Here is a 121,896-nt window from a genome sequence, read left to right as displayed (position 1 = left end):
AGACATTAAGAAAAAAGTGACCATTAGCAAACACTTAAGCATTAGCATTGTTGTAGATATGTTTATGGTTATTGCTCTCAATTTGGTTGGAATTTAACAGGCTTTTAATGGCATCATTTTGCAAATGGTTCTGCTTGAAGGAATGGCTTTGTGTGCAAGCTTCTCTGTATAGCTCTCAGCTTATGTATGAATATTAACAAACAGCATATTAACAGTATCACCAGAATAGCGATCATTCCCTGCCTGGAATGATGTACCATCCTTACACTTAGTTCTTCCATATAAAGCTTGAGTAAACACACGACGTTTTTACGTTCCCCAGCTTGAATTCATGTGCTGATAGACCTATACAGAGAGGAGATCTGAAGTTCTGCCTCAAGCCCCTACGTATGCGAATCTAGCAGAAGCTGCCCTGCTCATATCAGCAACTGCAAGAGCAGTGGATTCCAGGTGGCCAAGATCCAGACTGCACAGGTTTTCACAGATCACAACCCAACATAAGAACTGCACTGCAGACACTACAAACCTTCAGTGTTTCACATAGAGCATGTCTCAGGCTGCTGTGCTCCCGATCAGCTCAGTTGTCAGAGCACCCCTCAAACGCTAGCTCACCAGTGCCTCACATTTCAATGGCTCACTCAGGCACGGATAACTTCTGGAGCCTGGCAGAGGGCACAGACAGTTCCAGTTTTCTGGCTAAATGCATAAGCCAACGCAGCCAGGTTTTGTGATTAGCCTAATTTTTCAAAACACTACAGCCACTTGGAACCACTCTGTATTGAAATAAAACCATTACTGATCTCAAGGAAAGGGTTATGTCCTTCCGTTGCAGACAGAGAAAGACTGGAACATCTGAAAAGGCCAGCATCAAGTCAGTAATAAAATGCAAAATTTGGTATCGTGGCATTTATATTTCATTTCAGGTTCTTGAGATCTTTTCTGGGTCAGGTAGGAACATTCCTTCCACATACAATTAGTCTGCTGTTAGGGCTTAGTTTTGAATCTAATATCCATACAGTTCATTATAATTTAATATTATGTGTTACAGTAGCACCTTGATTATTGTACAACTTTAAACAGAAGACACAGCCCCTGCTTCATATTATTTGTAAGGAAATGGTGAACATGGTTTAGATCCTAAAAATAAAAAAAGAGAAAAAAGGTTATCTACTCATGAATGACAAGTTCTTTAGCGCATTCGGTCTAGTCTGAAACCCTTTGTCTTTTTAAAGCGTACCATGTAGTTCCCAAATTCAGAGCGATTACCTCCCCCTTCCTACCCTCCCACATCATGTTGCAAAATAAACAGTGCTGTATTAATTGGAACCTGACAGACTTTTTTTCAAATGGTAATGCAGTGTCTTTTTTCTGTAAGTGTGATAACACCCTCTAAATGCTGCATCTTGGCATCCACAAAATTAGGGAATACACTACATACATTAAGTAGAGGTAAGTTGAGTCCAGAGTCATTTGCTTCTTCAGTTCAACTCTAGATGTGGTGGGGCGGCTGGTCTTTAAGCAATACCATCTACACTCTCTGCCCTCCTCAGGTCTGCTGAGGTTCACAGTAAGAAAAGCAACAACGGTGGTGGGAAGGATAACTAAGCAATAGTCATACTTCAGATTGTTCTCTGTAAAAATTCACGGGGTTTGTACGACTGTCCCATGCTGATGTGGTCTGTGTGTGACATACGTGTATACATACGAGCGAGTGATGTCAGTTTTCATCCGCTTGAAGCTTATACCTGTAGCAGTCAGTGCTTTGTTCAACAAGGCTGGGGACTGCTAATGTAAGATTAAGTTCTTTCTTCGTTCAGCAATTAACCAGATTGCTGCTGTGTCCGTGTTTGATTTAATTTTACAATCCTCAGAGGGTTTAAAGAGCCGCTATCTGAAGCACCTGCTTCTGAAATCTTCATGTGTATTTTTTGCTTTCCTTTTTTAATACTTTTCCTTTCTCTTTTGCAGTACCATGGTTCTCCATGCTCCTGATTTTCGTACGTTTTCCTTCAGAGGCAAAAGTTACAGTGATCCTGACGCAGTTTGGGCACAGCCGCAAATAGTCTGTTTGTCCTTCCTCTCTATGTCTCGTAGTTAGAAAAGCGTCATTGTGCACACAGTTCTGTTGATTTCAGTGGATGAATCCAGTTCATCCATCATGTTAGGCAGTCAAAAAACCCAACAAAAAACTCAAACGAAAGAAATTGTCTAAATCCCAAACAGGCATCTTTGGAATCAGTAGTGCAAAATGTTTGCGGATTTCTTTTCCTTGACCTACTGCAATGATCTCTTAATCTTCAAGTCTTTCCTAAAATAGTGGATCTGTAAATTTAAAACATAAGAACAATGAAAAAAAAGCAAATATAAAGGTGGTGGGTTTTTTTTAAATCACTCTCTTTAGATTCTCATTTACACCAAATCTCTATACATCTTAAGAGATGTAAACTGTACGAAGATCCAGTTAACCTAGGACATTTTTCAGCTACACCATGCCTCTTTTTCATGGGTACAGCACTGTATAAATGCACAAGTGGAGGGTATTCTTTCAATAGTGGGTAATTGGAGATTACAGTTAGTTTTTCTCAGTGCAGCCTCAGCTCTACAGATTAGTCTTAAATGGAAAAGACCTCCATCAGAGGTCACATTTTAAATGCCAGCATGTTACAGGCTTTGACTATCAGTGCAGCATTTTGGAGGTACTTTAGAAATGAGCTGTAAAGTGAGTGGTTACCTTAAGGATTTCCACCTGTCTTTTTCTGTCTGGTTTTCCGGACTTTCACTTTCATAGGAAGCCAGATACAAACCTGGAACAGGTAAATATGTGTTACTCCAACAGCAACAGTGACCTCTTATCCCTCCACATTCTTGTACATCCTACATTGCACCACACAGCAAGAGAACATTTAAAACTTCCTGGTCCATCAGGTAGCTGGTAATAAGTAGGACACTGATGTTGAGCTCACATGTCTACCTTTGGAAAGCTGTTAGGTTAATTTTGATGGAACAGTAAAGGAGCCCAGAGTTAAAATATGTTAGCGTGACCGTCTTATAACAATATTAAACAGTTAAATGGTCTCTGGTTCTGCATATGGAGATCCGGGACTATTTACCCCATCTCAGAGCTGCTACCAAAGTGTTATACGAACATTAAAAAAAAGAGACAGCGAGTGCTGACAGCTAAACAAATAAACATTTCAAAATTAAGGATATTCCCATCACTTAACACAACTTTATTTTCCTCAAACTTTTAAAGCTTGTGGGGAAATGGTATCTTAAATGAATACAAAACACACTCAAGGTAAAAATGAGTTACAGAAACCAAAGAAGGAACCCAGTAGAAGAAAATAAACAAGCTTTTTTTTTTTTTTTTCTGCAAAGCTGTGCACTGTAGGATGTATTTTATAATACCAAAATGTGTCTAGGCTGTAGAGTCTCCTCTGCAAAAGCTGGTGATGCATTAATAGCTCCCTGTCTTGACAGAATTGTTTTAAAGTAGGCTGTGATTTGCATTCACTTACATTTCCTCATCTGTTTAGCGATGCTTCATCCTTTCATGCTCGAACCATCTCAGTATTCAAGTCTGTGCTACAATCCAACTGCATTTTAATATTCAAGTGTTGGCCCACTATTCCTCCACACCATGACAAGCATAGTACAGCTGCATTTCACATACCACTGCTGCATCTCTCTATTATATTCTCCCACTGTTTACTCAGGGCAGGTCCTTCTCCTCTGCACTTCCCCTGGGTAACAGGGGAGGCCTGCTATGGCTTCTGCAGAGGGCATCACATGAAAGCAGTGTGGATACAGGGGAGGGCACAAGAGAAAATCTGCAAACAATCAGTGGGTTAAGGTGACCCTTTTTTGGTCCAGCCACCTGAAAATGGTACTTTTAAACACCACTTCTGAGATACCCCTGACTTTCATTTCTGTCCCTTTAGAGCCTAAAACCAGCACAAATGCCTCCATCCCATCTCCTTTCGATATGTATTACTTTAATCACATTAATTATTCTATTTTGGCAGTCATTCTTCTTAGGATTTAGGCAGGATTTTTGAAGCAGTATTTTGTGTTCTGAAGTAGTCTGTGAAATGAAAACTGTCTGGTCTGCTTAACTTGGATTAGTACAGAAAACTGCCTATAGAATAAAGAAAACACAAACCCAACACCAGTATAGCTTATGGGAATACAGCTAGAGACAATTTCTGTGCATGACAATGTACCAAGAGGCAACTGACATGAACCAATACAAAGTGACACACTCTGACATGCTGGATACCACACTGAAGAGGATACATAAGTATAAAAAGACAATCAGAGAAATAATTTCAGAACAGAAATAATGTCAGAACAGGGCTTTCATAGCTACAGCTTCAATTAATTACTGGAAAATATTTTTCTTAAAATTTTTTTTTCTGTAGGTAACACATTTCTTTGCTGTAGTGAAGGAGGTCAGCTGGACTACCATTGCCCTGGGCTGTGTTCACTGAAGAGATGACAGTGTTGGTTTGTGGAAGAGATTAGCTCTGGCTCCATCAGTCACAGGAAGAGTGGCTAAGGGACAGCTGACATTCATAGCAGTCCATGACATGGCTGTGTGGCCTCTTTTCTGGTTTACAAAAATAGGGCCACAATGGCAACTTCCTAGACAGTGCCTTATAGAGAAGCTATCGACAGAAGAAAAGCAACCAGGCAGCAGCTTCATGAGCCAGAAGGTTATATTTGCAAAACCACCTTGCTAGACTGGGGAGAAACAAGCTGCATGACAAGAAAGCTAGGGAAAGAACTGGGACTGGTCAGTGAGAGAGCTCACCAAAGCATGGATCAGGGTGTTAATTAGCAGTGATGAAGAGACATATTTTCAGTGATTAGAGATTGTATAGAGTCTTACCATCTTCAGTAAAAATGGGAGCAGTATGCAAGTAGTGGATGATGTTAGGGTCTTGTTCAAAGGGACATTCCACTTGCTTCCATGTTATAAATTCTCCTACTTGTTTAGCCAGTTCCAGAAATTTCTGTAAACATAAAATCATTCCACTCAGATCCAGTAAGATTATCTCACTAAAAAAACCACATCGAAGCAGATGAATGGGATCCAGGATCCCTTGTGCCAACCACAAGGATACTAGCAGAAAAGAGCCTCATATGTTTTAGATGGGTTTATTTTCACAGTTCATTTACAGGGGAAAGCAAGAGGAAAGGGTGTGCTATGTTCCTTCTTACAAGCTGACTCAGTTTGTACTTAAATAAAAATGTATCTGTGAATAAAGTTATGGGTTACACATACATGCTTAAGAATAGAGGACATAAACTTTGATGGAACAGGAGAGAGCAGAATTAGATATAAGTTACACAAAGTGGAGCGACTCCAACACCCCACAACTCTTTGGGTCTTGTAACAGTTCTGATATAATTTAAGGCAATGCCAGGCTCAGTATTTTATACATTACTCACTATCTCACAATGCCACTAACTGAACGTGGGACCTGGGGGGATCTGGTCGATGGCAAGCTGAATGTGAGCCAGCAGCGTGCCCTGGCAGCCACGAGGGCCAGCCGTGCCCTGGGGGGCATCGAGCCCCGCATCGCAGCCGGGCGAGGGAGGGGATTGTCCCGCTCTGCTCCGCGCTGGGGCGGCCTCACCTCGAGGGCTGCGGGCAGTGTTGGGCGCCGCAGGGCATTAAGGTTATAAAGCTACTGCAAAGAGTCCAGAGAAGGGCCACGAAGCTGGGGAAGGGTTTAGAGGGGAAACCGTACGAGGAGCGGCTGAAGTCCCTTGGTGTGTTCAGCCTGGAGCAGAGGAGGCCGAGGGCAGCCCTCATGGCGCTCTGCAGCTCCCTCCCAAGGGGAGGAGGGGCAGGCGCTGATCTCTGCTCTCTGGTGACCAACACCAGGACCCGAGGGAACGGCAGGGAGATGTGCCAGGGGAGGGTTAGGCTGGGCATTAGGAAAAGGTTCTTCCCCCAGAGGGTAGCGGAGCCCTGGAACAGTCTCCCCAGGGAGGCATCACAGCACCAGCCTGGTGATATTCAAGAAGCTCTTGGACGATGCCCTCAGAGACATGGTGTGAATTTGGGGTGTCCTGTGCAGGGACAGGAGTTGGGCTCGGTGATCCTTGTGGGTCCCTTCCAGCTCGGGACATTCTATGATTCTATGAAGGAGAAATTTAATGCAACCAAAGTGATGCTGAAGAAATTTACAAAGAATTTGAGAGCTCAAACTATTTTCTCATTGATGCTGGGCAGTTCTTTCAGAAGCACCCCAGCTCTGCCCCTCCACCAGTGTATAAACACAGCCACCGCCATGCACAGTGCAATGCAGAACACCTGAGTGCCTGCACACTGCCACTAGCAACAAGTTGCCAGTGTAAAACCATCCCCTCCTGCACAGAACTGGGGTTACTCAGGATATGTGACTGATACGACCTAGTGCCAGGGCTGTGCGGGAATATAAATCCTTCTACTGCATTTAATATCAATCCTTCTGTGTAAAACCTACAGGCAAGAGATAACACATTCAAATCCTTATATCAGCAGCATGACATTTACCTCATGGACACAGTGACTGGGTACTCTAGATGTAATTCTCTTTGTGTTCTAATTTTTCTCTAATGACCACAAGTAGTTTATGTCTTACTTTGCCAAACCTCTTTATTAAAAATGAGAAAGGGCTAAAAAGGCAGATAAAATAAAATATAAAGCATTTGCTACTGACTTGCGTCTGTCTGCTTGTGTAGGAAAAGTAGTTTTCCATGGTTTCTGAAAAAGTCATCTTCCCCTCAAAGCCGTAAGTACAATCTTTTATACTATTGACACTATATTTCTAGCAGCCAACCAACATCAAGCAAGTTAGGATGATCTGCTTGTAATGTTTATATAAAATATTAATTCTTTAAAAAACATTCTGGGATTGGTTTAACCTTCACACAGTCACTAGAGATCGACCCTTTTGGCATATTCAGTCTTTGTCGGTCTGCACTGGAACTACAGGCAAACGGTCTCAGACAGAGCAGGATGTATAAAAACATTTTTCAGATCTTACTTCAAAGTTGACGTGTCCATTTGGAAGGCGATTAGCACATCCTTCATTCAAAAAATAAATGTCTTTGATCAATAGGCTGAAGAAGGGGATCACAATCTGTGAAGAGAAATGACATAACTGTTATCTTTCCAGTTCAGTATTTTCTCTGCATGAAAGAAGAACTCAATCAGGAGAGAGGAGAAAAAAAGAAATAACTTTTCAGTGTTCTGTGCACTTAAAAAGCAGTACAGTGACAGGCAAGTGCAAGGGCAGTAGGGTATAGAGACACCTTAAGCCATCAGGAGGATGTAATGCTGAATGAACTGAATACAATGTTCACTGAGCAGAATAACGTGGCTAAGAAAATGCTAATAGCCCAGTTTATTATCAACAGCATCACTGTCTGATGACAAGATCAGACAGCAAATTGCAAAACAGAATTGCAGAACTCTTCCTTTCTCTGTTGGGTCTTTATAAGCAAAGATGTTGAATACACAAATTAAGCATTTTAAAGACAGCTGGGAACCAAAGAACCAGTATTGTCCCTGAGCAAGGCAAGACGAATAAATTTTAATGACCAAGGACTTGTCTACAAACAGTTAATCCGGAGCTGTTTAATTTTCAACTGCTCCATGCATGGCTGCCTCTTGAGGGATGTAATTTCCTTACTGGTGCCTGATTAGTACAACCTGCTTCTCCAAATTAACCTGTAGACAGTAGGATTGAAAATATTAAGTCAGTTGACAGGAAACTGCCAGCAGTAGCCAGAGAGATCATTGTAGCGCTCGAAATAAGCCCTGGGCATCATCCAGGGCCAAGTGGCATATAGCAGTGATCCAAGCCTTCTCTCTAACCCATCAGAGTCAGGTCATAATTTGCTATAGAAAAAGTCTACTTCTAGGTAAGACTCTTGAAATTAATGCAATTGCAGCAGAGATAAATTTGATGCCAGATGTTCTATGGCAGAAAGCAGCAACACTGCTCCTGAAGTGCATCCCCAGCACTTTGGCAGAGACCCAGGGTGCAGCAGACTCCCTCTGGGTCCTCTTGTGTCACAACTCAAAGGGAAAAGAAAGATAACACGAAGGACCAGTCCATGACAAAGCTGACCCCCAGGGCTCTGGGATTCAGTATTCAAATCTGAGTTTACCCACCTCTCCAGCACTGGCACTGTGGTAGAAAAAGGCCACTTGAAGGGTTTGAGCTATAAGGTCAGCAGCCACCTCTGTGAGCACCTTCCTGTGGCAGCAACACCTGCCTTCTAAGCCACTAAGTATAAACTTAATCACCACAAACTTAAAGGAAAGCCCTCGCATGCTAGAGTCTCTAAATGTTTCCACTGTTCTATTTGTAAATGAACAGAACTGTAGCTTGTTAAGCGTGCACCAAGGTTAAAGTGCGTTCATGGCACGCAAGACCAGCCAAGGGAGCAATCCTTAAATATTTAATGTCGTAATGCTATTCCACCTCATGTTGTACACCAGCTGTAACAGGATATGAAATGGACCCAGGACAGGATTGGCAGCCGTTATTTTCCATTCTACAGCCTTCACAATGCAACAGTGAGTGCGAGCAAGTCACAGATGTGAAAACACTTACGGAGGCAAGGAGTCCACAAGCCACTACCAACCATTGCTGTGAAAATGGAAGCCAATTTTTATTTCAGCTAAAATACCACATGCAATAAACTTCCAAAGATCCACATCTCTGCTGGCTCTTTTATGGGACAGCCATAGATAAACTCTGTAATATCAGTGTAATAGCCATAAAAAAGCTTGGACTGACACTCCAAGAGCCACTGGCATTATCCTGATACATCCCACTGATATAATATAGGAATGGAAACAAAGCACAGCCTAACCCCCCAAAATCCTGAGCCCTCCTATGAGGGTGAGGTGGAGAAATTTCTAGTCAAACTGAGCTACGTGTGTTTCAGGATTCACTTTTATATCATCAAACTAGATTAATCAACGTGAGATAAAGAATACAATTCAGTCTATGTGGTTTGTTTCTTATAAAGATGATGATAACTCTAACCAGTGTGGTCTTATAAGGTGGAAGGATACAGAGAGCTGGAGCCAGACACTGATCCCCAGCTAGAAATTACTGCCAGGTTCTGTCTACATATTTTTTGCAGGCAGATGCGGGCTTGTTCTGCCCTGCTCCACACTGCCTGGGAGCTAGGTCACCATCATTAGTGGTACTAAACATAAATGAAAAGCCTTGCTGAGAGGGAAGGTATATGAATGTGGGCTCAATGCCATGCTAATACAGCTTCAAAGCCACCAGTCAGCTCAGAGAGTGGGTAGAGCTTGTTCTCATCTGCATCCAAAAGGTGGCAAAGACATACCCTAGGATACCAATTCTTTACACATTGCCAGGGGATTTCTTTCTTTGGGCCACCATTTATTTCCCCAATAAAAATGTTACCCTGTATGTTGTGCTTTCCAAATTTCTGTAGGAAAAGCAACAGAAGTGGATACAGCTACACTCTAATGTTGGCTTCAATCCAGGCCCTTTGCTAGCGTAAAATCTGGGTCAGTGCCAGAAACTCATATTTCACTCCCTTTTGATTCATCCCCCGTGCCATCCAACCCACCCACATGCTGAAGGACAATTGCCTCCTGCAGAAGGAAGAAAGCTAATGAGATCAGGCATGTTCTTCATAGTATGAGATGGCAACAACACAGAGTACCGCACTGTACATACTCCCAACATTTCAAAGCCAGAGAAATGCCATTAGCACAATGCAGGGTTTCCCAGTAGAATGACTTAATTTTGGAGATGGCATAGGTCAGCTGACTGCATAGATAAAGCCAGACTTAGTTCCTAACAAGCATGCCCCTCTGAATTCTGCATGAAATATCAGCCCTTCTTCATTACCAGTTCTCTCACCCTGCACTTTGGCAGGTTTGTTTCTGCTGCTGTATTGCTCCTCTCAACTTTGAGAGCTGCCTTGCCGTGCCTTTTTACAAGCCTGCTCCTGAACAAGTAGCGAGTAGTTATAACTATGCCATTTACACACTGAGAGAAGGGCTGGATTAGAACCATGAGGACTGAGGTCAGGGATCCTCGATGGGTGTCTTGAGATCCTTCTCCTACAACCTGTGCTGCAGTCTCGCACGAGCACCCTGAGGATGAGGATGGAGCGGGTGATGAAATCAGGCAGTGCTCTTTGTGCTGGAAGGCCAGTGTCATGAGGGGGATTTGGGTGAGATGGGTGCACAGAGTAGGAGGAGGGAGGGTGTCCCAGGTCCCTGGCTCACCCTGTCTCCCTCCTAGGATATAATTTAGCCCCCGAGCTGCGCTTCTGTTCAAGTGCTGTTCGAAACTCAGCAGCCAAGACACCAGCCCTGAGGAGAGAATAAAGTAACGTTTCTGGCGAGGCTGCCAGTTAAACATTAGCTCCTCTGAGCCTACAGGCAGTTTTAATTCCTGCAAGACATAACCCACTGTTCAGTCTGTTGGTCTGCGATAAGAGCGCTCCCTCCAGAGTACCTTCCTTCTCAAGCAGGTGGGCTGAGGCCTGAAGCCTCCATCTGTGCTTTTGGGGTGGCCACTTGTCGAGAAGAGGCATTGGGGTGGAGGGCATTGGGATCTCAAACTCTTGTAAGCACAATTTGATTTGAACGTAAAAGTTTTCTTCAGAGTGAGCTCTGCTACATGAAACAACATAACATTTTCTATCAAAAAAGTGATCATGTTCAATTTTATTCAATCTCATTAAAATAAATGATAGTCTTGCTTATAAAAAGAAACAAAATTCCTTAATTCCTACAGCAAAAATTGCATGATCTGCTGTACCGGACACTGTAAAATACCCAGTGTGAGTAGCTACCAAATCATATGCCTGTGCCTTTTCTTGAACTAATGTTATCTACACAAAGGAAGCAGAATATGGGCTTTTTCTTATGTAAAATAGATTCCTTTCAATCTAACAACCTCTCTGCCCTCAGTATGAACCAGCTAGGGGTAGAGATAGGACAGAGATTGCTAACTTCCACAGGAAATTAAGTCAAACAATGAAGCAACTGGTTTGAATATATATGATGGTCGCAGGAGAACTAAACTGCAGAAGCATCTCAGACTGACAGGTCTTCGCTGCAGTATGTGAGTGTTAAAAGAATTTCTCTGCCAGCCACAAACATCCAAAGCCATCATCTCTTCTTTGGACAGAGAAGTGCTTTTCACAACAACTCAGCGTACTCCCACTGCAGCTGAGTCAGCCTGCAGCCAGATGCTGATCTCATTTCACTGTAAATGCTGTGAGACTCCATTAGCTTCAGCAGATTTACATCAAATTTGCAGTGATGTGAGAGTAGCATCTGGCCTGGCTCCTCTAGTGAACGAATACTAAATTCCATATTACGCTTGTTCATGCAGTATCTACTTTACCTTAGCCATGCTCTGCGCAGATTACCCATTTATGACTATGACAATCACAATGTTAAAAACAAACCCTCTTTCATAAAACAAAATAAAAAGAACTGAATGGAGAAATAAGAAAATTAACAAGAAACACACTGGGGCACAAAACAGGAGGATCCTGCACTAACCTCTCATCAATCTGATTTTTGCAGCATCAGTGACATCTCAGAAAGCTATGTACCTGCCACGGACACTGATAAAACACACCAATTCTTGTTCACTGAGATGGCTGCAACAACCTAATGAAATGAAAATTCAGGAGGAAAGATTTTCACCCCAAATTTGCTGCAATGGGTTCAGACCAGACTTTTTTGCAGGACTTGTGGTAAGTCATCTTTCCCTAATGTAAATGGAGAAGCACCTCACCTCTGCATGCCGTGCCCTTTGCTCTCTATCTCAATCACACACTGCACATTAGGGGCTTGTCTGCACAGAGGCCTGGCTGGCACAGTTGTAACAAAAGCGCCGTTCCACCTGGACCTGCCAGGCTGATGCTCCCTACCAAAATAAAAGTAATTTTAGTCTAGAAGACCTGTTCCATCAGCTTTATCGATCTAAACAATGTAAATTTTCCAGGGAAAAGAGATGCTTGTCACAACGTCCTCCACGCTGTGTGCTCTGCCCAATGTCTGAGAGCAAGTCCACAAAAGCCCTGTGATCATTTTCAGAGTCCTTTCAGCCACAGAGTTACATTTCCAATTGCATTTAGCAGTGCATGGGCCTTGCATTGGTGACCCATGGAAGGGAGGAGAGCCTTTGCTTCAAGTCTTTGAGCCACTGACTCTCAGCAGCAATGCACACCATCTATCTGGAGATAAATGAGAGAAATGTGGTCACGCCTACCTTCTCCCTGTTGCTGTGTGCGGTGAGTGATCTGTGAGCAGCCCCCCGCAATGCTGTTCTGTAGTTATAGAAGTTACCAGTAGGGTCCATCTGGTGCTAGATACACAAATGAAGACATGTTGGTTAGAAAGCGACCTGGGTCCTCTGAAGACAACTTTACCCTCAGTTGTAGCAAACCCTGAAGAGAGCCTAGCCAACATCTTCAAAAATCCGCATGCACAAAAACCCATGAACCACAGCTACAATGACAGATCTACAGATCATGGCTGTTTGTACCTTTGATTCTTCTAGTAACACCTTACTGACCTTTTATATAAAGAATAAGGACTGCACGTTTTATATATGCCGAATCCTGGTATCCTCAATACAAAAAACAACCTTGGACCTTGTTTACTCAACATCCAAGGTACAGCTTGGGAGCTTTACGCTCAGCATTGTGTCTGTGGCCAAACAAAACTGGCGCTGGTGGAAGCACTGTGGCTTACATATAGGATACTATTTTTGGTTTTATTCCTCCTCCTATCTGAGCGCTCCAATTCCCCTCTACATATCAGCAGCTTCACAACTTCCTGACTACACCTGGGAATCTTCAGCCAGAATCTGGCCATCTGTGTATGGAACACAGCTACAAACATCTCATACCTGGATAAAAATGTGAAAATTCATAAACAAAAAAAATCCAGAATATAATTCAAGCAGTGTATCAGCACCTTTTTTTTTTTTTTTTTACCTCAAGAATGAAAAATTTGGCTGTTTTCACTTTTGACCAAGTCTTCTTTAGCCTGGAAACTGGACTCATGTTCATTCCAGCTGTGAGTGAGAAAGAAGAAAAGAAAGCCATGGATGAGAGTCAGATTTCCCCTTTTCATCTGTGACAGCTGATGGAGGGACCTGGTTAGAAGCTGTACTTACAAATGATTGCCATCAGCGAATTAAAATTCCCTATGTTAAAGCACTCTCGGGCAACGTCAATGAAGAATTCGATGACTTGTGCTCGCTGTTTCTTTTTTGCAGGCTGCAAATTAAAAATAAATTAATATCTATAATAAGCATATGCAGAACTGGAGGGCACCTCATATATTTGTTACATATGTAGCAGGGATTCAAGCACAGCTTGGGTCCCCTGTGTCAGCCACCGGCCCTAATTCTGTTCCAGCAATCCAGTGGATGCTGGTGACTGGCAGTCTCCAAAATCAAAGCTTTCATTGCAGTGACACAGAAGAAATTCACAGCAATTCCCAGGCTTGCCTCAGTTAATGTCTTAGCACTGGAACAGGCAGCCCAAAGACCCCTGAAGTAGTGCCTCAGCTCCCTGCTGGCCTCCCTCAAGTCAGTGGGCACATCAGCACAGACTTTCCTAAGGGTGGGATTTCCCATCCATGCAACAGCAGCATTATTCCAGACAGACTTTGTTTCACTGCATTAATCCCTTCCCCTCTTCTGGCCCTTTCAGCAATATGGCCAGGCCAAATGGTAGCTTGCATTTTAAATACACGCTTTAATTAGACTACAATCACCCCACCTTTTCTAAAGATGATCTTCAAATGTTAATGCTTTTGAGTCATGGGCTATCTAGGCTGTTTACACCATTAATATTCCTCTCTTCCACACCCTTTTCAAAGGAGAAAACATTAATTTAGTTTTGATGGGGCCAAGTGAACAAAATAAAACCACTACCAAGTTAAAAAGCCACTAGTCACAGCTACAGTAACGGGCAGCAGGACAAAGAGCCATGCAATGGGAATTCACAAGCACAACAGAGCTTTAGGATGACAGATAACAAATACGGTTTCACTAGAATCTTTTCGAGCAGAAATCTCACAGGATAATTCAAGGCATTTTTCCTCCTTTTTTTCCCTGCAGGGTTCATTATTCCACACTGTGCTCCTTCTACATCAAAAGAGCAGTGCATCCCCCATGTGTCGCCAGCTCTGTTTTGTGACGTGTTTGTCATTTATCAGGTTGCTTCTGCCGAGTGCAATATTACTAAAACTTACTGTCGGATGCTTAGCTAGGTCACAAGAAATAAATCCCCAGGTTTGCTTATTAATGTACAACCTCAAACGGGTACTTCAGGCCTGTGGTAAAGCATGCCACATACTTTTCACTCACCATGCAAATTTCTGTTGCTACAAGATAGCAGAGTCTATTGAACCATTTCACATAGGCCTCAAGGTTACTCGTCTTCTTCTGTTCACTGAAACAAGTCTGGGGAGAAAAAAGCACAGAAAGGCATAGAACTGTGCTTCAGTTAGCTGTGTGATCGCTAATGTAACTACTACACAAAGGTGATTACTTGGCCACATCTCTCTCATACACATGGGAGACTGTGCATCAAGGGCCCTGCTCAAAAGGCACCGGGTAGGTGGGTGGCTGGGAGATGCACAGGGTCTAGCTGAGCGTGTCACACTGCACAGTTCACACTAGCATAAAGAAAACAGCCCCGTTTTGCCTGAGCAAGTGTTCACCAACACAGTCTGCACTGACCCTTGTTCACTGGGATGTTCACAGCTGGGGCACTGCAGGATTCACACAGCAACAACAATATGCAGAAAAAGTAAGACAAGCACAGTCTTCCACAGCACGCTCAGTTTGTGCGTTTTATTCAAGGATTTCCTTCACTTTAGTAAATGCAATCACCCACAGCCCTTTTCTGGAGGGGAGAGACCAAAATTTAGCGAAGCAAACAAAAGATGAGCAAAAGAAAATACAGTTCTAGTTGCTTCTGTGTGGGAAAAAAAATATCCCTTATTGAGTTTTCAGGATAATAGGCTCTCTAGTGACAGCTCTGTCTTGATGGCTGCTCTTTAACAGGTCGCTTGTATGCCAGAGATACTTCATTGATAAGAGCCATTACAAAAGCTTTTTTTATATGAAACTTAACGTAAATTCCCATAACAGATACAGGCTGTGGGAGCAGATACTTGGCTGAACTCTTCCAGTTCCTTTGGCATCAACAGATAATTTGACTTCAGCAAAGCAATAGGGCAGTTCACATAGCCTGAAGATGTTGCCTGGGATTATAAGAATTCAAGTAATTTTCCCAGCCCTAAATATTTAGCCTGTCCATCTAGGACACACAGCTCTCTAGAGTTCATGTGATTTATTTGAACATTCATTAATATCCACTAGAGGGTATCAGAGAATAGCGATTTTTTTGTTTTATTAAGATGATCATTTCCCAGAGCTACCATAAATACATGCCTCTAAGAAAAAATCACAACGCATAAACACAGATTCATTAATGTCAATGGGATTACCCATATTATGTAAGTTAAACAAGTGACTAAAACCCCTTAAGGCTTAACAGGGGCTTAACGAGCCCTGAAGGCTTACAAGATTCCCAAGGTAATTCAAGGTAAGAAAATAGTCACCTGTGATGTTTAGAAACAGAAATCACAGTACCATGCTATGGAGAAAATCTTAACAAGCCTGAAATTTCTAGCCACTTTATGAGTAGACTACATATACAATACAAATATATTTTAAAGCATCTCAAAGGTGAATGTCAGCAAGCAGCACGTAAATATCAAACAAAACAAAGGGTACCCAAAGCATCCCCAGTATATCCACAGCAGTTGCTTTTCTTGCACTCTGAGGTACTGTCCCTTGTTACTGCAAAAAAGTACACAAAACCTAGGCTTTGTTCTGAATACGGTATTTCCATCTCAACACTGCTGTCCTAACCAGGGCATAAGAACCACAGCTAATACCACAAAACTTGTGAAAAATATGCAACAGCTAAAGTTGAAACAGACTGCTTTTTAAAGGTTAAGCTTTATAAATGGCAACAATATTTAGCACCTCCCTAGCATCTTCCATCTGTAACTCAGAGTGCTTGATAAACATTCATAAGTGAAGCCTTTTGAAGCCCTCATGCAAGAAAGATGTTTAATATGATCTCCAGCTGGAGGGAATTCAGACCAGAGCCAACTCCCTGTGGTTGACAGGGGTGGTCTCCATAGGTCGGGGAATGATATGTCACTCCATGTAAGGTCTGGGCTGCTCTGTACAATGTTCTGCTGGGTCCCACACAATCCCTTGGCTATACTTTACCCTGGTGTGGAGGCTCTCCTAAATCATTGCTGGGACCTATGGTCATCCCAGGGAAAGGGTGGAGAAAAGTTGCAAACTACCTCTGCTCTCACCAGCCTTGCTGACTTGAAATCCAATGATTTCTTAGTGCCATGTCTTGTGTGAAAATGTTACAGCAGTTTTTGCTTTACTAAGTAGATCCTCCCGGGGGGAAGACATTGCCTTGAACTTAAAAGGCAATGCAGTGGCGCATCCCTGCTTTGCACATGGTTTTTAATCTGTTATGCACTTCATTGAAGTCACAGAACTGTTACTGGGCAGCACCTTGGTGTTCAGATTTGCATTTGAAGAACATGCATAACTGTCAAATAGCTTGCCATAGTCTGTTGAGATGCTTTTCTTGGATTTCCCATCCCACCATTATTTTCAGGGTCTCTGCCTCTCATTCTAATCCTTCCCATCCACTTTAGCTGACGTTTCCTTATGTTTACTTGGTAACCTCAAACTCTCTTCACATCTTGGTGGTATCCTGTGCTGGCCCTGCATTTAAAATTCTAGGCACAGCTACAGCCGTTGTGTGTACATTAGTTTATTGCTGAACATTTCCTTTTTCCTCTCAGCATCCCCTCCCCTCTATGGCTTTATGTAATTTGATTTCACTCACGGCTGCCCCCCTTCTAGTCTTCCAAAATTCACTCAAATTTAGTGTCGTCATTTGATCTCTTTCATTTTACTTCAATACAGATAGTGACAACTGTTCATTTTCAGTCTTGTCCCTTATGTTTGCAGCAGGTTGCTGAAATCTCACTGTGGCTAGTTTGATATTTCACCTTTTCTGATGAAATTTTCTGACATTTCTGTTATTTTGATGTTTCTGACCCATCTTTGCTATCTTGAGGTTCCTTCCTAAAGAATGTGATCAACGCTCAGAATACTCGAAACACCATCTCTGCCCACTCCTCTCGCCCTGAAACCAACTGCAGAACCTCCATAACTCCAATAAGAGAAGGAAAGAGCCCAGTGTTGCATTTTTGATTCATCCACCCATTTTTTCATCATTACAAGCCATTCTGGTGCTCTTTGGACAGCACTATAAACAGAGGTCTTCCTGTTATTTTCAGCATCCAGTGATGAAATTCTGCCATTGATGTATGATCTCAGTGGGAGCCCATATGCAGTTCTGGGGAAGAATTTTCTACCCTCTTTCTTTTCTGGCAGTATGTGAAATCTGTGACTCTCCCTCTCCAGCCAGGAAGTCTCTTTCCTTATTGAGACTCACTGAAATGCTGCTTCAAACCCCACTGAAATCAGTGGAGAGACTCCAACTGGCTTCCACAGACTTTGGACGAAGCTCTGATCAGGCACTCCATTCCCTGCGGTGCTTTGGGTTAAAAGCTATTGTGTAGAGAGAGCAGAGTATGTTGATTCATGACGCACTGACTCATTAATGTGGTGTCTGGGCACACACTATGGGCATTACATCACGTCCAGAGTCTTTACGCCTTCAGCACTGGGAGCAGACATTCCCTGGTTATGTACAGCCACAAGCCATCTGCCCTGGCCAAAGCAGGTTGGGAGGAACAAGCCAGAAAGCAGAACATAAGGGTGCTGGCCAGTCTCAGGCTGGGACATAGTCTCATCAGGAAGGAATGGCAATGACCTGCCAGCACGAGCTCTACCAACAGGTCCCATCCTTGTCACGAAAATACAGGTCATCAGTTGGCCTAGCCCTGATCGACATGTGCCCCAGGCCCTGCTCTTATGGTTCTCGTCACATCAGTTCACCTAGAACAAAAAGCGATCACAGGAGACACTTTACATGTGGACAAATCATACCTTGGTGCCATCCAGAGGGTCTTTATGTACAAACGCCTGCACAAACTCCTCAGGTCCAATGTGACTTAGCCTTTCCTATTACAAGGGGGAAAAAAAGAGAGAGAGAGGAAGAAATAAGAAAGCACCCCAGAATCTCTTCTGTTTCTCTTGGGAAGACATCCCCATTATCTGTCAGCTCTGAATGGTGTTACTGAACTGGTAGACAGCAAACTAGCACCAGACATAAAAATTCATAAGAACAATTAGAGTTATTTCAGCAGAAAGAAGAAAATGAGAATAGATGTGTCTTATTACTGACAAGCTGCAGGAAGACCCCTCTTCACTATGCAGAGACAAAGGTGCCGGATGCACAAGGCTCCACCTGGGAGCCAGCAGGCCTCAGTTTTGTGCTTGATGCTGCCACAGACCTGCTGTGGTCCAGCATTACTCAATAGCCTTGTTTCCCAGCTGTTAAAGTGGCAGTTATGCTGTTATCTGGTAACTACAGCAATCCATTGCACATCTGCACACACAGTGCTCTGACCCTGCCTCCCGACCCACTGGCACTCAGGTGATGCCCTGGGGTGGTGGCTCTGTGCCACTGGGGAAGGAAGGCATGGAAGGTGCACGCGCTTACATTAAAGGTTTTGCTTACGCTGTGGAGTGTCCCAGGCATTACCCAAAACAAGAGTAAATAAAACATCCAGATCTCTCTTGTAAAAGACAGGCCACCTCCCATCAGCTCCTGAACAAACCTGGCATTTCAAGCCACACACTGGCCTTCTTACTAGGCTTTTCAATTTCCTTAAATATGTTTATTAGACAAATAGTATTTTCAGTAGGTTGTAGGCCACAAAGGTACTTCAGAGGAGATATTTTGGAATTTCTAAGGCCCAAACTTAGGACACTCAATCAGCAATGAAGTAAACAGCAATTTTACTTAAGTGAAAATTTTATGCCTACTGCTATGCTATTTCTCTTGGCTTCTCACCTCGCCACTGGTAACTGTATAGGATTCTTATTAACAAATAACTGTTATCAAATAAGTAACAAATAATTCTCACTAACAAATAGAGAGTTTCAGTGCAGAGTAGTTGGTGTACTGGATGCAGTAAGTGAAAGAGAAGGTAGAGAGCATTGCCTAAAGTGAAGTGGAAGCTGCATCAGTATTAAAAGTGCAGTGGTGCCCCAGTCACAGGGATCTGCCCTTGGAAGGCAGTTGTACTGTGAAGGAAAAGAAAAGCAAGAAAAAAACTCCATGCAAAACAACTTCTACTCTCTGGCTTAAGTTAAGCAAAGAGAGCCAAAGATGCACGTTCTGAAAACTAACAAAGGTGAGAAGATGATCCTAAATTTGGGGTTTCTGAACTATTCTACTTCTTGACAAATGGAATGTCAACTACCTTCAGAATTCCCAAGGCTAATTCCATGATATTCACTCCAATCCACAGTTCATTTCATGGTTTGTTTTTCCAGCCTTCCTCTTAAGGACGAACAGTGTCTACAGGAGGACAGGCAGCGGGGAATCATTAGAGGATCAAGAGATCTGCAGATGGCAGTAATGTTTTGTATTCTTCTGTGAACATCCAGGAGGTCCACATGGAGGACCTGAACCTGGGAGAAGGGTGTGCAACACAACAGTTCTTCCAACATCTTGGTACTGTAATTGGAGCGATTGCCATCAAAAGCCTCTTTGAGAGTGGACTGCAGTCCAAGGAGGGAAAGAGCAGGACTTCATGTGGGAGTGGTATTTGCACACCCTTGTGTCCATGCACGAAGTCCCAAAGGGAAGAATAAAAAACATGTCAGGCAACTCAGATGCTTTGTGTATCTGAAGGAATGGATGTGAAATGTTAAAATGTCTTGCAAATTCATAGAAGGGCTAATGATCACCCATTTCTGCAGGACCTTCAGGTTGTAGACTCAGAGGACCTTAGAGAAATGAGAACCTCTTGGCCTTCATGGGACTATGACTTGCATTTCACTAATAAGCAAGCTGAAAAGGTAAAGTGACCCACCTCAAGATGCATGGGAACACTCTGATATATAGCTTGCTTCCCAAGCATCTCTTAACCTGTCAAACCCTGCCTCCTGCAGCAGTGCTGATACAGCATGGGATGTGCTGCAGCAGTGCAGACATTTTTTGGTTGTGTCTGGAATACTTAGCAGCTGGTGGCTTAAAATAATATCTCTGACTGCAGAAGTTGGGAACCGTTCCCACTTACCAGCTCCACATGTGTCAGCTGCTGAGCCAGAGTGTAAGGGTCACTGCAGACACTCAGAATTTCTCTCTGAATTGATGGAGGTTTACTTTTGAAGGCAACCAGCTTATCAGAGACAGCAGCACTGATCTTGACAATCCCTTCTTGCCCATGGCTGAGGGTTGCAAGCTTCTGATTCAGGGTTTGCAAAAGCTGATTCATCTTTTTCCAGTAGGCCTGGAAAGACAGAGGGAGAAAGAAACATAAACCACCCACAGAACTTGACAAAGGAGTGTTTTTATGCTGAATTTTCCCTTCTGCAAAATATTCCTAAGCCAGCAACAGGTTACCATCTTATTTTCAACAAGCCTATTACAGAATAACCAGTTGGCTTAATTACAGTTCTGTGCTCTGGACCACAGAAACAGACTGCAGTCAAGGAAAGAGGCAGGCAGGACTGGTGGGTTGGGCTGGCACTGATACTCTCTTATTCCTGCCAGCACCAGGATCAGAGGAGAGGTAATGCTACAACATGAGTTATTGCAGCTTTCTGGAGCACAGCAGCATTCAGTACCTATCCTTTATGTCAGCTACATGTTGGCCAAGAGCTCTACCTGTTGGTGATGCCTACTCAACTATTATTTTTAGGAATAAGAAATGTTTCTAATGCTATTCTCTCCATCCTTTTTCACCTGAGAGCCGCAGAAGCATGCTGCTACTTGCTACCCAGTTGGAGTGGTCTGAGCATCACTTAGCTTTGGGTATTTAATATCCAAAATGTTAACTGCTACTGAAGGAAGCTCATATCGTATTCCAAGCACAGCCATGTGCTCAGGGTGATCATTACTAAGTTGCTCAGGTTGTTCTCAGAGCTGGAGCAGCTCTTTACAGACAGTGTGAGTGAAGCCGCTGGCCATGGAGGATCGGCAGAAAGAAACGCCTTCAACCCTTCATGACTGACAGATGCAGATCTCATAAAACTGAGGTAACTGAGAGAACTGGTGGATAGGCTCTAAAGACAAGGATTAACTGGAAATGTCCTTGGGCAAAAGCCTCATGTGGAGCACAGGGTGTACAGTGCTGAGAAACATGGCCTCATGGGCTTTCCCAGACAGAAAAAGGAGCAACAGGCAAGGGTGCAATGGGTCCTTGCTCAATTTCAAAGAGCACAGTCACTTAGGAATACAGTTTGCACACTGGCCTACTACGAGCTCCTCTTCCAGAACAAAGACACACAGTGAAGAGATCCTCTGGCTGCTCACAAGTGGAGTGACTCCTCACTCCCCGTCCAAACAGAATTTAGTAAAGTCAAGTTGCCAGCAACATCAGTTTGTAATCGTCAGTGTGCAACCAGAGCTGGCACGAAGCCCACTTCTGTTACATCTGTACTGCACAGCAGATGTACACCCTGGCACCCTCCATGCAGTCCTCATCATCACAACAGGGACTTGGCCGGAGTATACCTCCCCATGAAGCCAACACACACCTGTGTTGCATCCCAAGCTGGATGCAGCCCAAGTGAAGTCTTGGGAAGTACTCCTGAATCCCAGGGTTTAGATACAGCCTTTGTCTTCTTCAGGCTTTTGTAGACTGTGGATAGTCTTCAGTGTTAGGCATTGACAGCACTCATGTTTTAAGTGTTCAAGGTACCAGAAGCCAGAGTCAGTGCTCTTCTCACCTACACAGGATCCCACCTGCACACTGGAAGTAGCATCTCCCACTGCTTCTCAGTGAAGGACAACATGCTCATATCTACCCTGTTTCCGTAACAGTCTGAGGCTGGAAACCTTCAGAACATCCCAAGTGCTTCAACTTCTGCTGCAACACTGTAACTTTCATACAGCTTTTCTAGCAGAAGGTTTCACATTGCTGAGGAACCTCTCACATAACTCAAGGAAGATGCTCTCTTGAGCTGGGCTGGAACACAGGCCAGATAAGCAGGATGTAGTCAAGTCTTTTTGCAAAAGAGAGCTGATAGGTCCGCAGTGAAGCAAGAACGTAGAAGGCAGGAGGGACTTGCCTTGGAGAATGACAACACGTTATATTTGGAAGCAAATCACACAGGAGAAGTGAAAATTGAGTGTGGAAGATGTAAAATCAAATAATTTAAATAATTTTTAGAAAATTAAAGAACATTCTCTTAGTTTTTATCTGTTCCTGATGTATACCAGCTCCAAGGAAGAGAGACTCCTGGGCATCTTCTTGTAAATCCTCATTCAAACAGATGGTCACGCTTTTGATTTATAAAGACTGTCCTGGACACAAACTACTGAACACCATCTAAATATTTCTTTGGTTTACATCCAGGTGTGTTTGCAAATCTCAGCATAGCTTATCAAGCTCTATAAATAGAATGTTATTTTTTAGTGGAAACTAAACAGCGACATATTTGGTATTTTTTAAACATATTTTGTAAACAGGAGAATTAATTTCGGGGTGGGGGGCAGGCACGGCACTGAAATCCAAGTTTTCTACAGAGCATAAAACATTTGGCTAAAAGACTTTTAGCTGAAAACCCAGCTCTCTTTCAAAAAGGAGTTTGGATGAGAAATCTTGGACCAGCCATGTCTGTGCAGTATCAAATTCTTCACTGTTTGGATGAAAAGCCAAAAAGCAGCATAAAATTGCTTGAAAGACATGCATATTAGCCAGTCTTTCAATAAATCCTTATCAAGAGATCTAGTTTCACCTAGTTTTGTGGAGAATACGGCATGATAATACAGATATAGACAACAGCAAACAAAGACTCAGGTAAGCAAACCACCTAAGAAAGAATGAAATGAGAGGCACTTAATGGACACAAAAAAGATTATTCAGAAATTAGAGCTCTTGAAGAGACTCACTGAAAATCGGTTGGGTGCCCCCTTGCCTAGAAAGCTTTTCTGTGCATGTTGGGCGAGAAATTAAAAAACATCCCGCTTTTGCCCTTTTAAAAGCATTTCCTGCCTACTTTAAACTATGTTCACTAAGTGAAAACAACATTGTTCATTACCTTCAACCTGCTGGTAATTACCTTGCCGCAAAGTGACCCCCCATTGTACAGGGGCTGCATGCTGGACTCTACCAACCGATTTCACTTCATTGCCACATGAACAGTCAAAAGAAGCATACTACTGTTTAATATTTAAAGAAAATGTTTCGTTCTTAACTGGGAAAGTTCCTCTGAAGACGGCAGGCCTCAGCAGGTGGCTTAGGAGCTCAAATTTTAATTAAAATTTCTAACTCTAAATGCAAATCACAGCACTTACTAAGAAATGCTTCTCAGCATGGACACCTTTATAAGCACATCACAGAGCCTTTAGAAAGTAGACTCTACAAAGGACAGAAGTGTACACTGCAGGGGCAAATCCTGTGCTAACCTACATGGACTAGATGACCTCACAAATCTTTCAATCTTTAATTTCTATGATCCACAACGGAAACAACTTTCTTCCAAACAACTAATGGGCAGCACTACCCTTTCAGGCTGTCCCTTAAAAAAAATATGGAAATTTGTATTTGCAGGATAAGAGCTGTTTCTTAAATTAATTATTGATTTTGCTCAGGCATAATCACCATTACAGTGCCTAGTAATATTCAAAAAACAATTATTTGCCCCAAAGGGCACCCATATGCATTGGTACACAGCCATGCCCACTCCAGAGCAAAGGTGTGTGGCACTTGCTCAGGTTATGCAAATAAACTATTGCTTTGTATGCAAAAAGTTGATTTTTAGCACTTATGGCTCTTCACCGGGGCAGCTACTGCTTTTAAAGACCACCCATAAAGCCCCTGTTCTCTGCCCTTTTGGCTGGTTCCTTCTTTCCAGTGGACGTGATTTTGGTGGGTTTGTATGGGTTTCTCTCACTTCAGATGCTGAAGAGATGCAAGGCACCTTTCTTGGTGGTTGACAGTGACAAGTTCATTGCCTCTTCCCCTTGAGGGAGAAGTTCTACTGTTCTGGTCAATGGAATTGAGGCCACCTTAGCTCTTTCAGAAAGTCCTTTGTGTTCCCTTCACCTCCATCTGTCACATGGCTTCCCCTTCCCACCCTTTCTCTCCCACAGGCTGGCCAGCCCAGCCAGCCAAGCCATGCCAGTCTGCAGCCACCCAAAAGTGCCAGCCGTGAAGCCCGCCCAGCCCAAGACCAGCTGTTTCCATTTCTCCTGTGTTTCATGTGGGTAGGAGGGTCTAATTTCATTTCCGTTGTGCTGCAACCCTGCTAATTCCTTCTTCTTCTCTCCACCCCTCTCTTTCTTGGACTCATGGGCGTGCTCTTTTTGTTCTACTGAATTGCACCCATCTGTGGCCTGAACTCAGGCCTTGATGTAGCCAATGGAACTGAATTTTTTCACATCCCATGGTTAACCTAGAAGTAATTAGAGACTCTCTATGTACTATTTGCTTTTATCCTTATTATTTTCATGGATTTTGCGGTATTTTTAATGTTTCTGAATTAATTTATGGGATTCACCCACCTGAATTTGCAAGCAGGTCTCCCAGAGACTCCATTCACTGTGTCCTAACTCTGCCACACACATGGCTCAGGCATTTGAACACCAAGACCATACAGCCATCTAGACTGAGTTTTGCCCAGCAGGCCACAGACTGCTGTCTTCTGCCACCTTCATGCTCCCAGAAAAGCTACATGTCCATAATATTTGTATTTTCTTTAAATGTAAGGACTGCCCCTATCTATCTCACCATATCAGCCCAAACAGGCTGGATTCAACGGGAGCTATCTCCTGGCCCATAGATCCTGTGAACTTTGATGGGGATTCCAGTGGCATCAGTCAAACTATGATCAGAGCCTGCTGCTCTGTGCCTGCTCGCCTCCTGGGTCTGGGTCCCTGCTTTACAATATCAACCAGCTCAAGCACAGGGCTTGTGAACTCTTTTACACAGGACAAGAAGGTGTAAGCCAAACCCGTGTTAGATTAGCTCATGAAAAAGATGACAAAATGCAAGGATTGTTTAAAAAAAACCCCACCAGATGGAAGACGTGTAAAGTAAGGAATAGGAAATTAGATTTTGGCACAAGTGATCAAGCAAATAAACAAATGGGGAAGGTGAGGCAAAAAAGGACCATAAACGCCCTTTGGTGGTTACTCTTTTGCAACCACTCATTTTCTTAGAGAAAGGAAGCCTTCATCAGGTGCCTTCAGGCAACTGATGACCTTTTTTAGCTCCCCAATGCAATCATTTGATGACTGGCAGCTTGCTCCACTCCTCATTCACTAACTAAGCATCCTGGAACACTCCCTGAGCCACTGCTTGGCTGGGATGCTTGGTCTCAGGTCACAATACTTCACTCCTCTGCTAGACTGTAATTTGGGACATCACAGCTCTGTTGCTATTTGAATTGTGACCACCACATTCAGTCTATGCTGTGCCTCAGATCTTCCGTCTGTAAAATGGGAATTTTACACTCTTATAATTTGACGTGCAGTAGGTAAATTCCACTGATTACTCCAGTGTGTCCTCAAGCCTCTGCCACAGGGGCACCTAATCAGAGAGATGTGGCTTTCAGGGAAGTTACTACAGGTTTTAACCATTAGAGAACACAACCGTAAGAGTTCCCAGGAAGAGGCACAGAACAGAATGTGGCAAAAGGAGGAAATGGAGGAGCCAAGTGGGGAAAATGAACATAACAGCTCCACACAACATCCCAGGTCAGACATCCTCACCTCATCACATGGGGCTATCCTGTGAATCATGTCTTTCAGATGACCAATCATCCGCTCTTCCTGAAAGTCATACGGGAATGTCTCCGTCCACTCTGTCAGCAACTGTAAGATTTTGGGTCCAAATTTTCTGATCCGTGCCTGAAATGGAAACCAGAATGATGGTCAGGGATTGAAACTTTTACTTATTCAAGTCTCCCAGCAAATACGTATTTCACTGAGAGTGGGGCCAGATTTTCAAAGAAGGAATTGATGGTTGCACCTGCAAAATCTGCACACATGCAAACAAATACTGTGGTGCACAAATGGTATATTTTGACATGCAAAATATACCAGTGTGCATGCAGATGCACACACAACTGTCTGTTTTACATGCAGATTTAAATGTTCTGCACATGCAGTTGACCAGTTTATGGCTGGATAGATATTTTGTTGGTGCAACCTTTACACCTTTTTCAAAAACATCTGGCCTTTTTGCTCATTTGAACCACATGTTCCTTCCTTTTGTACTTAAAACCCTTCCACATTTTCACCCTTTCTTGAAAAATTGATTGCAATGTATTTCTTGACCAACAAAGAAGTGAGTCTTTTGCTTTTTGGCCATATGAAAAAACCACTTAGTGACCACTGGCAGATGTAACATGAGGAACAAAAGACAGAAAAAACCACTAGCACTTTAGTAACTTTACCTGGGCTACTGATAACGTTGCTCTCTTCCCCCATGACCTCAAGGTCATGATAGGACAAGGACACCCGCTCACATAACATACAGCTGGTGCCCACTTTACTTTTGGTGTAGATTTATCTGAGGATGCAGCAGTGGGAATAGTCAGGAAGACACGGGGCAAGGAGGGATATGTGGGGAACAGCACAACTGGTGCATTAGTATTATCCCAAAAGATGGCCCCAGCATGGCTGCTTCCAAAGCTTCCATCCTCCATTATCCAAGAACATGTGAAAAGGAAATTGCGTTAAACAACAAACTGCATTTTTATTTACAGAAAACACAGACCAAAACAAACAGCCGCCTTCTGCATCCTACGTACTGTAGCTGAAGTGCACCCTGTAATCAGGAAAAATTATACTCTTGAGCTCCACAGCGCTTTGCTTTTCAACCAAGGTGGTTAAAATGCATATTTCAGCTTTCCACCAACAACAGGTTTCAATGAACCACATCTCTAAAAATAACTGCTGTCAGCTAGCATTAAGCTCATGCTCAAAGACCAGCAGGTGGCTGCTAAGGGGAAAGCTTTATTGGAAACTACAAAGGTCTGAGGAGACATTTGCTCCAGCTGTGTAAACTGCTATTAGGAATTGAAGGAGAGGACTTTGTGAAAGTCACAGGACACAACTCGGGACAGGAGGTTGCTTGTATGCAAATTTCAAAGTCAGCCCCACTCTTAGGAACGCAAATTCACCCGTGTCCCACCAACTCTGCATTACTACAGGCTAGTCCAAAATGCAGGCTCACCTCAGGCAGATTGGGAGATCTTCATAATAACATAATGTTTCTCATTTCTTGCAAAGTTTAATGAGCAGCAAAACTTTGCAATGCTCATATTTTAATTCTGCGAAATTTGCATCTGCCATAGTATTGGAGAACAGAACCTATCACATCTCAGAAAAATTGTTTTGGATGCTGCACCTCATACAGATGTTTCTATTAACACAGTCTGTACAGGCAACCCAGGTATCAGACTTCTCTGTAGTCTGTCTGCCTGCTCTCCACAGTGAGGGCAGAGCTCCTGTTACTCGTACCACCAGTTGCCTGGGCAAAAACAAGCACACGTTTACAGATGTTGGTGATTCAGTATTTGATGCCAAAAATCCTGTTTCAAAGCTGAAAGGATGATCTTGAGAATCATTTCAGAATTTGGGGGTTTTTGAAAACTTGCAATTAATGCACGTTCTTCCCTCCACTGCACTGAAGATGCATCTCCTGCTCCAGACGATGTACTGTATAGGTCTTCATCAATGCACTGAGGAGAGCTTGGCTGGAATCCAGCACTGAATACGATCCAGTGGGTTCCATCTCCACTGTAGTGTCTGTGGGACTGCCAGAGGATGCACATGTATTGTTACACACTGTATCAGTCCGCCCAGTCCCTAGGGCAAAACAGGAGGAGTGCGGACTCAGTAACAGCTTGGATTTTCTCATTCTGTTAGCCTGTCACAGCCTCACTACTGCTTCAGCTCCTTCCTGGTGTGCCAGACAGCGCCGCTCTGCAGCACGGCTGTGCGGACGATCTGTCCGTGCCGGCAATGGGAGGTTAGTGGGTAGCTGCATGCTGTTACGTAGCATTCAAAGTGACAGGTAAGGCCAAGAGGAAATATTACTGTCCCAGAAGCAAGAAAGCAAAAGGGCAGACACATTAAGTATAAATGGGACAGTGGTGTGTGACATCTGCAACTGACAGTGTGTGAGGTTTACATCCTACCTCCTTACAACCCAGAGGCTTCATCAGAGCCTTAAAGAAGTTAAGAAGGAAAGTCACCTGGGAAGACTGAGACAGGGGGAAAGGGAAAATTGGAAGAAGATTTGAAGTGACTAGTGCCTGGAGCACTGCTCTTGGACACAGATACTAGGATGCCTCAATGTCAGGATCTCAGCAGCAACCGTCATCCTTTATGAGAAAGCTTCATTCCATCCAAAGGCAGGCAAAGGACACACACCAGAGCCCCAGAATTCTCTGCCCATTGAAAATACCTCACATTTTTCTGCTGTAAAGATAAACTAACCTTGTCCAGCACGGGGTCGTCCAGCCGCTGCTGCTCAATGCACTTGTGACAAACTCGGGACAAAAGCTCATGGGGTTCGATGAAGAGTCTGGAACTCAGCAGGAATGTAAAGATATAGGCTTTCTGCGGGGGAAAGACAAACAGGCCTGCTGTAAGCAGCCACACAGAGGGTAATATTAGCTATAAAAGCCCCGAACTCCACAGCTTTTGCATTTCACTGGGACAGACCTCTATGACTAAAAGATATAAGGATTCTTGACCCTGAAATGGAACTGGTTACAACAGGAGGCAGTGGCATCTTCCTCCCCAGCATCCACTTCCAGCCTTTAGTTGTCCAAACCCTGTGCAAACATCCAGCAAAGACAGTGTGTAGGTCACTCCACAGGATAGTGAGCCCAAGTATAGGAGACAGCACAACCAGGGATGCACGGAGGCCAGTGAAAGCTAAACGTGTAGACACTCAAGCATCTCTGCGTTGTAGCGGGTTGTGAGTTGCAGATGCCCCCAGATTACTCACGTCTTGCTATAGCCCTGCATGTCTCACCCAAAATGTCTTAAGGAATATTTAATTTATTCTACTAACTTTCTGAAATGTATTTCTACCAGCCAAGCCATATCAGATGCAGTCCCACAACTATGAAGCTGTGGGAAGCAGGCCTGTTGGATAAATCCTTGGATTACTTAAAGTATTCCAGCAGTGAATTTAAAATATACACATGAATCCTCAGTTGTTTGCATCCTGACCCTTCCCAGCACCTGAATTATCTTCTTTCCCCCAGACCTAGCCATGCTCCTGAGCAGCAGGTATAATATTACACATCACACATTACTTAATGAAAATCTCACAGCCTAATCTGTCCATTACCTATTTTTATTGCCTTTCTGTTCTTCTTTTTTAATTGATATGCTTCCTTATTACTTATTTTTAGCTGATCAGAAACTGAGCTGTGGGTAATTTAAGACATGCTGTCTGCTCTGCATTGATAACTTTCGTAGTCTTCTAAATTGCCCAGAAGTCAATGCTACTCTGTGCTTTGAAATACAAGCCTTTCCACAAAGAGATACTAGCACTTAAAAGTCTTCCAGTCAAACTCTGTCCTGAATTCCACTGAGGATGTGCAAAACCCAGTGAAGTCAGTGGCTTGCAGAACTATAAACCTGCTTCCGGTTTAGATCCTCACACTGTTGATGAAGGAACACTGAATATTCATGATGGAGCAAGTATTAGGATCTGGATGTACCGTCCAGTGACTGCAAAGCTGATGTGAATATAACCCTAGGTAAATTATAAACCCATCAGAAGAGGCGTCTCTGTTGTCACTGGGGGAATGCTTTGTACATGCAGACAAACCTGGATGACATCAGTAGCTACTGAAATTCTGCTAATTTAATGCCAGTACAGACTTGAAGTTTTTTGCTTCAGTCTTCATCTAAACCTCCCTGGGATGCACTGCTATTTTTGAAGTGCTCCAACTGCTATATCACTAATTCATCACCACCACAGCTTTCCCTCCCTCACCCTGTTCTCTTATTTAAAGGCAGTATCAACTTTGGGATCTGCTTTTTCATGGGAACAATTATAGAGCAGTGAAACAGCATTTAAAGCAATGCATCAGTTTACCAAGCTTTAATTGCATGCAGCTTTTAAATTAGTCCTCTGAATTCAAAATTTAACACATTTGCACTTTTGTATAAAGCACTGCCCCAATTCATCAAAATTAAACTGCTTATTATACTGTGAATTACTTACTTCAGGGTAATAATCAGTGGTAGGTATGAGATGCTGGATTAGAGCATCCAGAGATGCTGAGGTAAGGTTTCCATCCTGGAAGATCAGTCCTCCTTGTTCATCTTCTTTTGAAGTATGTAGATGAGGGCTGAAGCCACATGGGGTAAACATACTGGTAGAACTCAGCGTTTGGGGCATGCCTTCCTACAAAAGACAGACACTCACGTCAGGGACAAGAACCATCGGATTCACAGCCACATCTGTCTTCTGGTTGATTTGAAAAACACAAGCCATTAATGAGAACTTCCTGTTTACAAAATTCACATGATCACTTCATTATAACCTTTTATTGTTGCCATTGGCAGATCATGCCTGCAATGGGAAATACACAGGAAAATGGTACATTGTGATTTATGCTTTTGGGCTAAAAAGAGACATCAGCTGCTTCAGGCTCCCACCCCAATCATGGGTGTCTGTGATGACCTGTTTTTTGCTACCAGCCCTGGTCAGTCCCACGTAGCAGAGGTGAGATACTTGGGTCTTGAATTCAGCATGTTCCTGAGCAGAACAGAGCTGTTCATCTGAACCTCTGTCCCCCTGAGAATGAGGTACTGTTCTGGTATCAGCTGGGATAAAGTTAATTTTCTTTCTAGTATCTGGTGTAGTGCTGTGTTTTGGATTTAGTACAAGAATAATGTTGATAACACACTGATGTTTTAGTTGTTGCTAGGTAGTGCTTACACTAGTCAAAGACTCTTCAGCTTCCCATGCTCTACTGGGTGCACAAGAAGCCGGGTGGGGAGGGGGAACAGCTGAGACAGCTGATCCAAACTGGCCAAGGAGATATTCCATATCATATGACATCATGCCCAGTACATTAACTGGGGGGAGTTGACGAGGGAGGGGCAGCAATCACAGCTCGGGGATTGCGGGGGCATCAGTCAGCTGTTGCATCACTTTCTTTTCTCCTGGGTTTCATGTCTTCCTCTCCCTCTTATCTTCCTTTTCATTACAATATTATCATTAGTAGTATTATTATATCTTATTTTAATTATTAAGCTATTCTTATCTCAACCCATGAGTTTTCTTACTTTTGCCTTTCCCATTCCCTCCCTCATCCCACTGGGGTGGGGGGAGTGAATGAGCGGCTGGGTGGTGCTCAGCTGCTGGCTGGGGTTAAACCATGACAGGCACAGAGAAGTTAGGGTGAGAGAGGGAGAGAAAAGGGGTACCACCCAAGGCTTTCTCAGGAGGGACCTTGAGAAATGCTCTGTGACTCCCATGGGACAGGAGAGGCGTCAGAGCGAGCGAGGGGTAGCAGCAGGAGCAGAAGTCAGCTGGAGGAGGATGGAAAAATGAAGGGAGTTGGAGGGAACGTGGGAGCTGAAGAGGAGATTAAAGAGCAACGAAAAGAGAAATGACGGAAAGTGAGAAGACAGACACCTGCACTATTTTTGGAGCCTGAAGTTAGTCAGTCCTAGATCTATACTTAGACACTAAATAAATGTTTCAAAAGGATCCTGAGCACTCACTGACTTCACTAGAGATGCAGAGTCCTCAGTACCTTTGAAAAGGAGGCCAGGCAAACCTGGAGCGTGTAGCCCAGTATGAAGCTCCCTGTATATTGGTTCTCTGGGCTCTCTGGGTTGCATTCTAGGCTCCATCTCAATTTTGTGGCTTACAATTAGCTTTTAACGTTTCTTCTGTTGAGCAAAGTTGATTTGTTCCTGATTTGGTACAGGGGGATGACAGATTTTGCCTTCAGAGCTTGAAAGCATCTCCAGCTGCCTCCAAAATCCCCCCTAAAAGCTGCTCCACTCTCAACAAGAGTAAACATTCTATAATGTGGACTGAGGAAAGCACAGGGCATGCTTACTCCCACATCAGCAAATATATTATCCAGAGCAAGGGACCCCTCTGTGACCTGACAATTTGCTTCTAAATTTGATTTTACTTGGTGCGAGGAAGGATGGGAAAGAGATGAAGGAAAAGTCCTAGAGCCAACCTCTACTCTCCTGAGCAGCTACAAAACATCTCCTAGGACTCCGTCTCTCCCTCCTAAGCATAACTTCTGTCTGCTAGAAGAGCAAGATCTGCACCCTGTGGCCTGCTGAGCTGGCACCAACCTCCCACGTAGGAAGGCACAGGGCCGCAGGCTGACAGGGCCTGCCTGCTGCTGCACCTCAGCCTGACAACTCATCCTCCCCGCTGGTGCTCAGTCACGGGCAGTCAGCAGGTATGCCTTATTCTCCGGTATATTTCTCTGCTCTGTTCTTCACCCTGCTCCATCTAGCATTCTGCCTCTTCAGCATCCCACACAACTTCAAAAGCTACCCCATGGATTTGGCTTAAAAACTTGAGTTTGCATTTCTCCCTCACATATATCAGTAAATGTGCTGTGACCCAGTCAGCTCAGCTTCAGTTACGTGTACAGCATGTTATATTTATTTCTGCAAATATCCTTGCATGCAAAAGCACCTCTCTGCCTGGCACAAGCTGTCCACTCCCCCCGCCAAGCTCAGGCTTCTGGAACTTGCCAACTCAGAGCAACCTTAGGCTGCCGAGGATGAGAAGGGCAGTGTGCCTGTAAGCCAGGCAGGGTGTGAAGCCCTGGGAGAGGCTGGGAGCTGGGTCCCAGCACCATGGGACATGAGGCTTTATGAGCAAAACTTGGGTGACTTCATCCTTCAAAGTAGGGACCATTCCCTGGGAGCCAGTGGTTCAGTTATTGTGTCTTATCTCCTTCTGGGAGGCTCACACAGGCTGGGAGCGTGGGCTGCCTCTGGGATTTGCGATCAAACAAAAAGGAACCAAAATGTGAAAACCAACCAATTCCTGCCTTGACTGAAAAATAAAATAGATGTCAGGGATTTTAGTTTTGTTTAAAGACCAGAATATCTGAATGTCATCCCAGCCAGAATGGAAGTTGAAGTATCTAGTTTTAATGAATGTGCAGATGTGCCTGTTAATAAGGCTCTGAGAGCAAGTAATTGCTGCTTTTTGTACACAGCTCAGACTGTGTAGTAAATGGGAAAAACTGCCAAATCCCATTTGTTACTTCTAACACGGTCTATGTTATGGCTTGTTTCTATGGCAGTAATTCCAAGAAGGACTGCACGTCCATATAGATCAAGAAATAAATCTCATGGACATATAGCTGTCTAGATGAGGAAAAGAAAAAGTTAAAACATCTGTGAACTTACAGGACACATCCTGGCTTCAGTGTAAAATAGAGCTCAAAGTAATAATTTATTCAGTGCAATCCCTCACTGTCAACGCCATTTTTATTATCAAATAGAAATGTATCTAAACAGGATATTGCCTGAACTTTTGCATCTCATTACATGAGAAATCTTGCTGAAACACATAGCAATGCTTCTGGGGAAAAAGTTACCATTTTTTTCCCAAATTGAATAAAACCAGCTGTACAACTGTCACTGAGACATCCATCTTGGGTATTGTTAAGAAATAAAATTTGACTTTTTCTTATGAAGTTCCTGGTCTAATCTCAGATTTTTGGCCCGTGTCATATCTGAGCTGGTGCCTGGTTGCCACCTTACCTGCTGCTGAAGACGACCTTGACATTTTCACTTCATGCCTTTTTGCTCACTGTTGACCAATACTGTTGTGTTCACAGCAGGATGAATGCCAGCTATACAGAGACTATAAACCTCTTGCACTACTAAGTTTGATAATAATTAACATTAGTATTTGGCAGACAGGAATTTAGGACAGGGACTTCTCTGCTCACAACACCTCATTTCTTTTTCTGTTCATGCAGTTTCCAAAGTGCTCTTTTTAAAAGCACTAAATAGAAGCAAGATCTTGCTTTGAAAGAGTCCACATGTGATTGCCCGCAGTAGGCAGAAGACAAGGTTATGCTGTCAATCACTTGCAGAATACAGAAACAACAAGGGAAGCACTGAGAGAGGAAAACAAACAAGCAAACCACCTCAAGGAGATTTGTCTTATTGTATTGATGGTGGTTTGGATGATGGAAAAGGTAGGTGGTTCAGACACAGTCAGACCCTTCGCCGAAGAGCACAGTGACGGGACGAGAAGCAACACCTCCAGGCTGCAGGAGGGAAATTCCAGTTGAACATAAGAAAATCCTCCCGAGCGCCACACGAAATTGGAAGAGGGACCTGGAAAGGATGTTCTTTCTCCATCCTGGGAGATTTTCAAAACTCAACTAGACAAGGCCCTGAGCAACCTGAGGAAGCTTTGAAGTTCGCCTTGCTTTAAGCGGGAGTTTGGACTAACAGCCACGAGAGGTCCCTTCTGATTAACTTTTCTGTGATTCTAACACGTCTGTCTGGAACTGTTGCACTACTGCCCCATTTCTGGGCCTTTTAACATAAACGACAGCAAGGAAAAATCTAGTCCAGATCATTAGATATTTGTAAAAAACTCCATGTTGGGTGTAAAAACTTTTTACACTTTTCCTGGAAACAACAGCCCACATGCGGTAAAAATGGGCCCAAACTTGAAGACCACCTGGACTTAACTTGAAGTCAGTAAGGTTTAGGCATGTGAAAATTCAGCAGGTAAGTGCTTCCCTGAACTTTAGTCTGATTCAACACATAATGTTGCTGTTCCTCTCATTTCAGGAGATCAGATGCCAATTTCAATCAAAATTTGCAGGATGATACAGAGATCTCAAAAGCATCTGAGTTCCTCCATGTGCCATAAACCTTAGCAGCTGGGTAGAGGAGAAACCCAAATTATTGACCTCCTGGGGAGAGAGCAGCAACATGAGCTGACCTGTTGCTGGACTCAAGAGGACTTGTAGAGAGGTGAGAGACCTTACAAATATGCTAGCTGAAGAAACAGCATCCACCAGCCTTGCTAAGTACAGGGAAATCTAATCATGCAGGAAAAAGCCAAACCCCCAAGACTCACAAGTTCTGCTGCTCTTACACATACTTACTAAGACCTGGAAACTTCCAGCAGTACTGCTATACGCTGGTCCCAAACCCAGACTTAATGCTTGTGGGTTCAGAAGGAGAAGAGATGCTTTGCTAATGGCACACAGGCTCTTGTGGTAGTGACAAGGGTAAATATAATGCGTGCCTTGAAGAACCGCTTTGATAAATGGTGCTCTGGAGGAAGCGCTGCTGGTGAGGGGATCTTAGTGAAGGGCAGACTTCCACACCCTGCCATGCAAAATGACTGATGATACAGGTGGCTGCACACATATGGCATTTAAACTATCCCTGTGCTCTAAAGGACTGAGAGCTGGAGATGTGAAAATGTCTCTGCACTGGTTAAAAAAAGAAAAAAGAAAAAAGAAGATGCAAGGGGAGACTGTTTCTGGGACTGGTTTCCATTACACAGGACCTTCCATGTGGGATAAGGCAGGGCATGTGGTTCCTTCCTTGCCTACAGAAAAACAGTTATAAAATGGAGAAAAAGCAGTTTGGAGTCAGCACTGACATCTCCACAAAGGCAACATAAAATGCTACTAAGCCAGTACCATAGCATTTTGCATTTATTACCTAAATGTTAAGACCACTGGCAGAGGCACAACGCAATCAATAATTGCAGCTCTGTGCAGGTGGTGCTGCGCAAGAAGGCACAAGAAAGGTCCCTCCTCAACAAGTGTTGGGCACTTTGCAGTAAGTCGCTAGGAACAAGGAGGACAACGATGTCCCACCGGATCAGAGTGGGCTCCTCAATGTTCTCCCAGATCCTGGGGTTGTGTGTTCAGCCAAGGATCCTCTGACTGGGAAATGCTCAAGCAACAGCTTGTTCAACTGTGACTTTTTTTGGATGAAGTTGTCTTTGCTGGAAGTGAGCCCACGGCCACTGCAGAGGAAATGCACTTCTGAGGTGTTACGGTAGTAACTGGAACAGGGAATCCTCTCCTGTATTTATTTCTACCTCTACTCCTTTTTGGTTTTCTTCTGTTTCATCATTCATCATTCTTCGTTTTTATTGGCTATTACAAAATGCCTTTTCTTTTAATATATTTCATACTTTCATAAAACTGGAAAACAAGTTTAAAAATAATGGCAATATACTGCTTTTTAATCTTCCTCCACTGGCCAGCACTGCTAAGTATTCCAACATAGTGGTGAAAATAGGCAATCCGTACACACTTCTCACTACAAATTATGCTCCTTACATAAAAATATTTAAGGACTTTATCCACTGAGTTGAAGCATGAGACCAAACGATCACCAACACTTGGGAGAAAAGCCACCCACAAACTCTGCATCTATCTACAACCTCAAGTTCAACCTCTCGAAAACCAGAACCCAAACCTGGAAAACTGAGCTGGGCATGGCTGAAAGGACGGACTGCCTAACTGCGGACATAACATGGGCCCACAAATCTGCAGCAAGAGAGCTTCGATGTGCTAGAGGATGGCTAACAGCCTGCCAGCTCTGCCTTCCTGGTGCCAGCCAGGTGACCTGCAGCACAGCCACAAGGGTAAATACCCCACCAGCATTCCCCAGCTCCACCGCCTGCTGTTACAAACGTCCCTGGCAAGTATAGTTAATGCTTATGTGGACATTAAATGTTCAGGAAACATTTAATGTGTTTTTCAGCAGCTTTGATGTGATAAGTGTTTTATCCTTTTATCAAAAACTTAATCACACTGTTTACTTTTGATCTTCATTTCATCTCTGCCTTCCATCTGCTCTGCCTCTCTCAAGGGGAAACAAGAGCTGGTACCATGTGATGAATGGAGCAGGGCTGCAGACTTATCTTCCCACCTACTTAAGTTTCAGATTAACAAAATAAATAAAACCCTTCCCACTTCAGGGATGAAAGGCACAAGCTTTTGACAATCTCCCACTGGAATTACAAGAGCTAGAGAGGATGGTAAGGGAAGGTGTGGAGGTTGGGGTGTCCATCTGTGCCGTGAGAGAGGCTCCAGTTTCACTCGCTATCCTGACCGTGCTGGTAGGCTCCTCCGTGCAAGAACTCAGGACATGCAAGTCAGTGCTCAATGAGCGTGAGCAGGGGATAAATCAAGGGTTCAAGAGACTCAAGGTCAAGCCTAATTTGGTAAGACACAGACTTTAACAAATATACCTAATCTGGAGTGAGTTGGACTGGCTCTTACCCCCATCTGGGAACAGAGGTGGGACACATCTCCCACCCCATCCTATCTCGATCCTGCAAAAGTGTTTATTGATCCAACTTTCACCAAAACCAGGCAGCTCAAGGAAGTGAGGGTAGTTCACACTAAAACATTTTGGAAAATAATTTTGGAGAATTCTTGGCCAGCTTTAGTAACCAAACCTATCAATCAACCATCACTAATCTCTCTATGCGACACCGGAAGGGCTTTGCTGAAGGATTTGCTCTGCTCCAAACGCATCAGGAGCTAAGGGATGGAATAGCAGAACAGAGAAAGAATCACAAGCAACCAGAATCTTCTCTAGATAGATGCTGGCCCAAACGATCTAACAGACTGCACAGGCCCACAGCTCACAGCAGACATACAGATCTCTCCTGTTCAGTTGCAATACCACCAAAACCAAGGCCCTGTTGGTTCTAATTCATATACAGGTGAATCATGCCCTAAACAAAAGTCACCACGGTGATGGACAAACAGTAGCATAGGATGCTGGAGCCAAAGCTGATCTACTTAATGCCGCAGGTGGGTGAAGAGCCAACTCCCCATCCTATTCATTGGTATTTGGGGTCCAAGCTATAAGCAGAGTTACCATCCAGGTAGCTTGGAAAAGATGGGTCCCAAACCGACACTTAAACAGGTAACAACTGAAGGAACAGAAACAACTGTGCTGTGGAGCAGGTTGCACAGTGCAGATGAGTTTCGAACCCTCCCCACTGACAACTTCACAGACAACCTGAACACACAAACTAGAGCCAGAAGTTGAGCTGTTCACAGATGCGTTATTTGGCATGAAGAGACTTTATCAATGATGCTTCTTGTCTCTGCCTTGCAGTCCCTGCAGGTCAGGACGTGGTGCGAGTCCTTCAGCTGCTCCCCATGAAGCACTCGCTTTCTGCCCCATCCCCCGCAGAACAAACCCTGCTCCGTGCTCTCAGCCAGGACAGCATGAGACACAGTTGGGTCTCATCTGCCCCAGTACCTGACCACCATTGTCATACAAGCTCTAAATACCGGTGGGCTCAGCAGAAACTTCAGTAACAGATGCTCATTTTTCTTTACATTACTTTCTGTAATTTTCCAGCTATTCATCTTTGCAGACAAAAAAATTACATAATTATAATGAGTTAAAATTCAGATTTTTCTCTATTTCTTTTGTAGGGAAGGAAGCAGAGGAATGAGGGGAGAAAGAATTCTAATGTTTCAGAAAACAAAAGGAAAACTACTGCGAAGTAATTGCTTCCAGTTGTCAAGGCCATGGTTATAAACGTTTTTTTCAGCAAGAGTACCTGGCATTAACAAACTCAATGTATTTGATGCTGATGTAATTAGGAAACTGGTAGCAGATGTAACTTCCTTTTCACCTTTTCAACAGGCCATAAAACATTCAATTTACAGTCTATGAAGTTGTGAGATTGCAGAAAACTCAACCTGTCAATCCCAATACTGCTGGAAATGGTTAAATGAGCAATATAATGGAGCTACACAACTTAGAAATACAAAAGAATCACAAGGGAAAAGAACCATGGGACAGGAAAGGTGGGGAAAAACACTTAACTGCAATATTCTCCAAACTCAATAACAATTACATCTTGATGCGGGCTGGCTCCCTCCCCTTGCAGCAGCTGAGACACTTTACTGAGATTCCCACGAAGGAGACTGCAGGAGCAGCAAGTGAATTTAAGGGTTTGGGGTATATAACCAGAACTAGATTACAATTCTATTTCCTTTGATCCCACCTGATTCTCACCTCTTACTCATCTTCCTTCCCAAATTGCTTCCCTAAAGAACTCACCCCCACAGTCCTCTCATGTGGAGCCTCCTTTGGGTGTCACAGGTCAGGAGGGGAAGGAAAACTCCTGATGAATTTAAACCAGCAATCTCAAAATACAACCTTGGGTAAGGTAAGGGAAAGGAGAACAGAGCAGTGGAGAGCAAGAGCGCAGCTCCCCAGCGCGTTGTGGCACATGACACTCCAAAGCAAGGGAGGGATGTGGGCCAGGAGCCTCAGGGTGTCTGGAAAAAATTTGTCTTTTTCTCCTGTAAGTTTTCTTTTTTGGGGCAACAAAATTCTGCTAAACACCTAGTTTGGCCCAAAGTGAAGCGCTCCGAACTGTCCTGGGAGTTGCTGGAGCCCCATTCCTGGGGAGGAGAGGCACGGCATGGCGAAGGCCCAGCCGTCAGCACAACGTGGGGAAGGGGCTGTGCTGGGTAGCTCTGACTTGCGGGAACAAGCTACAAGAGCAACTGAGCTGCAGCTTCCATGGGGCGCTGGGGAAGCACCCAAAGCATAAATCCTCCTCATCCAGTTTTTCAAGGAAAAAATGAAACCAAAGTGACCTCTGCTGTAAAAAGCAGCTACAAACTTACACACTAAGCAATTCTTGATGGGCTTCCCGACTTCCCCATGAAAAAGCATTCTAATCCAAAAAGAGTAATTCCAAAGATTCAGACTAGAAACTGGGCCCAGCACCTCCAAACCAGCATTTACATTGCCCCAGAACACGCAGAGAAGTCCTCAGGTCTCCATCCTCTCCCTGCTAGCACTTGGGCGAGTCACAGAGCAAAGGCTAACGTTCATGGCAGGCACAAAAACTATCCCAGCTTCTTCCTTTGCAGCAAACCTCCAAACCAGAAGGGCCTGGTGCGAGCGGCGCCTGCAGCGTAACTTCATTCCCCTAAGGACATTGCAATGTGACAGGAAAAAGATTCGACTCGACCCCACAGAAATAACTGGGCTCTGCCTCTCACATATTTACTCCAGGCTAGAACAAGAGCTTTTATTCTCCGAGATATGCACATAGCTGCATTCAAAGCCAGTCAACAGGAGTGGCGTGCGTATGTCTACCAGCTGAATTTTTTCCATCATGTCAGTGAGAATGATCACAGCTACTCTTGTACTAGAGGTTTATGAGAAAGATCTTGCAAAATACTACAGTGAAAAACCAACTACGCTAATCAATTACCTCGAAATCTGATGGACATGCCTCAGAAAGAGACCCAATTTATAGGTAAGGAGGCATTAAATTGATTACCAGCACGATGCAAGCAAGAACAAGGTCACCTTGCTGAAGGAATATTTCTGTTTATGCTCATGTCAGAGTATTTTGTTCGATAGAGAAAAATGAAAACCTGATTATCATGAATTTGGTAGACTGGTCTGAAGTAGAATGTAAATCTGAAACAAGAAGATTTATGGCCAATTAAATTGAACTCCAATCAAAATCCCATTCAGGCAACAGTTCCCTGGGGGCTTCAATTTGTTAGTGCCACATTTTTTTAATAACTTTCTTTTTCACGTAACATCAGCAATAATAAAAGCCCTTCAATAACAAGCAGAGCTGCAAATACGTTATTTATCTTAAGATGCCATCATTGCCTGGAATCAGAAAGCACTGAAAGGACACACCGAAATCGCTCAGGAACAACCCCCATGAAACCACAACCTTTTTTTCTTAGTCTCAGAACAATTTCTCTTTTTATTAATCTGGTTCAAGTCTGAAGTATTTCTCTTGAGTAAGAATGAGCTGGCATCGACCCTGGCATGAGACTGAACACAGCCTCCGATGTCTCAGACACTTCCCCGCTATTGTGCGTGCATGTGAAGTACAGGGCCGGTGGCATATCTGTGCCTCATCATTATCAGATTTCTAGTAATATTAGAAGGAGAACACCTACCAATATATTCCAGATGCCCTTGACAGTACTCAAATGTACACTAAAGGCAGCAGTCTGGATTTCTTTCACTTCAGGCTAGGAAATCTATTTTCTGCTCTAATGTGCCTCTACTCTTATGCTTCCCTCTTCCTCCTGAGTTCCTGGTAAAACCCTTAGACAATATAAAAACTATTCTGGTGTATAGGATTTATTTTAAAGAAAAATTTATCCTTTTTCTTTCCTTAAGGAAAAGAAGTCTTTCCTTTTCCATAAGGAAAGAAAAAGGGTAAATAGAACATAAATGGAGCAAGGAAAATGAGAGCGCTTAGAGTGGGAATGAATTCCCGTACCTTTTGTTAAACACAGAATTGCAAAATTTGCCCCAAGTGAAGCCAGAGTTCAACCAGACATGGACAGGGAGGGAAATCCTGGAACAAAACCATGCAGGCAGTGTTCCCAGAAACCACTGACATTAACAGGAGCCTTTTGGCTCAGTCCAGTCATTGCTGAGGGGCCACCACTGTGACTGCCTGGCAATCAGTCAACGCTTGGATTTTCTTGCTTAGGCAGTAGAAGTGGTAAGGAGAGGAAGTTATTTAAGGATAACTAACAGTTGTCAATCTGAAGGGCTTTGGGGTTTGTAGGGCAGTCGGGGCTGCGGCATCATCAAACTCACACTTGTAAATGAGAAAGCTGCTGTAGGAATTTTATTTAATACCTAAATACACGGGCATGACATCGCGACTGCCTTCAGACCTCAGAAGCCGCCTCCTCTCAGGAACAGCATCTTCCAGGCCAAACCTGAAGGAATCAGAGTGCCTTAAAAGCAACATGGCAGAGACTGGCCCCTGCAACACCGAGAGCTTTGCATGAGCAAGGACGCCTCTCCCCATCGAAATGAATGCTGTCTCCACCGCATGCTGTCAGAATTACAATGGAAAGCCCGTAAATAAAACGAAAATGCAGACCTCAGTCCTCCTCTCATGACATCTTGGTGAGAACAAGCCTTGACAGGAATAAAAAACCTCCCACGCTAAGCAAAGCAATTCTGCTATTTATGCAGAAGGAAGAAGGAAAGCTGTATATCAAACAAATAATTACAAGAGCAGCTTTATCAGTCCCTGCTGATTATTCTCAGCTCGGTTTGATGATTCTGCCAGCGCTCCGCAGGTTGTTCAGAGAGGTGCATGTCACAACATTTCACTCACAGTTCTTTCATTTATTAGCACCTACTGCTACCTGTCTCTTAGTCAAAAATCTTGGCATACATTTGGAAATTGGTCTCCTGGAGTCTGTCAGGAAAGTTTAAAAGCCTATAAATCATATTTTTATATATACACATACATCCTTCAGACAGACTCCGCACATGAATATGAATGCATAATGAGGTATGTCGGGCGTTACATACATATACGCACACACAGTTATACAGAGGCACAGACATTTTTATATAAGTACACCTCCCCTCCCCAACATGTAAAGATAGCAATTCAAGTACCTTGCTTATCACTGCTCCAGTTTGGCTGGGACATTTCATTTGACTTTTCTTCCCAAATTTGCTAAAATATTAAATGGAAGAGGGTCTAATCCTTACCAGAGAAAACATCAATGCCTTCTGAAAAGCAGCGTAAGCTTTGTCACCAATGTCAGTTTATCACCACTGTTAATTTGAGCAATGCTCAGTTACCAGATTAGCACAAATGTGTCTTAAATTTTTGCTCTTAATTGCCACAGACTGTGGGCATCCCCGAGATTTATGTCCCACTGTAAGGAATCCTTTCTGGCAAGCACCTCTGTGCTTCAGTGTGCATTGCTGAGCCAAGGAGACATATCTGAGCACCTGATCTATGGTGCTGACATTCCCTGTCCTCGACTCGCCTTCGAGAGCTGTGCACAGAACTGGGGATGCATAAAGAGCAAGAGGTCACAGCTGAGCATGTCAATGATGGATCCGGACACACAGGCTAACTCCTAGCTAACTCCTCCCAAATATCCCCTCCACCCCGGCCTGGAGAGGCACAGACAGTGACACTCAAACACAGGACTTCACTCCCTGCTAGGGAAGGGGGACAGAGCACAGGGGGTACACCAGTGCAGCCAGCATCAGGACCCAGGCTTAGCTATAGATTTGGGTTATTTAATCCTAGCAGCCCCAGAGGGCTCCAGACTGACGAGCAGGCTCTTGCTCTGTATGGATGACATATGGATGCATCTCCCTAAAAGAAACAAGCTCGTGAGCTTCTGGATTTTCCCTTCTGGAGCACCATCTGTGCCCGCTCCCAGTCCCACCACCCACTACCGCAGCGTGACCCAAGGCAGCTGGGCACACTTGGGCGCTCGCTAGCCCCACGCTTCTCACACGAGGTGAGAAAGCAGCAACGTTTTCTGTAGCTGTCCCCAAATTTAAACACATTCATGCTGGAATATGCTCAGCCCACGCAAGTTCAACCTTCTTTTGGGCAGGCAAGGAGTCTTCTGCTGACAGATTTTCTCTGGCTGCATTAAGTATTAAAAAAAAATTAAAAAAAAAATAAAAAAGAGACACACTCTGCTGACATTTAGGATAACACAGCAAGTCTGTAGCTGGAAAATAAATCCCTCAGCTTCAGAAAGAGGACATTTCAGCTGCAGCCCAAGTTCTGCTGCTGCCTGTTCTCCAAGGCACCACAGGTGGGGGTGCTGGGCTGGTGGGGGTCCTGCCAGGGTTCCCACACCCCAGAGAAGCACCTTGCTCAGCCCCAACCACCCCTTCCCCAGCAGGCAAAGGGCAGGGGGGAGTCACTGCCGAGCTGACTAATTACTCATTAGCCAAAATTAACTCTGTGAGACACTTCTGTGATCACTGCTAAAAGCCTGTCATTAAAAGGGACTGCAGACAATAGTTCTTTGCTTTCTGTCCAAGCGCCAGCTATGTGATGCTCTGGCTTCAAGATTAGCAATCTGCTCTTGGAGAAACATGGGAATCAACCGTGCCGAGCTGCCCACAGTCCATCCAGCTCACCCGCCTGGCTCTCACACTGGCCACCACCGGATACATCATAAAAAGGGGCAAGAGCACTGTGGAGGGCAGAAATGCAATAGTTTGCTCACTACAGCAGCCTCTTTCTGCTCTCTAGTAGTTACAGACTAGTACATACTCTGAAGCACAAGATTTAATATCCATCCAAAAACTGCTATTGTTATTCTTAGTGCCCCTACAAAATTATAAACTTCAGTAACCAGCAAGCAGAAGCCTTCCTAGAGCTACGGTAAGGAGCTCAGTGAAATACACGTGTGTTTGAGAATCCAACTTTAAATATCATGGGATGGATTTTTTTCTTGGCATCATTCCACTGATTTTTGTGGTATAAAAACCAGGGGTGAATATGGTCCAAGATATACACAAAACGAGCTAAATTCTGAACTGCACTTGCTGACCTCATAACTCTTCAGCAGTTGAAATGTGGGTTACAAAGCCAATTTCCATAAAGGACATGTTCAGTTAACAGTGGGAGACTGTGCTGACTCGAGCTGTGTGAGCACACTACTGAGATATTTCCCACATAATCTACATTCATTCCATACTTTTTGGAAGTGCTTCTCAAAAGATGGTGTCAAGGGTGCAAATCCTATAGATCAGAAAGATATGTGACCTGCCGGAAAGCACAGAGCTTTTTTAACTCATTATTCTGGTGTTCTGAGAAGCCACAAACACCACATATGGTTTTTCTTCCCCACACCCTCCAAGGCTGCAGGGTAGCAGCTTGCTTAGCACATAGGCAGCCCAGATGGGGACATACAGAGATCCCCTCCATAGCATTTGAAGCAGAACAAGCTATACAGGGGCACAGTGAAAATTCCAAGTTTTGTCTATGGATAGGGCCCAGCATAAAAAGCTATATTAATTCATTCATTTTGCATATTGCTTGAGCAACAGTGAGGTTTTTAAAGCAGCAACCACCATTGTTACGAAATTGTACTATTTTAATAATATAACAAACTACCTGATACAAAATTTGAATGTACACCAGAGTTGTTACCCTGTGGCTAAATGTCTCACCCTTACTTAATCTTCTAAGACTCCAGACCTGCACAGGCAGAGACGTACGCAACAGAACTTTAAACACTGTAGGGGAATTTCTGGTAAAATTATGCATGTACAGATATGCAAATATGTAGGATTTGCAAAAGGAAGAGTCTAATGTCATCTGTAATCTCTCAAACCCATCGATTTATACATGCAATTGAAGAAAAACCTTGACTTTCCACTCCACATGGGAAATTGGATGAATCACATGCTCAAATTAGGTCTTGTGTTGCAACGTAGCTCGGGCCAAACTCTAACCATCTTATTTCTGTTCAGTGGCCACAAACTTAACAAGTCTTTGAAATCAGTGTGACTATTAAAAAAGTACGCTCTGCTTCATGGGGATACGGGGAGTCACCTCCGCTCCCCAGATACAACCAATTGCTCACGTAAATATTTACAACAAGGTTAGATATCACATAAAAATTCAGTCTCTGGTATTCGTAAATTTTCTAGGAGCGTTAATACCAAAACCAGAAATGTGCAACTTGTCCTGAAGCATTTATTCAGCTAAATAATCATTTCAGTTTGAGTAATTCTGAAGGAGCTGAGCCAGCAGCCTTTCTCAAACAAATAATATTGACGGGAATGAGCAAACACTAGTTTATGCTCAATTTAAGGCAATAACTAGAAGAAACATAAAGCACGTTGTCAAACGGATATAAAACAAGTAGGACTATGTGCTTGGAGAGAGAGGCCTCAAAGGCTATTTCAGTACTACTTCAAATTTAAGTAATAACAGAGATTAATGGTCAAGACATCAACAGTGTGTCCAAAACTTGCATGGACAGGTTCCCAGTGCAAAACACCCTGCACGGACCCAGTTTTCAGGAACTGGACTAAGGTTGCACTCACACATTTACTGTCACAGGAGTTTGCAGAAGGATGGACACAGGACAGATGAAGATTTAGTTGCTAAATGCTTTGCTGGATATCCCCAGCTGCAGCTACAACAGACACAGGGTATGAGAATCTGATTAACAAACAATCTGAACTCCATAAAGGAAAAACTGTGGAAATGGAAAACATAATGAAAAGTCCAACATTCAATACAACAAAGACATAGGTTTGAATGTTAACTCATAAACAATATTAATTAGACCAGAAAAATATAAGAATGACAGAGTCACACAAGCCTTCATCACAGTTTTCAGCTGAGGAGTTGGAACGCCATATACAAACAGCAATGCCTCTTCTCCTGGTGCACTACAACACCACTACGCTTTAGACATGGTATATGGTTATCCTGTTCTTTGGGATGGCACTTTAAGATCCAGGATGCTTTCCTTGCATTTCAAATTTTCAATTCCCCATTTCAGCAGTCCCTGCTGTACTTTGGGATGGCGCTGAAATTTCACAGTCAGTGTTTCCTTAGTGACGCACACAGCTACCGAAAAAATCCATTTAGGAGGGAACTGGGGAGGTAACCAGCTGAAAACCCATGATGAAGGAAAGACTACTTGTTACCTCCCTGAGGGAGACTGGGGAGAGTAAAAGTTAATGGAAGGATAATCAGGAACCCCTCAGGGATATCAGTTTATAGGGCAGGAGCATATATAACCGAGACTTGTTTGCATATCCAGAGACTACAGGAGGAGGTGTGACAGCCAAATGCAGCTTATGAAAATATGGCTATCTGCAAAGCCAATAGCTTCTTCACGTGTGAAAACACAATCCCAACGCTCAACTTGGCAAGTGAAGGCTAAATAACATCAATATGTCTGTTTTGGGCAGCCTGTACAGTGAAATAGCTTCTTACAACATTCACAGTGTTTTCAGCAGACATGCCTGGGACTCAGAGAAACAAGCTGGTTTTTTTAGGGATTTCAAGGATCCCTGCTTAAGATACCCACAAAAATGAAACACTCAAGCTTTAAAACAACATGATGGAATTGGGTGCTTTTTAATGGTCAGTGAAGGAAAAAACCAACACATTATGCTACAAGAACAGGGCAAGATGTAATTCAGCTTTAGACAGAGCTCTGGGTATTTAAATTCTTCAGTTTTAACAGATTAAACTACAGAGAAGCTGCAGTATCCAAAAGCACAGCTGTAATGGCTACTTACCTACTCTGCAAACACCAAAAGCAGTGCATATCTACAGCCGTGTCACCTCATCTGGAGACCTCCCCGTATCTCACCACAGCCAAGAGCCCTTCATGTCAACACTGGCATGGGAGCCCTTTTGGGAAATATGAGGAGTTTGCCTGTATCTCATTTCATCCTCTGCTGTAATAAGCATTTTGTTCAAGTACTATTTAGATAGAGATGTCTGCAAAGATCACCCCCTTCACACCAATACTCTGATTCACTTCCGTTCTGCACATTTAATAATCCCTCCAGCTGGTCCCTGCAAGCATCGCCGTGGTTTGGCCAGATCTGTGCCCTGACCTTCCTGCCAAGGCCAGCACAAAACTCTCCTTCCCTTCCTGCTCTGGATGGGTTGGCAATATCGCTACAGCCTATTAAACAGCATGAAAAGGAAGGATTACTAAAAGCCTTTCATTGGGCTAAGCAATCAAATGCAGGATTTTATTAGTAGAATCTGTTTTGTTGAAAGGAAGATATTGGCCAAGATTATCTCAGTCTGTTTATGATCATTTTAGTGAAATCTTTCATGTTAGCCAAATCCAGAAATGTGTGGGAAATTAAGTTATTTACCCCATTATGCCTCTTTCACCATACTAATAGTCAATCATCTTCTTTATTGTCCAGGGCATTTTTAAGTGTATGCCTGTCTTTCATAAATATATAATTGTTTTCTTGTTTATAATTTTTATTAACAAAGTGAATATTTAGATGGCTACCACATATTACTTGGGCAGAAAAAACCATCTATCTTATATATGGTACAAATCCCCAACGTTTTTAAGGGCTGCAATCCATTTTACCAGCCACAGTAATTTCTCAGTCAGCTCTTAATTCTGAAATTCCCAAATCCTCCACTTTTAAAGCATCCCTCTTCACGTTACATCGGCTCTACATTCCACTCCACTGCAACACCACACACCGTGAGAAGCTGGAGTCGAAAGGTTATTCCAGAGCTCAGTCCATCATTATTCAATACCCATTTCTACAAAAGCCTCTAGGAGCTTCCAATTTCCAAACGACCCTCCCACAAAGAAAGGTTTTGTTCCAGCGCCATGTCTCCATCCTCTGTAGAATCCCATGATTTTTCTTCTCTCTCACATCCACAAATCTTTGTTAATTTTTACCTTCTCTAGGCCGTTCTGTGACACTTTTGATTTGCAAGTGAGTTCAGACAGGAATTTTACCAGATGAGTAGTTTTGCTATCTGCATGCATTTCACTATCACATCAGTCCTGGCCTTCTTCCAACCAGGAGACTTAGAAGAATCCTGAAGAGGTCTTTGTATTCAGACCAAGCCTTCTGCTGAGCTGTGGGCACTATCTATAAAGTGACTCTATGAAAATGACATCATTGTGTGGCAAACGGGTTCTTCCTACAGTAAATTTGTTTGGCATGCCAAGTCAAAACCGAGATTTTTCAAATTGTCAGCATCTTGAGCTCAGTCTTGCAGCTAAATACCACGTTGTATTCTTTCTACTTCATGTCTCGCACATCAGCAACAATATGAACTCGGCAATCAAACCTGAGCTGGTGTTTTTTGTGGTGACTCACAGAGCTGATTAAAATACAACTGCTCTCCCAGATCTGGGCTGGCGCAAAACAGCAGCAAACGTATCAAAGAAGTGTCTCTTAATTCCCCACCCTTTGTTCAGAAAATTAAACACACACAGAGAAGAGACAGATGCATTAATGGAGTGTGCATTTTACCCTTGTTTGTAACCGGTCCAACTCTTAACTAATGGGGCTTAATGCAGTTGTACATTATGATTTCAGATGGGCGTCTTTACTCACGCTGAATTATGCACTCCATGACTAGCAGTAACAAAACCACGCACTCACCAACTGAAGCACTGAGAAATAAGGCTGGAGTGAGACTCTAAGTTAAAATGACATTTAGTAGCATAACGGCTACATAACCTCGAGATAGAGGCTCTTAACCCATAGCGGGCTTATTTCTAATGCCATGTTTGTCACAGGTGACATGAAGTTACGTGCTCCCCAGACAGCAGTGACACACAATAGAGAAACCTTCAGTCCCTCTGAAGGCAAAAATATTTGTCCTTGTCACCCAGCAAAAGACGGCAACCTCAACCCAGCGTGTGTTGTAATCACACCAGTGCAGAAAACCCAGGGGGAGGAAAATTAAAGCAGCAAAGAGGTAGTGCCTACCTTTTGAATCGATTTATCTTAAGGCATGCCTGTAGCCCTCCTCTGCAAGACACCACTGCTGTGCACTGGCAACCTCTCTAGAGCAGTCAACAAGTATCGACCTCTAAAATGCCAGCCAGGCTCTTCTGTATGAACCTTGGATATGACTCACCGTGGGAATACATCTTCAAAAGCAAGAGCTTCAGACAGCACTCTCTTTTAAAATAATAAAAAAAAACCAAACAACAAAACTGTCCCAAACAAACAATTCATTTCAAATCACTCTTCCTTCTTCCTTTTGTTTTTGTTTTTAATTGCACCAGGAATGATTTTTTTGGGCTATTTTAAAAGTCTAAGCCTAGGAGAAATTCTGCCAAGTCCTAACAAAACACGATGTAATTTTAAAATTACAGTCTGACAAACTGCTGCTTTGAGAGAACGATCCTCTTCTAAAATGACTGGGCAGGCTGTCTCAAAACGCAGCTTTACATGAGCTGGAGAAGGGGCTGCAAGAATGCGTAGCGGTCACTGCTCTAACTCTGTGCAAGCCCCCGACTTCAAAGACATCTGAACATCACCACAGTGCTAATAAAAATCCCAGGGAATTGCTCTGCACCATCTTTACTTGGCCTGAATTTGCTTACTGCGCTGAAACGTCAGGAGGGTACCAAGGCAAGTCTGTTTGTGCCTTCTTACAACTTCAGATGGATACCACGCAGCTCCATCAAATAACAATAAATCATATCTCAGATATGATTAAATCCCTTTGTGTTATTTAAGTCTGAGCTGGACTGAGAACTAGAGAACATTAGACAGAAACTGGGAGCAAAGGGAACAGCAGCTATCACCTAAACATGTCTGATGCTCTAGACAACAATCCAATTCAAGCTGGAGGTGGGACTGAAAAAGCAGTGATGGATGATCTCTGAGTCTCACCAGAGATGGGATAGTCATCTATTTTCATTCCTCCAAACCCCTCTGCAGCTTTCAGACCTGTCAACAATAAAGCACTGCCTGGCAGGAGCAAAGTAGTTCAGGATAACCCTGCGACATAGCTCTTCCAAATCAATTGGAGTGATAGGCAATGGCACCTCCACTATCAATCCTGCTCAGCACCTCCTGGACCAGAACATGAAGGGACACGCAAAGACTTAAGAAACTGTCAGAGAGCAGTGAAGACACAGCACTGCCTGCCCTTTGCCTGCACAGCTGTGCTGCAGGTACCAAGATGATGCATTGCACAGGGGAGGATGATGAAGGGCCCAGAAGCAGCTGGGTGAAACTGAATCCAAACTTCAGAGACACAATACTACTCAGCAAAGAAAAGTGGTTTGGAGAAGGTTCCAGCCACAATACTGTGTTTTAGGCCAGAACAAGCCTGTACCCTGCAGTCATCCATCCTGGGTCCGGGCTGAGGGACAGCGTGTGACGTGCTAGCCACATTGCTGACAGCCCTGCTGGCAGGCAATGAACAGCTTTTTGTTGCTGGATGTGAATCCATGTCCTTCAGCTGACTTCCCAGAGACTTCGAACCTGTGTATCACCACGTCCCTACGGCCAAGGCCAGCACAAACCATCTACAGTGCCACCTTCCACTGTGCAGGGCCCCACAGCACTAACACCAGTAGCACAGTGTGGGGCCACCTGCATCACAGATGCTGCCTCTAATCAAGGAGGGTGAGAGGGCAAAAGCAAGAAAAATTAGTTGGCTGGTGAACATTCAATCACGGCACAAGCTGATTTATCCAGGGTGGAATTCACCCCTGAATTTGCCCGGGGGGAGGGTGTGCATGTGGGGAAATTCACTTTTAATAGTTTACATACTTAAAAAAAATTCAAACAGCTTGAGACACTGCAGCCCAAAGCAAGCGTGTGTCCCTGTCTTTTAGCTTTAGCAATCTGCAGCGCCCTGCTTGCTGCTAGCTGTAACCTAGAGCATTAACACTGTACAAGATTTATGTTTAAAGCATATTAGTAACACTTTTTAATGATGAAGGAAGCATTTTAGCAAGCAGTAAATTCTGCAGAAGCTGCATTTGGCAGAGTTATCAATAATCCTATTAATGACAAGGTGCAATTTACAGCAAACTGGCAGTGGAAAGGAGATACAGGACTTATGTGAAACAAAAAGATAATACAATATTATTCCATTGACTGTGCTTTCTCTTAATTGCCTTGTTATGTACACTCGGGGCACACAATCTATCACGGATGAGGTTGTTTGTTCATAAAGCAGCACGCAAGAGGTTTTTAATCCAAGATCCCTCTAGCTGCATTTCAGGATTTATTTAAAAGTTGCCTTTAATTTTTCTATTTTGTGTAAGTTTATCCTAATATTAGGAAGCACTCTGCTGAAAAGAAACTGCTGTGCTTGATTGTGCTACTTGTACAGGATTATGTGACTACTTACTCAGGCTTTACTCAGTAAGACTGCACAAAGAGACATCATTTGCAGAACAGACTGCAGATCTCATGTTGCTCTTCCCTGACACCAGGTTTGCAGAAGGGCTGCTGGCCCTCAGGACAGAATCCAACTAATATTCATTTGTGCATGTCCAAGTGACCCATGTTGAACGTGCCAGGTTCAGGACACATATTATAACCAAGGCATCAAGAAGATCTTTTGCACAGTTATGAAGCAACTCTACCAAACTGAACGATACAACTGTAAAATAACAAGCAAACTTTATGCCTCAGAATGTATCTATCCTATTAACACATGAAAAAACACACTGGAATCTTTCAAGATTGTAGAAAGATGCATTTGAGGCTTTAAAATCATTTAAAGATTTGTTTTCTTTTCCACATTAACTCATCTTCAGGTGTCCGTGTGGGAGGGCAGACAGATGGTTACTCAGCTGAGGAACTTGAGGCTGTTCTGTCTTTGTATCATGGTAACAACCAGCAGTCTGGAAAGAAGATAGGCTTCAGACCAGGCCGAAGTCCAAATACAAGAGAAGAGACTCTGGAAACATCACTTAAGGGAACTGCTCAGATCTAGCTTTTGTGTGGTTTTGCTTCAGCTTAAATTCCCAAGACTCTCACAGATGGATTTGGTCATTATACCACGAACAGTTAAAAAGCCCAAGGTGCACGTTTTTATACCATATATAGTGCAAAAAATGTAAGCTATGCTGAGAATGAAGATGATGAATGAATTTGTTTTATTTGTAGTTTTAATTATCAGGTAAATTCCACTTACCACCTAGAATGTGAATGTGTTTTATTACAATAATATGCCTTCGGCATGATGCCAAGACGGAGCTTCCAAGCAAGGGGGAGGAGGAGGCATTACATTGTGCTGACTGGTGTTGAAAGCACTTGACATTTCTCCATTTCATTTCCTAGGTGCAACGTCATAAATAAGCTCAATAAACTGTTGCTTACAGCCCTGGCCAATTTGAAACCCTACCTGATAGATTTATTTCAAGTATACCCTGTCCTCCAAAGCTGCTGGGAAACAACTTATCACTGCCAACCTGTTATTTCTACACCCTACATTGTCTGTAGCATCAGCAAAGCCATTTCCAGTGCTTGCTTGAAGAGCTGCTGAAAGTGACTGGAAGCTGACAGTTGCCTGCACTCATTGCTGAAGACACAGCAGATAAGCCGAGTGACATTTAGCTGTCCTACGTCACCTGCACTGCCAAAAATGGAGACCACAAAAATGCAGAAATAGATTTGGATTTTTGCAATTCATATTCCACAATTTAGAAGAACTAGAGAATTATTCCTTGCTTAGGATAATAACACTGACCAGTCTTTTTCTATAGCTCTACTCACATAGCAACCATGTTGACTTGCACCAGAATAATTCAAAGTTTTTCAGAACTTTCTCTTATAAAAGCCATCAGCTTCACATTATCTGCCTCTGGCAAATGCAGAGCAAAAATCAGCTGAACGTGTTTCTCCAGGTGTGTGCTTGTTAAAATGCACACATGGCTGGCACCCTCTGTGCAGATGACCAGTGTTAAGAAAACCAGGACCTGGACTTTCCAATTTGGGGAGAGCCTTACCTTAAAAAAAAAAAAAAACGCAGATGAGAAGTCATGGTCTGCTCTGTTAGATCAGGTACATGGTGAAATTAGTGAAACCAATTCAGTCCTGGCATCTGACACCTTAGTGACAAGCAGCGCAATTGCTTTGTACAGCTGATGCAAGCTGGGAGCTCACATCACAAGAAGCATTTGCAACACACACCTATCTTGGGGTTCTCCAACTCAGAAAGCTATTTCACACTCATGCTGTCATGCTGCTCTAGCTGAAATTTCAGCGTGCAAAAAATCAAACCCTACCCTGTTCATCCCTTGACAAGGCTGTTTGCCACCCACCACCCTCTGTATGCCCAGAGTCCTATAGGAACATTTTCCCCTCATAAATTCAGTGCAACAGTCTGGCCTCCGATCCCAGCTGGGGCCGCTGGGCAGAGAGAGACAGTCCAAGAGATTCCCACATTATCATGGCTCTCCATAAATGACTTCAAAAGGAACACACAGATCCTATCTTCAGCAGATTAGCTGGAAGCATAGCGCCTGCATAGGCAAGCTTGTTCCAGTCTTTTATCCTGTAACTTGCAGGATCTCCATACAGCAGAGAGAATTCAAGACCACATTTGCCAAAGCCTCCTACACTGGGTCTGCCGGATGGTCATTTCCAGCTGCCAGAGCTATGGAGAGGATGGGACAACACAGCCTCTCCTATAGGACAGAGAGGTGTTTATTCCAAGATACACAACAACTACCATTGTTTTGGTTAATACGTATTCAAATCTCGTGCTGTTTTGAGTTCCAGAATTGCTTTTACTGGTTAGTTTACACAACATACATAATTACATTTCCATGTATACAAACCCTATTTCCTGTCATGCCTTTACATTCAGATAAACAGCTCAGCAATACATAAATCCATATGTCTGAAGGATAGCAAGTCCCTGGGAGCTTTAGATGCATCGTTACAGGAAAGAGCTTTGGCCGCAAAGTGGGGAACAGAAGCTGCACCTGCCATGAACAGTAAACCACGCTATTTTGAAAAAGTATGTGTGGGTTCCTGCATGCAGCTGTGAAGCCCCAGGGAAGCTCCATATGCTGTTTTATTTCTGTTTAGCGCTGTCAGACATAGGTTGCTTGGGCTCTGCACAAGCTGCTGTGGATAGGGCTTGGACAGTCCCTGCTCACAGCTGTGTGAACTAATGGTACCCACACCAATGCTCTCAGATGCACTCGTGAATTTTCACAAGTGTCTCCATGTTTGACAGACTCTCTGGATTCCCAGAGATCCTACCAGGACAGCAGTGGAGAACCAGGGACAGAGAAAAGGCACGTTCTCCATACACCTCAGCCACCGCAGAAGTTTTCAGAGGGATCTCAATGAAGGAAACATAAGCTAAGCTTCACCTCCATGTCTTGCTCATGCCAGCTGGAGGAATAAGGATAGGGCAGAGAGAGCAAAGTCACATGGTTGCTGTTTTCTCCCAACAGCTTCAGCTCAGTGTACTGGCAGGCTCTGCTCTGGGCTGCTGACTGGCACTCCAGCTCCAAGAGCCAAACCCCCTTTACCCCTCTCAGCCCATACAGGCTCAGGGCTCCTAGCAAGGCCTGCCTTCAGGGTGTTTCTGTTTCCTCACTGTAAACCGAAATGCGAATGAACCTCAAAGTTGCAGGGCAGCAAAGATAAAGATGGCGCAAGTTTCCCTCTCTCCTGGATGAAACCTTGGGTCATGCCAACTGGTGCTGCATTATGCACATCTCAAACTGCTCCAGCTCCGCATTAGCATTCTGGAGCGCAGTTTTATCCTCTTGCCTCAGAGACCAGCCCCTGCTTTACATAAATCTTTAATGAAAAGCTCTGCCTCAAGCACCGATGCCTACGCACAAAAGGCAGAGTTGAAGGAAAACATGGTTTTACCTCCAAAAAACAGAGCAGTCCTACAGATCACACATGGAAATTATGCTTGCTACACCTCTCTAAGATCCCTGGAGCACCCCTAAAGAGAGGATAGAGCATCAAGAAAAGCAAGGAGCTGGGAAAAATTGTAAGTACTTTCCAGAAAGGCAGGGAAGAGAGCTGTTCAACTGTGGTACATGCTAAAACACAGCCGGACCGATCCAGCCTCCCAACATGCATGTCTGGTTGATGCACATGCGGGAGGCTGTAAGGCTGCGTGCGCTGGGCCACCGGCACTGAATGCTCCACAGCAATGAAACAGGCTTCCCACCGATCAAGAGGCTGGTGTTAAAACCTCGAGATTTAAAAACACATGTCCAAGTCTATCAGCTTTATATTCCCTCTGGGATTCCGAGCGCTTATGGTTAATGCTGTCGAGTGTTTCAAGTGTTTCTTTCAAGAATTTAAAGGCTGTAAGTGTCCATCTCCCCCTGCAACATGCACTAAGTAGAAATAAGAATAGGAACTGAGACTGTACTGTTGTGAGTCAGGACTAGGAACTGTGATTTTAAGATACAACGAAGTACCATCAAACTAAGATAAAATTGCAGGGTCTGGCAACACAGCACGATAAGGACAGTTGTGGTCTTGGTGCAAAACGGTGACCAGGAGAAAAGGCCCGCAGAGCTGAGAACACAAGCTTCAATGCAAAGACGTCAAGCATTTGGGACATCATACTGTAACACTTGATTGATGTTTTTCAAAGTGGTCTACAGGAATTAAGGCACATATGTTCTGTTAATCTTAATGAAAATGTTTGTTTAAGTCCCCAAAATTGCCTTGAAAAAAAAGTATTTCATCTTCACAATCTGGACTGGATGCTTAAATTTTAATTTTTAATATCCACATCTGCATGTAGGCCCCAGGTCAGTAAATCATTTAAATGTGTGTTTCAACATGCAACAGCCAATAAGGCTACTCATGTGCTCAAAATTAACATATAAATAACCCATCCAGCAGAGATGGGGTTGCTCACATGGTTCTGTGTTTTGCTGAACTGCTGCCCAAAACCTGCAGAGTGGTTGCCATAAGGAAGTTACTGTTTTGCCAACAAATACTGTAGCGTTACCACGCTTATTCCTCCAAATCAGGACAAAAGGCAATGTCAGAGACATGCTCCAAGACAGACTGGTGTCCCGGAGACATCGGTTACTTGTGCACCTTGACTTTCTCACACATATTTTGGGTTCCCAAATCAGGGATCTGAACCAAGCTGAAAAACAGAACCCAACTGAACATTTTTCAAATATTCCTTTAGTTTTTCTGAGCAGCAAGAGTCCTGGACTAGGTTTTCTGTATCACAGAAGCAGCTATTGTGAGGATTAAAAATAAAGCAAGAAAACACTCTAAAACCCAAAACCAATACCTTAAAACAACAGTAACATGGAGTAGAACAAACCCTCCTCCCCAGCTAGATTTCAAACACACAAAACACCCTCAGCTTTGGCTCTCCTTACCTCTACAGGACAGCACAGGATGCCAAGGGACAGGAACTAAACTCAGGAACTTGAGCTGAGTGCCCAAAGACAGGCAGGGGGTTATTATGCCCTTTGGACCTAATGTCCAACTTGGGAACAGAGTTCTCCGAAAGCATGGAAGTATTTGGAACCCATCATCTGGTTCTTGCTTACCCTGATCAGCATAAGAATCTGACAATAAATTAATTACTTCATGCACACAATACTATAGCTTTTTAAAGCCAAACAGCCATTTGCGGCTGCATTTTGAATCTCAGAACTAAACAAGAGTCATATAAAAGCTCAGCAGTTCCCATTTGCAGGCACATCCAACGTAAGCAGTAAGTAGGTAAGACAGCAGTTGGATGTTAAACATAATCCAGTGCAAGCATGCACAGCGCGAGGGAGAGATCCTGCTCTCCCACCACTGACTGTTGCTTTCCTTGCAACAGAGACAGCAACTGGTAGACAAGCAGAGCGGGTCTGTTCAATCTGCTCATCTAGCAGATAAATTAACACACCTAGAGGTAAAAACCCTCCAAGGACTGCTCTGACCCTTATTGAAACTGAACACTGCCCACAGGATGAGCCCGGGGAGTCCGCTCCTGTCAGCCACACAACCTGCAAAGCTGAGGCAAGGGAGAGGGAGGAGCTGCACGACTGCAAAAGCAGGAAGATGCTGTCCCTTCCGGCATCAGTTCACAGGTAGGGTAAAGCCTTCAAGCCACGCTCTTGGTGAGCAAGTGGCATCCAGCACACGTGGGGAAGAGAAAGTTGTGGGGTTTTGGGGCTAGCCAGCAGACAGAGGCAGGTTTGCAGAATAATACATAACCAGCGCAAGCAGAGATGTGCACATAAAAATCACAGCACGCGGCTGGCAATCTGCGTGATGCTTTCCCACAGCTGGGCCGAGAGGCACACTCAAACGGAGGGTGCACATTTGGCCTCCCCTCCGTACAGCTGTAAGCTTGGCTGAAGTCCTGCCAAGCACAGAGGAGTGCCATTTTTTCTACCAAATCCCTCCTCCCTCCCTGAAATCCTTCATGTATTTTTGTAATTTGGAAGGAAGAGCATGTGTGAGAGGGGCAAGAGGACTCACCTACCCAGTGTGCATTCGTGGTGAGGTGCTGAAGGTATTGGCCCATTCGCATGGGGGAAGCGGGCTCATGCCAGCAGGTACCAGCCACAACAGCTCACTGTTGGACAACTGCATAAACTTCCACCGCCCGCCTCAGACAGCTATAACAGTCTGAGCTGTGTCCATATTGTCCTAGAGAGACTCAGCTAAACCCAGCTGCAGCAAATCTTTTATTCAATGCACTGGTACTGCCAGAAGAAAACAAGCAAGCTGCAGTATTTTCTGCAGCCCTTTACTCATATTCTCTCTGGTAAGGTTATTACTCTGCCTCTTCTGCAAACACCTTTGGTACCCTCATCTTCCTAAACATACACAGACCCTTACTCCTACATTTTGGCAAGGACTTATGTGAACAGGTAATTGGAGTCACAGCCTACCCTGCATAAAGAATGAAGCTTCTTTGAACTCATTTCTGTGTGAATGACAGCACCATTTGCAGAAAAAAGAAGCTAATTTTGATCTTTCTGAGTAATTCCACTAATTGGAGCCACCAGTAGATTGCTCTGTGGCTCACTGATTATGCTCAATGTGAATAACTGCATTACTAAAGTAGACTGGCTCAGGCACCATTGGAGACAAGTCAGAGCAGCCAGGGATGGCAGAAGTGGTGCACCCACCTGTATCAGGGCCACCCAAGCACCATGACTCCAGGACGAAAGTAGAAGGTGCTTGAAGCTGCAGAGAACTGACCTCCAGAAGGTCTGCAGCTCTCTGTTCGTCTACGCCTGTATCTTGCTCCCAAGTGGATGGGCCACTTCATGCCATGGTCCCAGGCGTGCATTTAGTATGCATGACGGTGCTCCTGAGGGCAGTGCCTACGCAAAGCAATGCTAAACATGCTGACAAAGGCAAGGGAAGTGACCTGGAAATGACAAAGTGAAGCAAGGCAAGGAGCAAAGATGAGTCAGCCAAGGAGAAATGTCTGCATGGTTATATCAATTAAGCCCACCAAGGAAAGCCGATGAGTTTTGCCTGATACAGCTGGTGCAGTGCAGGTGTTGCTAGGTGTAACTGGTTTGGGCAAAAGCTCTGTAGATTGGCAGCCACAAGGTTAGTCTTATGCCACCCAAAAGTGGTAGTGGGGGTACACATGGAAGAAAAAGTGCGCTACTTTATTTTTTCATCACGTAGAATATTACATCAAACAGCAGAGACGCACTGTCCTGAGCACATAAACAGCTTCCTGGCAGCAAGCACAGAGCTGCCACACAATTCTGAGCAGTTTAAACTGTAATTCTCAAAGCTGAGGTCCCTTTTTCTTAACAAGTAGCAGCAGAAAAATTACTTCTAATATGCAGAAGGAAACACTTGTGAAATCAAAGATCAATTCTAAAAAACTAAAGAGCTATTTTTCATGGCAGATGATGTTTTAAACACCACAAGAGAGAAGCTTCCCCTAAATAGGTGCCAGTTAATTAATGAGATTTGGTAAATGAGTGCATTTCCTGCGCAACAAACTACAGACTTCCACTTCCAAAGTACATTATGTTAAATTGGACAAAGGCCCATTATTCTGGAATAAAACATTGCCCACTGGAGGGTTCACACTAAAATAAGTATTCCAAGAATATCTTCATCCAGGAATACAAGCAGTGTATTTGCAAGTGGAGACCAAACAACCCTTAACTATACTAATATCTCCTAAAGGAATTAGTACAAAGATGAAACACTTCATAGCCAAAGAAAACATAGTAGCTGGACCTATTGGTTTATACAAAAGCTCAGGAGACAGAGCGATGAGGTGCCTGTGAATACAAGACCCTCAGGGCAGGTATATGCTCTCTAGTATGAAGTCATGAACTGGCTCTGTACCCTGCACTGTACCACGCAGACATCACGTCTCAGCCTGCCTCAGTGCCCTGGGACCACGGTGTACTTTCATTTGAACAGTGCACTACATTCTGAGCTGGCGTGTCTGAGTTACCTGAGCATTGGGGCACCATGGCACATTGTGGGTATGGACAGCACAGGGTGAGCATCCTTAGCATGATGCAGGGCACCATGGTGGACTTGGGCATTATCACCAAATGGGTGAGTGCATGGCTTGAGCACAAGCTAGTGGTGGACACTACAAATGCAATACGTGCTCCCACTTCACACTTGAGAACACAGACATGGCAGCTTTTCATCGCAGTCCCCCACGCACCCTAAACCCGCTGAGAAATGGCGGGGTGTCAATAACAAATTTGACAGAAGAGACACCAGTCACAAGACCGGTGTGGTTTATAAGCACTCTCCCCAGCTCACCCTGTAACACTCCCAAAGCCACCTCCTCCAAATTCCACCCAAAACCTTGCCTACAAAAAGCTTTACACCAGCAGGGCTGCTGGCCCAGATGAAGGGATGCTCACCAGTGATTCACAGTGGGCTCCTAGGCAGTTAATTCATTTGGGACAGACACCATCTTGACCACACGCTCTGGGTGTCCGTTCCCCAGGTTAAAGATGATAATCCTTAGCAGACTATGTACTGCTGACACAGAAAACTATTCAAGTTATTCTCTGGAATAATAAACATCAACTTACCTCCTTAGGAACATCCCTCTGAGCTCTCTCACTGCAAACAGCCAAAGTCAACTCATCAGGACGCCAAACTCTTGACTTTCATTATGGTAAGTTATTCAGAGCAGAAGTGTCACTTCAGCAGTCTAAAATTCCTTGCCTTTATAAATATTTTCATATCATGACTTTCCTTCTCTTATACCTGTGGAGTCTTAGACCACACCGGTTTCTTCACCTTTAGACTGCGCATAGATGTTCTCACACAGAGAACAGTCCCCAACTTACTGGAACACAGAGCAAGACTCACAAGAACCCTCTCTAGACCTTCAAAAAGAAGCATTAATATTAATTTCTTACAGCACTTTCAGTGGTTTTTCCCATTCCCCAAAATAAATTTCCCTTTCACACCAGGAGACCCAACGATGCACACACTCCACCTTCAGTATAATCAATATATTGATATAGAAGTGAATCCCTTGCAGTACATCATCCTACTGCTTTAATACCCTGACTTTTCCCTCTGGCTGTTTGAACTAAATCCATTATAAACCTTAACTGTATTTCTGTACCAATGATTTCCAATTCAAAGGCTTTGCATTGCCAATTACACACATACATGCACATACCTACATATACAACTTCTGCTAATACTTCAAGCGATACTTGAATCCTTTAACACTCTCTTGAAGGCCTTTCACTATCTTCCCACAACGCTCTTTAGGCTACCAGTCAACCTCACTGAAACACCACTGTTGCCCAATGCTCGTACAACAGCAGTCAGAGAGAGGACCATGTCACAGAATCATGCATTCATCTTCTCATATGCATGTACAAAGTCCTGGCTTGCCTATAACCATGTTTTTGCTAACTTATCTAGGGACCAAAACACTATCAGTTATTCACAACTCCACTTACCCACGTCTCTTTCGGTAGTTCCGCGCAGGAGCGCCGAGCCATGCTATGAGAATCATCACTTTTTCTTCAGTGTTCTGTGTGGCATGCCCAGTGCTATCAGTTAACACAGGTTTTGCACACTAATAGAAAGACTAGGACTGTACAGCAGCAGCAGCACAGCAGATAGGTATGCTGTAGCAGCTAGGACACATCACACCCCCAGTCTCCTGTAACATGCCACCCCTAAAATGGTAGCAGGGAGGAGCACTACTTTCCATTTCCAGGCCCGATTTCATGCTGTCAGCCACCCCGAGGTGTGGACATGGGCAGCAGATTAACCCGTCACAGACAGGATACGGTTGAAGTCTACAAAGGGCTTATCCTTCCAGCAGCTTGTGCCAGAATAGCTGGGGAAATAAGTGGAGACTCAGAACCTGGGTGTTGCCCAGAACCTCAATTTACAGTCAACCTTCCAAGAAGATATTTCTATATCTATAAAGTCTCCAGGACCACATTGGTCCTCACCTGTAGGTCGTATAAGGAAAACAAGAGTAGAAATAGTCCCTTACACAAGCCCTGGCTGCCAACGGATTCTTGCTGGTAGCAAATCTTTGATTTCTCAGTCTTGGTGGTTTTTAAATTGAAGTCACCTGCAGTATCCTGTTTGGGAAAGCATTTCCTAACATGCTTTTGTCCATTGGGATAAATGCACATTTCTGTGCTCTATTTAAGAATTGACACTTTTCTCTGATCAAAGGAACTGGAACTTCCTTGTTGCATAAAACACTACAGAAATGAAAATACACTTTTCCTATTATAAGCATGAAAAAAGAAAAAGAGAAACGCTCCTACATCAACATGATAGAACAGACACTCAAGTTGCATACTAAGCATTTTACAGTGGTTTGGGAAAGAAAAGAAATTCAAAATTTGAAGTTAATATTCCTCATGGAATGAGATTAGAGATATTTATTTTATGCCCTACTTGAACCAGCATGGTAATTTTCATCTGCACTAATAAAAATAAATCAGAAGCTGATCTTCCATGCATTAAAATTACTATTTCATGCAACAGTCACAATATTTGAGACATATGTGCCCTTTGGAACTCCTGCCACAGACAGAGCGGAATTTAGGGACTGTTGCGTGCACAAATTTATTATATCAATTCTTTCCGGAGGAGGGTATTGTCATATACAAAATGCAACATGGACAGCTAAATAAAAGCATCCAGCACCGAGTAAAGGCTCTTAGCTTTCAGGAAGAAAATAATTAGAATGGAACAACTAAAAGAAATACCCTGTTTGGAGCACACTCGTCACCTAGCCACAAATTAATAAATTCGCAAGCAGTCCCTCTGTCTGCAGCTCAGCTTCTCACAAAGATGCTCATTTGCAGAGCAGGATACAACTTGCTGTTAGACAGGAGTTCAATATTCATTAACCAGAAGAACCCCCACTTGCTGCTGCTGCCTGTAGTACAAATCATCTGCCCACAGGTTTTGTCAATCCCATCACCCGCTGTTTCGTGAATGCTGTACCTGGAGACACTGCGCAATGCATCAACACTCCCTGCCCTCAGCCAGGGCGTTTTCATCACCAGAGTCCAAAGCTGGAAAACCACAACCGCCTTTTGAGCAATGGAAATAGAAAACGTTGTCAAGACAAAAGGTTTCATCTCAAATTTGCATACAGCAACGTCTACTTGCAATAGTTCACTCTTCAAAAGATAAAGAAGCTATATCAAAAGGGAGAATTGCAGCAGGCAGTTGCACGTTGGGAGGTTTACTCCAAATCCTCCCAGGGAGCCTGCGGCAGGCTTGCAAGTGCACGCTTTTCTTTTGCAACCCAGGACAGCAATACATTCAGCTGTGCTAAAGCAAAATTGTCAGGCACACAGATTTAAGGAGGTAATACAGTGAAGGCTCAGAGACTAGATATAATCATAAAAAGACGCAGGCAGCAGCTGCTTCTTCCTTGCTCTTTACTATCAATCGTCTCCACTCTTGTATTGGATAGGGAGGGCATAGCACAGTTGCTTCAGAGGAAAGGGTGCCTGGGGCTACCTTTTCCTCAGCCACCCCAAACCAAACTCAGCTTGCCTCGATCACCCCAGCTCTTCTGGCTCAGAAGAGCCCAGCTCTGGTGACCAATACAAATGGCTGCATTCAGGTGTGTGAGGCACTAGATGTTTAAGGGCTCACTCTGCTGTAGCCAACACTGTCAGGTGAAAGTGTAACTCGCTTAAGAGGCCAAAGATGACCTTTCTTAGATTCTTCTGTGTCTACATTTCTACTACTGAGCTCTGCAGTAAGTCTTGGCAACAAACAGATGAGCCAAGAAGCTCAGTAAAGACATGGATGGGAAATACTTAAGTATGGTAGAGACCCAATACTATACAAGCTGTAAAAAAAATTTCCTTTCAAATCTCTGGAAGCCATGCAGAAAAGATCTTCATAGCCATCTGCTTGGTCCCTGTAAGTAGTCTGTCCCACAGGTCACACTGGCAAAAAAAAAAACCAAACAAATACAGCAAACTGGAAAGCCCCATAACCATATTTCTAGTAGCACGTGGGCTGAAGTCTGCTACCTCAGCACTGGCGACACTTGGTCACACATGCTTTTCTCTCTCCACTGTATGCTTGAAAATGCTCTGTTTAAGACACAGCTGTGTCAGACAGCCTTGTCACCATCTTCCAAATAACTCATATGAATGTCTCGCATTTTTCAAGTGGTGTCATAAAATGTGGGGCTGCACATGCCACAAACACTGACATATTTCACTAATACAATCCAGTAGCAGCATATGGAGAATATTTATACAGGTCTTTATTATTTTTTTATGAAAGGTAAACTACCCTTTTGGGGAAATGGTGACTTGCACTGACAGCATCTTAGCTTTTAAGAAGAAAAAAAAAATACAGTGGGGGGAGGGTAAAAGGCTTTGCCAATCTATCTCATGGGTACAAATTCTTCTGGTCCCACTGCAGGAAAAAACAATCCTCTTCTTCCCAAGATGTTACTGTTATTCATTGTATAAGCTAGTCTTGCTAAACCAGTTACTTGACACAGTAATTAGTAGAAATAAGATACATATAAATAAAATCCAGTCTTCAAACACAAGTTCCCATAATTTAAAAGTCACCTCCTCGATATACTTTCATATCTTAAGGCCATATACTTCTAACTGAGAAAACAAGTGATTCTGCTCATCACTGCAGGGCTTACATTGAGCAAAGTTAGCTAGCTGCACGTGCTGGTCTGCTACAGCATTGCCAAGCCCAGGAAGCAGTAAGATTTCAGACATCTGAGTCTAAGTCTCCTTAATTGTTGTTTTACTAATTAGGATGGAGCAGTTTTGTCATGATTTTAGCTGTTGACAATTAAGTAGAATGTGGCATTAATTGCTTCTTGGTCTACTGAGGAAAGGCAACACACATCCAAACTCAAGTGAGAGAAACCAAAACTAATCTGAGTGATACGATATTAGCACATGTTGTCTCACCAGGTAGAAAGCCAAGAAACCAGCACTGGCTCCCCACAGTGCCAAAAGCAGGGATCATTTCAGCTCTCCCAGCCCAAGCTGCTAAGGTACCAAAACCTCAAGTCTTTGCACTTGTGCTTTGCTTGCTGACAGCAGTAACACCCTTTGAAGGCCATGCCAAGGTGACTCTTCATCTCATTACTTTGTTTTTTTCCTCTCGTGTTTCCTGGTATTCTGCCTTTGCTTTACAATATTCCAGACTAAAGACTGCTTGTGTTTCTACTGATATTTCATATTAGCTCATATATCTGCAAAAAAAAATCTCTTCCATTGCTAGTAATGAACCCAGCCTTCTTCTACTCTACTAGGAACAAACTTTTCAATATTTTAAGCACTCACAGAACACAGAAGGACCTACACACAGCCTCTTGTGAATCAGGTAGCACTTTTTCACAGCAGGGAGACGAACCAAGGTAAAAGCTGATGGGTTTTGTTTTTTAAAGCTGGCCCGTTGATAAAGGAAGTCCACGGCCTCACTCCCTGCTGTCATGAACCAATACAAGGAACTGTGGGCTGAGCCATGCCTTGGACCCACATCATTCACTTTTCAGGTGCAGAAAGAGAAGAGGCCATGACACATGCAGGACTGCTCCAGCCCAGCCCAGCTCTGCCAACCAGCATTTTGGCCCTCAGCTTTGGCAGGGGGTCTTTTCACAGAACCACAGAATGGCAGGGGTTGGAAGGGACACCTGGAGATCATCTTGTCCAACCCCCCTGCTTGAGCGGGCACACCCAGAGCAGGGGGCACAGGAACACGTCCAGGCAGGTTTTGAATGTCTCCAGGAAAGGAGACTCCACAGCCTCTCTGGGCAGCCTGTGCCCCTGCTCTGGCACCCGCACAGGGAACGGGTTTTTTCTCCTATTCAGGTGGAACTTCCTGTGATCCAACTTGTGCCCATTGACCCTTGTTCTGTCGTTGGGCACCACTGAAAAGAATCCGGCCCCATCCTCTTGACACCCACACTTTAGGCATTTATAGGTATTGGTAAGATCCCCCCTCCATCTTTTCTCCAGGCTGAACAAACCCAGGTCTCTCAGCCTTTTCTCAGAAGAGAGATGCTCCAGTCCCCTGATCATCTTTGTAGCTCCCCACTGGACCCTCTCCAGTAGTTCCCTGTCTTTCTCGAACTGGGGAGCTCAGAACTGGACGCAGTGCTCCAGATGTGGCTTCACTAGGGTGGAATAAGAGCAGAGGATAACATCCCCTGACCTGCTGGCCACACTCCTTTTAATGCATCCCTGGATACAGCTGGCCTTCTTGCCCCCAAGGGCCCGGTGCTGGCCCAGGGTCACCTCGCTGCCCCCCAGCACCCCCAGGACCTCTCAGCAGAGCCGCTTTCCACCGGGTCACCCCCAGCCTGTGCTGGTGCGGGGGGTTGTTCCTCTCCAGCAGCAGGACCTTGCACTGGCTCTTGTTGAATTTCATGCGGTTCCCCTGGGCCCAGCTCTCCAGCTCTCGCTGGATGGCAGCACAGCCTTCTGGTGTATCAGCCGCTCCTCCCAGCGTGGTGTCATCAGCGAACTTGCTGAGGGGACACTCTGTCCCTGTGTCCAGGTCACTGATGACTACGTTTAACAGGACTGGACCCAGCACAGACCCCTGGGAACGCTAGTTACAGGCCCCCAACCAGACTCTGCACCGTTGATCACGACCCTCTGAGCTCTGCCGTTCAGCCAGTTCTCTGTCCACCTCACTGTCCACTCATCTAACCCACGCTTCCTAAGCTTACCTATGGGGATGTTATGGCAGACGGTTTTACCGCTGAATCAGCCAGGCAAGTGCAGGGTCTGCATTAACAGCTCCGCTGCTGTGAAAACTGGGAACTATCTGGAGTAACTGAGAAAGGAATGGGGCAAATCCCTTCCCCTTCTCAGCTCCAAATCACCACGGAGACTTCAGCCAAGCCACATATGTGAAAGACCCAAGTGATAATCTCCCAAACACCTTTCCCCAGGAGGCGGTTTAAGATCAAGACCTGCTAATTTGACACTGTCCGTTTTCACTACTTCCCCTACAACTTTTGTTTTGGTTCCCCTCTCCATCCTTCTGGGACACCCCTGGCTGGCTCCTGCCTTCAGTCCTGATGCACTTTTCCTAATGACATAAGTACAAGCTCCTCAAGCAGCATGTGAAACACGCTGCAACTGGAATGAACACCATGGTCCTTACTGTGCTCTTTATTCAGACACTGGAAAGCCATTTGCACACTCATGTTCATTGGCTTTCCCAAACCTTTGTAACAGAGGACTAAGATTTGTCTTCAGGCTCCAGAGGAAGGTCTGCACTGTGGGAGAGTTCCTGCAGTCACCATGGTAGAAGAGGGGGAGCACATCTCTTTTCCCCTTTGCAAGCAAATGGTGTCTGCTCCCCAGATGACAAAGCACCCCAGGGCACTGATGGGACAGGTCAGCACCCTCCCCTCCTCTGCCTGCATTTGGGAGCCTGGCACAGGGAACAGTGCCTGTTTTACAAGGTGGTTTTTTTGCCCTCCCGAGGAAGGACAAAAGCACAGTATGGCCCAAAGTAAGAGCTATGCACAACTCAAGGGACCAATCTGGCTTTTAAGGTCCCAGCACTTAACTCTTGTGCTCTACTACACCACACAGTGGCCTCTAGACAAGTCCCATAATTTCACTGTCCCTCTGTTTCTGTCTATCAGAAGTGGATAACAGCCTGTCTCTAACATGGAAGGACACCTTGATAAATACACTAATTATCACCAGACATCCCACCCAACAAGTGAGAAAATAAAAGGCCATCCGTTTGGCTAAAAATCTTCTAGTTATAAAACCACTACCAGAAAACTCTGCAAATCAAGACTCTGGGATCCAATTTAATTAAATCAAAGAGAAGTGTATCATTAATTTATAAGAAAGCTCAAACCTAACAGGAAATTGTTTATATTGACCAGCATACAAAATCCTTTCATCGAGCCGCTTGGCGGTACCTCCGCCATCGAACAGTCCTCACAGCCCAGCTGCACCTCCGCTGCTCCATTTGTCATCTCAATGCACCATTTGTTCCTCAGAACACAGATCATCTTACACAAAGCAGTTGTCATGCGTCTTCCTAGTCCCTACCATCTCAAGCAGTTTCCACGTTCCTCTCCACATGTGCTCATAAAAATCACTTGCCATAAGAGTTTTTAAATGGGCCTTGTCAAAACATCAAGATAGAAGGAGTGCAGAACAGAACCTCAGATTTCTTGCGCTACTTGCTGAAACACTCGTACGCACAGCCTTATACAATAGGCTTTTCTTTCCACAACATACCACTGAGATATTTGGACACGGCTTGCAAAGGAGAAGAATCCTGCCAGGAGGGGAGGCGAGAGAGACACAACAATCTTAAAAAGAAACTTCATGCATGTAAAAGCCTACAAAAAGTAAAACCTGGCTATCCATAACAGAAACAATTAGGAAGTGATCTAAAGCAGTTTAGAAATACTGTTTCAGTGGTTGGCTGAACACCTCCTTTTGAATACAAATATTCAGCAGGCTATTTATAGTCCAACGGGAAAAGCTCCTGATTTCCCCTATCCCAGCGCAGCAGGCCACTGTCTGTTCTCAGTGAGGAACATAAATTTTGAGCAACTCCAATAGACATGAACAAGTTGCTGGATTTATCTCAATTTAACAGATTTCAGAAAACTTAAAGAAGCGATAATCAAGACAAGCGTTCTTGAAGACACTCAAACCCCTGCTAGACCTGTTATTGCACAGATAGCAATTGCTGATTTATTGACTGCAAAATGCTGTGGATCAAGCCATAGTATTTACTAATACTGCTGCTGAAGTTGTCCTTTAATGGTCCAATCCAACTCCCATTAATGACAAAGGAACACCTATTTTCTTTAATAGAGTTGTAGCAGGTAGCATCAGATCAGGAAAAATAAAACATTTGGACCAATTAGTCTACTAGCTGCATTTTATCTGATATGAAAACTTCAAATCTAGGGCTACAACACAGAAATTATACTGCTGTTTCTACATTTAAAAAAAAAACCCAAACCACAAATAAAAGGATGTTGACAAGTGGAAATCCACCTCTCATTCACTTGGGTGTAATTCAGAAGTAACCCTGGTGAAGCCGGGGCAGCTCCAGGAACATAAATGCAAAGTGACAGGGAAATCCAGCCTACTATTCACATCACATATTTCATGCTTCTTTTCATTTCACAGTAATACACCAAGTTAAGCTGCTTATTAGATGGGCATATTCTCCTAACCGCAGCCAGACTTGTATTTTGTGTTGGGCTCGCTATCAGCACTGACTGTCCTTTAATCATAATTCTGCTGTCATTTGTGGTTCCACTTTGGAAGATACTTGCTTTAATAGACAAACTGGATAGCTGTTACCCCAGAAAGGAGAGGCATATGAGTAATGCCATGAGAGGGACTTAGTCGTAACCATCCTTATTTATACAAACCTCTCACACATTTTGCCAACAATCTATACTCCCAAATACTTCTGTTGGCCTATATGTGGCACATACTTCCAAGCCTCACAGTACACCAATTCACAAGTAATGACCTTCCTGAAATGACCTAAACACAGCTAATAGTTGTGCAATAAAGAACAAAAAGGTTGTTGCACAGGTGGTCTCTCCTGGAATGAAAAGACCACCAAATTTTTATTAGCAGAATCACTAATGGACACACGGTTATCACATGATCTATTTAAGAAATGCATAGTATCAGATAACAGAGTTATCCTAGAAAACAAAACCAAACCCCAAACCAGCAACTTCAAAATGCACACTGCAGTCTGGCAGCTTATGAATGAAACGCTCCGTAGGTGTTTGTGTACATTTATAATTTACTACACCACATTAAGAAATAAGACAACTGCAAATGACAAGCTGATGCTCTCCCAGCTGTGTACACTATGTAATGCTATCTTCTGCCAGGGCTTAGCCAGCCTCACCATCAACTTCTCACTTGCGTGACAGACAGAAGGATCCAAAGGATCCAAGTATCTCCAGCAACTGAGTAACAAACGGCAGCAACTCCGCCTTCATAAAGCCTGTATTGCTGGTGTTGTAAAGCAATACACACTGCACATTTGAAATGCTGTTTAACATATGCACACGACGGGAACAAAAAGCACAAATCCTGTCCCTGATGCACAGAATGAGTGTAAAAAGCTTGCGCTGGCAGTCTTCACGGAGGCTGAGAGGAACAGATATCCCTCCAAGTCTTGTCACAGCAGCATCTGTGAGAGAGGCTGCTAACCTTGTCCTCCAGCAGTGCTCAGAGATGGGGAACACTAACTGCACCCCTCCCTCCATCTCCTCTCCTTGGAGCAGGACAGGAAAGGCCAAGGGACACTGCTCCTTAGCAGGGACAAATACCATGGCCTATTGCCTGGTTCTCACCTCTTGCATGTCACTTGCATGAGGCATGAGTGGTTCAGCTATGCAGAAGTTCACCCCCAGGTCCTGAAAGAGAAGGGTCCCATCTCACCTTGCTCTGCTCCAGACCTTGCTTTTATCTTGCATACCAAACTTATAAAAAAGTGACTGCTAATGTCAGCTGAAGGCAGACATCCATATCTGACAGCTCGTGCAGGACCAAAGAGCCAAGTAGTTGACAAGGCATTAAGAAAAACAGCTAAATAGCTAACAGCCTGTAGCCTTAATTTGCAAATGCCCAGGCTCAGACACTGTCCCTGCTGACTTCTGAAGAACTGCTCACACGCCCTGAATTATTTGACTATTTAAAACATCTGCAAGATTACAGGTTTAATATATATGTCTGTTTGCTAAGACAATGTATTTTAAAGAGAGCAAAGTAAAGCCCTGATCTTCCAAACCTTGCTTGCTTCCTGACTTCGTTGCATTGGATGTGATTGATGCAGTAACCATTACTAAAATGACAAACTGATTTTGAAAAACCAACCAACCAAACCAACAAAGAAAACCCCACAAAACAACAACCCCAAACAAAACCAAAAACAACTTCAGCACAGAATTACTTGATTCTGTCAGGTAAGTACTCTGATCATGTGCCATGACCCAACAGGCTAAGTCAACAAGCCAAATAACTTTCACCTGTCTTTCATTTTTCCTCTCCCCCCACCCCCACCGCGTTTTTCTGCCAATAGGTATTGTACCTTACCTCAACCTTTGAGAAAAACACAGAGGACCCACTGTGTCTATGACCAGGTGACATTGGGCCTGTGTTAGAGACCCCCAGACTTCTGCAACTATTAAAACCACTGGATTTGCAGCAACTCCAGCTGTTAGATTGCAGGAAGGGAACAGGAACAAGCTGCTACTCAAGTAAAAAGCACACCTAGTCTGTAAGCGGAGAGTCAACACAAAGATTTTAAGGCTTCATACCCAAACCCAAGGTATGATGCTTTTTTAAAGACATGAAAGCCGGAGCCATGGACATTGGGACTGCAGGGACAGCCCCTCTGGAACACGGCACCAAACTTGGCCAGCCACACAGAGCTTTAGGCATGCTCCCAGCTCAGGAAGAAGTCTCCTCATGCAGTTTTAGGCACATAATCAATTCTATGAAACTTAGTGAAACGTAGTCTTTTCTTTACGTCATCACCAGGAGTAGTCTCAATACAAGCATGCACTGAAGCGCCTCGCTGATTCAGGCCTCACGCAGTGACTGGGTCACAGCATAATTTATACAATGCTTTCACACACTCTTGATCTTTCAGCTGAATTTCTCTATTAGATCCACTGTTTGCAGGTGCACCTGTAATGTCGGTGAATTATTTCATACAGTGTCATCCTAATGGCTGAATCATAAGCGACCTACAGGACTGTAACCCCAAATTCCTTTCTGTGCATACAGATAAGGAAGCTCTGCAGAGTTTCAGTTCCATGAACAAGATGGCAGATCTGAACGAAGCGATGGAAGAGACCAGAAGATCTCAACAGCCACCTCTGTTCCCTGCAGACCCACAGAGTACGCATAACATCTCGCCTGTGTTCCAGGTTCAGTACAGCTAAAGGCCCCAGCAGCAATCCAGGGATGGCCACTGAGCCCTGATGCTTTCAGAAGGCACCTTCTCCAGTCCACAGGGCAGAGCAACGGACTGTGTGAAGACATTCCTCAAGTCTGTTTTCTTGCCCAACTTCTATACCTCCACATAATCCTCATTCCTATAACCCCTCAAACTCCAGCCCCTCAGAAAACATCAAGCCTTTTTCCAGCACCAACGTGGAACGCTGCAGCTTCTTGCACTTGTGGCTTTCTCTTCTACCTGCTTTAATTTGTGGAAGATGCATGGAACATGAGCCCCAAGCCTAGATGACCAGGCTGTACATTGTCTATGATGTTTATACACATGCACTGGAACAGACTATACGTTCAAAATTGCTGTAATAAGGAAATGAGCCATGAAATGTGTAAGCGATGGCACATTAATAATCTGTTTAATAGCTTAAATTAGAATCTTCGGAATTTCACAGCCAAAGACTTCTAAATAGGTCAAAAATGTGGTAATCACACTTAATGATCACACTGATATACACTGCGTCAGAGCTAGGAAACCTGAGCAGAATGGATATGAACTACTGGCACATTCAAAAAAAGCATTTAACGAACCTCAAGTACAAGACACATAGCACAGGCCAGAAGTTTTTTTTTTGCTGTGCCTCCATATCTTCCTTCCACTTATCACTGCAGCTCAGCAAAGGTTTTGACCACTTACAAGCAGCAAACGTTTAGTGGTGAAAAGAAAGCCTCCCCCAACAGAGGAATGTGGTTTAATTTTGTACTTGCCCATGCACATTTCAGCCCAGGTAGGCATAGTTAAAATACATTCCTGGGTACCAGCATTTTTATTTCTTTTTAAGAAAAGAGCAAGACTTGACAGACCAATCGCAGTAATCCTCTAGGCTCCAAAGCGGGGAAACCCTTCACAATTTTTCTAAGGGTAGACACACTTATATTCTCCTTATACCACCTGACTTTAGGTACAATAAGCCTGATGGATAAATTGTGGAAAGAACAAGAATTTCAGCAAAATAGACAGTCATTGCTAATTAATCCTGTCCTGTCAAGCTGTTGAGGCATACCCAAAAAGGTAAACCACAAAAAAAAATAAACCAGCTAATATTCTGTGAAAACAAAGTCAATGTTTGTCTACTGTGAAAGTACAAAGTCAGCAGGGGAGACTGCTTGGAAGCTTACAAGAAAGCAGGAGAGAAATTTTTTTTGTTTGTTTCTTTTTTTCCTCCAGTCAGACTTGGCTTCTTCTAAAAAACAAAGCAAGGCAAAAGATGAAAGGCCTTCTCTTCTGAAGCCAAAGATGAAGAATACAAAGAATATTAATGACTAACAAGTCTGTCTGTAAATGCCATGAGCTTAGCTGTAGTAAGGACAAAAAGGAAGAACAGCACCACTATTAACTAATGAAGTTTCTGATCTAACGAGCAGTGATGAAGGCTGATTGGGTCATTTATGGAAGGGAACGTTAGTTCAGAAGAACACAGGTTCCCTGCAGAGGATAAAAGGAAGGAGGGAAAGATGCCATTATATACATGCAAAAGCTCAGGATGGCTGTGGTTCATTCACAAAGCACATAAAGGTAGTAAATTCCCAATTAGGGCTTGTCTGTCCCCTGCGCATGTTTGTATGTGCGGGTACACCAGACAGCTAATCTGCAGGAAACTCGAGAATTGTTGCAAATTTGCCACTTGCCTTAAATCACAAAACATCAGATTCTGATGAATCGCATTTCCTAAAGGAAAATTTCAAAACACACAGAAGCTTGCCTTTGTCACGGGTATTTGATCTGGCATAAGCACCCCGGCCACCGCAGCTTCCCAGGGCCACGGCATCCCACAGCCATCCCGGAAAGCCTTACTGACAAAGGGCAGAGCAGCAAGAGGGGCAGGCGCCAGCCTCTCACCTCTGCACTGCCCCAACAAGTGCTGCTGTGCAAGATCAGAGCAAAGCACGCCCCTCCGCATTTGAAGTTTACCCATTCCCTTTTGAGAAAGTCTTTGACCTTAAGGAAATGAAGCAAAACAAAACCAGGTGAAAAAAAAACACTAACAAAAAAGCAACCAAAACCCCTGCAAAACAAACAAAAAACCCAAAACAAACAGAACAAAAAAAAAACACAAAAAAAACCCACACCAAAAAAAACAAAACAAAACCAAACAGAAAAAAACCAACACACGCAACTCTGAGCCAGAAGTGTTACTACACAAACTTCAGATTTGGAAACTGATTCATTTGCCAGCTCATAGGCACACACACCTAGTATGTCTATATTTATATGCATGGACTCAGGCTCTCTGCTCTGTAGAGCATTCTGAGTATTTTTAAACCAGTGAAAAATCCTTCTTTCTCTAAACTGTGACCATTCAGATTACAGAAATCTTGAGACAGCAGCCCTCCTTACAACATCCAGCAAGACTGAGTGCCAGGATGAATACAAGATTTCCTCTGAGATTCTTTCCCTTGTCAGGCCACTGCTCATTCCTGCAGACAGACCGTATTTTGGATTGGAGTCTGATCCAGTAGGCGATACGAGAAGCCTTTGTGTTGGGATGGAAGTCTGGGGAGCATTCTGATGGTGTGAAAGATGGCAATGTTTAACCAAGCACTGCCAGAGAGCTGTGCTGCAGCCCCTGCCTTACAGGGCTGGGAATTAAAGGTTCCAAGTTCAATGCCCAGCTTCGTCCATAACCCACAGTGGTCTCAGCAGATCACCAAACTCTCTCAGCATCTCCTTCTGGAAAATGGGGATAAGGGCATGTCACAGCAGCATCACAAAGATTTGTCAATGCTTGTAAGCACTTTGTAGATAAGGAACATCAAGACAGCAGTTAGCAGAGGGATTTGGGTACAGACATAAATCCAAAGTACTCATATCATATACTCTTTTTAGACAAGCATAGCAGCAGATCAGCTCCCTGCATTTAGCTGTTGCGGGCTCCATCCTCTCAACATACTGAGCACTCTGCCTTTGATCCAAAAAAAATTAGTCCAGGGAGAATATTCACATGTTTAATGTTAATCATATGCTTAAATCCTCTGAATCTATAAAGAGGGTAAAAGAGAAAAGTGTTCCCCAGCTCCAAAACACACACAAATTCCCAAAAGTTATATTTAGGACACGAGCAAACATTTGACCAGCAAAAGAAAGGCCTTCACAACACACCTGCTGAGCTTCTGCATACCTGTAGAAACCTGCAGGTGGGAAAAGTGTCCAGAGTGAGTTTGCTTAGATAAAACATTTCTAACATAGCCAATGCAATGCTAGTGGAGAGAAGCAGCCCAGAGCATTTGAACTACTATTCCACAGGCAGAGCAGTCCTTGAGCAAGGAAGCGAGAAAAAAGAATAAATGAAGTTTACTAAGGAACTCACCACACAGATTTAAATTTACAATTATTAATTTGCTACTATTAATTCCTTCATTTTTTAACTGTCTAGTGTAAGAGAACAGGCACTGCCACCCAGTCCTTACAAACACCATGTGTCAGCAGCAGCACTTAGAAAGCATCTTCTAACTCTGTATCAGAGAGCAACAATACTAAACAAAAGGCATTGGATCCCCCCTTAGAGCCATTTTAAGCACATGCTGCTCTCTCATCTTAGCTATCTGAAACATCTAACTCAATTTACATCCCGCTAAACTCCTGGCCTAGCTAATGGCCTGGGGCAACAAGTCTCTCAGGCTCACTGGCCAGAGCATCCTGAAGTCTCTGCTCTTGCATCAACCCCACTTGACTCCTTTCCAGCAGGTGCAGCAAGTCAGTGGAGCAAGGACACAGCGTTCCTTTTGCACAGGTGAGCTCAGCACAGCAAGAGCAGGTATCTGCAGCACCACCGAGCACCACCTGGGCACAGACACACCCACAGAGCAGAGCACCTCACACCACATCCATGACTGCAGCACGGACATATCCCTGACCAGATTAGCATCTGCAGCATAAACAAATAACTGGCTTCCAGAGATGATTTTCAAAACGCTGTTAAACCAGCATGTATAGCAAGAAAAGCCTCAGGCAATTAAAGGACCACTATCCAGAGCTTCACTGCTTTAGCAGATCTGTAAACATTATCCAGCTTACTCACAGCAACATCACACTTCACCAGCGATGTGAGAAGGACAAATCACTCTCTCACCAGTGTAAATTGCCCAAGATGCTAAATAAGGCTGCTAATTATTTCTACAGATTTTTAAAGAATCCTTTAAGATTACTGTCCCCAAATTTGATTAAATAACACTTTAAATCCTTTCAACTGACCGTCATTAGGTGAAGTTGACTTGATGGTATAAAAAAATGTTTTCTCTACTAGTGGCTTGTTGAGAAGCATGCTTTTTAACAGTACACACCACTTTTAACTTAACCCAGAGGGAGCTGTAACACCTTACAAAGGGTTAACAAGGTAATTATCATCCTTGGCTGGCTGAATTAGAGCTATACAAAATGCTGTGCCTCAGAGGAGGCAGAAGCTTACTCCTAACCTTCACCTGCTGTAAACCAAGAACTACAAGGGATGGAATTACATTGCTGGGTGAAGCGGTAAGAAGTCCAACGGAAGTTAACACACCAGTAGAAATGCTGGTTTTGTTTCTCTACATCCTTTGCAAAAGACACTTTGCTGTCCTAAGGTTTGTAGGTACTACAGAACAACACAAAGTTCACTGCTATTGCAACTTGTTAGTATGAGGTGGCGGATGCCACCACTGGGGAAACCCTCTGGAGACAGCTGAGCGCCCAAGAAGGCACTCCCATGACTGACTTTCTCACTGTTTTCCTGGAGGAAGAACCACCACCTTTCACAATGGGGTAAACCACAAGGCATAACTCCAAGCCTCTGCAGTCTCAGAGCATCTCTGACACTAAGCTAAGACCTCTTAGAGATATCTCGTGCCTTTGCTTTGTTCAGTGCCTCCACTAATACAACCCAGGAGGACAGCTCTAACACACTTCATTGCCAGACACTTTCCCTTGGCTAGAGCCTTGACTCCTCCTTTGCTCTACCGTTTCTTTGTTGTCATCTATAAAGAGCCGGAGGGTAATGAATGCATTCCCCATCCTCACCGCGTTACCCAGTCATGCTTCCCCACCCTACACATGCAGTCTGCTCCTCCTCATATCCTTAACAAAATAAGTGAGCTCTAAAGAGTCGTGGAAGGCAGAGCACCAGCAAAGCACATCTTTCAGCACTGAGGGCAGAGACACCTCCAGGCAGGAGGTGCCATCAGCTCCACCACAGAGCACAGGTATCCCACAGCAAGACCTGAGCCTGGGTGAGGACTGCTGGAATACACCTTTTGTGCTATACTGGCTTGAAAGCAATAATTAAACTCCAGTCTAATTTTCTTCTGATCTACAGTTCTAGCTCCTGAATGACTCCCATTATGTCAATTATCAATTTGGTGTCACTCTGGATTTTTGCCTTAAATAAGGAGCCCATGAAACTCATAGATAAAAAGATTGTAATCATTTTAGTAAATACCTGCCCAGGAAATTTCTTCTGTGGAATATAAGCATCAGTATTTTAGGTTTCAGTAGCAACATTAGATGTACCACCACCATCCTACTTGGAAAACACAGGGGCAGAGAACTACTAAAGGACCAAGTCTAGAGAATACAATCCGAGCACAAATGGTTCCTCCTCTGCGCTTCTCTTTCCCCCCTCATCTCCTGGTGTTTCATGCTGTGCCAGAGCATCGCTGAGAGACCAGTGCCCAGCGTGGGTCCTCACACAAGCCACCAAAACACCCCAAGCTACGCTGTGTCACCCAGGAATACCCCGGGTATCAAAGCCATCACTGACAGCCGGGGTTTGTGCAGCTGCTCCCTTGTCCTGTTAATTAGGTGCTGTGGACACGCTCACGCTGTAAGCGCATCTTTGACATAACATAGCATGACAATTTCTTCAGAGTCACAGAAATGCAGAGCATACAAATAAACCTGAATGCTGAAACCATTTCATTGTTCATAAGAATATGCACATTGCACCTGTTACGAGCAAGGGTACTGCCTGTGTCTTGGAACTGAGTATTTCAGCCTCTAACAAGCCCATCTGTCTCAGAGGACTGTTAAATTCCAGGAGTAAATAAAGCACAACAAAATTATTTTACAAAAAGAAATCATTACCAAATACACAGAGAGAAGTCTTTAGACCCAAGGTAAAGAAAATAATCCTCAAACTAACATTTTTCCCTGAGCTTCTTAAAACAGCTGAGTCAGTTTAAATTCAATTTAGCCGAAAGAAAATAACTCCAAGATTGATACCGGTGAAGTCCTACCCCGAAACAAATGTTTGGGAGCCCAACTGCAACCCCCCAGCCCAGGACTTCTAACAGAGAGGGAGGCAGGACGCCCGCCCCGCCAGGAGCCGGAGCACTCTCCCAGACCCCATCCCGCAGAGGCGACGCTCCCGCACCCCCGCAGGCAGCCGGAGCCGCGCCGCAGGGAGCAGGTGGCAGAGCCGGTCCCTGCCGCCCAGCCCCGGCGCCGCCGCCAGCCGGGCCCCCGCCGCCAACGCGCGTGGGGCACCGGGGGTGGGGAGGGGTGGGGAGGTTGATTTTTTATGAGGGGGAAACGGCGGAGCGCGGGAGAGGGCGGCAGCATCCCCGGCTGCGGCAGCGCGGTGCCGGGGGAGGGGACGGGACCGGGGGCCGGGGCCGGCCGCGGCGGGACTCACCGAGCTACGCGCGCCTGCTGCCCCCGCTGCCGTCCATGGGGGCGGCGGGGGGACGGGAGCCCGCTGCGGGCGACAGCCGCCCCAGGATCCGCCGCATCTGCCCGCCGCCGCCGCGGAGGAGGAGGACGACGAAAAGGAGGAGGAGGAGGAGGAGGAAGAGGAGACCGCGCCGCCCCAGAGCCCCAGCGCAGCCCGGCCGCAGAGCGCCGCCTGCCCGCCGCGCCCGGGATGGGACCGGCACCGGCTGCGGCGGGAGGGGCGGCCGGGCCGCGGGGGCAGGTGCAGCCGCCCCGGGGGGGGGGCCGGGGGGCGGCACGGCGGGGCGCGGAGCCGGGCGCGGCCCCGGGGCGGTGCAGCTGGCGGAGCGGGGCCGGCGGCGGCCGGGCGCGGCGGGCGGCTGGAAGCGCCTGTGCGGAACGGGGCCCGGCGCGAATCCGCCCCGTGAGGGCTTTTAATGAAGTACAGATGTTCCCTAATATAATTATATCGTCCTCTTCCTGATAATTGGCTTTGGCAGGCGCTGGTCGGAATCCCCCCGCGCGGCTGCTGTGCGGGGCCTCCCACCCGCTCTGCGGCAGCGGGGTGCGGGGGCCCCCCAGAAACGCAGCTGCGGGAGAGGCCCCCGTACCCAGGACCCCGCTCCTGTGAACCCTGCATTTAGAGACCGGTGCTTTCAGTGGAAGCTTTTTGGCTTACTGCAGGTGGAAATAAGGGGCAACGTTTATTTACTTATTCCTTAAAGTGGGTGTCCTTGAAAGCAAAATGACTGGGCCGTTTGTAGGAAGGGAGGACAGAATATCCTGGTTACACAAATGAAAGGTTATGGCAAATGTTAGGGAAGGGCAGTCTTATTGAACAGGAGCACAGCGCCACTTGAGGATAGCAACAGAGTCTGTCCAGGCCAGGTGATTAGGACCAGCACCCCCACCCCACCCCCCGCCTCCCTCACTCTACCTGTGCTCTCAACAGGCCAGGTGAGCTGCAGCTGGTTAAAACACTCCAGTTCTCCCCAGCTTGGTTTGTCTTTAGAGAAATTGCCAATGAGGACACGCTAATACAAGCCAGGTGTGTGGGTGTTTTATGCATGTATGTGGGGGAAAATGGATCAAGCCCACAAATTCATCTTGCGGAGGACAAGCAGCCAACACAAGGTAATGATTTCTAGTCACTACAGGCCCCAGACCAGACTTTTTTCACCTGATGACTCAAAGCTGACATGCAGCTGTGCCATACCTGCTGATACTTGGGCACTATGAGAAGTGCAAACACTTCAGATAAGCAGGATTAGGGAATTCTCCTAGTGCAGGGTTGTGGAGGGGAGCAGCCTGCACATCTGTACCTCTCTCCATCCGTCAGCCCAGACAGTGTCTAAGGGGTTCGGCATTCCTGCGCGTTAATGCACAATGCAGGTTGGAAGCGACTTCCTCACCCCCAGAAGAGACTGTGTCCTGCCCGCTCCTCTCGCACAGTCAGGATCTCAGCCACCAGCTTCTATCAACTTCTTTTTGTTCTAAGTGAAGGCAAGCAACTACAGTCCTTTCAAGAAGACCAGCTTCTCAGCTCAAACCCACAATAATAAGTCATGCTCCCGTTTTATATTTACCAGCAGTGCTGACATTACACCTGCGGACTGGGAATCATTTTGAGCCTATGTAAAGGGTAAACTCTCCGCCCAGAGACTGGGGCTACATCAGCATTAATTCTGGCCTCCATGCTCCAAGCGTGTCCCCATGCAGGTTTTTCCTCTGGAACAAATTAGCCCTCCAGCCAGACAAGCTCAGCTCCAGGAGGGTGGGTCTGCAGGCCCAGCTCAAGGGCAGCTAGAGACACACTGAATTGCCTACAGACACGAGCCCTCTGCCCAAGGATCTCTGCCTTTTCCTCAGCAGGAACAGTAAGATGCTCCTTGGTTTGGCAACTGTGCTCTGCAGATTTCTGAGGGACAAAGCAGATGAGGGGTTTCACAAGCTGTGCATGCCATGGGACATCCTTGTTCTGCCTTTGATTGGGCCCCTTTGGGTTTTTGCTCACCCTCTAATACCTCCATGGCTGCTCAGAAGACAGGGAAGCCTATGTGATCAGAGATAGAAGTGATGCTGTGTCTTCCAGCCACTATTTTTCATATGCCTGCTTTCTGTTCTTGATTCAGTTGGGATCCCCAGAGAGCAAAGGCACGGGGAAGGTGTAACGTCAGAGGCAGCTGTGTGTATTCCCTGAGCACAGATGCCACTGCAGCAGATGGCTAAGGAGGCAGGACAGGGATGGAGAAGCTAAGACTATCCTTTTCTCCAGTTTCACTTCAGCCATAGTAGAATATTTTCTTGGAAGGATATAAATATAAAAGAGGTGAGGGAAACACAAAATCAACACAACCTGAAACGACATGGCTTGAACCAGAGGACAGGCAGCCTGACAGACGGACTCTGCAATTCCTCTCTTAAGGTCTTTTCTCTAAACGTTAACTTTTTTATTTTAAAGACCCATCATAATTACGGGCTGTCGCTCAGATGTCCCAATCTTCTAAAACCAACATAGAAATAACTTCAGAGAACTCCCTAGTTTAGTTTTACCTCAAGGACACATGCAGGAAAACATTTGCCCTGAATAGGGAAGTCCTCCAGTTTGTGAGCTCCTGAGTGAGGATACAAGCAGATTCGCACACTTACCTTATTGGCAACACCCTTGTTTTTCTTACGCTTCGTGGACCTTTCAGCAGGAGTCTTCTCCTGCCCCAGTTCTACAGATCAGTAGTTTTCAGCTCTCTCTCATTGACTCAGTGTTTCTACCATCTTTCCAGGTGTTAAGCTGATAACTGTGATTTCCAAGGATCAGCTTTGCAAAAAGAAGAGGAACAGTATGCATACTCCTCTCTGACCTCTGTTATATTTCCCATCCTCCACCTGTTATTAAAGGTAGATGGTTCTGAGCTGGCTTCAACTTGTTCCTTAGATATTCCAGGGTAATCTTCTTCAGGCTTCGCTCATTTCAGTGTACCTTTTATTTCTGTGCCCCTCTGCAAGTAGGTACATGTCGTTTCCTGAAGCTATTCTCCTGGAAGTAGAAAACAGGGAAGCTTACTGTAGAATTCAACCAATAGCAGGTCAATCATTCATTTTGTTCTTTATTTCATTCAATTTTAAGAATAAATGCTTTCTTAAAAGAAACAAGGTAATGTAACTGTTTGATCCTGAGCAAATAAGAACAACGCCGTTTTTCCCCTGGTATAAGGCACCTGTCCAACATTGTATTAACTTTGCTAATTGCATTAAGCATCCCGCAGTGCTGAACAGTCCTCAGCTGCTAATTCTCAGATCACTATAGTTTAGTTGACTCTTAAATGAGAAAAATTCATAGCAGGAAAAAAAAAATACATTTTAGACCCACAGTAGCAACCAAATGATCGTACAGTTCTGAATTCTGAACAGCTCCTAACAGTGATCATATTTTATGAACTACTGGAAGATTATATTAGGACACACACAATAAATACGATACGCTTCTGAGCGGTATGGGTACAAGTGAGATTGATTGATCTTACATGTTCAGACATTTATACAAACAAGAAAAATTATGTTTCCATATGTGAATATTTTATGCAGATTTTTATGCAGATAATTTGTATCTGCTCTTTCATTTTGTTACCTGTAGTATTACATATGAACATAATAATGATCTGAATTTACATACACAAATTACTGGAAGGTCTGGATCTGGCACATTGGGGAATAATTTCTGGCTGGAAACATTAGCAGTGTGATAACTATTTAGACAACTATATGAAATTAAATAAGCACTTGTCAAAGGAATAATGTGTTGTTATGAAAACTGGAATTGGTATAGTCTCAAATAAAAATGTAGTCTGTTAAAAAGAGTTAATCAGAAATTCTCTCCTGCAGCTCTCCTACCTTATTGCTTTTCTTGTCTCTTTCCTCCCTTTCCTGGGGTGAAGTCCTGCCACCCAGAAGCAGAGAGCTGGGGAGGCAGAAGCAGCTGTACTGCGCTGCACACATGGAAAAGCAGTAAATCACCACTCAACGCAGAGGGGTGGCAGACTCCCCGCAGTCCGGGCCGGTGGCTCTGCCTGCAGGGACCAAGCATGCGTGGACCCGAGGGGGACCCCACCCAGGACGTGGGTGCACAACACACAAGGACTGGCTGTGCATGCACAGTAGGTTTAACATGGGAAATGTTGGACTTCATAATTTTGGTCCTGACAGGAAGCAGGGGAAAAAAAAAAAGAAAAAAGAAAAAAAAGGCCAGTCAAGCTACTGCTAATCATATTAATTCATATATGTTGTTTTCAATTAGCCTGCTTAAACATTCATTTCCTTTCTTCAATAAAGACCATATCTCTCCAGGACCCTCACCATGTCCATTGTCTTTGTGACAGACAGTAGAGAGAGATACCAATTACTCAGCTGTTAAGTACTCCAAAGTACTTTGATGCAGCAGCACCGTAAATTCTCAGTAGCAGCTAATTGTCTTGTTTTAATTCATTTCTAATGAGACACCTGGGAGAATGAAGGAACATCACAAAACCACAAAAACCCAAGAATATTTTTGAGTTGGTCTCCCAGTTCCTCCTTATTTCTGCCTTCCTGAAAAAGGACTTTTTGGTGTTTGCACACAAAGGTGCAGCCCCTTAGCTTCATACCCAGCTGTGCGATGGCATCATTCTCTGTCACGTCATAACCCGTCTCCCACGGGCAAGGGAAGGTGATGGTAGAATCTATAAAACACCGTGGAAGGAATCCAGAGAGAAGAGGCCTCTGGTCCTCAGATGTTCCACATCTTCATCATTTCTGTCTCTCTAGGCAACCAAGCCACATTTCCCATGTGGCCAGCGCTCTGTAGAAGGAAGGGTGGGGTTGTTGCTCATCATCATTATTTGACACGTAGGTGTGATTCTCAGATAAAAAGAAAAAAAAGGTGTCAAACGAGTATATTTCCTTCATCATCAGCTGACTCACTCCATACATTTTTTTGTGAAAGGAAAGGTGTCCTCTGATAGTGACCAGCTTGGTTGCCTTAGTTATGATAGGAATGCAGCCTCTTGCTTCTCAGTCACACTGCTTAGCATTCTACTCTGTGCTAACTTCAACATACACGTTTTATTGGCTCAAGAGGGGAGTTAATTCCAGTAAGACAGAACTGCCCAAATCTCTATCAGCACTTTGGCTTCAGGAAGTCATTGACACAGCATCCCACTGGTCTCTGCTGCTGTAATGGCTGGAGGAGAAAGGAGCATGCTCTAAGGCAGCCATTAACCAAGCCACACAAGGAGCTCATAGATCAAACCCAGCACTGTGAATTGCACCCAGGAGAAAGAGCAGTGGACATTGAGGAATAGATGTGCTATGTTCTCAGTTTAATTAGAAGGGTACCTATGGTGACACATTGCCTGTGTTTTCACTGAGGGATTTATCAAAACTGAAAGGCATGCCCAGTAAGCCATGTGATTTCACTGAGATATCCCACTCTCAATTTTGGTAAATAGCTGTGCTCTTTTGTTAGCATTGTGGTAATTTTTACCAGGTGAGGACTGTCAGCTGTCATAGAGCAGGTGCAGCTGGCCCACAGCCACCACAGGAGTTATCATCCCAGGAGCAGCATCTCCAGTTGTCCCTGGGGATGATGGCTGGAGCCTCTCATGGTGGGGCTATGCCTCATCCTTGCCCCTCATTTTATATGACAATCTCTGTCTTTAGCTCTGACTTGTTAATGAGAATCTGGCAAGCGGTCAGGCGTATAGGAAGATCTACAAGTTTCAGTAGTGGCTTGAAAGTAGCTGTGGATGCTGTCTTACACAGAGCTCTGGCTGTATTCTCGCAGCCAGGCAGAGGAGGCAGATGTGCACCTCTGGTTAATGCTGGCCTGCCCAGATGCCTGAGCCTGCAGTCACTAACTAGTTTCAGCAGGGGAAAACTGTGGTCCAGGCTCAGTATCTTTGATGCTTAACAGTATAATGACATTTAATACTATTAGTATGCCAACAAACTGGCTGTTTCTTTTGCATGTACTTTAGCTGCTTAGTTCATAAAGCAGCTTTGCACATTTGGAGTACCGAGACAAGGGGCTTGTTGATTCCAGCAGAAGAGCTCTCAAGCCTGTGGTAAGGTCACAGTAGAGTGACTAGCACAAACACTCAAGAGTTTTATCCTGCTCAGCTGCAAAACTCCCCATGAAATTTTGCTGCTTCTGGGAAATGCCTGAGTGAGGTGAGCTGGCTCCTTCCAGAGAAAGCTGCCGAATTTGTTAGAAGCAAGGGGCTGAGGGTCATGTTGTGATCATAGGGTCAGGGAGAGCATCACTTTTGGGAAATATGCACCGATGTACTGAATGTACTGTTACAGGAAAAAAAAAGTTCTAAAACCCCATAGTACTTAGGAGTCCTTTGTTGATTAAGATTATTTTTACAAGACCTCCAGGAAACTTACTTTCTCACTGCAAACCCATTTTCAAGCTATTTTTGCCCTCACTGTATTTCATCTCTTTTTCTAAGATGGATTTTTTTCACCACAGATGAGATCCCAATTTCCTTCCAGACTTGGACAATAGTGTAGTTGAAGAGGGTGACAACAAGAAGCTTCTTCTCAAACTACCGCACAAAAGACTTCAGTCAGGATATTTACAATAAATACAGGCACCAAGTGTGAGGGCTCCCATTTCCTGGCAGTGTTGTTTTACGCAGTGTTTTCTCTGGAAGGAATCTATTACATCAGTGGCCTCGGGAATGTATATTGAGATGGTTTAATCAGAGTTGAAAATCACAGTACAGAAAGGGGCTTCAGTTCTTCTGGCTGGACACAACATACCCAATTTGGCAACCACTAAGGAATTTCACTGATACCAGACACGTTCTTTACCTCATCTCCATCCAGCATTAAAATGGCTGATGGCAGCATTATGGCCCTGATTCAGCAAAGCACTGAAGCACGTGCTAAACCCATCTCTTCAATTAGACTTAAATACCTGCTCTGGGCTGAGGGTATGCCACAATACCCCCAGAAATGACAGTGCTGTTCAACAGGTAATTTGTTTTGGCCAGTGAATCCCTCTGTAGATAAAGGTTTTGTCAAGTTTTCCGTACTCCTGTCTGTTGCTTGGATCTCCCTGCTGACTTTATTCTTACTTTGCTAGGCAGCTTTCAGGACACAACGCTTCTCCTCATTATATACATGTACAACAGCAAGTACAAATAAGGCTGTAGTTTCTATACCTCTCGTAACACAGCAGGAATGGATTTAAGCACAGGCTTTATTGTCCGCCTAAACGGAAGCTTATATTTACTTATCTTTCTTGTGTTTTCCTCCATGTTTGAAATGGGTCTTTACTCAACCCAGCTTGCTTTAGATCCCCGTGGGGCAAACTGTCTGTGGGCGGAATGACATCTATTTGAAGGGAACAATATTAAGCGAGGAGTAAAGATTAAAAGGTCTGGAAAACTTCTAAGGCTTTAGCTGACATGTTGAGTAATGCCAAGGTTGTGGCAAGGTGACAGAAGCCATGTTCCTATGTGGCTTGGAAGCTATGGAAAAGCAGAATGTTTCTGCAGTAAGTTAATCTGCTGATAAGAACTTAAAGCAGTGGTTAATTAGAGAGGAGGTTCAAGGGAAATCTCAGCTGAGCCTACAAAGTTATTGCATCTGTGAGACAGCATGAGGTTTGAAAGGAAGTATTGTACGTAGGCAGCTAACCTGCAAGAGACAGGCCCAAGCCCACTCTGCTCCACCAGCGTAAAACTGATTGTCAGCAGGAGCAGATACAGGCTGATAATCGTCAGTAAGTTTCAGCGAATGCTGGAATTGTCTGCTTAATTGTGCGAGAATTGCAAGAGAATGATAAAGGTGGATCTAACTCCGTATCCAGGGGCAAGTTCTGACACTGCTGGACAAACATTTTGCTGAAGGGTCTTTCTTAGGTATCAGGTTTGTATCTGAATTCTGTCGACTGCATTCCTAGGAGGAGGAAAAAAGCCTGCAAGAGCAAACCCTCGCTAAGAGAGGAATAGTATGTGTTGGATTGACAGTCATGTACTTTTTGTTTTAAATTAGATTTTTCAAAGGAGTAGGGTCAGGGGCTTTATCTTGCAGAAGATCAAAGGTTACATCCTTTGGTCGTTTAAACCTACTTGCCTCCATCGACTCCTTTGTTGATTTGTAGCAGCTGAGTGTCTCTACTGAAAATATAGACCAGACACAGAATCAGCAGCACACCCCTGCCTGCTCTCCAGTCATGAAATGAAACATGATTCATACCCCAAGCACAGGAGAAGTGGAATGCAAAAAGCAAACAGAAGACAAGGTGAAAAGTAATTACATTCCCTTAATTGCAGATTTTAAAAAAAGTGTAACACCAAAAATTGTTCATTAGATTCTTTCTCTTTAAAAACCTGTAAAACACGAGGGCAGGCCCTTTATTGAATCCTGTTTTTTCACAGTAAAATAAATACTGTAGGCATTATTGGAATGCACAAATGTACATCCAGTTAAAATCTTCAAATAGAAATGCACTGCTAATGTAAGAGGTATTAACCTGGGCTGAGATATATAGATCATATTTAAATGGAAAGGAGGTAAATAATCAATTGCTCTTATGTGATTGTCATTGGCAGAAAAGGAAATAGTGTGGAATTATGATAAACGGTGTAACCAATAAGGGAAGCTGTGGCTAGCATCCCTGAAGGAGGCACAACCCAGAAGTGGTGAGTAAAGAGAGTGGGAAAGCAAATAAAGTAGCGGCAAGACTGAAAGTACAAAATCTATTCTGTAAACTGCAGGTTTGAATGTGGAGAGGGTTCTGATCTGATGACTGAAATTGCAGGATGTAGGAGCACCAGGGCAGCGAAGCTTTGGCTAACCTGATATTATGATTTCTTGCTATTTAGTCCTGCTGTGTGACAGGCAGGTGGGTGTATGTGTGCATATTGGGGCATGGACTGTTCTCCATTTCAGCCCAACCTGGAAGGTGGCGGTTTACTTCAATTAGTTTTAACTGGTTCAAATTATGTAAACATTAATTTCACACTTACAGGTTGAGATAATAGATACTGTCAAAGAAAAATTTAAAGACAAATGTGTGCACAAGAGTAGAAAGGCCTCAGCAGCACAGAGGAGAAGAAAACTCTTTGCAGAGCTCTACAAGATGAACAGAGCAGCCACTTTGAGCAGGTATTACCCTGTAGGAACAAAGTTATTTTCTTTGTAAGAACAGAAAGTGATTTTTATTTTTACCACAGAAGACATCTTGGCTTACTGTCTGTGATGGGGTCTTGTCTGTGATGGACTTGAGAACCAGCAGAGTAATACTCTGTGTGTCCAATATCATATTGCAAAACACAATTTATTTGCCTTTTCCATCAGAACACACTCTGTTCCTATGGGGGCATAATTTTAAAGCTCAACTCTCATACTGGCTCTGAAAGCTTCTATTAAGACAGAAATCTCCCAGATAATAGAAAACTGTCGTAGGCCCATTCGCTTGCATCTCAGGCTCTGTCTGTCCATTCAGGAGTTTATAGCAAGCTCATGTTTGCAATAATAGAGAGACTTTAAAGGAGGTCTTAAAAGGCCAATGGTTTCTAACAGCATCCCCATTCCCCTTCCTCCACTGTTGTGTCTTTTTCCTCCCTTGTTCCTGGCAACCAGTCGTCACTGCAGGTCAGCTCTGGTAAAGAGAGATATCTCACGCTGAGTTTGGAGGGTGTTGAGATTTGGTACCATTTTGACCTCTTGTGGCAACGTGCAGTCAAAGGGTCCCTTCCTGGCAAGCTCTGTTATGAACTGGTATCCCACCAGCACCATCTGTAACGCCATGCGGATTAGTGGTAATGTTTGGTCTTGAATGTAAAGTTAGTTCCTGAGACACCTCCCCAGAGCACCTCGTTACCACACCAGGGCTGTCTGCAAAAGCAGTCGCTGCATTTCTCCAGTCTCGCGTCCGGGTGCCTCTGCTGCGCTCTGATGCAGGCTCTCCTGCCAGAGACTGCAGCTGCTTCTGACTGCACAACCGGGAACTCAACGCAGCAGACCTGAGCTGCTCATAACGACCTCTTCATTGTTTCACATCCCCTCTGAGACAACTCCAGGTAACATTTTTTCCTAGAACGACATTCCAGAGGTTCAGACCACAGCGAAGAGGCTAAACTAGAAGTCCTGAACCAAACTTACTCCACCACTGAAGCTGAAATCCCCTGGCAGCAGTAGTCTGTGCCCCAACATCTCCTGGCCTGCAGCAGGGCAGCCAGACTCACATGCCAGGCTTTCCCCAGAGGGGAACCTACTCCTGCTTTTCGCATAGGAGAGGATCACAGACCCTAGGCTTTTTTACAGAAGGATGATTAAATAAAAGTGAAAACAGAAACACAGCAGGCAGCTGCATTTCATTACTTTCCAATTCAGTCATCCAGAGAGTTATACTTACAAAGTGATAGTAAACATTGTTATCTCCATGTACTGGGTGGGTGTGAAATATAACTTGAAGGTCACACTCTCAAAGCTGTTATTGGCTTGCTTTATGCTGTAGACTTTTCTAATAGAGCTAAATTAATGTCTCTGTACTGTATCACAGAAGGAGGCTGGGTTTATTTAATATCCAAAATGCTGGCCCAGACAGGTGGCAACACAGCCTTCCATCAGCAGATAGAGAGGAAAACCACAGCCCAGTTCTTTGGTATATTTGTTTTAACATTTTTCATTCCCAGCATTCAATTAGTCAGCAAGGTTAATCTTTAGCTAGAGCTTGTTGCAAGGACTGTGTTTTTATCGTCCTTTCTGCTGAAGTTCCCTGTGCACGGAGCCTTGAGTTCGTACATCTGCAAAGGTAGCGACTGACTTCAGGAAACTGCAAAGTTGTCCCCTGGTCCCCCAAATTCTCCCTGGCTGAGCAGGCAATGAGAGCTGCATTAGTACAACCCCTCTGTTGCTGTGTTTCCCACTGACCCAAGCCTAGTCCAAAACAACAACAGCCCCAGCCAAACCACCAATGATGTTATATTTGCTCTTAAATGTCAAGCTGAGGAATTTGCTCCAGTCATGTCACTTCCTGTGCCGAAATCGAATTTCAGCAGCTGCACTGTCCGCACCAGTCAGAACTAGCTCTTGGTGCGTTTCTGAGTGGGTTTATTACAGCTCAAAGCTGTTGGGAGAGGCAGAGCAGAGACGTTTCAGGAAAAAAAACACACAAAACCAAACAACAAAACAGCAGTCATACTTCACACACGAACTCATTTCTTTCTGAAGAAGAAAAAAATTGTTAAACCTCAGAAGAAAAACTCCAGATTGCTAACTTTAGATCTCTTCCCAGCAGAGTACCCTTATCTGAAACACAGGCGTGAGAGCGCAGGACAGCTGAGATGTGATCACTCCTTTTCCTTTTGTTATGCGGAAGTTATGGGAAGACCAAGCCAGTACAGATGATTTGTCTGTGCATTAGTCAGCCAAAGAACTCGTATTCTTGCAAAACAAAACCACTACCGACAATAATTCAGGCTCTCCAAGGAACATGTCAGGGGATGTAAAAGCTGGAGACCAAAAGACAAGCTGGGAGGAGGGGGGGATACTTACCTCCCCTTGACAGGAGCAAAATATTCATGTCAGTCATACCCAATGGTGCACCATGTTGAGGTCCACGAGTGATCTCTGAGCACAGCCCCAGCTGTGCAGGGCTGGTCAGTGGGGCAAAAGCACCTCACATTAGTGCCATACTAACTGCAGAAGCTGGAAAGATCCTGTTTGTGGAGCTACCTCCATCAAAATTAGGTGAGATAACAACATCGCACTCGATTGAACAGTATAGGCTTGCGCCTTTGTATCTCGGAAATGCATTTGGGGATTTATCTTCCTTGATACTTCAGAAAAATAAGCTCTGTGAGACATTGTTGGTTACATACAAATGCAAAACATTGAGCAATGGGAGAGGATTTTAAAAAGCTCTTTACAATAATTTGTTATAGGTACTCTAAGCAAGGAGAATAACTGGACTATGAAATAACCAGTCAATATAAAAGGATACAGAGAGTACGAAATCCTATAGATTTTATCTCTCCAGACAAACAAGAAAACACCATCAGGGAAAATTAGATTGGAAGTCTGTTTGGTTTTGGTGCTGGATTGTGTTTTTAGAGCTGAAGTGTGTCTGACGGGGAATGAAGTTGTACAAATTTTGATTAAGCAATGAAGGGGCTAGACCAAAGTTGGGCAGAAGGGGCAGAACAAAGCACAGGCTAGAGAGATTTTAAAGACAAAGTGCACCAAAGGAGAAAATCAAACCTTCCTGAATGGTAGGCAGGCAGGCAAGATAATTTTCCAAAGTACATTATTCTGTCACTAGATGATTAATCTAGTTATTATGTTATTTATTCCTGATAGCATCCAAAACTTTTGTCTACATTATTTACAAAGTCCACAGCTATTTGGCAACAGGACAGAAGGAGAAGTGTCAGCTGTAAGGGGCTCCTGCTTTGAAGACAAACAGACAAGCAGACAAAGAGTCAAGGAAAGGCTCTAGTGTTTCAGCTGTGTGGCCAAGAGCCACTTCTTTGTAGCATATGGCATACACTAACAGGTTTATTTTCCATGAGGAGGATGTATAAACTGTCTGCAACTGCTCTTCACACTTGTCACTCTAAGTCAGATAATTTTTCCAAGGCATCCTGCAAAAACAGCCCCCTGGTTGAAGCTGAACAAAGAATTCGTGGACGCCTTGTGGATCATTCAGGGAGCAAAGGGCCGGTTTGCACAACCAGAGTGTGGTAAAGCACATGGGGGAGTGTGTCAGAGAAGCCGACAAAGGCAGACGGATGCAATATGAAATGAGAGCAATTAAATGAGGAGGGGCAGGGCTGGAGGAGGGCACTGCTGGGAAGCAGAGTTAAATTCAGGTCAGAAAAGAGAAGCAGCAAGTGGCAGCGTGTTTCTGCAGCTGTCCTGGCCGTGCTGCGGTCCCAGCCCAGCAAGGTCTCATCTGCGCCAGCGGCCCTCGGGCTCTCCCCCGGCGCCGGGCAGTGCCCGGTGGGTGTGAGGGCTGGCCAGCACCTGCTGCCAGCCCCACCGAGCTGCAACCTGCCCTGAGGCCCGTTAGACACCGTGATTAATATGCAGAGACCAAAGTGACTAGCAAAGATAATTACACAGCGAGTCAATTGGCTGGCAAAGTTAATTATGCAGGGAGTCAAATGAGTGGCAAACCAAGTGACTGAGGCAGAATAAAGAAACATTTGGCAGTGACAAATGGCAAAACAAGTTACTCAGACAGGGGGTCAAGCGGGCTGGACACTGGATGCATTTTCCAGCAGCAGAAGCTGGCACGGTGTCAGCAAGAGCCGGCTGCCTGGCGGCATCGCTCCCGGCACGGCTCCCCGGGCAGGGCAGGAGCGGGAGCGCTGGCAGTGCAGCCCTGGCTCCAGCGGGACTCGCACCTCGATCTGCCTTCAGTTGCTTCAATTACTCCATAACCTCAAGTCATTTAACTTCCCTCCGCCTCAGGACTGCTCACTGTCCCCATTGCACCACATGAGGAAGTATTTTGCATTCTCTTCAGCCAAATGTAAAGCAGACGTATCGACCCGAAAGGGAAAAATATGAACTAACCCAGAAGCAAATTGTGTGTGCACCCCTGCATGCATTCTCAGTGCCTCCATCAGCAATAACCTCCCAGCACACTCAGGAGCTAAAAGGAAAGTAACCGTTTTTCTTCTGCCATTAGCGATCCAAAGGGGAAACAGCGCATGGGCTCAGACAGAGGCGTTTTTACCAACACATACTAAAAGGCCACATCTTAACTGGAAACCAGCTAGATTTATTTCTCCTGACTATGAGCAATGGCATATTTTTGAGGGCTTAGTGAAAGAAGATGGCACAGAGCTTTGAGATCCCTTTGGGAAAGGTTACATACTTTATTTTCATATATATTAAACTGCAAAAATAGTAAGAGCCCTAAAGTGACCTGCAAAGTGCTAAAGGGAGGCAGGTAACTGGGACCTTTTTATTCTTTACAAGGTATAACCAAACCCAGAAGTGTTGAGACTCTCAAGTGTTTGGTTTTGTTCCTTGCTTGTTTCTATATTAGATATCTCACACGAATGTCAGAGTTTGAGTCCCCCAGAATTAGGATATGCCCAGAAATTGCAGAAACAAAATTGAGCACCAGATTGAACAACTGAAAAAAGAATGTTTAATCCTGCTATCTGCAATAGTTTGGGGTTTGTTAGTATTTACTTAATTCTGCTGGCAAGTTGGCACGGCTGGACAATGGAGGGCTCTGGGACCGCATCTGTTGGGAAAGCTCAGGTATCTATAATGCAAATTTGCACAGAAGCTCTTCAGTAAAATAAAAGAAATTAAAAGTTACCTTTTCTTAATTGCCTACAAAGACAGTTTTTCCAAGCTATACCTGGCATTTGCTGGATAAACTCCATTTTTCACATGCAACATTTTCAGACCTTACTCAAGCATTTTATATGAAAGCAACATATTTGTTTTGGGGTGAATTATGCCGCTATGGTCATGAGATTTAAGGAAAAAAAAACGGAGGAAAGAAAATGAAGGAAAGGCAACCCCAAAACACTGGGCAAGTTTAAAACAAAGAAAAACAAATAACAATAGCAAAGAATCAATGTGGTACATAGAAAATAAATCCTTTCTAGGTCACGCTTAAATTTGCATTAATGACCTTCTTGTCAAATTATCTCAGGGGAACTTTGGATTAGCATGCAAAAGAAGCATGATACGAACTACAGCAGTAATACTTGTTCTGTTTACCAGACCATTTTCTGCAAAGGAACTAAATGAGAGAATTCTGAGGGATTTGACTTTCATCTTTTGTAAAGGAAGCGCAGTCAGGAAAAGCTCACCATAATTAGCAGCTAGTCAAATAATATATAATTCCTCCTGTATTTACTCAGCAGTGTGTACTTTAATCACAGAAAACATTAAACTGACCCTAGCCATCTCCTTCTATAGACCAGCTCAGGAGCTCATTTGTTCAGTTCTTGGATCAGCCCTTAAGAAAACAAATCATACCGAGGGCACTTAAAAGTAAACACAGGGTACTCCCAAATCTGCATCTGAAAACATATTTGATAAATAAGATACAGAGTGGAGGTAAAAAAAGTCATAAGCATTTAATCTGCCAGTCCGATGTGTAGGAGAGGTGAGGTCACCTAAGGTTTGTTGCTGTTGTTTTGGAGTAGCAGGGCGGTGTTTTGACAAGATTTGAGAATTAATAGAGATCCTGGCTTTTACTGTCGGCTGGAGTCCCAGTGGGTGGTGAGTAACCAGGTATTCGGGCTGCTTCAGCAGATCATGTGGGATACTCACCACATCGGGGTTTTGATCCATGCACTCTCTCAGCATGAAATGAGACCCCTCACACTAGTCTTTTCTTCTTATCATGCACCTGTATAGAAAGCATTTATTGACGACGCTCCACGTCTCAAGTGTTGTTAGTAGGTGGAATCTGGAGGTGGTTTTACACTGCTGCCTCGCTTCTGGTGGGTCATGGTACAACCTGTCAACTACATTTTTATTTAGCAAATCTGTTAAGGTTTACTACAAAACCAACCTACTGCTTGCACAAAGGAAGCCTGGAGATAACAAATGGACTTCTGCACCCAACTCTGAAGGGCGTGTGAGCACACAGATATAAAGGCTGTCTAACCTGCAAAGGGGGTATCATTCATGCCATTGAATCTGTGCTTTCAGAGCGGGGAACTGCACCAGGAAGCCTCTTGTCAGATGCTAAAGATCTCACTGCTGTCCCAGCAATATACCTGATACAAGAACACTGCTGTTATCATTACTTCAAGCTAAGAAAATTGAAACAAATCCTTTGCATTAACAGCCATCTTTACAAATAGCAGAGAGCTGCCACGTTCTTGGACTTTTTTGAAACTCCTCTGAATTTTAAAGCTACTCAAGACTTTACAGCTGGAGTGGGAGTAGATAATCCAGCCCAGACACTACTCTGGGAAAGTGCCTCAACAGGGCAAGAGAACAGATGTAAAACACCACAGCTGGTGGAAACCATGTATACCCACTTTATGGAGTCACCAATCATTACAGGGGCACAAGGCAGTAGAAAAATCACACCGAAAGAAAATCTAAGGCAGCCAGGGCAGGACACAAGAAAGCTGCTGAAAATTTGTTTTTAAAGCTTTGGCACCTACAGTGAATACAGAGTTACCTGTTTTCATCCTGGTATTCAAATGCTGATTTTCAGAAATATAAGTCCCATATATTAGTGTGGTTTGATCAGCAGTTTTACACTGCTCAGCCGTGGCTGCTTTCATTATCTGCCACCCATCTGTACTGTTGGTATGCTTGGCTCTTTTACAGTGTTGATCATGTCTGATTTAACATGCCAGGTTACATTAACAGCTCTGAAACCCAAATGGCCACACAAGTCCTGAAAAAGCGGTTGGGCTGCTTTGCTGTTGTTACACACTATATTCCCCTCCTCATTGTCACTAAATCCAACCCGGGAAGCTCTTCTGGGGGGAGACCATTAGCCACCAAACACCCCAGGGCATCACAGCTGCCCACAAAGCTGATACTTTCTGCCAGTCGACCAGCAGCTCTAAAATGTTCAGAGCCTCTGGGCACCCCTCCTCCCCTCAATTAGTCATATCAGCGACTTCTCTGTACCAGGAATTAGGAAGAAGGGAAAAAAAATTAGCTTTTCCTCTGGCTTCCAATTTAATGAAAGGCTTAAAAGTTCAGTGAATTCAGAGAATGTAACCTGTGGGGCTCTCATGAAGAACAATGATAATATTAATAATAAGAAAATAAGAAAATCTAATGTTTCTTGTACAAGTATATCCCTTAAAACTGTTAGAAATCTTAGCTTTTTTTGGTGGAAACTTAAACCAGAGGCAGCTCAGAGTCTTGTCAGACTGCTATAAGATTAAATAGTCTATTAATCAGAAATCAAATTAACAACACTTTGTTAAAGCTAATTATGTGAGGAAAGCCAGCCCCTTGTTGCATTGCCAAAATATTGGATATAATTTTTTTTCTCATTCATTGCACCATTTTAGACCAAATGTTTTGGCAGCTTAATTAGAGGCAGGTGGTGCCGTTGCCATAATTACATCGAAGTCCTCATATTTTGTCATCATGCTTAATTAGAGCTGTTGATTCAGCATGAAAGGGAAGCATCCTGGCCAACCAAATATTACAGCAGTCTTTATGGGAAATGCAATGCACCTTTAGATGAGAGCTGCCTGGTTTAGAGGATGCCAAGTATTTATTTCAGGTTTGGGACAATACTGCCTTTCCAGTAGGAAATAGTTATATTAAACTGAAAGCTCTCAACTGCACATAAAACCCATACCCACTGCAGTCAATGGCAAAATTCCCATTGACTTAACTGGGACCAAAATCTAGCTGGCTTTCCTGAACAGGGTAGGACTGGTTTTCTCAGGACAAATATAGGACAACTCCACAAATATAAGTGAGATCAGAATTTGGCTCGTTAATCTCACAGGAGTTGGTCTGGCTGTGGGCAGGGAAAGCAGAGCTGGGTTTGGCTTGTGTGACACCTCAGGATCACAAACCTCAGCTTGCTCTGCTCTGAAAGGGGATAATACTGTTCTCATGCGGTCCTGGTAAGACTTATGCTAAGGATGTAAAGAGAGTGGTCATCTTCAGTTCTAGGTCATAAGCAGAGCCTACAAGTCATTCACCTAGCAGTCTGAAAAAACTGATAAAGCTTCAACTGCTATTGCCACCTGCACCAGCTGGTATGAATGGGAAATTCATGTCTCATGCCAGCCAAACAGCTGATTTTTCAGAGTGACAGAGCAAGTGTAGATGGCAAAGTTACAGTCTGTACATCCCTAGGAGTCAAATAACCTCTCAGCCTCAGACGGTCCTTCTGAGCTAAGGAAATTGTGTCATGGCACACAAAGGAGTGGCTCAACCTGCATCACATCACCATCACAATTTTCAGCACCCCAGACTCAATTCCATTCAGATGTATCGGCAACAACCCACAATAACACCTCTGAACACACTGCATGGGCCACGGCTGATCCTAACTGAAACAGACCTAACAGATCATAGCTACGTGTGTTTTTAACACCTTTGCCCTCTTTCCCATTTCTGCCATCCCATTTTTTACAACCATATGAATTATGAGTGCTCCCTGTAGACTGAGCTCTAAGGGCCCTGTATAGCTCCAGTGTGTGGAGATCCCTCTGATCTGGATAAGGCGCTTCTAGCATTAGAGAGCTATCAGTCAAAATCAGTGCTACAGAATGTAAGTAATAAAGTTCTTTAAGCACCACATTTCCCTTAAGCCTTCTCATTTATACCTGAGATCACACACTGCCTGTTCGAAGTTAGTGACAGGACTCAATTTCCCATCTGTGCTTGCTTATTTCTTCCTGCCCTTAAAGGTTTTAGAACATTCAATCCAGATAGATTTTCTACAGGGAATGAGGCCACGGTAACATACCTCAAAGAGCAGACCAGGAAAGTCACTGGGCCAAAATGCCCAGTCCCCCATGACTCCTTGATCATTTGGGAAACAGTCTGAGGAAATCAGTGTTATACTTCCTTCTGCTTCTTTGAATTTGGAGCCCACCTCCCACTGACATGAGAGAAGCAGATCAGCTACCAACCTAAATGAGATTTTGATTTCCCTATCTCAGGCTGTTTCTGTGAGGCTGATTCTGGTGGTGCAAAACTGATGAGAGCTCAGCTTCTTATCAGCAAAAAGATCAGAGTTTTCCCAGTTCATCTGGGCATAGTGCTGTCTTAAAGAACAGTGGATAAATTCCAGCATAATCAGCGATCCATTTTATCCCATTTCTAGTGTATGCAACAATTTTTAAACCTTGTGGCTACTATTATATTTAATGCCAATAGCCTAGCAATAATCTTATTACAGCTGTAGCTTCAATGAAGTACTTAAGATGTCACAAAGTCTTGTAAAGTGCAATCAACTCAACAGCCTGAGTAAAGGTATTGCAGATTATCAGATTTTAGGGTGTTTTCCATATACACAGCTAATAAATCCTGAAAGGTATTAAAAAAGCCCACAACAAATAAAGATTATGAGGCTATAAAAGACCTTATTTAAGATATTTTTGTAACTAAAAAACCCAACAAGTATTTCCTGGTCCTTTGTCTAAACTCTGAAGTCTGCAATGAAGAAAAAGGCTCATTAAATGAATCCCTGGACCTTGAAGTTTTCAAGAATTAGAACAAGTTGTCTGATAGCATTTACCTGCAAGGAGTGCTCGGCCGAAAAGAAAAGGAAGACCAAAGGCTTGAGACCAAAACTTGTGTTGTTTTTTTGTACAGGGAGGAGGGATGGGAGGACAGGATTGAGCAGTTGTCAGAATCACAGCTTGATCTGTATTTCTGCATTTCTGTTTTGGACGAACTCCAGGCTCCAAATGAAAATGCTTTGCCCCATACTACAAGGGAGTTTTAACCCACCCCAAATTTAGCAGCGGCGGCATCCCTTCCTCCATGGCAGAGTGCACTTAACAGAACACTACTGCAGTCATTTCCCTCTTTTCCAAGTCCACCACTGCAGAGAAAATCTCCATGTTTCACTTTTATTATTTTCCAAATGAAATGGCAGGGAAGTTTCCCCAAGGGAAAACTCACCACTCAGCCCTACAAGCTGGCTGGTTCAGCACGCAGCTGAGTAGCAGCAAAAACACTGTGAAGACTCCAGCAGGAATAGCAATGCCTCTGAAAGGCTCAGCCTGTGCTCCCAGACACACTGGCACAAGTCCACTCGGTCGGGTATTGTGCTGAGGCCAGGCTAGTTCAGATGCTCCCAAGCTGTCATCCATGAATATGACCCAGGCAGCTCAATGCTTCCTTCTATACATGCACACAGCTGAATGCCTAGAGCCATAGCAGTAATGGTGGTAAATGGGTAAAGTGAGCCTTGGGAACCCTAGCTGAATTGAAACAAGACTAACTCCTTTAATTTCTTCGGAGAGGAGAAAGGAAACATCAGTATTTTGCACAATCACAGCTGGATGGCACATTCCTCACTACAGCATTTTGATTGCTTTAATTACCCAGACTTTTTCTATTTAAATTAAAGGTGTTTCCTGGAAATGGAAGAACTGCAGACACAACACAAAAAATGTGTCTGTAGATTTTAAGATGATATTTATGGCAGTCATAACCAACTTAGTGTAACGGGTTAGAGACACTCCACATAAAGCTCTCAGATTGTTTGCACAACTGTACTTTTAAGATATTGTAGGTTTGTCTGTAACTGATGGAGAATCCAGCTCCTCCAGAGACCCTGATCATGCTATTTCCATCTGGAATAGCATATCTCTACATTCTCACATGAGAAACTTCCCAGACATAAATAATTTTGCTCCACAGACATGTGGAAGCCCAACCAGCAGTAGGGCTGATTTTCCTCATGGAAGAGTCAGAAGCAACAGCAAACACTTTGCCTTGCTCCATGAAGCACCCAAGTGGACCCGTATGCTCATTATCCCTCTGTCCGTTGAAGTTTGGAATATAGCACTTCCTGAAAAGCCCAAATTCACATCTCAGCAAAAGTTACTGATTCTAAATCCATCAATTACTTGAAATGAGAGAGATTCCAATAAAGAAAATAGTTTTGGACCAAAACCAATTCTCTTTGTTTAGTTTGCGTTTTCATGGTTTAAGCAAACCAACATCCTATGGCAGCCAATATCAGCCTCTTTGAGAGGAGATATTAAGACTCTCCATGAGACAGATGCGGAGCAGTACACCTTCCTGGCATGTCCCTTAGCCTTTAGTATAAGAGACTTGTTCCTTCCCTGACACACGAAGGTGTACCATGTACAATATGTTACAGGTCAAGAGAAACTATCACAATAATCTAGCACTGCATTTATACACGTCTTGCCTTGCATTCACCAGGGCCGTGCCCATGGGTTCCAGCTAAGCTCAGCCCCGGGTCTTCAGTGCTACACTGGAGGAGCACCTGTCCGCAGCTCGCTCTCACCACTTGTAACTTCCAGTTTCAATTTTAGCAACTCCTGCAATGGTCTACAAAATGTATGCTTTCCCCTGGCCATTATAATACCTATGCTATGTAAGGTTGGGTGGAAAGTGTTTTTATCTGAAAACCACTCAAAGCAAAATGATCCCTGTCAGTTTTATTCACTCCATGTTTTATAGGAACAGAATACAAAGCGTGTGTTGCTTTGGCGATTGTTATTTCTCCCTTGCTATCTTGAAGAAAATTGATTGTTGCCACTACACAGACGCAATGTGGGTAAGGCATGATTACAGTAACTTTGCTGGTATGGAAGAGATATCCCATGACTTAATATAATATTCTTATGATTAGTATTCACCCTTTGATCATGCACTATTGGCTTTTCTGCTGATTGATTCATGCCCCAAATAAGTAACAATTAAGAGGGCTTAGTTCAGCACGTGTTTCCTTTATGAAGGCTTTGTAGCAATGGTGGTTATTGGTTCATTGTTACCCAACACTGGTCACTAGAAACGTTTGGGAGGCTGTAGCAGCCATCTCCCTTTCTGTTGCAACATGTTGTCTCCAAGAAAGGCCAGCTAAAGGAGCTGCAGGGTGCATGGTTCTGTTTACAAATGAAGGGTATTTCTGACTATGCCGCTGTGAGTGGTGGTGAAAGAGCCACAAAGTGGGTAAGATCTCCACAGCGTGCTCAGTCCTGGTGTTTCCTTGCACTGCTCAAGTGAAAATGAATTACGGCTGTTCCTCATGGTCCACTTGTTTTTTTTTTCTAATAGTTTCCTATGCTGCTACCCTGGTCCAGTGGTCCTTGACACAGGTAATAAAAACTCACAGGATAAAGTGCCCATAAAACAGAAGGGGCTCAGAGGTGTCTTCTTGTCAGATAACTAGCACAGACCATGCCAGCATACGCTCCTTTCCACAAGCTGGTGTGGGAAGATGGGAAAGTCTCAGAGCTTTCTGAGTTTGCTGAACAAGGTTCTTATGCAGCAGCCCCATCAGATTTCGGGGTATGGACACCAGTCCCACAGCCACAAGCTCAAGGAAGTGTGGAGTCACTTTTGACAGGGACTGCAGTCCTGAATGTGAGAAGCTGGGTGTCCCATTACCAGTCCCCCAAGCCCTGTCTCTGCCTTTTTTCTACTTTGAAGCTTTCAGCTATACTTCAAAGGCTTTGACCCCACAATCCTTAATCAAGGAAATCAAAAGGAATTTTACCAGATTAAATCAAAAGCAGATTTAAAAGATTAAAGACTGCAGAAATAGGAATTCAGATTTGAAAGGAGAAACTCTGAGGTGCTCAATGTACAGTAAAGAAATATAGTTTTCTTTAGGTGTCTGGGATGGGGATTTCCAAGTAAGTGTGACACAGGAAGGCACCCAGATCCCAAGGAAATTCCTGGGAGCCTAGCACCTAATTGCATTAGGGCACTTTAAAAATCTCAGTCATGCTTATTAATTGTCTGTGATAAAATTTAAGTGATATATTTGCCCTTCTGTTTTACAAGGCAATAACCCAATTAATGTGTGGATAAACTAGGAGGCCAAAGGGAATTGGATTATGTCTGAGGAAAACAGAGGAGCAATTAAAGTATCACTATTATAGGCGAGATTGAATTAACATAGTAATGAAAACATTCCTCCCTGTTTGGGAAATGGGGGCTAGGTCTCCAGTTTTGTGTCTGAGGATATGAGCAGCGATAGCCCCTTGTAATACTCTACCAGTTGACATCACAGCTCTCATTTCGTTGCACATTAGCTGGCCATACAGGGAGAGGGGAAAAGTAGAGATTAGAAGAGTAAAGGTTCATGTACCTCTGTCTGCCCCAGAGCTCCACCTTCTTGCCAGCCTCAGCCTCCCCCTCACATCCACACCCAGGGGCTGCTGCTCTCCTGCTTCCAAGCAGTACTTCAAGTTTGAGTCCAAGTGAATGTTTTAATTAACAGAGAGCAAATTCTACCTGAAGCAATCTCATTAAAAAGACAAATCCAATGTTGGTCATGATTTGCCCTCAAAATTAAAATAGCGCCTCCAGGAAAACATAAGACTGTCTTACAAACCCACAGAAAACTATAACCATAAACCAAAATGCCTTAGAGTAACAGAACAGCCTTCTTTTGACCAGGCTGCCAAGCCTATGGAAGGACTGTAATTCCAGTCCATGGGCCTGTTTGGCTTTACTAAGTGTAAAAGTCATAAGTGGGAAAAAAGTGTACACAATGGTTATTGCTAGTTTATGGCTTCTCTTCCACTGTTGCACAAGTGCCAGGGTCTAGCTTATAGCTCAGACAGTAATATTGGTGTGCACAACGGTGGAAAACGAATTATTGCTTGGTGTAATAGAATGGCTTCTGAAATCATGATGATAATGCTTAATCATGTACTTTGCAGACTATGTTCCCCAGAGTCATAAGGATGCAAAACAGTGCTGGAAATACATTAGCAAAAACAAGAAGGACTTCTACCTCTCTCATAGCTTTGTTAAAACTTGGATTTTGCATTGTTCTTTCTGGGGATGCGAGTTTAGTCCTGGGAATATTTAACAAACTGACAAGCTAAGGAGTTTTGCCAATGAATAGGCTTTTAAATTTAAGGCTAGGGTTGGGTATGTTTTAATTGAGAATTTTGATAAAGCCATTTTCAGTTGTGTGCTAAAAAGTACTTGCTTGCGCTCTAACATGGATTATTTTATTGCTCAACTGGAAAAGTATTAGCAGAAAATCACTACTAATTATCCACATGCTTGTGTTAGCAACACTGTAACAACCTTATAGAGACTAGCTGAGATGATGCGTAAACTTGCTGGCGACATGGGGTTTTTTGTTTGTTTCTTTTGTTGGATTTTTTGTTTTGTTTTTAAAAGGTGAAGAATATGCATTATAGTGACAAGAAGCCAAGTTTCAAGCAAGGGCATCTGTATGGCCTACTTGGGCAATCCAGCTCTCAGTGTCCAGGCTCAGTTTAGCACATTAGGTTGACTAGCAAAGCCAATTTTATGGACGCAACAACAAAATTGGACATCAGCACCATTACAGGTACTTTTAAGACTAAGGACAATTTGTAGGTGAACAGTCTGTTTGGGGGATGTGACATATTGGTCCTTATATCCAAGAGATTTATTTTATCTCCATTAAAATGTAAGGCAAGAAAATCCCATGATGTTATACAAGTTAGGCTGGATCATTTAAATGGCTTAATTCAGCCCTTAAAATATAGAACTATGATTTTCAAAGCCAGCAACACTGATCCATACCAGGCTATTGTTTAACTACCTGGATTTCCAGAAATCTGCCTATCAAGGTACACGTCAGCCAAGCAATCAGGGTTTCGCAGGGTTCGGTTAAGAGTTCAGGATATCTTCATTTGAGAGCCTGGATTCAAAGTCATTACCAAGCATCTCCTTTGACTAGCTGGGTGTCACAGGGTCATAGCAATGGGCTGCTCCAGCACAGTTCAGTGGAGACATACATGGTATGTTCACACTGCCTGGGATGGGATGGGATCTCAGCTCAGCCCCTGTGCCTGCCGCATCCCCACATCCTGTGCAGGACTTCAGTGGCATTAGCTCAAACTGTACTAGGAGTTGTACAAGTAAACCTTGAATTTCAAACGAGATGTACCAGTTTTCATGGCAAGGTTTTGATAGGAGGGGGCTACAGGGGTGGCTTCTGTGGAAAGCTGGTAGAAGCTTCCTCCATGTCCAATAGAGCCAATGCCAGCCATCTCCAAGATGGACCCACTGCTGGCCAAGGCCGAGCCCATCAGCGATGGTGGTAGCACCACTGGGATAATATATCTAGGAAGGGAAGGGAAAAAAAAAAAACCAACTGGGCAACTGCAGCTGGGGAGAGAAGTGAGAATATGGGAAAGGAACATCACTGCAGACACCAAGGTCAGTGAAGAAGGAGGGAAGGAGGTGCTCCAGGAACCAGAGCAGAGATTCCCCTGTAGCCTGTGGTGAAGACCATGGTGAGGCAGGCTGTGCCCCTGCAACCTATGGAGGTTAGCGGTGGAGCAGAGATCCACCTGCAGCCCATGGAGGACCCCACACCAGAGCAGGTGGATGGGTGGATGCACCCCAAAGGAGGCTGTGACCCTGTGGGAAGCCTGTGCTGGAGCAGGCTCCTGGCAGGACCTGTGGTCCTGTGGAGAGAGAAGCCCACTCTGGAGCAGGTTTGCTGGCAGGACTTGTCACCCCGTGGGGGACCCACACTGGAGCAGTCTGTTCCTGAAGGGCTGCACCTCGGGGAAGGGACCCACGCTGGAGCGGCATGTGAAGAACTGCAGCCGTTGGAAAAAGGAGTCCCACTGGAGAAGTCCATGGAGGACTGTGTCCCGTGGGAGGGACCCCAGGCTGGAGCAGGGGAAGAGTGTGAGGAGCCCTCCCCCTGGGGAGGAAGGGGTGGCAGAGACAACGTGTGATGAACTGACCCCAACCCCCATTTCCCTTCCCCCTGCACCACCGGGGAGGTGTGAGTAGAGAAAACTGGGAGCGAAGTTAAGCCTAGGAAGAAGGGAGGGGTGGAAGAAAGGGGTTTTTAAGAGTTGGTTTTATTTCTCATTACCCTATTCTGATTTGACTGGTAATAAATTAAACTAATATCCCCAAGTCAAGTCTGTTTTTCCTGTGACGGTAATTGGTAAATGATATCCTTCTGCCCTTATCTCAACCCATGAGTCTTTCATTGTATTTTCTCTCCTCTGACCAGTTAAGGAGGGAAGCAATAGAGCAGCTTTGGTGGGCACCTGGCATCCAGCCAGGGTCAATTCATCACACAAGAGTAGAATTGGGGCAAGTTTCTTGCTTAAAATCTAAGTAAACCAGAACTACATCTGAATAATACTAAAAGTCCAAGGCAAATATTCCCACTAAGTCCCTTCCACAGAGCACGACGCATCTGTAAACAGACTTTCTCCGTCTGTGTGCTGTTGTGAAATGAAACATAGGCTTCTTGGGATCCCAAAGGCTTACAGCTGAATGAATGTAATGAAATGAAAGTCTGTACTTCACAAATATTTTTAAGTCCCCTTTAGTGTTAAAGTCTCAAACCTATCCTCCTAATCCACACTGATTAATGGCAAGAGTCTTTAATCACATGTAATCTAATTGAATGCTTTCAATCTCCATGCCTGTAAATCATGAAACAAACTAACACTGCGCCCACCTTAGGCCAGGTCAGATCTGCTACCAGCGCAGGATATCTCTGTCCCGCAGATTGCCCTGTTAGCCTGTAATAACCTCACAAAAACTAAGACACTTCACAGTAACTGAATCTTACTTATTAACTCTACTTCCTTGGGCAGGCAACAACTGCTGCAGGTGGAGTTACACAGCACAGCTGAGATGCCAGCACTGAATTCAGAAGTTCTGCTCTCTGTCTTGCTTCAGCTCTGACTTTCATTGGACCCTGTGCTGAGCCAACTCAGTGTGGCAATTCAGCAAAAAAAAAGTCCTTTTGGTTTTGGGAGGTTAATTTTCTGCTGGATTAACAAATGGATTCAGCTCCATGCAGGACCCAAGAATCATCAGATCCAACGTAATGCAGGTAGGGAGAGCAGAAAGGAGTAGGGGAGAGGCCAATCAGTCCTTTCCTAATTGGCACCAACCGGTTGGACTCATGGAGAACCCATCCCTGTCCTTTCATATGTGGCAAACACACACACAGAAACATCCCAGTCACTTGCCCTTGTGTCAGTCGTGGTAGACAAATAAACCACTTCACACTTGAGGTGATCAGCAATGAAAGCTTGCAGCTGATGTCTGTCCTCACCCCTACAGTTACTGTGATATGCCAACTGCAGGCTTCATTCCTGTGCACTGCTTCCCCCCAGGACTGTGCCCTGTGGAGCCTGGCTGTGTGCTCCTGGAGACAGATGTAGCAGGAACTCACCCTCTGCTTTAGAGCTGGCTGCTGGATGACTTTACCCTTCTTCTTTCAAGTTGATTTGATCCCATAGGTTACAGCATTTGAGAAGGCTGCAGGGGATGTACGGTATTAAAAACCAGAAACGCTAGGAGAAGCCAGCCCTGAAGATGCCTAACTAGTGCTGAGCAATGGCTATTGAGCAATAAATATAGAAGCTGATGAATTATTGAGGAAAGAGAAGCTTTTTTCATGCAAAATGTCCTTATCAAAATTGAATGAATCACCAACTGCCAACCAGATATTTGAAGACTTTACCCTGGTTTTAGCCAATCCCAGTCCCTATGAATGCATCTGTTATTCCTAAATATCCACAAAATTTTGGATCCAGTTGCTGCAATGAGGCCATTACCAGTGCAATTAGCCTGGGCACGTGCACACCAGGTCCAGTGTCCCAACACAGGCATAAAAGACTGATGCTCACAGAAGCAGCCAAACAAATTTTCTAGCTCATTTGATTTTAAGGTGTGCAACAGGAAGACCTGAAAAGACATTTATTTTTCCTCAAATTGAAATGTTTTTAATCTTCCTTGGAAAGGAATTTTCTTCAGATTCCTTCCTTCCTTTCTCTTTTACCTCCCCTCAAACAGCAGCCCCTTTGCTATTTTAACAAGCTCTCTGTCTCTTAACACTTCAGTGCATTCAAACATTTCTTAATAAGTGCCTAGAAAGGGAGCCAGAAGAAGGAAAATTTTTATTTTCAATCCATTCCCTAGTCAAACTCTTACATTTTAACTGCACTTAAGCTGAAATTCATTAACAAATTATAGGTAAAAGATTCAGCGTAATAGTCAAAGCACCTTTTTCAGAGATGATTCCCTGCAGTCTGGATATTGAATGTCTAAGGAAAAAAATCCACATGAATATAAACATTTGTCCTTTGAAAACACTTTTTAAAAAATGCCATTCCTCTTAAACAGTAACATTTTTCTTTAAACAGTTAATAATTCATTAGTACTGAAGTGATTCCAGCATTTTATTTCATTTTTGAGCTAGAGCTTTGCTTTTATTTTCAGGGGTTTAAGTCAGCCAGCGTATAACTGAGATTATGTTAACATAATGAGACAAAGATCATTCTGTGGTTAAGGCCTTACTACTGTTCAGGAGCTGTAAGTTCAATTCAGCTTCTGCTCTGGAGTACCTGCAGGACCCTGGGAAAGCCGTTTAGCCCTTTTGCTCTCAAAGGCATATTTTGTCCATCTTTTCTATTAGAGAATAAGTAGAGCTTAATAATAAACCAGACTTTGATTACAGGAAAAAAAAAAAGAAAAAACAAAAAGGAATTTCCAGGATCGTTTTTGGCCAAGACCTGCAGCCTTTTCATGGAATTGAAACCCTACACTATTTATTCAGTTTGTATGGGATTTTGGAAAGGCTGGGGCTTCTAGGAAAGTAGGAATTAGTGGCCATTCAGACATGCATATGCTCTGTCAGAAGTCTGGGATGTCAGGTCATTTCCACAGAACCACTCAGATTTGACAACGGGAATATCCCTGCTCAAGAAGATCCCTATGAGCCTTGCATACAAGTTCCAACTGCAAGTTCTTCAGGATAGAGATGAGCTCTAATTACCCAAATGTATAGATATTAGCAATGGAGGATACCTGCCATTGGTTGATACCTCCATGTGCTAAATGATACCGTGTGTGCCTAATGAGGGACAACTTCTTTAACATGCAAGATTTGCATTAGGGAATTATGAGGAACCTTTTGACAACAATTGCTTTCCGATGTTTCATTTACACTGTAAAAGCTGCTGCTTCCTGTAATAACTGGGAGGGAGGGGCGGCAAACCACAGGTAAACTGATCTGCTCCTCCAGGTGCCTGTGCACACAGCTTCTGCCAGATCAAAGCAGAGCCATGCATGGAGGCTGAGGGGAGAATTTGGCCCCTGGCACTTTACAGAGAAATACGCTGGAGCATGCCTTGTGTTTAGTCAGGACCTGGCATGTATCTTTGATGTGTGATAACAGCAAGGCAGGTAGAAGTGTAAGGGGAGGCCGAACAAGTTATAGCATAGGTGGGGAACACAGTTACAAGTCCAGGGTAAGTTGAATGAAATAATATTTGTGCTTTTCTAGACATTTCTCAGCCATTAAATGATCCAGGCAAAGGCAAAAAAACCCCACAAGATCCAGAAACCTGTGGACAGTTAATAAACTTGGAGGTTAGACGAATGACCTGAGAACTGATACAGCTGTGGTTGGTGTGGAGGATCAGGAGGTGGTGGTTGAACTACAGTCAAAAAACCCCATTCCATGCACAAAAAGGAATAGCACTTAAGATAGCAGTGCCTTGATGGCTAAAGGTGGTGGGACCACATTTAGGTGGGTGTAACTCATTACTGACCAGACTTTATAGACCTCAAGACTCCAGATTGTTTTCAGCTCCACTAATGTTTGCGGTACTGGGAGCAAACCAGATGTGAGCAATGTATTTGTTACACATTTAGTATATTTGCATTACATTAAGCTTTCTCCCTAATGACAGAGATCCGGAGGTGGTTTCTTTTTGGAAACGGCCACAGAAAACACACAGGCTGAGCCTAACCATCATCAACATTGCAGATCATGTCTGAACTTTAGAGGTTTCAAGTAGTCCTGAGTAGCCCTTCTCCTCTCTCTCCTTAATTTCATATATCTTTGTCCTACTCAGGAATTAGTAAAGACAAGAAAAAAATCCTGCTACCAAAGTTGTAAGATACCACTTGAATAATCTTTACTAAGCTTTAAGGAAGGGAACTTTTCTGCCTGGTTACCCATATTTGAAGTCTGGGGTCCTGCAATGTGTAACGTTCATGTTTTCCACTTACAGGCCTACAGCACAAAGATTTTAGAAAGAAATTAAGTCACTGAATAAATGAAGTCAGTTTTATGCTCTCCATTTCACATTTATTGTTCTTTAAGGCAAAAACATCCTTGTTGGAATTTTTAAAACAAGGCTTAAATAAGCACAGTAAGATTGCGCAGGGGAGTCATGTTCGTGCATGCTGCAAGTTTGAGTGGAAAAAATAAGCTACTATGTAGAAATCATAATGTTGTTACACACCTAACAAAGCCAAAAAATCCCAACTTGGCCTGATTTGACTGGTTTTACTTTTGGGGGATGCCTTCAGCAAGCTTTTGTTCATCTTTGACTTTACAAGGAAGCAAGTGCAAAAAGACTGGAAGATCTTCTTTTGAAACTGTTCTGTGTAAGGGAAGGAGAGAATTTAAATTCCTTAAAAAAATATTTAGGCTCCTTGTGAAGATTCTTATTTACCAAATGAATTATTTTCTGCTCATCTTAAAGATGTGATTGATTTGATGGTGAGAAAGAATATGACTACTGAATGCCCTTGTTAACAGCTATGAATCATCAGCCCTCAGTGACTGACCAAACGATGGTTTACCCTTCTTAATCCTACAGTCACCACCAGCAGGTCGATGATTTTGGTGGTCAGCATCATCCCCAGGACAGGAGGGATGAAGAAGGCTTGACAAGGTGGATGGTGAGTAATGGCACCAGATCACCTCTGCCTTCGATACTGGGAACCTCATGGTACAATTGGAATTGTCACTTAGAGTGGATGACAATTTTATTATTTTCTTTCTTTCTTTTTTCTCCAATTGTGATATTCTGACAAACTTCAATTTCAGACTTAGAGTTCTTTTACAGAATAGTCCTAGAAGACTATTTTGCATAAGTATAAATCTAATTATATACTTGGCCTTGTCCAATTAGCTTTTAAAGCTCAGCTTTTAAACCACAGAATGCATATTCTTGAAAGGAAAAGGATTTTTTAAATAACAAGATGTCTATCATACAGTTTTAACAAACTTCACACAAGACCATGCCAACATTTTTCTGAGCCATATGTGGATTTCTGTTGTCAGTCAAAAATCTTGAATACCCCATGCAGGAACTTCTGAATAAAGTTGTTTATATTCTACAAGTAAACAGAAACATTTTGGATGATTCTTTGCTTTTCATCATTATTACCAACTTAAGGCACTTTGAAACACATTAAAGTTTGTATTGTTCAAAAACCATCAAGTTTTATGAATAGAAACAAACATTGTGTTTAATATGATCTTTCAAGCCAGAACAGCTGTAGATGACTACAGAGCTAATGCTTTTCAAGCTGAGAGCCAGCTTTCTGTGTTGTGATTACACAGTGCCTCACAGCAGAAGTGTATCCTTAAACCAGTAACTCCTCTGATACAGGTTTACCCTTTTAGGATCAACCTGGGACAGGACTGAACAGCCCCATTTTCAACTGAAGCAAGTTCTTGTGACTCTTGTGCCCTAGGAAGGCTGAGGATTCAAACTTGCTATCACAGAAAAATGCAAAAGTGAGAAACTACAAGGCATCATTCCCTGTTCTATCTCCATCGCCATAAAAACACAAGAGCAAGGGCCAATGCCACAGCTCGCTCACACTGAGAGCTGAAAGCCATGATCCAGCTGCTTTGGCTGGTGCAGCCCTTCAATATCTCTGGAATTCCCCAGGTGCTGCTCTTTGTTTTGCAGCAGGATGAGCCTGAGCAGCTTGCTTGTACTCAACCTACCGCTCAGCACACGGCATCCTCAGCACGGATAGACCCATCTCAGCTGTGATTAAAATCCATCAGGAACAGCAAACTGAAGAAATACTATTTTCTTCCCACAGTTCATCACCTTTGCTTCTGTTTTCCTGGGACAGCTCAGCTAATCTAGAGGATGCCACTGAGGGTGCACCCAGAGTGCTAGCGCAGATGGCACTGTTAGCTGCAGCAATGGCACATTAAATCCTGGCAGCATTAGAGACAGCTGTCCCTACACTGAGGAACTTTCCAAATATGAGAGTTTTACAGCTAGCAGTGAGTTCTCAGCAGAAGCCACTCCTCTGAGTCAGTGCTCACCTTGGTTGTGGGGGCACAGTTCTGCTGGAGCAGTCGGGTCTGAGGTTAAGCAGAGTTGTTAAAGATCTTGGCTTGCATTTTGTAAAATGAGAGTACTGGGATTAGCATCCTGGTTGATACCTGGCTCTGCCACCAGTGGTTTTCCTCTTACCTGTTCTAACTATGCCCTGTGGTTTCTGGGAATGTGCACGGGTCTTTCCTGATACCCAAGCTGCTAGGTAGTGGTTATTATCCCAGCGCTGGTCCAAACTATAGAAAGGACCACTCCTAGTTACCTTCTTGGGCTGGGTCTAATATTCTGAGCTGCTGCTGGAATGCAGATGCCGTCAAAATAAGAGCACGTGAGAGGCCATTCCAGGTCTTCCAGTGATATTTATTGATGGACAAGTCACCATTTATTATTTATTCTGCAGAGAAAGTGTGACATTAGAGTCCAAGCGTGCCAGGCCCCAAGTAAACACAGCCAAGCAAAACCATTGCTCTGATATGGCATTACTCACAATGACATCCCAAACCAAAGTAGCTGCAATCCAAATTAACCAGACAGACAAGCAACAAAGCAGCAAAATAGCACAAATCAGGTGACCCAGCCTTGGTCACATAGCCTTCTCCCTCTGCCACAGACCTCCTCTTCCTCCAGGGCCCAGCTCAGTGCTTTGCCACAAGACTACCCTGCCTCGCTTCCCCAGCACGTCTTCTCCTCCGTCCTTGGAGATGCAGCTACTCTGAACTACTCTGTGGACTGTGTGCATCCTAAACATGTTTTAAATGCTAACAGTTTACCCAGGGTGTACAACGGATGCTGCAGTGGAAAGTTAAGAGTCCCTGTTTCTAATTCCTCTCTTGAACTACTAAAATCATTCTAGATTTTTGTTTTTTAAAGAATTTGCACCTACAACAGCCTGCTTAATTTAAAAAGGAATATAAATTTTTATCAAAACCCACTAAAATGCAAATCGTTGAATCTTTGCTATTTTGGAGAATGATAGTTATGAGTTGACAAACAGTCTACTCACCATGAGAGAGCTTGTCACAACACACATAAATTAACCCTCCCCCGCCCCAAAGTACGGTAATCTAAAAAAATTGATTTTTCTTTTCTTCTACCACAGCCCACGGAGAATTATCTTCTTTGCAGAGCTCCTTGTGATGTATTGCTGCTCAATCATGCATGCACCTTTGAAACAGCATCACAAGTTCTTCCTGACAGAAAGGAATGTGTTCCCACTCCAAGGTTACCTTTGTTCAAAATATACAATAGAAACTAGATGCTAATGAGAAAATAAATGCACAGTGCAGTCTTTGGAAATGGCACTGCTGAAGCTATCACCTTGCCTGAAGCAATGAATTCCAGACAAGCACAGACTGTATTTTTAAAATTTATCACCACACAGACTAACAAGCATTGATTATATGTTTTTCTTTGAGTAATTGCCAATATCATTAATATGTTCAAAATTATACTTAAAAAGAAAACAGATTCTGTGCTCTTCTACAAAGGAGAATACGTATGAAGAACAAAGACTAAAATTCTCTGCCAGAGGAGAATCCTGACAAGCTCCCAACTTCAGTTAGCGGGGACAAGCTCAGTAAGGAGATAAGATTGTCGCTGATGTTAAGAGCAGCGAGAGATCAGGGAGAGTCTGTAGGGCTCACAGCTTGGCCAGCCATCACCCTCATGTGAGACCCAAGCCCCCCTCAGTAATCCCAGCCAGCATCCCCTGTGCAGGATTTCATGAAGAAGCAGAGTTCAGAAGCTCTGCAAGTGCTTCCAAAGCAGGAGACGGTCTGGCTCCCACTGCTCCTTCATCTCTGAGTTGAAGTGAGTTGTGCTTTCCTATGGCAACCTAATCTACATCCACTTAGCTTAACCAAAAATGATTCTGGGGGCTTCCTTCCCCTTCATTTGGTACAGAAAAGCCAGGATAAAACCCTCCTTCAGAATTGTTCCTACAAGTTAATAGCAATCCTTGACCATGAGCATTTAGCACTCGTGTCAGCACAGTCTTTCATTGAAAGACAAGCCAAGCGCAGGGCATAGCAGAGGCGCAGTTCCCAGTTGCTACCAGGAACACCACAGAGAAAAAAAGATTAAGGAGAGAGGAAAGCACCTTATTTTCTCACTACGTTTCAGTGATGTTCCCTCGTCTCTGATATACCAAGGCGTATCTGTACATGACAACCACGTGCCCCATTCTGGCTGTCAAAGAACTGACTCCTAAGTAGTACAGAAGATGGTAGTTAAAATAGCAGATTCAAGCAGGCTCCTCATCTGTGGGAGAACTGAATTAACAGTATTTGCCAGGGGAAGGTCTCGCCCTACCCTCTTTATGAAGGTCTGGAAGTGCCATTGGGTAAGACAAGCACAAAAGCAGAGAAGCAGCCTGTATGGAAGCCCAACTCCATAGCTCTCCCTTCCACGCTGTAAACAGAAGGGCTCTCTCACAGTCCTTCACATTCCCTGCCCTCTCACCAGGGCTTTCAGAATCAAAATGAGACCTGGATTAGCATTTGCTGCACCTACCTATGTCATATTTCTCACACTGCCACTGTATGTTTCAGACAAGATGCTGAAATCCTATCTCAAAGAGGCAGCAGGAACAGAAAGGCTCTGGATAAGGAAAGATACATTTTTCTCTACCCAACATTATAGATAAGAAATAAGCTGCTCGTTTATCCATTGTCACCATTCTAACAATGCTAAAACTCTTTTATTTCTGAGTATCATCCTTAAATATGTCATGACAATTAACTAGTGTAAAAAGAACAAAGTAACCAGAATCCAGCGCAGATAAGAGAAATATCTTTGTGGAAGAGGAGCTTTAGGAAATCTAGAGAACATTAGATATATATCATGTATGTTCTAAATTTAAGATTGAGGGTAATTATTTTAATGTGGAACTTTCAATCACTGCTCACCCTACAGAGCTTCCCCACGGATTTGAGTTTGAGTAATGTAGTAATGACAGCATTACCACTTGTAATAGAAAGAATCATTACAGCATCATTATCAAGGAATTACTCTTGCAATTAGTAATAATTCCCACATTCACAGTCAAATAAGTAACACTTTCCCCATTAATTTCATTTTCTCTGTAAGGCTAGAGTAAGCAACTATTCTTACCACTGTGTTGTAATACATCTGTCTGCTTCTTTGTCTAAATAGTTCCTAATCCTCTGCTTTCGAAGACCACTGCGTCTAGTCAGATGATTTCACAAGGATCGAATTATGTGATCTGTCAGGTTACCAGGCAGGTAAAAAAATTAATTCCTCATGTTTGACCTGGTTCTACAGTGTACTTTAAATGGAAATCACACCCTTCAGATGCATTTACAACAAGAGAAGAATGATAACTGAGGACAGTGTAAGATATTATCCTGTGTTCATCCAGTTGTTTGCAATGGCTGCTACTACTGGTAAGCAGTAACTCACAAGATTATTGCTGTATAATTACTGGGAATATTCCCATTCACAGAGGTTGATCCAAAGACCATGCAAGCTATCAAAAAGAGCAGCCCAAGTTCAGAGTTCAGGCCCACACAGTACATGGGAAGGGATTTTGTTTGCTTGTTCTTTTGAGCACACGTACTCCTCTGGGGAGGGTCAGGTGGTAAGGTCTTCCACCCTTGGTTAGCTTCTATTTTATCAGCCCCTCTATCATAGCCTGCCCTGTCAGATGAGATTTCAAAGAAGAATTTAGACCTGCAGTTTTATAATAAGTGCATTAAGTATTTTGTATCACAATGAACCATATATATTGAGGCTCTGGCGTATTTCCTTTCTTAAGACAAGAAATCCCCCACTTACCAATATAGAACAAGGATGCAATGCAGCGCAGAGGAAGAATGAGGGTTTTTCCTGGTACTTCCAGTGATGCCACTGGCAGAGGTTAACTTACAGAAATATTCTAATGGTGTTCTTATTTTAATTTTACATTGAATTTACATTTTTTAATTCAAAATTATAATCTTAAATTATATTAATTTACATTAAATTTTCAATTCTGGTCGTTTATGCTGGGCAAAAATTTGTCAACTCAGATAAATTTTTTCCATGCAGAATTGTCCTGCAACATGCCATCCCACATCCAGCCCTATTGAAGAAACTGCTCCAAAATTCAAAACACTGTACCCCCTGTGTCCTGTGACTACCTAAAATGCCTGCAGCCAGTCACCCTGCCACTGCAGGCGTCACAGTGCTAGGAAGGCCACAGCACTCATCTGCCAACTTCAGAGTGCCTCTTGGCTGACTGTGATGAACTTATGTGAGGAGCTTATCTCCATGGCAGACCCAAGGAGAAAGTGCTGAGCACAGCTCTCCATTCGTCAGTGCCTAAGTGGGAGCCAAAATCTTACCCTAGGTATGGACACTGAATTTCTGAAATCCTTTTGTAAGTTCTAAGCATGCAGTAAGAGAACCAACCAACCAACCTTATGACACAGCCTATGTAGTACATTAGATGGATGTGCCTATCTTATGCATAATTGTATTCCCCTTCATCCCCCAGCTTAACTCTTTGCAGAAGCCCTCCTCAGTGAGATCTTACAGCTGCTTTATATGAAAGCTGATGAATACATTCATTGTTCTTAACAACTCCAACGCATATAGTTTCTTAGTAAATCAGGCATTCAATACACAGAGGAAAACACCGTAAAATAGTACAAGTACAGTAAGCAATACTTGGGTTACTATCAATAATTAAATAGAAACCATTGGGTAGTAAATCTGCTGATGTTCCTCATGCAGATTTTTCCCACTTCGCTGATGTTACACAATGTCTGTATTTCAGCTCACGTTCCCTTAGGACTGCAGAGGATCTCTTGAGCCATCACAATTCTGTTATCACATACTCCCATGTCGTACAATCCTTCAGATACTAATCAAATGCCAATTTATGGCTATTTCAGGTGCCTTGCCTACATGATATTTACTGTGAGCCTTTTCCAGATCCCTGCAGCTCTCGACCTTGGAAACCTGCTCACACTCAAACTAAATTTATTCTCAACTACACTGTAAGTGTTCCACTCCAGTGCCAAGCATAAAAGTACCATAGCTGTTATGGTCTAAGACCAGAATAAAAACAAAGTCTGCAGGGAGAGGTAATATCTTTCATTAAATCAATTTATACAATGGGAAAGCACTGGGCAAGTTTACAGATGCACAGGCCAGCTACAGAGCTCTTCTTCCTGCTGTCTATCCCTCTTGTATTTATAGCTAGCAATCCCATTGTCTCCTTAGTTTTCATTTTGTGAAGCAGTACAAGCCAAGCTGTTTCTCCTATGACAGCCTCAACCTTCTGTCTTAGGATCCGAGATTCCTTGTTCTTCATAGCAAGACCATCAGCCATAGCAGACCTCTCCCAGCCTGGGGTGGCAGACTGCTGCTCTGCTCTTTCAACCAGCGTCTGAAAGGCAGACCAGGGCCCACCAGAATTCTGCCTGGAAGAACCAGAATTTCAAGCATCCTATGAATTGTTTAGGGATTTTTGTTTGGGGATTTTTTTCTTCCTTTTTTTTTTTCTTTTTTATTTGCACTCTCTTATCACAAAGAGAAACCATGACATGTTTGCATTAAGAATTCTGATATCAGTAACAGACACGTGTTGTCTAAGCCTGAGTGATGATACTTAAAGCCATTGTTTGATACCTAAAACCACCCTGGGTGCTTTGCTTCTGCTCTCTAATAATATTCATAATTAGAGATCTACTTCTTGCCTCTCTCATTGTGCAAAACAATGTTTCCCAGCTTTAGCATTGATGGGAAATAGTGGTGAAGGGCCTATCACAAAAATTATTAATGCCACAAGTAGGAATTCTGTCCCCACATCACTTGTACAAATGAATATGTAGTTTGCTTCATAGGAAGGTCTCATTCTTGGGTGATTCTAACTCATTGTGCTTTGCAAAGCCCTAAGGTCACATAGATTTTTGCTACAAGTGAATGAAAAAACCTTGGCATTCCTCCAACCATAGTAAAATGAAAACCACCAAGATCTCTCAGAGCAATTTGTTCTAGCAGAGTGCTAAGGCTATGGGACTTGAGCACAATCCTGCAAGTCAAAGCTCTACAAACAAAGCCCTGCATTTATAGCAAATCTCCTCCTCCTGATGTTGTTGGGATTTCAGCTTGCAAGTACCATACAAGGACCCAACTCAGCTATCAGATACCCCTATTTTCTATTCTTGTGCAGGGCAATAGTGTTCATGGCAACACTCTACCCAGAGCCCTGGAGCCCAGGTGGAAGGAAGATGATGGAGACTGCACTTTGGATCAGGTTTATCTCCTTAAAAAACAAGGAGAGGAAGTCCACGCCCAAAAGAGTGCGAAACAGTGGCCTCTATGGCCTTTGATTTTTAGCTCCAGAACAAGAAGTTGAAGTTGCGTGACCCTAAGCCTGAGCTAATAAATCCTACTACAAAGCAGCTACATTATTTACAGTCATAAGAAACCATGATTTCTCTGCTCCGTGATTGCTTTGTACAACACCTAGCACTATGGGCAATGAAAGGGGTAAGAAGGGTTGGAGACTGTTGTCCTATTTGTGTTGCAAGTATTTTGTTTACAGAGGCAATCACTATGCTCAGCAGACTGAGTGCTGCATAAAGATCATAAAAAGAATTTGCCATGAATTAAAAATGAACTATGCTTAAAAATCCCATTTTCCTATTCTCTCAGCAGCATGCAGCACAGCAAGGTAACTTTTCAAAGAAAGCCTCATCAGTTCTGACACTTTATAAAATGCAGAGCCTGACCTGTTCGGCATTTACATAGTTCACTGATCAATTAGGATGCAGCACTAAACAGCAGTGCTCAGGACACAGATATTTCTCCACCTTGGCCTCTTTGACCTCCCCACACAGTAATGAATTTTCTTCCTGCTTGCCCTGCAGAATGGATCAACCTTAATTATCCCACAAAAGACCAGCGTTGACCCAAATTTATTAGAAAATTGAGGGACTGTCATACTAAACTAAAAGTCTGATGTCACATTAAAGTTAACTCATAGCACTGTTATATATCTCTGCGGCCAGGACTGCAGTGCAAGTATGCTCTCTCCGACTGAAATGCATGGCAGCCTCGCAAGGAATCAACAGTCCGACGCTGGCGGCAGCTTTCTGTCCTCTGTCTGCTGTGGGGTCCCAGTATCCCACAAAGTCAAGTCAGATCTGAGGTCTCACTTGAGCTGCTGAGTAGAGTGTCACGAAGATGGAAAACAGCAGCCACAAAGCCAACCTGCGGGGACAACAGGGCGTATCGACATGCAGGGTGTACCCAGCCCATGAGAATGGGAGCCTGCGGACCACAGCAGTGATTCCATATTGGGAGACCACGGCTCAGAAGAGACCTTGAATGAGTCATTCACCTCCTCTGTAACACAAAAGCTGAGATCTTCCTCACTAACTGCTCTGTTGGAGGATCTAATCCTTCATTAATTAATACCCTTGTGGCTACAAGGGTATTTCCATGTGCAACTTCTACCAGTGTGAATGTGTTAAGTCCAGATTGTAAGGATCTATAGAGTATATAGGTAGGCTCTACACAAGAGAAGTTAATTAAAACCTGATCATAAATTAGTGTAATTAGAAATAAAGTGTGAGAAGTAGCTATAATGAGAGCTCTTCATGAATACAGAAGAGACAAATCATGCAATTGAGTGCCAGTGCAAAGAGATCACACACTGCCCAATACCTAAGTTACAGCTGAGGTGTTTGCAAGCATACAAACCTTTGTGGCATTTATTTTCATTTTTCGGTGCAATGCCTGTTCTCGTACATGCCCAGAGCAGTGGCAGCTTATAAATATAATCGGTGTGGATTGATGCACATACAACTGTTCTAAGTATTACTTTTTCTGAGGCATTTGCTGGGACTGAGAGCTGAGACAGCTGCACAGTAGATCTGTGCTAGGACAGAGATGCATTGATGATTCTGCCTGTGAATGAGGTCCTGAGCTACCCCAACCCTCTTCTCCTGCTGAGCCCAAAAAGATGCTCAGACCCCAGCATGTTAACGTTTCAAATGACATCTGAGTATCAAACAAGACGACACAACCCATTACATCCTTAGAGCTGGTGGAAGTCCAGGCCTGTGTCCAGGTTTTGCACCTCTGGTCCAGTCTAAGGGCTTCAGCATTCCATAATTACAACTCAATGCTGCTGAATGCCCAGCTCTTACTATGAGACAAACATCTTTCCCACAAAATAATCAACAGAAGATCCCTTGCCCCAGTGAATTAGCATTGTAGGACTCAGAGACCGCGCAATCTCCTAAACAGCTTTTATACAGCAACATTTGGAAGATTTATTATTCATATTGTGGCAGTACCCAAAGGCTTCAGTTAGGATTGGAGTCCTACTGTGCCAGATACAGTATAAACACATAAGAAATAATCCTCCTCTGCACATTATTCCCCAAGGACCTGCAATTTTACTGGAGACAAAGCTTGGAAAATACTGGAAACTGCCCTAATGGGAGCTCATAGACAGAATGCAGCAATGCAGATGCATAGCCCAACTGCTCTGAAAAGCTGACACCTTTAAAGCAACAACATAGTATGTATCAGCAATCCCTGCAGATCTATGAACTATCAGATCTACCCTTTTAGACAAGGAATCAGTCTGAGTCAAACTGCATAAGATTCAAAAGCATTTTTTTCCAAACTCTAATTCATAGTCTTCATTAGCGATTGTTTTAAAGTGGAAGAAATGGAGCAGGAAAATTATGTACTTAATATACCAAGTAACTAACTAAAAGCAGCTATGTAAATCCATGTACTGCTCAGCTTCAACTCCAACGGAAGTTGCTGGTTTTAATTTTTGTCAGCTTCTTTGCTAGTGTGTATCAGTGTAAAGTCCAGGGAGTGATACCCGCTTCCATCAGATAAGAAGATTTCATGATATTATCTGCCTGCCCAGAGGAGCTGGCTAACAAATTTGACTCCCATGGGTCATTCCAGTCTGGAGAAATAATTAATGGTGGAGTCTGATATCTTTGACACAATCCTGTTCACTTTCAAATTATGTACAAAGCCTTGTTTCCCTTCTCACACCAGGAATGAAGCGGCAGGAGAGAGCTCCAAGTCCCTTTTTAGCCAGCAAAAAGCTGCATTCAGCATTTTTGAAAGACTGTGCTGCCAGTGCTTTCTCTGGCTGCTTACGCAGATGATCTGCTGCCATTCTGCCGGGGCCACAGAACGGCATCTTGTGAAGCCCCTACAACCCCTCTGACTGGTAACTTCAGCTTGTGCTTTTGGTGGATGCTTTGAGATATGAAGGGGGAGATCATCTAGGTGCCATGTTTTTCCAAAATGAAAAGGCAGCTATTAACACAAAGGTTTACTGTGACTAAGCAGTTACTAGATTTCATGCAACTCATAACAATACAAATAATATTTTTTATATAACCAATTCAAAAAACAGGCAAAGTCACAATACTGGATGGCTTTCTGGTCACTGAAGTGTTTTTGGGTATAGAGCAACATACTTGATACTTGCCTAACACTAAGCCAGGGCCTGTCCCTGTGGCCCCAGATCTGATCCCAGCTATTTCTACAGCTTCTCCCTTTGCCTGGGACTGACCCTAGAGCAGGGAGTTTCACTGTAGCCCTTTTAGCCAAAAGGCCAATATTTTTGCATTGTAACCAGCTGACTGGGGCAAGGTACTTAAGTTGCCTGGCACCAATGTACAGGCAACTCAAAAGCACAGCATGCAATATGCTACCTCTTTGCGCTCAGCTCCGCTATTCTCTTGAAGCAGAATGCTTCAAGGTTGAAACCTTGCTTCTAGCTTTATTTATATATATTCTTTTATTGTTATCATGTATTGTTGCCATCTCACCATCCTAGTTCCATTTTAATCCACATGCTGAGGCAGGATCCCACTGTTCTGCTGCTTGTTCTCAGCCTACAGACTGCATCTCTAAAACACAAGCATGTGCACACAGTAGCGCAAGAGCCAGTCTTGCACAAGTCCGTGCTGCCCCTTGCAAGTTTGTTCAGGACTGTATATTCCCCACCACTTCACACTACTATATTTGCACATGGAAGATCTTTGCATTCAGACAAGTCTTTAAAAGTCCTTTTGCATTTGTTACAGGAGCCATCAACAGAAAGGTGTTATATATCAATGTGCTATAGGGTGAGAAATATTGATTTCTTTCTGAGGTTTATTTGCAGTACAGCTGAAAGACCTAATATTAAGAGACAACAAATTGAGACATCTTATTGCTCGGGGGCAGTTTGGAGAGGGTTACATGGGTGCTGGGGAAGAACAACAAAACAGGCACAGCATTACCCTGTGGCCAGGGCATGACAGAAGCACCCTCAAAATACATTCAGTGTCAGGAGCAGCTAAGGAGTGGACGCTGCAGTAGGAACACCTCCACATAGCAATCCAGAGCCTACCTGACATGTCTGATGCTCTTCTCACACAAGAGAGTGGCCACAGGTGGTATCCCAGCACCCTGAGGTCTAGGTGTACTCCAGGGTCAATTTGACAGCCTCTTCTCTTCCAGCACCCTGCACAGGGTTGCTGCGGGGAGCTGGGCTCACCCCCTAGTCCCTGCTGAGGAGCCCGGGCCTGGGCACAGGAGTACATGCATGGACTAAACAAAGTGATTTTTATTATTTTTTAAATAAAAGGTTTTCCTTGTTATGTTTGCATCATGGGGAAGAGCTTCTCCATGGCTACTCCTGCCACCACACCTCTGCTGGCCCTGCCAAGAGGTCCCAGCACCAGGCCCGGGCTCATGGGCTATCCCTATGCAGGGAACAGCAAAAAGGGTGGTCATGGCCCAGTCAGCCCTGCTCAGCATTCAAAGCCTGACAGCGAGAGAGTGCTGAAAGGAGGACAGTGAGAAGCGAGGGCGGGACATGGCACCTAACCCTGCAAAAGCAGCCCTGTCATGGCAAAGGGCACATCTCCTCCTGGCCCCCGGGTGGGGAGCCATCTTGAAGGAGGCAGGTGAGGACAGCCATTTTATGGTCCCCCACAGTCAGCACCTCAGCACACTGCCTCAGGAGAAAGGCCCTCCCTGTACAGGAAAAGCACCTTTTTCCTGTTTCTTACCCCCCTTTCTCCCTTTTCTCAGGAGTCCCCTCCTCCTGAGGGCATCTCTGGCAGTAGATAGTGAGATCAACTAGAAATGGCAATAGGGGTGTTACCTCATGTAAAGCCAGTGGTGCCTTATCCATGATGACACACAGAGATCTCCTCCCTCCTGGAGGGCTGTTCCTCCCTCACAAGTTCACCCACATCAGTCTCCTTAGCTCTGAGGAAGTCTCCTGCCAATGCAGGGCCCCTTTCCCCTTCCCAAGTGCTGTGGCCCAGCCTGTGTGAGAAGGGAAGGATGCCCACCAGCAGGGCAAGGACATGCCAGAAACCCCTGCCAGTAGCAGGACTGGGGCAAAACCAACTCCTAGTCCCTTGGACAGGGCAGTCCTGTTCCTTGTACAACCCTGCTTTTC

General features: G+C 43.9%; 1 protein-coding gene across 2 annotated transcripts; it reads right to left on the bottom strand.

Moving 5' to 3' along the window:
- Positions 1 to 880: 880 nt before the first annotated feature.
- On the bottom strand, positions 881 to 78,884 carry RASGEF1C (RasGEF domain family member 1C). Of its 2 annotated transcripts, XR_012662150.1 has the most exons (15): positions 78,647 to 78,834; positions 30,494 to 30,676; positions 28,744 to 28,866; positions 26,008 to 26,145; positions 20,366 to 20,578; positions 18,162 to 18,236; positions 14,403 to 14,498; positions 13,203 to 13,305; positions 13,021 to 13,100; positions 12,291 to 12,386; positions 7,041 to 7,136; positions 4,892 to 5,015; positions 2,732 to 2,804; positions 1,439 to 2,322; positions 1,016 to 1,137 (listed from the first exon to the last, which is right to left on the bottom strand). XR_012662150.1 is itself a non-coding variant. In XM_075102820.1 (14 exons), the coding sequence occupies exons 2-14, from the start codon at positions 30,668 to 30,670 to the stop codon at positions 2,298 to 2,300; spliced, it is 1,419 nt and encodes a 472-aa protein (XP_074958921.1). In that variant the 5' UTR covers positions 30,671 to 30,676; positions 78,647 to 78,884; the 3' UTR covers positions 881 to 2,297. The 2 variants fall into 2 exon arrangements, 1 of the variants encoding a protein (XP_074958921.1); XM_075102820.1 differs by having other exon boundaries at positions 881 to 2,322; positions 78,647 to 78,884.
- Positions 78,885 to 121,896: the final 43,012 nt, after the last annotated feature.

Source organism: Phalacrocorax aristotelis, chromosome 8, assembly GCF_949628215.1.
Source record: "Phalacrocorax aristotelis chromosome 8, bGulAri2.1, whole genome shotgun sequence".
NCBI lineage: Eukaryota > Metazoa > Chordata > Aves > Suliformes > Phalacrocoracidae > Phalacrocorax > Phalacrocorax aristotelis.
This window is presented reverse-complemented; position numbering and strand designations above follow the sequence as displayed.

Coding starts and splice junctions, on each gene's coding strand:
- RASGEF1C (XM_075102820.1), bottom strand. CDS start 30,670: ATGCCCCAAACGCTGAGTTCTACCAGTATGTTTACCCCATGTGGCTTC. Junction 18,237..20,365: donor AGCTGACACATGTGGAGCTG/GTAAGTGGGAAC, acceptor CCCTTGTAATAG/GAAAGGCTAAGTCACATTGG. Junction 2,805..4,891: donor TCCCATTTTTACTGAAGATG/GTAAGACTCTAT, acceptor TACCTGTTCCAG/GTTTGTATCTGGCTTCCTAT.